At 42.0% G+C, this 141534-nt stretch overlaps 9 protein-coding genes and 1 long non-coding RNA gene across 14 annotated transcripts in view; 3 read left to right on the top strand and 7 right to left on the bottom strand.

Moving 5' to 3' along the window:
- Positions 1-9316: 9316 nt before the first annotated feature.
- Positions 9317-11345, bottom strand: LOC106700445 (zinc-binding protein A33-like). 2 transcript variants are annotated; one of them, XM_023324640.1, is made up of 2 exons: positions 10935-11345; positions 9317-10856 (listed from the first exon to the last, which is right to left on the bottom strand). In XM_023324640.1, the coding sequence occupies exons 1-2, from the start codon at positions 11184-11186 to the stop codon at positions 9795-9797; spliced, it is 1314 nt and encodes a 437-aa protein (XP_023180408.1). In that variant the 5' UTR covers positions 11187-11345; the 3' UTR covers positions 9317-9794. The 2 variants fall into 2 exon arrangements, with proteins under 2 accessions (XP_023180408.1, XP_014331366.2); XM_014475880.2 differs by having other exon boundaries at positions 9317-11345.
- Positions 11346-15256: 3911 nt separating this feature from the next.
- On the top strand, positions 15257-23637 carry LOC102233805 (tripartite motif-containing protein 35-like). Its single transcript, XM_023324602.1, has 2 exons — positions 15257-16256; positions 23185-23637. Exons 1-2 carry the CDS (start codon positions 15346-15348, stop codon positions 23597-23599), a joined length of 1326 nt encoding a protein of 441 aa, XP_023180370.1. The 5' UTR covers positions 15257-15345; the 3' UTR covers positions 23600-23637.
- Positions 23638-27590: 3953 nt separating this feature from the next.
- On the bottom strand, positions 27591-36154 carry LOC102232929 (cytochrome c1, heme protein, mitochondrial). Its single transcript, XM_005814147.2, has 7 exons — positions 36047-36154; positions 31686-31876; positions 30342-30468; positions 30107-30264; positions 29231-29391; positions 29063-29163; positions 27591-28134 (listed from the first exon to the last, which is right to left on the bottom strand). The coding sequence occupies exons 1-7, from the start codon at positions 36125-36127 to the stop codon at positions 28030-28032; spliced, it is 924 nt and encodes a 307-aa protein (XP_005814204.1). The 5' UTR covers positions 36128-36154; the 3' UTR covers positions 27591-28029.
- Positions 36155-47327: 11173 nt separating this feature from the next.
- Positions 47328-54592, top strand: LOC111605821. The gene is made up of 3 exons (XR_002751838.1): positions 47328-47398; positions 52076-52235; positions 53782-54592. It is a non-coding gene; the product is annotated as an uncharacterized LOC111605821 (long non-coding RNA).
- A 138-nt stretch (positions 54593-54730) lies between these two features.
- Positions 54731-65348, bottom strand: LOC102237841 (agouti-signaling protein-like). Of its 2 annotated transcripts, XM_023353558.1 has the most exons (4): positions 64768-65348; positions 56337-56508; positions 56128-56177; positions 54731-55562 (listed from the first exon to the last, which is right to left on the bottom strand). In XM_023353558.1, exons 2-4 carry the CDS (start codon positions 56500-56502, stop codon positions 55401-55403), a joined length of 378 nt encoding a protein of 125 aa, XP_023209326.1. In that variant the 5' UTR covers positions 56503-56508; positions 64768-65348; the 3' UTR covers positions 54731-55400. The 2 variants fall into 2 exon arrangements, with proteins under 2 accessions (XP_023209326.1, XP_005816855.2); XM_005816798.2 differs by lacking the exon at positions 64768-65348 and having other exon boundaries at positions 56337-56802.
- Positions 65349-86130: 20782 nt separating this feature from the next.
- On the bottom strand, positions 86131-98159 carry ahcy (adenosylhomocysteinase). Its single transcript, XM_023324801.1, has 11 exons — positions 98047-98159; positions 96360-96550; positions 95276-95351; positions 95049-95201; positions 92978-93090; positions 92691-92898; positions 92531-92618; positions 91855-91972; positions 89321-89443; positions 89181-89252; positions 86131-86954 (listed from the first exon to the last, which is right to left on the bottom strand). The coding sequence occupies exons 1-11, from the start codon at positions 98072-98074 to the stop codon at positions 86823-86825; spliced, it is 1302 nt and encodes a 433-aa protein (XP_023180569.1). The 5' UTR covers positions 98075-98159; the 3' UTR covers positions 86131-86822.
- A 1548-nt stretch (positions 98160-99707) lies between these two features.
- On the bottom strand, positions 99708-106957 carry LOC102220112 (charged multivesicular body protein 4b-like). Its single transcript, XM_005810820.3, has 5 exons — positions 106605-106957; positions 101897-102074; positions 101693-101807; positions 101137-101263; positions 99708-101055 (listed from the first exon to the last, which is right to left on the bottom strand). Exons 1-5 carry the CDS (start codon positions 106789-106791, stop codon positions 100991-100993), a joined length of 672 nt encoding a protein of 223 aa, XP_005810877.1. The 5' UTR covers positions 106792-106957; the 3' UTR covers positions 99708-100990.
- A 425-nt stretch (positions 106958-107382) lies between these two features.
- c20h20orf85 (chromosome 20 C20orf85 homolog) lies at positions 107383-109111 on the bottom strand. Of its 2 annotated transcripts, XM_014473214.2 has the most exons (4): positions 108692-109111; positions 108452-108533; positions 107903-108001; positions 107383-107833 (listed from the first exon to the last, which is right to left on the bottom strand). In XM_014473214.2, the coding sequence occupies exons 1-4, from the start codon at positions 108796-108798 to the stop codon at positions 107678-107680; spliced, it is 444 nt and encodes a 147-aa protein (XP_014328700.2). In that variant the 5' UTR covers positions 108799-109111; the 3' UTR covers positions 107383-107677. The 2 variants fall into 2 exon arrangements, with proteins under 2 accessions (XP_014328700.2, XP_023181289.1); XM_023325521.1 differs by having other exon boundaries at positions 107383-108001.
- Positions 109112-109495: 384 nt separating this feature from the next.
- Positions 109496-115465, bottom strand: LOC102222650 (DEP domain-containing protein 7-like). The gene is made up of 12 exons (XM_023324691.1): positions 114990-115465; positions 113926-114105; positions 113394-113523; positions 113017-113103; positions 112793-112884; positions 112524-112719; positions 112278-112411; positions 111698-111847; positions 111482-111624; positions 111287-111412; positions 110742-110808; positions 109496-110578 (listed from the first exon to the last, which is right to left on the bottom strand). Exons 1-12 carry the CDS (start codon positions 115057-115059, stop codon positions 110379-110381), a joined length of 1575 nt encoding a protein of 524 aa, XP_023180459.1. The 5' UTR covers positions 115060-115465; the 3' UTR covers positions 109496-110378.
- Positions 115466-119013: 3548 nt separating this feature from the next.
- Positions 119014-141534, top strand: part of LOC102222905 (MTSS1-like protein) — a 31675-nt gene continuing 9154 nt past the window's right edge. For both annotated transcript variants that reach the window (XM_023325000.1, XM_023325002.1), the window contains exons 1-6: positions 119014-119777; positions 129572-129633; positions 131156-131229; positions 136108-136192; positions 139364-139455; positions 139527-139601. In XM_023325000.1, the coding sequence (XP_023180768.1) occupies positions 119706-119777; positions 129572-129633; positions 131156-131229; positions 136108-136192; positions 139364-139455; positions 139527-139601 (460 nt within the window). In that variant the 5' untranslated portion in view covers positions 119014-119705. The remainder of the gene's footprint in view (positions 119778-129571; positions 129634-131155; positions 131230-136107; positions 136193-139363; positions 139456-139526; positions 139602-141534) is intronic.

Below are 141534 nucleotides of genomic sequence, written 5' to 3' on the forward strand. Positions count from 1 at the left end.
TTTCTGGAAGTTTGTTCCAGATTTGTGGTGCATAGAAGCTGAAAGCTGCTTCTCCTCGTTTGGTTCTGGTTCTGATGCAGAGCAGAACCAGAACCAGAACCTGAAGGTTCTGGAAGGTTGATATAACAGCAGCAGATCTTTAATGTATTGTGGTTTTGAGCCGTTCAGTGATTTATAAACTAACAGGATTTAAAGTCTATTCTCTGAGCTACAGGGAGCCAGTGGAGGAACTGGGTTTATGTCTCTATCCTCCTGGTTCTGGTCAGAACTCCAGCAGCAGCGTTCTGGATCAGCTGCAGCTGGAGGATTGATTTGTTGGACAGACCTGTGAAGACGCTGCTGCAGGAATCAATGCGACTGGATGAGTTTCTCTCGATCTCACTGAGACATTAGTCCTCTAGATGTTCTTCAGGTGACAGAAGGCCGACTTTGTGACCGTCTTTATGTGGCTCTGGAGGTTCATGGTTTTAATGAGACAAAAATGGAAAAAAGTTGAAGATTGTAAATATTTTTGTTCAGCTTCTGCTGAACCTGCAGCATGAATGTTCATGTCTGCAGAGGACTATGAATGAAATGTTGAGGGGATCGAATACAGCTGCTTGTATCGTCTTTGCTCTTCATCTGATCTGCTTATTAAAAACAGCAGAAATTATTGTCAATATTTTCCTCCATAAAATAAAATCAGTTTTTAGTACATCGTTTTATTTTTTAAAGCGATTCATAAAATTATTTATATAAATTTTTATGTAAATTATTTATGATGCATTTTTTTTGTTTTTTGCACGTCTCAGCAGAAAAAACAGAAAAAAATTCATGTATGCATTTATGATGGGATTATTGCCACGTTGATCAGAAATCAGTTTTAGCATCTTGTGAGTTTTATAAAATGTCTCCACAGATCCTCAGCGACGCCTTTGGGCTGAACGTTCCCAACGTGGTGCTGAAGGTTCGTGATGCTGAAATCTTCACGTTTCCAGACGATTCCAGATCAGTTTCATCTTTTCTTAAATATCATCTGCAGATGAGGAATCCCGGCGGCTGCCTGATCCCCCTGAACGCCTCCATTCCTGCTAACAGCAAACACACGTATGTAGCATGACCACCGCTAACTCCCACAGAGCCCACGTTGTCTGACCGCTGTTTCTCTCCACAGGCCCCATGTGCTTGAAGTGACGCGGCTCTTCCAGAACGGTACGCTCCAACACAAAATATTTATCATATTAAAAACTCCTAAATGAGATTTAACGACTAATTTAATATAAAACATTTCTTTATTTACATGCAAACACAAAGCTTTTCGCCCTCCTGCTTCCTCTATTATCAGTTATTAATAAAACACTTCATCGTGCCGCAAAATCTGAAATACTGAGCTGAAACAAGAAATGGTTTGGATTTTTGTTACTATGTGATGTTAATTTATGTAAATAAAAAAAAAACAGTTTTCAAACTTACACAGATAATGACTCATTACTGATGAAACTACAACTGTTTGGTAGTAATAATAATAATAATAATAATAATAGCACCTAACCTGAGAACAACATCTCCTCTGTGAAGTTCGGTGGTGGCAGCATCATGCTGCAGGAGGGACGACATCATGAGAAAAAACATTTTATGGAAATCTAGAAGCATCATCTAGAACCATGAAGTTCAAAGTTTAATTTTTAAAATAAAGATACAGAATAATGGGGTGCTGTGGTGGCGCAGGGGCAAAGCATGACCCACGCTGAGGCCTTAGTCCTTGTAGCGGTGGTCGTAGGTTCGATTCCCGGCCTGGCGACGTTTGCCGCATGTCTTCCCCTCTCTGATTACCCTGTTTCCTGTCAAACTACTTTCAAATAAAGGCCACTAGAGCCAACAGAACCTTAAAAAAAAAGATACAGAATAATTATTGTAATCATGACTGATTTGAGAAAATGTTGATTTAAAACGGTTTGTGTTTATTTTTTAGGAAACTTTAAAAAAAACCTGATGCCTCGTTTCTGATTCAGTTACTGATTAATAAGCTGATTATTAATGTGTTTTTGCTTCAGTTCATCCCAAACCCAGAACCATTCCAGTGACTGTGATCAGCCGGAGCATGAAGACCAGGCTGCAGGCCGTGGACAGGAGGGTGAGGTGCTGCCGCTTGGTGGAGGGAGGCAGTACTGCAGGTTTCATAGCGGTTGTGTTGGCAGGAGAAACATAGAGGACAAGAAGTTAAAACACAAAGTAAACACAGACATGGCATCACGAGAATTATGATGTAAATAAAAGAAGCATGGGCCCGATTCTAAATATTAGGACCGTTCTTATGATTCCTGACTGGAAGCTGACTGAAGTGTTTGAGGAAGTTTAGCTCCTAATAAAGGAGGAGTGTGACTGATGATGCACTCGTTGGTTGTTTCTGCTCCTCCTGCAGATCCAGAGACTGAATGAGCTGCTGCCTCAGATCAAACTGCGGCGCCATGAGAAGCTGCAGCAGGTGGGTTCTCCGTCCAGGTGCTGCCGCTGCCCGACCCGCAGCTCAGCGGTTCACCAGTTCTGTTTCCTTTCCCAGGAAATCGAATGTCTCAACCAGAAGCTGAGCTTCCTTCACAGGAAACTGCAGGTGAGAAACGATTTCTGAGAGCCTGGCTTTGTTTTATTACAGATATTTAAAATATTCCTGTTCTCATGTTCACTGCTTTTCTCTGCTTCAGGAGGCCGAATCCCACCGCTGGAGAGGAGCCTTGACCAGAGCGCCTCTGTGGTGACCGACGGGTCAGAGTGGGATTATAATCTGATTACTGTTTATGCGTCATAATCTGATTACTGTTTATGCGTCATAATCTGATTACTGTTTATTAATCATATTCTGATTACTGTTTATGAGTCATAATCTGATTACTGTTTATTAATCATAATCTGATTACTGTTTATTAATCATAATCTGATTACTGTTTATGAGTCATAATCTGATTACTGTGTTTATGACAGTGTTGTATAGTAACGAAGTAAAAATACTTCACTACTTTACTTAAGTATATTTTGGAGTACTTCATACTTTCCTCGAGTATGAAAATTTTTGATGACTTTCACTTTTACTTCACTATATTTCCGAACTTAATTGCGTACTTTTACTCCGATACATTTTCAATGTGTGGTTTAGTTACTCGTTACAAAAAAGCGAGAGAGAGAAACAAAGTGTTTTGACCCCATCTACTGATTGAGTGATGCATAAGAGTTTGAGTTTTGTAAGATATTCGGTGACATAACACTTAATAAACGTAAACATGCAGCAAGTAGTTTTTGGGTTTTTTTTTAACCTTTGTCAAACAGCAGAGGGCGCTGCTGCATTCATATTTACTCAATGGGTGTAATTCATATTCCTTTATCTAACCAGGTAAACCCCGTTGAGATCTAGATCTCATTTTCAAGAGGGACCTGAGCAAAAAATTTGCAATACATAGCAACCTGGTTACAAGATAAAAACAATTAATACATATGCACAAGTATAAAACAATAAAAACAATGACACTGTTTCATAGAATCTTGTTGCCTATCTTTAATTTTTTTTTTTATGTCTCTTCTCTACCGGAAAACAAGCCATTTAAAGGTGGGATGTTCTCACAATCTGCGAAAAATAAAAATGAATAAAAACCAGAAAGATTCGACATGAAGATGACAGAAAAAGAGCTACAGAAAATAAAACAATTGAAATCTGTACTGCTTTAAATGAACCCTTAGCTTTTTCTTTATCTTGAATATGTTTATCTGTATTTGTTTTTTCTTGAGGCAGAACAAATGAGGCATAACTCTGTCGTTATACAGTGTGTCTGCGAATAAAGTTAAAAAAAAAAACAACATCCGCCCCCCTCTCCCTCCCCCTCACCCAACAGACTTCTTGTGGCTTTGACGTGAAGCTGTGATGTCACTCATCCTGTCTGTGACATCACAGGCGCCTGTCTTTATATTCCCAGATTCCACAGAGAAATTCATTTGCAGTCTTCAATCTCAAACAAAACTCAACGATGGCGCGACGAAATGTATTGATGGAGAACGTGGAAAGTTTGGAGAAGAGCTGCCGGAAGCTTACAAAAGACAACAAGAAGCTTCAGAAAACTGTCGAAGATCTGAGGCTGAAGATTGAGCGACTGACTGCCAGGAAAAAAGATACCTGGCAGGTAGAGAATGAAAGGCTGATCAACAAAAATGATTATTTTAAAAAACAATTCAGCACTTTGAATAGTGAATTGGACGAGGCTAAAGGGACAATTGAACAACTAAAATCAGAAAGCAAAGCCTTGTCAACTCATAATAGGAAGATACAATGGGGAACAATGGTAGATAAAAGAAACTTTAACAAATCAATGAAAGAGAAATCGCAACAGTTGTACTGGATTGGCAAGGTGAACGAAGAGCTAAATCAAGAAATTGCTGGACTTAAATTGAAGATGGACAAACTTAAAGCCAGGGAAGAAAATTCAAAGGTTGAGCCACAAGACAAAGAAAAGATGGACAAAACAGAGACTCAGACCCTGGAAGAAGAAACTAAAGAAGAGAAATCAAATATATTTCAGACAATTGGGAGAACGTTCATCAAAATGTACCAATCAGGGACTTTGAGGTATTGGGTGCCACCCTGGATATTTTAATTTCGAAATAACATTAAATAACGACCACAAAAGCAGGGTAAGACTCAGATGAAGCTTGAGATCAGAGGCAGAAATCTGCGGCTTCCAGAGGGAGGAACGGACATCAGAAGACCGTGACCACCGCAGGCTCCTAGGAGTCTCACAGATCCTTTCCAGGACTGTGTCTCCGACCCGCCTGCTGGAAACTATCCGTCGGACAGTCGAACCTCGGATTCAGGAAGAGCAGTGTGGTTTTCGTCCTGGTCGTGGAACACTGGACCAGCTCTACACCCTGCAGGGTCCTGGAGGGTGCATGGGAGTTCGCCCAACTAGTCTACATGTGTTTTGTGGACTTGGAGAAGGCGTTCGACCGTGTCCCTCGGGGAGCCCTGTGGGGGATTCTTCAGGAGTATGGGGTACCGGGCCCTTTGATACGGGCTGTCAGGTCCCTGTATGACCGGTGTCAGAGTCTGGTCCGCATTGCCGGCAGTAAGTCGGGCTCGTTTCCGGTGAGAGTTGGACTCCGCCAGGGCTGCCCTTTGTCACCGATTCTGTTCATTATTTTTATGGACAGAATTTCTAGGCGCAGCCAAGGTGTTGAGGGGATCCGATTTGGTGGCCTTAGGATCTTGTCTCTGCTTTTTGCAGATGATGTGGTCCTTTTGGCTTCATCAGATCGTGATCTGCAGCTCTCGCTGGAGCGGTTCGCAGCCGAGTGTGAAGCGGCCGGGATGAGGATCAGTGCCTCCAAATCCGAGGCCATTTTTTTGAGCCGGAAAAGGGTAGAGTGCCTTCTCCAGGTCAAGGGGGGTGTCCTGCCCCAGGTGGAGGAGTTCAAGTATCTCGGGATCTTGTTCACGAACGGGGGAAGAAGGGAACGGGAGATCGACAGGCGGATTGGCGCAGCGTCTGCCGTCAAGCGGGCGCTGTACCGGTCCGTCTTGGTGAAGAGAGAGCTGAGCCAAAAAGCGAAGCTCTCGATTTACCGGTCGATCTACGTTCCCACCCTCATCTATGGTCATGAGCTTTGGGTCATGACCGAAAGAACGAGATCACGGATACAAGCGGCCGAAATGGGTTTTCTCCGTAGGGTGGCTGGGCTCTCCCTTAGAGATAGGGTGAGAAGCTCAGTCATCCGGGAGGGACTCAGAGTAGAGCCGCTGCTCCTTCACATCCAGAGGAGCCAGTTGAGGCTCGGGCATCTGGTCAGGATGCCTCCTGGACGCCTCCCTGGTGAGGAGTACCGGGCACGTCCCACCGGGAGGAGGCCCCGGGGAAGACCCAGGACACGCTGGAGGGACTATGTCTCTCAGCTGGCCTGGGAACGCCTCGGGATTCCCCCGGAAGAGCTGGAAGAAGTGGCCAGGGAGAGGGAAGTCTGGGCCTCCCTTCTGAAGCTGCTACCCCCGCGACCTGACCCTGGATAAGCGGAAGAAGATGGATGGATGGATAAATTGCTCCTTCGAAGCCGGAGTCCGATACGCCTGCGGTTTCCAGCGGGAGAGACGGACATCAGAAGACCGTGGCCACGGCAGGCCCCTAGGAGTCTCACATCTTTTCCAGGACTGTGTCTCCGACCCGCCTGCTGGAAACCAACGGCTGACAGGACGTCTGTGAAGGGGGGACAAGTGAGTAGCGTTTAAATTAAAAAGTGAGCGAACGATTGAGGGTCTTTGGGGTGTAAAACCCCATGAATCCTAGGCACTGATTGGTAACAGAAGGACTGAGAAATCCGTAACAGAAGGACGGCGGAGTCCGCGTAAACTGAAAAACCCGTAATACCAAGTGTGTGTGTGAGTGTGAGAGTACTTGGAGGAATTTAAATACCACTAGGTATTTGTCCTCATACCAAACGGCAGGAGTGCAAACGGTGAACCTCTGGTGGATGCATGTAGGCAAGAATTTCCCACCTGAAAAGGTTGAAGAGGGAATTACCACAACAGGGGATTGATCACCGTCCTGCTAAGAATTTATCCAGTCTTTTAGAGTCCACCCTATGTGTTTTTAAGACTGGAACAAAATTGACTAATTTGCTCAAAATGGGAAAAGGGAATAGCAAATTAACACCGAAAGATAAACTCCAGTGTAAGGACTGGAAGTTTATGGAAAGACAAAACCCTAACTCAGTAAAGAATTTAAATTGATAGAAAAATATTACTTTCAGGGCCAATTAAACACTCACAAAAACTGACTGAGTTATAGGATGAAGTACGACAGAAAACAAAAATCAAATCAATAAAAGATGAGTAGTGAAGGAATGGGTGAGTTAGAAAAGTGGATGGAGGAGCTAAAAAGAGAGAAGAAGGCAATCAGAAAAGTTAGGATAAAACAGGAGAGCAAGAAGAGTGAAGCAGATCAGGCAGCAGAGCAGGGAGGAGCTCAGGTAGGAGTTATAAGAAAAAAGCAATGTCAAATTTATTTATATAGCACTTTAAAAACAGGCATAAAACTGCACCAAAGTGCTGCACAAGAATGACAATAACACAAATGAATAAAAACAGAGTATCAAAACACTAGTTCAATTAAATGCCAAGGAATAAAAATGAGTTTTAAGAAGCGATTTAAAATGATCCAGGCTGTGGGCAGATCTAATTTGGAAAAGTAGATTGTTCCATAGAAGAGGAGCAACAACAGAAAAAGCCTGATCTCCTTTCCTCTTAAGCAACCAAATACAGAAAGAAAATAAAAAGAAGATTTTGAAGATATAGAGTATAGATAAATAAATAAATGATTTAGTAAACAAAATGAAAAATAATGAATTATCTAAAAGCTGGAAAGAAAAGTAGGTCTGTCTGACAGTAGAGAAGTCATTATCATCGCATAAGGCAAGATTTTGATGTAGTTTTAGTTTTCTAAATTCAGAGAACAGTTTTCTCTTTAGAGTGGCTTGTTTAAGTAAGCAAATGATTTATGAGGAATGAAAAAATATGGGAAGTTTTAAACGTTTCACAACTGCAAAGAAAATAATAATTTGGTGTTGTGATGCCTTGAGTGGACATCCAGAGATGTTGACAAGTAAGTGTTAAGATGCCAACCTGAACATTATCCAGCTGAATACCTCAATTTAGGCTTTGATGAGAGGGGGAGGATAGGGGGGGTGTTATCTTTACTTTTCCCACACACACTCACACACATAATGCAACGTGATTGGATTTGGGGAGAAGGGCGTGATTAATTTGCCATACAAAGAAACCTGGAATGGAGTAGTGGAACGGAGTGGCAATGTAATCACAATGCACTGTAAGCTATGTAATGTGTTTTGAGGCAGTTGACCAAAATCCCGGACGATTTTTAGGTCTGAAAAGTAGGACATGTCCGGGAAAAAGAGGACGTCTGGTCACCCTACCATCGAGGTAACTTCTTATGAAATGGTTATAATCCTCCTGTTTCAGTAACTATAGCTTGGTCACTAGGCACTACTGTATTGTGAAACGTTGACCATAAATGAACTTTGTTTGGCATTGTTTCAGTTCCATACATGGTGTATTTAGCTTAGGCTTAATGTTGACTGTAGCAGGCTACCTAGACTCCTCTGTTCAAGGGGGACAGAAGCCATAGCGATAGCAATTTAGACTAAATTTAACGAATATAGGAAAGGCATGCAAGTTCAAAACCAGGTTTACAGATGCCAATAAGCTGCATTTCCCTCCCAATTCTTTTTTTCTTTTGCATAATGACCAGTTGTGTGCACCACCTACTGACTGTAGCATTGACTGATTCACTGATTTGTGAAGTAGAGTAATCGTAACAGATCTTTTTCTTCATGTTGGCCGCATTTTCTGTACTATTTATTTTTCTCATTTTCAGCACTGACCTTACTTGAAGGGAAAACTTAAGGCTTACAAAAACTTTGTATTTTCTGTCCTGGAGGGTTTACTAAGAAGCTGGTTCAGTTGTAAAGCAGGTTAAGTTAACCTTGTGCTATAGGTAAAGCACCTAATTTTCTTAACTAAATGATGCCTGCAGGTATATCTATTAGCAGGTTTAATTTTGCCTGCACTTGGTTGTGTACATTATTTTAAGTGTATTTGACAAGTTTACCAAAATATAAGAAATGTCATTCAAACTTGCCTTGTTTTACTTTTTACTTGTACTTTTCATTACATTACTTGAGTACATCCATTTTTACAGTAATTTCCATACTTAAGTACAAGAAGTTTCAGATACTTTAAGACTTTAACTCAAGTAACATTTCAGTCAGTGACTTCGACTTTTACCAAAGTCATATTTTGGAGAGGTACTTATACTTTTACTTGACTCTGAGATTTCAGTACTTTATACAACACTGGTTTATGAATTATAATCTGATTACTGTTTATTAATCATAATCTGATTACTGTATTTATGAATCATAATCTTATTACTGTCTATGAATTATAATCTCAGGCAGCCCGCTGCTCTTATCCAGTCCAGGTACGGCCTCCAGGTAGCTGCAGCCTCTTGGCGCCATCTAGTGGATGACTGAAGGAAGCAGCAGACAGAAGAAAAACTCCCCCACAAGAAAAACAAAACCCATCAACATGTAAGATAAAAGGAAAATATTGATTACAGTAAAAAAATTATATACTGAAATATTTAGCAAAACAGAGAAGTTTTCCATTTATATGATGTCATGTATGTGACAGTTTTTTACTTCTTTTTTTTTTTTAAATTAATTTCCGGCACATTTTTTACAACAATAGAAAAAAAAACTTCTTAGTGTAACATAAGATTGTGTTGAAATGACTCTTTATTTAAATACACATGGATTAAAATCAATTAAATTCCTTCATATATATTGTAACAAATCAAATTATTCTCTGTGCTTAACCTTTTTTTACCCACAGGATACTTTATTTTATTGTGACGTCACAATATGAATAATTATATACATTTTATTTAATACTTTTCCAAGTAGCATCTTCTGCATTCAATCATTTTAATACATCAGACACTGAAGAGCTTCGTGTTAGGAAAACACACACACACTCACATGCAACACACACACACGCACACACACTCACACACGCACACACACTCACACACGCACACACACAACATTAGTATATCAACAGGAGTGTCATGGCGAAAGCCGTAATTCTTCATTGGTAAAAGTAAATGTTCGGTCTCTGCTGGACGGGACCTATAAAAAACAAACTGTAGCGACGCAGCGGTGCTGGTGAACGACCCGAACGTGTCGGGTCAGCACCACTTTGTGCTCTAACTGGACTTCAGGCAGAGTTTCTCAGGTATTATCCTCAGAGGAGACGCGTTCACCGTGTTCAGGTAGGGGAACAGTTTCTGACTGAATGAGTGTGTGAAGGTGTGAAGGTGTGTGTTGGTGTTGAGGTCGAAGAACACCAGCTTCCCCCGGTTCCAGTCCAGATGGACTCTGATCCGGCTCAGCTTTCTCATCGGTTCCAGAACTGTGGACGGTTCCGACAGGGCCCGGGCCATGTACTGACCGTCAATGCAGCCGATTCTCCACAGACGGCTGGGATGGTTTCCTTTCCTCTGGACGTCCTGCGAGGCGACGCCCACAAACCAGTCTGTGTTGTCTCCAACCTCAACGTCCCAGCTGTAGGTTCCCGTCATGAAGCCCTCCGAGCCCAGGACGATGCGGAAGAAGTCGAACCTCTCCGGGTTGTCGGGAATGTTCTGCTTCTGGCCGCATCTCACGCTGGTCAGGTCTTCAGACAGGATGAGCTCAAAGTTGGCGCTGTTTGGATCCAGAACCACAGGAGTGTAGGACACCAGATGCTTCATCTTGTTCCAGATGTTGAAGCTCAGGTTGCCCAGGTGTTTGGCCACATCTATCAGGGCTCCAGAGACAGGCTGAGGATTCTCCAGCAGGAGGCGCTGTTGGATGGTTTCTGCAGCAGTCCTAAAGCTCTGCAGCATTACAGCATCCTGAGCCTTTATCAGTCCCTCTGTGTCTTTTATTGTCTGTGAAAGAGCAGCGATCTCTCTACTCAGGGCGTCGATCTTTAGGCTTAACTTCTGAGTTTTCTCGCTTTCTTCTGTCCTCAGAGCAGAAATCCTGGAGTCTTCCTCCTTGTGGAGAAACAGGTGAAGCTTCCTGAACTGCTCCTTGATCCGTCCCTCGGCTTGTTGGGCCTGGAGCTTAATGTATTCAGCTGTCTGATCCAGGTTTCCCTTCTCGTCTTTGAACACCTTCAGTTTGTCCAGCAGCGGCATCAGGGCCTTTCTCAGCTCATTTCTCTGACCCTGAGCTACTTCATTAACAGGTTGGAGTTTGTGTCCATGATGATCACCTGAATGCTGACAGACGAGACATAAAAGTTCATTATCATCCACACAGAACAGCTTGAATCTCTCACCATGCAGCCGGCAGCAAACCTCTGGTTTTGTAACTTCCTTCTTTCTTGTCAACAGGAATCTCTCACAGAGCATTTTTAAAGCCAGGTTGCATGGAGGGTCACTTGTAGTAGATTCGTCTTTACAAAGTGGACACTCCAGTTTCTTCTTCTCTTCCCACCAGTTTTTCAGGCAGAGTCGGCAGAAGCTGTGGCTGCAGAACAAGACAACTGGATCCCTGTAAACGTCCTGACAGATGGTACAACTGAGGTCCTCCTCCATTGTGAGAGGCATTGCTTCTTGTCTTTTCAGTTAAAACTCAGTCCAACAGCTTACCAATCACACATCCACACACTGGAGCAGCGCTGGCCGTAAAACTCCCATCAGTGCTGAGGTGCTGTTCCCTGCTCTGTGCGTCCTCTCAGTGGATCTTGTTGGGTGGAGTTAGTTTGAATCATGCAAGTTGTTCTTATGTTCATGCTGATGAGGAAGTAGGACGGCTGTTTACTGGCAAACCTCCAGTATGAAGAGCAGGGTGTCGCTTTTGTCTCCATCAACAGTCTTTATCTTGACAGATTTGTTAGAGTATTTAGCTCATCTTTGAGGCATTTCAGATTTTATGGCTGTGTTTCTTTCAATCAAAGTCACTTCCTAAGATTCCTTACAGTGATTTTCTATCAGAGCTGGAAAAACCCTAAGAGCTTTGAACAACATTTTATGACGTTTTACCAACTTGCAGCCAACCTAGTTACTTACACTCAGTCTGAGGCTTTAAAATTTCAGAGCACTTTTATAGAATGACGTTATTTTGACAGAAAAGGTCATTTTTCTTCATTTGATCAATGCTGCTATAAAAATACCGTAAAACTGGGTTTAAACGCAACAGCCTGTTGCTTTTACAGCCACATTTTTATCAGATGAAAACAAAGATTTTCTTCCGCATAAGTGTTTATCTTCAATCTCTGGTTTCTCTGCATGACTGCTTAAAAATTGACTTCATGACAACAGGATTGACAGCTTTTCATCTCAACAAAACCAAAAGATGTGGCTGTTCTCACAGGATGCAACGTAAAATAGAAATAACTTTAAATGTATGAGGAGATATGCACAATTCTTTGCTTATTTATTTACTTCACTTTGGATCATTTAAATCTGTTTATGTTCAAATGTTTATTAAAACAGAAGCTCATGTCATAAAAAGTGTTTTTCAGATACTGAATACTGGAAGCTGTTTTCCCAGAAAGCAAAAACTGGTGAGAAAGTATGTTCCCAAACACGCCTGATGGTATTTATGAAACATTTATCACATCTAGTAACTGGGTTACATGACATGCACAGAAATACCTGCTAACAGGAGCGTCACCTCACCACAGCAGAGATGACGTGTGTGTTGGAAAATTCCCTTTTGTATGAAGAATAGTTATATAATGATGGAAAATTATTGATCATTACAGCTGAATTGGTTGTCTGCATAATTTCACTGTTTTAGGTGAGACACTAATCACCAGATGGGGATGTGGCCTGTGCTGATCAATCATTTCCAGTTAAACAGGAAGAAACTAACCTATTAAAACTCCAGTCAGGTTTCAGTCTAATGCATCCCAACCAGCAGCCTTCCTCTGGAAACATCCTGTTTTACAGTTTTCCAGCTCCTCCAACTGGGCTGCTGATGTTTTTCACATATGTACCGTAGCCATGCGCACCTTGTTTTCCTACATTAACCTACTCAGCAGCGCATTCATTTTATTAGTATGCTACTTTTTAAATAGCAGCACAGTTTTATTTTCCTTACCGTGCGGCCTATTACTCTTATTTTTTACCTTTGTGTGAATCTGCATGCTCCCATTTTCCCTAACCATTTACCACTGTGACACCCAAATCTTCCCCACTGTGGGACAATAAAGCACATTTATTTTCTATTCATTTTTCAGGCTAAACTGGCCAGTATGAAAATCCAGGGTTGCATGAAGGATTAACTAGTATTCAATAGTTTTCCCACAACAAACTCGGACTTTGTCTGCAGAAATGCTGCAGAAAATCCTTTAAATGTAAAACTATTGAGCCTACGGACCAAAGACTTTTCAGCCATGAGGAACCTAAACGACAAAATGTTTCTTCCAACAACTTGTGGGCATTCATAAAAACAGCAGCAAAGATGCACATTTTGTAGCTAAACAGTTAAAGGTGGAACTGCAAGGCTACTCTTAGATCCTGAACTGACAGTCACGCTGACATGAGGTGTTAAAGGACGAGCTGGGAAACATGTTGGCATGCGTCCACAAGCATTAAAAGGTATGACGTCAGACGAGATGAAACATTCTTGAACAGAAAACAAAGAGCTGGAGGGAAACCAGGCCTCCAGGTATGCTTCCAAAAACTGACATGATCACATCAGGAATCTGTTAATTAGTCCTGGGAAAAACAAAAGACTAAGAAATAAAAAAAGATTGAGTGAGGATGTCATTTGATCAGTTGAGATCAACGATGGAGTCTATGGAGGAAGGACCTGCGACCACGCTGGTTTGTGCATATGGGACGCAGCCATCTGCCACTGAGGCAGCGCTGCAGTTCAGTGCCTCCAGCAGTGGAGAAAAAAGTTGGAGCACAACGACTTCTGGTTCTGCAAGGTGCAGTCACTGGTTTATCAGTATCCATGGCTACCAGTACATCATGAAGGATAAAGAACAACCAATCAGAGAACAGGTTGTTGAAAAATGTAGCTTTTTGGTAATCAGACAAGGTGGACACCAAATACTGCACATCACCACAAACACACTGTCCCCACTGTGAAGCATAGTGGTGGCAGCATGATGCTGGTTAAGGTAGAAGGTAAACTGAAACTCTGGAACACTTGGCTTCCATCTGCCAGAGAACCACTTCTTCAGATAACATTTATTTTCCAGAAAGTCGACGACCCAAAATCTCCAGTTAAAGCTGCACAAACAGAGATGGTTTGTTCTGGACAGGCCTAGTCAAAGCCCAGACCTATTGACACCTGATCCCCCATCAACCTAGCAGAGCTGGAAGAGTTTATCAGGAAGAAATGAGAAAAGCCGGCAGCATTCAGATAAGCAGCCAGCCTGAGACCAACCCACACTGACTGCTGCTGGGACGGCAGCCAGAGGCGCAAATAAATACTGACGGGCTGAAGACTAATGCAATCACCTATTTTATGTTACATATTTCAGTTTAATGTAGGCGATCTTTCATACATTTTTATCTAGAGCCACAAATTGTGCAATTCTGATCAATGGAAATGCAGCTGTTGAAACCTGAGACACACAGACACACACGCCCACACGCCTACACACACACACCCTTACACACACACACACACACACACACACACACCTCTACCCGGCTTTGTGCTAACAAAGACCCAATAGCCAGCCTTGAGCCGGTACTGGCTGGACTGGAATCACGGCGGCGCTGAGCCGCTAAACCAGGAAGGTGGAGCTGACTGAGCAGCCGGATGAGCAGCCGTCTGCTGCTGAATGGAGTTTTGTCCTTTTGTTTCTTTTCTGTTTGTCTTGTGATGAAATATGAACAGTGAGAAAACCTCCAGCTGTCTTAATGTCTATTCTGTTGTGGGATGTTCCCAAAGTGGAGCCACACTGGACATTTGACATCAAGTGTGTGTAACAGGAAGTTTTTGTTACTTTCCTCTTGATTGTCAAATTCCTCATAGATAATTTTGGTTTTCATTTCCTGCAATGAATTTACGGCTAGTGGGAACAACATTTCAGCATGTCACAAATACCTTCTAAACAATATGTTCTGGTCAAATGTTTGTCTGGAATGAAAGCTGTTTTATCTGTGATTCTACAAAAAACAGAAGCAAAACAATTAAAGAACCTTTAATAATAATATTAAACTGGATGAAACTAAAAAGTTACATTTAATCAGTTATTGCAGTGAAATAACTATACCCTTTGGTTTATTGTTTGTAATGGAACAGTTGCTTTATTTACAATATTAAAGCAATAAAAACATTAATCTGTTTGCATTTAAAATCAATAAAAACTTGTTACAAAACTGTTGGAGAGTTTGAGCTCAGGTATTTCCATTCCTTCCTCTTGATAAATACTCAGCATAAATCTCCAGCGGAGATGACTCGGAGGTTTTGCGTTTGGCTCAAACAAACAAAACTAGGAATAAAGCACAAGTCAGGTTTGTTTTATATAACACATTCAAAAGAATGACCACTATCTAAACTTCATTTTTAAAATAGAATCTCAGCAGTTAAGGTTTGACAACATCGACCTACATAAGACATAACTTGTCAAGGCTCCACCCCTTCCATGAAACGCCTGAGGTACTCCTGTAATCACAAGTCCTTCCTCCTTGACTTGAACATAAAAAACATCCAGCAAGCCTCACTCAGATTAAACTGCCAGGATCTGCTCAGAGACCAGAGTTTAGCAGGAACTTTGGATGCTTGAAGCCAGAAGAAATGCCTCCAAAATCTCTGGACTTGTATTGCCCCATCTGTAAGGACATCTTCAGAGATCCTGTTGATTTGCTTTGCAGCCACAGCTTCTGCAGAGAGTGTTTGAATAAATGGTGGAAAGACAAAATATCCCCAAACTGTCCGATCTGCAGGAGAATATCGTCAATCAACAATGGCATTTCTAGAGAGGTTTGCTGCCGCCTGCATGGTGAGAGATTCAAGCTGTTCTGTGTGGATGACAAGGAACTTTTATGTCTCGTCTGTCAGCATTCAGGTGATCATTATGGGCACAAACTCCAACCTGTTAATGAAGTAGCTCAGGGTCGGAGAAATGAGCTGAGAAAGGCCCTGAGGCCGCTGCTGGACAAACTGAAGGTGTTCAAAGACGAGAAGGGAAACCTGGATCAGACAGCTGAATACATTAAGCTCCAGGCCCAACAAGCCGAGGGACGGATCAAGGAGCAGTTCAGGAAGCTTCACCTGTTTCTCCACAAGGAGGAAGACTCCAGGATTTCTGCTCTGAGGACAGAAGAAAACAAGAAGACTCAGAAGTTAAGCCTAAAGATCGACGCCCTGAGTAGAGAGATCGCTGCTCTTTCACGGACAATAAAAGACACAGAGGGACTGATAAAGGCTCAGGATGCTGTAATGCTCCAGAGCTATAGGACTGCTGCAGAAACCATCCAACAGCGCCTCCTGCTGGAGAATCCTCAGCCTGTCTCTGGAGCCCTGATAGATGTGGCCAAACACCTGGGCAACCTGAGCTTCAACATCTGGAACAAGATGAAGCATCTGGTGTCCTACACTCCTGTGGTTCTGGATCCAAACAGCGCCAACTTTGAGCTCATCCTGTCTGAAGACCTGACCAGCGTGAGATGCGGCCAGAAGCAGAACATTCCCGACAACCCGGAGAGGTTCGACTTCTTCCGCATCGTCCTGGGCTCGGAGGGCTTCATGACGGGAACCTACAGCTGGGACGTTGAGGTTGGAGACAACACAGACTGGTTTGTGGGCGTCGCCTCGCAGGACGTCCAGAGGAAAGGAATTCATCCGACTCGTCTGTGGAGAATCGGGTGCCTGAAAGGTAAATATGTGGCCCGGGCCCTTTCAGAACCGTCCACGGTTCTGCCAGTGAGCGGACAGCTCAGCAGGATCAAAACCATTCTGGACTGGAACAGAGGGAAGCTGATGTTCCTCGACCTCAACACCAACACCGTCATTCACACCTTCACTTGTTCCTTCACTGAGAAGCTGTTTCCTTACTTTAACTCTGCTCATGCGTCGCCGTTGAAGCTGATACCTGAAAATGTGTCTCTCAGGTTGAACTAACCAGACAGCAAAGCTGCTAAAACCTCCAGCCGCTTTAAGAGGATCAGTGCAATGATACCAAAACAGAGCAGAAAGGATTCAACTCTGATTTTATTGTTAAGAAATGCTTTTACTTTGTTTTCTCATAACATTTCAACCACATTTTATTTTACTGTATAGATTGAAGTATCTTCATATGGACAGTTTAAGTGACTCAAACTGAAATAAAGCTGTTGATCAAATAAACATTTGTGAAAACTGTCTTTATTTGAAGTGAATCATGCAGCGATGTTCTGACAGTATGGAAGTCATCTAATGAAGACAATGTTCCACAGAAAACTTGTCCTCCATTTTTAACTTCAGATCCGGTCCAACCCGATCCGACCCGACTGACTAGCTCTTCTGAGGCCCGCAGCTGAATTAAACCCAGCATATCATTTTAATTTATTTCAATTAATGAAGCTTTTAGTGCTTTCGTTTTTATCCAGCATCTTCCAGCTCCATCTTGCTGCTTGTTGTCTCTGCAGGGCGAGTCAGGGGGAGAAGATCGACTCTCTGCTGCTGGTTGGTTGAATCTCTCCGCTCCTATATTTAGACTATAAACACATTAACACAATGTTTTCTGTAGTCTTCTGTTCTGTGTGAGCTCCAGGCTTGTTAAAGCTTCAAGAGCTTCTGAGCCAAACATGCTTCAGCTCCCGGTCAGCAGCAGGCATTCAGCCTTCAGAAAGGATTTTATTTATGCGTAAAAGTGAAAATGTCTGCACTTATCCACCAAGGATAGTCAGGAGTATAAATTGTAATCCATAAAAATGACGGACAGGCTTTACATTTTTCCATCATTTAAAAAATAAACTGTCAAATAAAAAACAGAGCGTCTACTTTCTACTGCAAATATTTTATTACACAGAAAATAAGACAAAACTAACTTACAGGGACCTTTTCAGCAACATGTAGGAGCTAATTATCACTAAGTAGTTCTTGAATATTCATAGAGGACCATTTCCACTGGCTTTAAGTGGCATGTAAAAGTATTCACACCCCTTGACCTTTTCCATGAATTGTCACATTACAACCACAAACATAAACATATTTCACTGGAATTTTATGTGAAAGTCCAAAACAAAGTTCTAATCAACTGTTATATTAAAAGAAAGTTATACATAATTAAAAACAGTTTTTCCTTCTATTCAGGCCTGTTTTCTCTCAGCTGTGTAATCTGACCCACAGGACAAATATAAAAGACTCTTCAGAACGTTGAAGATGAATGTGTGAACAGCTGAAGGGCTGACGATGATGTGTAAAGACACAGAACCAGTCGGAGCAGCTGGGGCTGTTTGGAGCGGCGCAGCTTCCCAGTATCGCTTCTCATCACCAGTAAAATATGCAGAAGTAAATTAAAACCTGTTGGCTTTAAAACAAACAAACTTTTTTGGCATCAGAATCTGTTTTTCAGGTTGCTCACTGAAAAGTCCATCCATCCCTCTGACGTTCAACAATGAGGTCTGGCTTGGTTATAAATAACTATTAGTACCTGCTGAGGGAAATGATCAACAAAAGCAGTAATTAAATGAGAGTGGCCAAGGCAGAGCGTCATCTGATGAGGAAAATGATGAGCACATAGTTGAGTCTATAAATACCACCTGATGAGGCCTCGATGTTAAAAGCTGCACAACGAACAAACAACTTCAATAACCCAGGAGTTTATTGACAGACAGATTTCATCCTCAGTTCAATGTTTCATCAATATCCTCACTAGGTGAGCTGCACTCACCTGAACTAAGAAAAAAAGAGAATACTGGTGAAATATAATAAACTGGTAAAAAATATAACAGGAATAAAACCAATAACATGATTCAATGATGTTCAACATGAATTATGAATGTTGAGAAATCAGGAAATTAGAAACAGAAACGCCTGCATGAGTTTCAGAGGTCAGAGGTCAGCCTGATCTCTGGTTTACAGCTGGAAGAACTGAAGCTGACTCTAGATATACAACTCTAGATCTGTAACTCTAGATCTATAACCCTAGATCTGTAACTCTAGATGTATAACTCTAGATCTGTAACTCTAGATGTATAACTCTAGATATATATCCCTAGACCTATAACTCTAGATCTAAAACTCTGTGAATGAGAAGTTTCCTATTGAAATAGAAATCCCAGTTCTTCAGGTCGGGCTGGAACCAGTTGAGTTCTGGACCTGAGAGTCTGGCCCAGTTCTCCAGTCTGTTCAGTAACATAATCAGAACCAGAACCAGCTGTGTGGTTTTTCCACCGTCTGACTGGACAGACAGCTCAGTTTTGCTGAAACCACTGGCTGTATCTTTAAGAACTTTTCTCAGATTATTTTTTAAGGAGACCCAGAGATCTTGGGGTTAAACTAGAGCTTGTGTACAAGACAATGTTGAGTGTTTTCACTTTTCATCTCCTCAGCTGGTTTGGTCACATGAGCTGCAGACTAACAGACAATCTTTTAAGAAGACTTTCAATGGCAGGTAAAATATCAGGTAAATGGTGTTGAAACCAGTGATGTGCGGTGAGGTTCATAGCTGGTGAGGCACTGACGTCATCAGAATCAGATTTGCAAATAGATGCATAGATTGACAGCAGTTTACAGGTTATGTTTCACTTCTGCATCCTTACACATACAAACTGTAGCTCACAAAATCTATCGCTGCACTTGACTTGCTTCCCGAATCGTTTAGCCTAGCTCGCTGTCACTTACTCGGCAGTTGAGGAGTGAACAAGACGAACGTCTGGGATCTTGAGCGCCCCCTGCCATGAGGCAAGAGAACTGCCTGCCTCACCTCGAACCTGTTCTCTGCCGTTTATAATCGCTCATTACACGAAACACGTTACACAAACACAGTTGGTGACAAAAAGCACTGTACATTATATACATAAGCTAAATTATTGGAAATAAGTTCACATATTAAATTTGTTTAAACCATTTTATTGACGCCGTACAGCAACATGCTCTCTCCGCTTAGCAGCCAGCGCAGAGCCAGGGGTTGCGCAATCCAATGTGAGGCAGAGCTCGCTGCTGCCTCACCGGCATCGCTTCCAAGCATTTGAATGGGAAAATAAGAAAATTCAGCGATTTTGAACAAATAAAAATCGAAATTGGTGAAGCTACATGAAAAATAAATATTTTTTAGTACAAACCACCGGATGAATATAACAATTTAAATTACTTTATGATTATATATTTTCTTTCTTTCCATGATGGCTGGTGAGGCACTGCCTCACCTGCCTCCCCTGACCGCACGTCACTGGTTGAAACCAAAAACAACTCTGTCTCAACTGTTTGATGGCAGGAATATTTCAGCAGAGAGCGTCCATCCTCTTTATTCATCAGTTTGAACCTCTGAGCTCATGAAGGTTTTACTGTTTTCCTCTGGTAACTAAGAACATCTATTAGAAATCATTTATTGACAGTGCAATAATTATTCTTAACCAAACTAAATGATAACATTTACCTATAGCAAGTGTTTTACTCGATGTACAAATTGTTGATATTGTGACTCTATGAATGAGTTTTATTTTATTGTTTTAGAGTCAAATGAAAATTTCCACCTTGATACATTAAATAGTTTCATCTTATTTTTCCTGTACATAGGACTCTACCAACAAAAAGTCTCTTAGAATAACATACATGGCACCATAAAAGCAAAAATGTAAATTTTTCCTTGTATTTGTTTAAGAACCAGATTAGTTATTCTTCTGTGAATCTAATTCATTTGTTTGTTGTTGACTTTTGCTCAATTAAGTTTCTCATGCATACATTGTAAATGGCATTTTTATTATGTTGCTTTTCATGTCTCCTTATTTTTTTATTCCTCCTAAAATAAAAAGGAGAAATAATAATAGTGATGGAGATATATAGGTATTTTTTATAATGTATAAATGTCTTGTTTATTTCATTTAATTAGCTCTACATTAGAAAATGTAAAAGTATTGTGTTTTATTAGAGAATGTATTTTTTTATGGTGCCAATAATGCCGGGATTAATAGTAAATAATAAAGACTTTGTGCTGTTGTCATTTAGTGATGTAGTTATATTAGTTGTGTTACCACCCCACGCCACTAGAGGCAGTATCAGGCCAGAAAAGATGCAACTAAGGAGTAGATTTAGAAGTACACAGAAAGCTACAGAAGTTGTTAAAAACTGTGAGCTGCGCTGAAGTAAATAAAAGTTCAGTTCAGTTTAGTTTAGTTCAGTTCAAGGATTATTTCGGTTTCAGCTGCTTTTTTGTAGTTTTTGGTGAGGGGAATGTTTCGTCCGGAGTCAGGGGAATGTTTCGTTTGGAGTCAGGGGAATGTTTCATCCGGAGTCAGGGGAATGTTTCGTTTGGAGTCAGGGGAATGTTTCTTCCGGAGTCAGGGGAATGTTTCGTTCGGAGTCAGGGGAATGTTTCATCCGGAGTCAGGGGAATGTTTTGTTTGGAGTCAGGGGAATGTTTCATCCGGAGTCAGGGGAATGTTTCGTCCGGAGTCAGGGGAATGTTTCATCCGGAGTCAGGGGAATGTTTCGTTAGGAGTCAGGGGAATGTTTCGTCCGGAGTCAGGGAATGTTTCGTTCGGAGTCAGGGGAATGTTTCGTCCGGAGTCAGGGAATGTTTCGTTCGGAGTCAGGGGAATGTTTCCTCCGGAGTCAGGGGAATGTTTCGTCTGGAGTCAGGGGAATGTTTCGTTCGGAGTCAGGGGAATGTCTTGTTCAGAGCCATGCGGATTTGTCTGAGAGATTCTTCCCGTCTCAACTTTTTTCTGCTGAGTTTCAGGTGAGCTGCTTGGTTAGGTGCAGGCAACCTCTGTTGATTTGAAGAGTTGTTTTGTTTTCCAGAACCAGCATGTATCTCAATATTCACTTTCTGTCGCTCAATCTTCATTTCTGACTGAACTCTTTCCATTACACTAAGCTGGTCGTTGATCCTGGGCTCATCAGCCGGGAAACAGGAAAAATAGGGTAAGAAGAATCGGAGTAACTAAACTGTATATATGAAATAAGTTTAACAGGGAAAACTGTGAAATAAGGAGAGAGCAGGATGAGCCGTTTCCCCTTCAGCTTACAGACTGCCAGCAGATGTAATAAAGTCGCCACCTTATTCATAGTGAGAACAAAGCACGGACTTTATTCTGTGTGAATTCAGAGATGGTTAGCGCTGAAGGAATTGCTACATTAACCCAGGCATTTGCAGGAAATGTTGCGATGTAAGTGTTCAGAAACTCTGTGGCGCTGCTGGTTTTAGGCTTTGAAAGATCAAACTGAATCCTGGGATATGTAGGAAGTCGACGTGATCGGCTCTCCTACCTGGAATGTACCTGAACCATTTCTCGCTTCGGTTCTAATTAGTAAAACATGCAGGAAATGAAGTCGCAACCATCCATCTGTTGTCTGCAGAGGATCAGATCTGCTGACTGCGTCACAAAATGGAATCTGCTCAACCGGCGAGAAGGCAGCATGAAGGCACAAGACTGTCACTGAGGCCTGATCTGCTGGAGGCACAGAACAGAATATTAAGAAATGTTTTATTTCAACTTTTTTGCATTTTCATTTATTTTTATGAGGCATCATAACCAGAAGAGATTTCAGGAGAGGAGGAAGACCTGAACCAACCTGACGGACACACACACACACCTACACACACACACACCCCTACCCGGCCTTATGCTAACAAAGACCCAATGGTCAGCCTTGAGCCGGTACTGGCTGGACTGGACTCACAGCGGCGCTGAGCCGCTAAAGCAGGAAGGTGGAGCTGACTGAGCAGCCGGATGAGCAGCCGTCTGCTGCTGAATGGAGTTTTTTCCTTTTGTTTCTTTTCTGTTTGTCTTGTGATGAAATATGAACAGTGAGAAAACCTCCAGCTGTCTTAATGTCTATTCTGTTGTGGGATGTTCCCAAAGTGGAGCCACACTGGACATTTGACATCAAACGTGTGTAACAGGAAGTTTTTGTTACTTTCCTCTTGATTGTCAAATTCCTCATAGATAATTTTGGTTTTTATTTCCTGCAATGAATTTACGGCTAGTGGGAACAACATTTCAGCATGTCACAAATACCTTCTAAACAATATGTTCTGGTCAAATCTTTGTCTGGAATGAAAGCTGTTTTATCTGTGATTCTACAAAAAACAGAAGCAAAACAATTAAAGAACATTTAATAATAATATTAAACTGGATGAAACTAAGAAGTTACATTTAATCAGTTATTGCAGTGAAATAACTATACCCTTTGGTTTATTGTTTGTAATGGAACAGTTGTTTTTTTTTTTACAATATTAAATCAATAAAAACATTAACAACAGCGCCTCCTGCTGGAGAATCCTCAGCCTGTCTCTGGAGCCCTGATAGATGTGGCCAAACACCTGGGCAACCTGAGCTTCAACATCTGGAACAAGATGAAGCATCTGGTGTCCTACACTCCTGTGGTTCTGGATCCAAACAGCGCCAACTTTGAGCTCATCCTGTCTGAAGACCTGACCAGCGTGAGATGCGGCCAGAAGCAGAACATTCCCGACAACCCGGAGAGGTTCGACTTCTTCCGCATCGTCCTGGGCTCGGAGGGCTTCATGACGGGAACCTACAGCTGGGACGTTGAGGTTGGAGACAACACAGACTGGTTTGTGGGAGTCGCCTCGCAGGACGTCCAGAGGAAAGGAAACCATCCCAGCCGTCTGTGGAGAATCGGCTGCATTGACGGTCAGTACATGGCCCGGGCCCTGTCGGAACCGTCCACAGTTCTGGAACCGATGAGAAAGCTGAGCCGGATCAGAGTCCATCTGGACTGGAACCGGGGGAAGCTGGTGTTCTTCGACCTCAACACCAACACACACCTTCACACCTTCACACACTCATTCAGTCAGAAACTGTTCCCCTACCTGAACACGGTGAACGCGTCTCCTCTGAGGATAATACCTGAGAAACTCTGCCTGAAGTCCAGTTAGAGCACAAAGTGGTGCTGACCCGACACGTTTGGGTCGTTCACCAGCAACACTGGAATATGTCGTTATAAGTAAAGAAATCTGCCAGGGACTTTAAAGAAACTCCTATGACTTTCTGACACGTTTGTCTTATTTCAAGATATTTGAAGTTAAAACTAAAAAACATATTTCTTGTCTTTGCAGTGAAGTAGCTGCAGAATCCATCATGATGTGAAGTTTAAAATGTTATCCCACTGATCAGGCAACGTGTTGCTCAGTTTCTGGACAACATTTTTGAAGATTTGCAGCCTTGCCTCATTTCATGAACCTTTTTCTTAATGTTTCACAGTGAAATGTGTTGAAATGTGTGATTTTAGTTGCCAAAATGTTTCTGAAATGTTGATGTGCAAATAAAAAATATTTAAATCTGTGACGGCTTTTGTGTTTTCTTTTTTAAGCTCATTAGCAGACGAAATGGGAGAGTATTTTGGCTCACTGCGGCGCTAATCGTTATTTCGTTGCTGTGAGGGTAAAACGGCTCTTTGACTGAAAAGCTAGAATTCATTTCTGTTTAGAAATGAGATTTTTCTAATCTGGTTTGCTGTTTAATGTGAATCGGTTCTGCATTAATAAACTGAATGAAAGTTTTCCTCTTACAAAGTCCAACATGGACAAATGTCCAAATGAAAAACCTGAACTTTGACAACCTGAAGGAAGGAAGTGTAACCGGGTGATTTTACTCATAAAACAGACCTAAGGCAGAAGTAGCTGGAAATTCCCACCCGTATTGGGTCCATGAACACACTATGCCCCGTTCCCCCACCTTCACTGCTGGGTTGCAGCGTTGCCTGGCGCATTAGTATATATGGCTGCTCCAGTCAGAGGTTGCAAAGGTCAAACTGGGTGTTGGTTCTGTATCCATCAGGTTGACTGGAACAAGCTCTGGGTTATTGTTCTGTCTGATGTGATTTTATTGTTGGTGGATTGTCTCTACAGCGGTCTGAATCTACCTTTAATGCAGTTGTCACCAATTAAGGTGCCTGTTTATTCTACCTCATATGGGTTTTAGTAGTGCTGGCAGGCATCTTATTAATTGTCTTTTTGTGTGTGTTACAGATTGGTGCTGTTGCCTATTATGCTCTCATGTTCTTGGTATTTTCTGCCCTCAGGCAGTAGTTTGGTTTACGCTCATATTCTGTTAGGTGATGCTGTTGGTGTTATTGCACCTTCATGGTGCCAGAACTACAGTTTGATAGCAGCTTTTTACAGATGTGCTTACTCAGGGCAGCTCTTTAGGGCTGTGATATATGTTATTTGGGATTTACATTTTCTTTTTTGTCATCCTTGTTACTTAACGTTATTTTGTGTTTCTACTAATTTGGGTTGCAGTGGTTTTCAATCTCAGATTCCTCCTAATTTCTCTCCTAGATTGCTGTGCTTTATTGGTTTTTTAAAATAGAAGAATAAAGTCTATTTTTAATATTGTAAATCAAATATATTTTGTACACACCTTCTGTTTTGTCATTTGAAGCCAGACCTACCTGACTCTCCCAGTTCTCCCAGTTGGCCACAAGGCCACGTTGTCTGTCACAATCCTGGTTCTTCCCCGTGTTACAGAAGAAAAATCTGAAACTTTTTCTGCAGTTTTGGTTCCTTTGTGTGTCTGAGATGATGAATCCTGCTCTTGGTCCTGTTTTGTGTCGTAATCTCTGGTATGAAACTCTGTCACTGCTTTAGTTACCGGCAGACCAAAGGAGACGCCTCGGGGCATTTGGGGCATTTGTCTATTTTAGTCTGGCATTGCATAACCTGAACATTAAAAACTGGCTGCGGTGAAAAGCAGAGGAACCCAACCGGTCGGTGGGAATGTTTTTTACAGACGTAATCGGTTTGTAAAGCTGAACTCCTGCTTGCTGCCTCACAGGCTGGCAGGTTGTCGGGTCAAATCCCAGCCTGGCCTGAGTTTCTCTCCATGTTGGCTGAAATGGACCAGATGAGTTTCAGTGGCTTACAAAGGTTTTCACACCCTTGAACCAGAACCAGAAATATTTGACTGGAATTCAAAGTCCAAAGCAAAAATGGTTTACAAAAGTTTTCACTTTCATTCTCCAGGCTTCGACTCCAACAGGTTTTCTCCAACTTCGTCCTGAATGTGACTCCATCCATCTTTCATCAACTTTGACCAACTTCCCTGCTGGAGAGAAGCAGCCCAGAGCATGATGCTGCCACCGCCGTACAGTGGGGATGGTGTTCAGTGATGTTCAGTTCTCACAGCTTTGGTCGAACACCAGGTTCCAAATTATTATGCAAATTGGATTCAAGTGTGATAAAGATTTAATGTTTGTTCCATCAAACTCATAGATGGTTTTGTGTCTCAGGACTCTTTGGATCTCTGTGATTCATCTGATTAGTTCACCAGGTGAGCTCAACTAAAGCATGTTCCACATTATCAATCAGGCTTCAAGCAATATGTGAAAGAGAAAAGGTCTCTGCTGACCCGTCAGCGCAGTGGACAAGGAATGAAAACATTAGATATTTAACGAACACTGAACACGATCATCGTACTCTGAAGAGATTTGTGGCCGATTCCGATGAAGGAACAATGAGGAAAGTTTCTGTTATACATTCACGGGGTTCAGAGAGCAGCTGCTGAAATGCCTTTACAAAGCAGCAAACAGTGAAGCTGCTGGTTCTGGAGTCCCACCAACCCGAAGCTGTCGGCTCCTCCAGAGGCTTGATGTGACACATAAACCGACTGTTGGGCCACTGACCAGGTCAGTCAGGGATCCAGACGAGCATCAAGACTCATTTTCAAACAGTGATGAATGCTGAGCCACCCTGGATGGTCCAGATGGACGGAACCACGGCCCAAAATGGCTGCTACGTCAGCAGGAGGTGGTGGAGTCACGCTTTGGGGAGAGAGCTGGTCGGCCCTGTTTGGGCCCCTGAAGGGGTGAAAATAACCTCAGCAAAGTAAACAGACTGACTGACTGATCACTTTCTTTCATGGTACAGAAAGAAGAGCCGGACCTTCTGTAGCAAAATCATCTCGAAGCGTGATGATGCTCCGTCTCATGCTGCCAGGAAACCTCTGTTCATTGGCTGATGTGGACATAAAGACAGAAGCGCCACGCTGCCCTGACTCAAACCTAAAGGAGTTAGGGTTGAGTCTAAATCCTTTAACTCAACCTTAACTCCTTTAGGTTTGAGTTAAACTCAACTTAGTTTAAGGTTTATGGAGTCATAAACTGCCTCTGGAGTTTATGATGGAGGGACCAACTCTGGGACACGACTGACATCCTGCAAACAAATTCAAGCAGAAACAAACAAACTCAATGGAAGAAATAACACAACACTGAAAACTCTTTATTTTTCTCTGTTCTGCATGTAATGAAGACTTGAATTAAACGCCATTTTAACCAAAAGTTTGGAATGAGCTTCTGACCCAGAAGCTCCAAAGCGTCCGGTCCGTAACCCATAAACACGCGGTCGGATCCCGGTCAGAAAGACGCCTTTAGTTCAGCGTCCATGAGATGATATTCAGAAAAGATTCTTTTATTAATTGATTGTTAATAATAAACACTTTGCATAAAGGCTGTAATGTCTGTGCATGTGCACCAGTAAAGGGTGTGAATTATAACCTACCAAAATGACCGACGGGCTTCAAATTTTCCCGTCATTTAAAAAAATAACTGGTCAAATATTCCGTTAACGTGACCTCTGGGTCGCTCAGTGGCATTTAGGTTTGTTACGCCCAGCAGCGCCCCCTCCAGGACAGGAAGTGGAACAGAAAAGTCACTAGATTTGTCATTTGTTGTTTATTTTCTGATTAAAGTCACTAAATACAGCAATAAAGTTTTTAAGGAACCAGTTCTTCATGCCCCTCAGAGCGTAGCCACGCCCCCATTGCGTAGCCACGCCCACTTTTCTGGATTTATCCAGGGTTGGATTAAGCAGTCAGTTGCACCTTACAGAGCCAGAACTGCTGCAGAACAGAAACTTCCAACCAGACAGATTCATTTAGAAGAATTTATTTTGTACAGTAAAACAGTTTATGTCAGACTTTCTGAAGACAAACAATGAATTTACAGACGCAGAACGTTGTGAAGCCTGAGGCCGACCCAGAGATGAGCGTCAGCATGGAGTATCTTACAGAGATAATGCAACTCAGACAGCATGTAGCCACCGCCGCTGCTGCTGGAGGCGGTGGAAGTCAATAAACTCTGAGCAGGGTGCGTTCAAGAACACTCAGAAAACAACTATCACAGGTTTTCATTGACAACTGGTTGAAAAAAAGGCATTTTTGACTGAAATCATCGTATATATGTCTGAAAACATGCCGTGTGTTTATCAGTTGCCCCCTGAGGGGCAGAGTTAGAGGGTGATAAGCTCTGTGGGGCTTTGAACGCACCCTTCTCTTGTTCAGGTCTGGGTCGGGGTGCGCTTGTTTTCCGTTACTTAGGAGGCCTGTAGGCGATTTTCCTGCTCTTCAGCACCATCCATCGGTGTCGCTTCAAGTAGTAGACCAGAGGGATGAGGATGGCAGAGCCCATCAGCAGCTGGAGGGACAAACGTCACGAACGTTACGATAAAACGTCAGGAATGTTACAATAAAACGTCACGAACGTTACGATAAAACGTCAGGAATGTTACAATAAAACATCACGAACGCTACGATAAAACGTCAGGAATGTTACAATAAAACATCACGAACGCTACGATAAAACGTCACAAACGCTACAATAGAAAGTTGAGAAAGTCACGGTAAAACGTCGGGAACGTTAGGGTAAGATCTGGACTAATGCTCATTTTCTTTCTCTGGACAGAAGAACTTTGGTTCTACAGTATTTAGATCATCAGGTTGAATTTTGTTGTTCTGTTTGGTCGAGTTATTCTAGGAACGTCTGGATAAACTGCAGGTATTTCAGAATAAAGCTGAAACTCTGATGTCGTTTCAGAGCAGATTTAATTTTAAGCGTGGATGCTGTGATGAGAGCAGCAGGCAGCCGCCTTCTGCCTTTCCATGGAATCTAAACTTCACATCAATGTTCAGTGATTGTTGTCCTCCATTAGAAAAGCTGTGATATCAGACCGGTCTCTGTTGCTACGGATACGGTTGCTTTTGCATCACCGCTGCCTCAAACTAACAAACACAGCTGCAGTTATTTCACTGAACATGTTGCTTTCTGTAAATACATGAACTCCTAATTAAAAAGAACCTTAAAAATCTGCAACAGATAATCAAATAATACTGAATTGATGAAATTGGGGAATTTATACTCTAAGTGAAGATAAATTATTTTTAAATAATCTTTGAAATCGCTGAAATTTAGTTTTAATTTTGTCTTTTAAAGTATTCAGCAATGTTCTGTTTCTAATGTTAGTAAAATGTTAGAATTTGAATTTTGTGTTTTGATTTTGTTCGTGTCTTAATGTTAGTAAAATGTTTGTGGTGTTTATCCAGGTGGAAGGTAGCCCCCTGCCTACCTTCAGGCCCATGCGTTTGCGCTGGTCGTGCTCCGGCTCGGCTGCCCACCTCAGGAAGGTACAAACGTCTTTGGCCACCTGGCTCATGGTGGCCGGGGTTCCTGCAACCAGACACAGCCAATCAGACGCGGCCTCCTGCATCGCGGCGGCCAATCGGGCGCCACCTACCGTCCTCGTACTCCAGGATCTCGTTGTAGAGGGGCGGCGCCATGCCGATGGCCTGGCCGGGGAAGTAGGGATTGTAGTAGAGTCCTTCTCTCAGCGAGACGCCTGCAGGCGGCTCGCAGTAACCCGTCAGCAGGCTGAAGATGTAGTCCTCTCCGCCGTGCCTGTAGGGGGCGCCGCACAAACAGCCAGCATGTTCATCAGTGCTGCAGCTAGCCATTAGCTTAGCAATCGATTATTCTGACAATTAATCAGATTAAAAAATATTGGCACTTTCTGCAGATTCTTCATTTCACCACTTAAGCTAATTTTATACAATATTAGAAAAGTTACTGCAACCAATTAAATGGTTAATCTGATTAATGACAGGGATGCTGTGAATTAATCAGATTGATTAAAAAATGGACAGACAATCAGGTTTAACACATCATTTCTCACGTCTTTAATTCTTCTGTATTTATCATTATTTGTTTGTTTTTTCTTCATAGCAGCTTAGTGTTGCTTCATGTGTGAATATCTGTTGTTTTATCTACAACAGTAAAATCTTCTCAGGGTTCTTCCTGAGAGACGATTCAGAAATGACTAAGAAACGGAGGATCAGCTGACAGAGAATCAGAACAGGAGCCTGAGAGACCATCACACATTAAAATAAATTTAACCGTTAAAAGTTATAAATGAATGCAGGACTAAAATGCTCAGTTTGACTGTCCCAATAAACATCAAAAAATCAATTCCTTTTTAAAAATAAACATTTTATTGCCTAGATGAGGCTTTCAGCTGGACTGAAAGGCCTCAATATAGGCCTTTCAATCAATAACTATCTGATAAGCAGAGCTGATATTAGCGGCTGATGGTTTCAGTGAGTGTTGGAGGAAGTACCTGGCGTTGACGATGTAGCTGAGGTCGGGGGGCAGCGCCCCGTTGTTGGCGGCCCGGGCGGCCTCAGGGTTTGGGTACGGCTTGGGGAAATAGTCCGAAAGCTTTCCTGGCCTGGTGAACATCTCACCGCTCTCATCAGGGCCGTCCACCACCTCCACCTGCACGGTGAATGGAGCTACATGAGCCGGCGCTGCCCCCTGGTGGCAGGAGGAGCCGGCTGCTGCTGCGGCCTCACCTCTTCGGCGATGGCCTTGACCTCGTCCTCAGTGTGCGACACGCCCACCAGGTTCCTGAAGGCCATGTACTCCATGCTGTGGCAGGCTGAGCACACCTGCTTATACACCTGGTAACCACGGCGAATGCTGCAGCCAATCAGAAACACTCAGGATGAGAGCAGAAACAACAGGCTCTTTCCTGGTCAAACGTTGTGGTATCATAATAAAGTCCAAAAAACAAAAAGTGCCAGCGTAGTTTCTCAGGAGGAGGCTTTCGATTCACTCAAAATAAAAAGCACTCGTGGAGAGTTTTCTGGTTTCAAAATGAGTTTTTTATTTACTTATAAAAATAACAGAAATCTTGGGCGCGCCGTGGTGGCGTAGCGGTTAGCGCGACCCACGTTTGGAGGCCTTGAGTCCTCGGCGCGGCCGGCGCAGGTTCGACTCCCAGACCCGGCGATATTTGCCGCATGTCTTCCCCCCCTCTCCTTACCCCCTTCCTGTCAGCCTACTGTCATATAAGGGACACTAGAGCCCACAAAAGGCCCTGGAGGGGTAAAAAAAAATTGAATAAAAAAACAGAAATCTTTTCCGAGTTGACTTCATACAAAAAGTCGAAATATAAACGTTAATTCTGTGGTAGAGAAACAGTTTCACTCCTTCACCAAACAATCAGATCAACCACAGCAGGAGGCTGACTGACGAGGTCTGAGCACAACAAACCAACAACAACAGAACCACCAGGCGCATAATCTTGGACCTGGAACATTAATAGTTTAACAAAAAGTAAATTCATCTAATTCTTAATAGGCTCTAACAAACATAAAAATGAACCAACAAACCTTCAAATGGTTCAGAAAGTGCAACTATTTATAATCATGCAAAATAAATAACAAAGCATAGAACTAGACTGAATAGATCTACACTTATAGATCAGGAATATTAACACTGATATCTGATCTACAATATTTTTATCAATATCAGATATTAACATCAGATTGGTGCATCTGTAATATATCAATATCTACGTCTGATTATTTTAGTTATCAATTAATCTATTGATTATTCTGGATATTAATCAGATACATAAAGGCTCATTCTGCTGATTTTTCACTTAAGCATTTTTTACACAATATTAGAAACATTTGCTGACTGTTTTTAGATAAAGTGGTTAATATTGAAAAAGCAAAGGAGATTTAAAACCAAAGCTACAGGAGTTTTCTGTGAAACAAAATTACACAAAAGGTTTTTTATCTTAAATGCAAAATGTTTATATTCTGTTCAGTTTTGGTTTCATTTCTGCTCTGACTGTTGGTTTCATATGGATAACGATCAATCGATCAATCGATCGGTCAATGACTCGCCTGCCGTGGTCCAGGGAGGACAGCGGCCCCGAGTGGCTCCAGGGGTACGATGGGGGGTGGAGCTCCAGCTCAGACGCCTTCACTGATTGGTGGAGCATCAGAGCGAGCCCCGCGCCGCCGCCGGCAACCACGCCCAGCGTTGTCAAGGCAACCTTCTTCTTACCCAACAGACTGGTGAAAGACATGTTGGCCTAAAGAGAGAAGAATAACAGATTCACACACACATTTTATTTTCAGAAACAAGGAAAACTACGACCTATTGGGCTCTTTGCAGCTCAGCTTCCGTGTTCTGGGAAAAGCGGCTCGGTCGTTTCCAGTCTATTGAAAATGGCGTTTTACACTCGGTGTTTGCAGGGCTTGGCCAAGGTAACAATTAATGATGAACATCGATCTGAAGCCCCAACAAGTAGCTGGAGAAAGGTTTTAAGATGTTCGCCTCGTTAGACATTCACAGATAGGAAGGTGAGTTTTACTTTCTTTAAACTTTGTGGCTAACATTAGCTTTAGCTTATGCTAGTAGGCAATATTCTCGGACATTTGTCTTGTAAAAATGTGCTATTTATGTATCTAAAGACAATGTCTTTACCTTATTTTGTACTTATTGTCAAGTATATTACGTGGTTTATTGTTGTTAGTATCAGAGACCAAGTAACGGGGATTTTACGGTTCAGGCTTTTTGCTTCTGAAGCCTGAGGAACAACAAGCCCATAGCTTAACAGTAGAGCAGCTCTGGTGTCGGAGTTCTAGTTCAGCTGACGGTTCAGGTTCAGAGTTGTTGCTTTTAGAAAAATATGGCCGTGTTCCTTAAGGTCTCCGTGTTATTTCAATTTATTAGTTTTGCATGCTTCTTGTGAAGAGCTCAAAGAGGACGGTGTTTACAGCAGTGTGTACAGGCGGATCAGTTTCTCGGTTGAATACAAAAGTGGTTCCATGGAAATAACACAGGAGGCTCCTTCATTTCCCATCCGTCTGCCCCCGGTAGTTTTAGGCTGGAGAAGTTGATCTGGAGTGAAGTGAAGGCTGCGAACGTTGCTGTGCAGCGTTAGCTTTAACTGGGAGCGACGGATATTTACAAGCCACCGTCTTCTTAATTCATTATCGCTGAGCAATCCATGAAAACTTAAAAGCCCATTATGTTTGGAAGACAATAATCCATCCATCATTTTCTAACACCCTTGTCCCCGGTGGGGTCAGGAGGAGCTGCTACCTCTCCAGCTAACGTTCCGGGCGAGAGGCGGGGTCACCTGGACGGGTCACCTGGACGGGTCAGTCTGTCGCAGGGAAGACAACAATGTGCATAGTATTTCTTTATTAGTGTTTGAAATACGACTTTGTCTTTTCTAGTTGTTATGGTAACTCAAACTGGAAACAAGAAAGCCGCATTTCACTCATGCGGATGTGACGTCAGCACCGTAGTGCAAAGAGCCCGTTTGTTGTGCTATAATTATAATCCAGGTAGAAATTATTAAAATGTGTAAAATATGGACATCAATCAATGAAACCTTTTACCAACAGCTGTAATAATGTTTACTATTTTAGAGTGATGATAGATTTTCTTCTGGTTAAATGATGATATTGAAACTTTTGGGAGAAACGTTAGAATTGAAACTTGATCTGAACTTGATAAGAATTAAACACGTTTATCTTTCAAAGTGACTAAAGATGATATTTGTCGCAACAAGTTGCCATCATAATGCAGCTTCAGACTGAACTGAAGAGGTTTTAAATATAGACAGAACACATGCAGATTTTAGCCGTTTTTCAGTTTATTACGGAACAATTACATTCAATTTCCATTGCAAAATATCCTAGAAGGACCAGCAATATTTTTTATTTATCTTTCTTATCAGGCCACTTTGTTGTTGTTTTTTTTTTGCTAAAGTTTTATATTCTTCTTCACTGTAAAACATAAAAGCAGTGATGAAATGGTGGTTCTGTAGTTGTGTCTCTGAACAGGTTTTATTCAGCAGATGGAGGATAAATAAAGATCTAAGCTTCACTGTAAAGTTGTTCACCTCTGATGTAGAATAATCTAAAGGCTGATTTAGGTCAATCTGTCAGTTTCCCTCTGGGTTCCTTATGAAACCGACCTTCAGTGTTTTTATAACCGGACAGGAGGAGAGCACATGACCTCTGACCCTCACCTCCAGCCAGATGGCTGGTTATGACCAGGATGGATCTTTACGGCTCATAACATTAGTTCTCAAATCAAAATAATACATTTTACAAACAAAAAAAAACTACTTTGGTTGATAGATTTAAGAGACACAAACAATCCCCTGAGACACGCCCCCCACAGAGATATAGCTCAGTAATATTCATATCGAACAATAATAGACCCTTTTCACAGTGACGTCAGACAATGGCCGCCATAACTCAAAACTGGGTATCTTTACTTCCGGTGTGATTTTGCCTTGGGAACCAAGCTGAAAACTTCCCGCATTCTCATAATCTTAAGGATATAATAAAAGGTAAGTTTAATAATAACAGCATTTAAGTGTTAGATAGCTGTTACTAATCATTGTAAATTCACCATTCTCTATCTGTGTATAAAATAAACAGCCTCCGATCGGAGAGTAAACCACCTAGCAGCAGCTTTAGCCACATTTAGGAAAAATATACTCTCTGTCAGCGCTGTAACGTTAGAGGTTCACTTTCTGTGTTTTATAAAACAGTGTTTACGTGCTAGATAACCGTTATAAGTCATTGTCAATTTACCATTCTCCAACTGTATTCAAAGGGACCAGCTTCCGATCATGAGTAAACCAGCTAGCAGCAGCTTTAGCCACAGTTAGGAAACATATACACCGCCGCCTGTCAGTGATGTAACGTTTAGAGGTTCATTTTCTGTATTAATGGAAAATAAAAACAAGACAAAAGCCACAAATAACAGTTGGGCTTGACGATATTTCTGTTTTTCCAGCAACAAAATGCGCATCTCCATGCACTGTTCATGTTTCTGTCACTGCTAACTGTCACAGAGTCTCTCCCAAAGACGCAAAGAAGGAATAAAAATAAATACACAAGAAAATATTAATGTGCAATGATTTGGATAAATAACTTTAATCTGATTACTGGATTTGAAATACGAACTCGTTAGATTATTCGTTACCGAAAAAGTGGTCCGATTAAAGACATTACAAAGCAGCGGCGGCACCGGACATCTCTGCTTATAACAAACAAATCCCTATTTTATGGGATGAGTGGCAACTCCAGTCTATAATTTAATAATCTGATCAAGATTAGAGCCTAAAACGTTATAGTTCAAAAACAGTAAAAAGTTCTGGTTAAGGAACAGTTATGTCACGTAGTTAGCTAGCTAACAAAATTCACTAATGCTAAGCTAACGGTTACGCAAAACAAAAATACCTACCTTCATAGTCAAACAGGTATTGTTCGGTGAAGAATTTGTAGCCTTTGTCTAATTTAGATTTTTTTGTCAGAGAGAACTGGTTTGCAAATCGTGATATATCTTCAAATCTTATTTTAGGCAAATGTTTTAGAGACTGTGTAAACTCCATGCTCCGGTGATCTGTCTGATCAACATATGCTGTCAGATTTATACATCTCTCTCTCTCTCTCTCTCTCTCTCTCTCTCTCTCTCTCTCTCTCTCTCTCTCTCTCTCTATATATATATATATATATATATATATATATATATATATATATATATATATATATATATATATATATGAAATAGACAACTTTATCATTACTTACTATGTACACCGGAACTAAGGATACACAGCTTCGAGCCAAAACGGAAGTTGTGTGACGTCATGTGAAAAGGGTCTATAATCCCGCAGGAACCGGCTTCTTCTCCACCGGAAGTTCTTATCAGCCTTTCCGATGCTAACTCGTTAGCTCTAACGCCTGAATGCCGCTGTTTTTAAGCTCCAGAGGCAGATAGTGGCCTTTATCTGAACTGAAACAAACACACCGGTAGCTTCTGCGGACACACGGAGCAGAAGATTTGTCTCCTGATGGATTTATGCTCCTGTTTTTAGGAAGAATCTGTTCCAGTCCAGACCTGCATGTGCTAACAGTCCGACACGACTCTGGCTGCCTTGACTAACGGTAGGAACAGCTGCTTTGCGGCATTTAGACAAAAAACTGCAAACACAGTCCCTATTATTTTAACTTCTGACTGACTAAGCACCACAAATAAAAAGAGTCAGCCCAATAAGACAGCCTGAAATCCGGGGGAAGACAAGTGACCTTGTCTGCCAGTCCGCCGCTAGCCGGTGAGCTAATGATGGTTCGCTGGGAGGACGCCTGACAAGCATAACTTTATAATGAAAACACTCTTAAAAACATCCGACCTTCAGAAAGGCTGATATTAGGCCCATGTATCGATCTACCTTGGAAGTCTTGAGAGGATTCCCCGTAATGAGGAGAGCTCTCCCAGTCCCGGAGAGCGCCACGACCCGAAGCGCCGCCATCTTCCGAGTTCTCTATGGAGGAACCAGCAAGCCGGAGACGAGGCACAAACTGAGCGCTTCCGGGAGGGTTCTTCAAAATAAAAGACCGCAGCGTGACTTCATCTGGTTGACACGATTGTTTGTCAAAATAAAACCAGTTAAAGTCAGTGGAGCTTGTTAGGATTAACTATATGGAACCACATGTAGCTCTGGGCTAAAGTCATAAAAAGACTGTGGCCCAGAATGATGAAGGCCTAAAAAATAAAAAAAAACTGTAGCTCCTGCAGTTCTTTCTTGCTATATTTCTTCTTCATGTGATTTTTATGCAACAAGAGCCTCAGTCACAGGCATCAGCATTAACAACTCTGGAGAAAATTGATTGTGTAAGTTATAATTCATTTCCTTCTAGGGATAACACATTTATTAGTGAGTCTTTGCAAACAATTTACAAAAAGAATAGTATTGTTGCAAATTATTTTTATAGCTACATTCAAAGTACCGAACTCTGCAAACAATTTGTGTCCAAGCTCATTTCATAAATTTTAAATATGTTTGTCTTGTGCTAGTCAGTGCCTGTCCTACTTAGAAGCTAACTTTATACTTTTTTCTTTGAGTCCAGATTCTACAACGGAACTCCCATGAAATTATAATAAATTAATGAATTAATTTAAGGAGTATTTACTTTTATATGGATGGTTTAAAAAAAGAAACAAAACCCCATTATTGATTTTTATTTAATTGGCATTATTAGCTCTTCCTATGGGAAAGAACAATCCATTCATCTACTATAATATTAACCTATTTGCAGATAAATGTAAGCTTAATATTTATTAACTTTATACTGTGATGGACGGTCAATTAAGTTATTGTTGACTCGAAACAATCTCAATTGAATAAACTTTTACTTTGAAGATAACTAAACCGGAAATGCCACGCATTATGGTTTTTAATTCAACTTTACGCAAATCTTACAAAACCTATTTACACAACTTATTTATTTTGTCCTTTAGTTGTTTGATAATATGTGATAAATAATAAATACATAATTAATTTTTTTTTCTTAATCTCCTGTTGTTTTTATGTTGATTTTAACTAAAAATGAAAACCTTTAATCTGGTCTGTTGGCGAACTTCTCAAACCATCTTCCGTCAGAATAAAGTAAATTTAATGTGATCCCGTTTAAAACAGTTATTCAGCTTGGCTGCGCTTCCTCCTTTCAGCGCATCGCTAATCTGAAACAAAGTCATGATATTGAATGAATGAAGTATCAACATGAAGAATATCTATTTTAAATAGCAGAAAAAATACAAAATGGAGTTTATACTTGTAAAAAAAATTATGCAAAGCATAAAAAGTAGCATAACAATTATTTTTTCGTTCTGGATCCAATACCTGACAGTTTCTGAGTTACATGTTTCTTCCTGTAAAACATAAGATATGAATAATATCAGGCTCTTCTTGTTCTCATGCAGACCTGGAAAATCATCACATCCGGTTTCAATGGCTCCTACATTTCCCATAAATTCAAATTATCCCAGTGATCAATACACATTACACAGTACATTAATATAGAGGAAAATGTTCATCAGTTTCTGCGCATTAATATGAACAGGAGGAATATTTAACTGGAGTGTTTTACCTGTTTTCTCCACAAGATGGCAGCATAGTGCCATAAAAATCACCGATTGAAATTAATTTTTACTTTACAGGATTTTTGTTTTTTTGCTTAAAACCAACAATAATCAGACTTTATATTCATAATTCTACAGGCAGCAATAATGTCTGTCCATATGTTTGCAAAGCTAGACACCGATATAATGTTTAACAATAAAACCATCCAGATTTAGTTAGAAGGAACGAATCCCTCCATGATGTGAACCGTCTGAAACATTTCATCATTTGAAACAGAAGAGAAGCAGACCGACAGAAACAGGCTGTGGATTTTTAACACGCTTTGAATAAAGCAGCAGCTATAATAACGTTTTCATCAGCCTTGATTTCCTCTGAAGCTGTGGGACGAAAAGAGAGAAAAGGAAAAACACAGAAATTTACGGACTGGTTATTACTCTGATTTCCAGAAAAGGAACCAAAAATCTCTAAAAGCCATCAAATGGATCAAAAAGCTACAGAAAGACTTCAATTAAAGGATCAGAAAAATTTCAGATTTTAATCATTTAATAAATTAAAATGTCATTCGGTAAATAATGACACTTCATGGCCAACATCTCAAGTTTCATGGAGCTATAACTTTTCTCAGCAGCATGCAAACTGTGATTGGCATATGCAATTGGTCGTACTCGGCCACTCTGCTCCTGAGACAACACGGCTCCCAGCCCACAGTGGTTGGCGTTGACCTCTAAAATAAAAGGCAGTGAAAAATCAGCAAAAGCAAGAGTGGGAGCACTTACAAGCTTGACCTTGAGCTCCTGGAAGCTCCTTTCACAGTCTTCTGAACACACTCCTCCCAATAATTTCCCTCGTCCTCGACACGTCTTTGGCCCAGCATGTTCTGAAACAAGACGATGAAGCGGGCCAGCCAGTTGAGGGAATCCCTATACAAACCTCCAACAATAATTGGCAAACCACAGGAATGACCACAGCTCATCCTCTGAGATGAGATGTCCCAGGTACTGAACCTGCTTTCTTAAAGAAGTCATATTTTTCCAACTTGACCTTCAATCCCTCTTGTTTCAGGCGACTTAACACCACTTCCAGCCGTGCCAGGTTCTGATCAACACTGGAAGAGAACACAACAATATCATCCAGGTCTAATAAAAGATTGACTGACCATGCTGAGCCCCAAACATCCTCTCCATCAACCGTTGAAAAGTTCCTGGTGCATTGCACAACCCAAATGCCATCCGGTTGAGGCCAAACGACGTGCAGAAGGCTGTTTTTGGGGAATTATTCTCTGCAACTGGAACCTGGTTATAGCCACAAGTGAGGTCCATGTTGTGAACCCGATAGGGAGTCCAATGTTTCTTCTATTCGGGGCAGTAGGAAAGCATCCTTTCTGGTCTTTTTATTGAGCTGTCTGTAGTCCACACAAAGGTGAAGACTGCCATCCTTCTTTCAGACCAGGACAAATGGCGATGCATAAGGGCTACTGCTCTCTCGGATAACCTGGGTTGCCAGCAGCTGGTTAATATGAGACTTAACTGCCTCATATTCAGATGGAGGGATACGCCGGTACCTCTGCCGCACAGGAACATTGTCTAACAATGGGATGTTATGCTTGATTAAGTTGGTAACATCAAGGTTGCCATCAAAAATAATTTCCCTGCTGGGATGAATAAAGTAATTCTATTCTATTCTAAAAAGCAGAGAACACAGACTCGTACTTCAGCAACAAGGTTCTCACTTTATGCTGCTTTTCTCTATCCAGTATAGAGAGATTAATTGATGTTATCTTCTCTCCAACTGAACCAGTCTCAGCAGTATGGGACCTGACTACAGCCACAACTTGCTCCTGTACACAAGGGACTTCCTGCAACTCTGACGGTAAGCTGACCACTTCTACGGGAGACAACACCCAGAGCACAACGGGGTCTTAGTGTGACTGTACACACCCCTACATTCACCACAGGAACATAAACAGCGCCCTGAAAAACCTGTCAAAGGGAAGGAGACACTAACAAACCCTCAGGTAAGCCAAACTTCACATCTATAGGCTCAATTAATGCTGCCCCAGCCTGTGCTAGCATGGCCGAACAAGTGGCAGGTATAAATTTAGTCGTGCCTGCAGGGACTACAACAGGTCTTCTACCACGAAGCTTTGCAACACTGGTTTGAATATGGCCTTTTTGAACCTCAGCCTGGTGACATAACTGAACGGCAGGAAGCCAGGAAGTGGAGGCCCCCAAAACAGAAGGGAGTTTAAACAAATCAGGGCCATAATGGTCAAATAGCTGAAGATAGAAGGCCTTTATTATATTCATCCCAATTATGCCTGGTATCTGAGGTAAACTGGCCTGACCTGGAGGGTCCCTAACAACAAGCATCCCTCTTCTGGGGATTACCACCCCACACACCTCAATATCAGGCTAACCCAAATAAGGAATACTCAAACCATTTGCAGCTCTCAACTCCAACCAATGGCATACCTTTAACTTATCTGGGAAATGCCTTTTAAAGAAGCTTTCTGAAATGGTAGAAACCATAGAACCAGTGTCCTGGATACACTGGACTGGAACTCCAGATAGTTTTATAGTAACTTGGGGGCAAGGTGCAATTAAACATTCCTTCACCTCATCTACTTGGGGACCCACTGAGCCTGAACCACCCCCTCCTAATGTCCGGCTCCTAACACTAGGGGGAGTTAGTTTTCCTGCACCTGAGAACTAGTGGTGGCTTGGACCTGAGGGGCACCACATGCAAAACGGCCACGAGCGGCACAATACCGGGCAATGTGGCCTGGTTGCTGACACTTGTGACAAATCACACTACTAGCACTGGGAGGCCTAGCCACAGGAGACTGCTGCATAGCTGCAAGGGATTGAGTAATCTGATCCAGCTGTTCCTGCTGTTTTTGTACAATTGCAGTAAGAGTAGCAAGTTGAGAGGCAACAGAACTGGAGGGAGAGTCAATTAGTGAAGGGGACCCACTGGCACTCTGTACAGCACAAAAAGAGGGGCCAACACTACTTTTACTTTCCACCCCACCTTCACGCTCCCATATAATGGCCTCAGCTCTAACCTCCAGTAATGTACACCTCGGATTATCACGAGCATAACGTTTCAGCTCTCTACGCAGGTCAGAATTACTAACATTTTGAATAAATTGATCATGAAGTAAGATGTCTGCATTTGCCATGGCATGGGGAGAATTAGATTTAACTTTGTCCATCAAGCAAAACAATGAATGAGAGAATTCCTGCAAAGATTCAACATCTAACTGTCTCTGTGAAAAGAAGTCCTCCTGTAATGAGACTGTTGGCAACCATACAGTTCTTTTAAAATGGTGAAACAGTTTCTGGATTCTCACGTTCAGCTGACGATCTATATTTAATTTCATCTCGAGCTTCACCTTCAAGATGGTGATGTGGAAAAATTACAGTTAGATTACACCTGCTAGTTGTATTGCTATATGTTTATTCTAAGTTCTGTATATTCCCACCAAGTTTTCGCTGTTTGGGTTACATGCACAAGGTTGGACATTGTTTTTCCCAGCTGCATGCGAACCAGTCTGTTTCCCTGCTTTGGATCCCTTATCCCTTTGTACAAAACTCATGTGTTGGCTCTGCCTGGCAGAGCTTTCCGTTCAGACTTGCTTCATTATTGACTGTCCTGTGAGCTCTCTGAGTTGTGCGCAATTCATGAATAAACCTGATTGAGTGATTTTACCTGGACAGTGCTTGGAAAGAGTTTTTTCCACGACAATGGTCAAAAATGAAAGCAGCCTGATCTGTGGGTCCAACATGGCGGACTCGCATGCTGGTGCGAACCTCTTCTATCCACTCCTCCACCCCAACACCATGAGTTCCTCTAAAGATTGGACACTTTCTCTCCCTTGGCAGGTAGATTATGCAGTCAGCTGTCCCATTGTTCATCGGTGATCCACTTGTACTCGGCCCAGCTTGTACATCATCCTGCTGATTTGAATTTGCTAGTGCAGAATCCCTCTCCTCCTGCAGGCGGCTCCTTTCGGCCTCCAACTGCTGGACTCGAGCACAGAGTTCCTGAAGTTCCTCAGCCATCGCACCGGGAACGTTGATCCTTATTCACAGCTGGAAATATCCAGCCAGGTCCCACGATGTGCCTACAGTGGAACTATTATGCTCTCACCCTCTAAGCACTCCCAAAAAATACAGCAATTAGACTCTCTACTAAAGCACCACTACCACAGAACCAACACTGTCAATATCAGGAGAGAAAAAAAACAAAACAAAACAAAAAACAAAACAAAAATATATATATATATATATATATATATATATATCTGTAATACCCAAAATGACAATAAAGCGTCTGCCGACAATAATAAAGCCATACAAGGTAAAATGAAAAACTGGTACCTTAATCAGCCACACTACCGGTACATTCAGACGCTGCAGCGGAAAGCCACTGAAATGCATCCTAAAAAGCAATTAGAAATCACGTCAGAGAAACTGCGGTATATTAATATTGTATATCGCTCTAATTGTGTGTATATTATTATTATTACTACTAATGTTAATAATATATCATTCTAAGTGAGTATCTGATCTCAGTAAAGCTTTTCTGTTTCTATTCAGGCAACCTTTCACCACAAACACCTTGTAGTCAGTCTGTAGCTGGTCTGTAAGTAGTCTGTAACTGGTCTATAGTCTGTCTGTAGTTGGTCTATAGTCTGTCTGTAGTCATCCTGTAGTTGGTCTATAGTCTGTCTGTAGTTGGTCTATAGTCTGTCTGTAGTTGGTCTATAGTCTGTCTGTAGTCATCCTGTAGTTGGTCTGTAACTGGTCCGTAGTCAGTCTGTAGCTGGTCTGTAGGTAGTCTGTAGTAGGACTGTAGTTGGTCTGTAGTCAGTCTGTAGTTACGGTTTCCTTCCAGAAGGAAACTTTTATTACTGTGATAACTGGAATAAGAACCACAAACTGTCTAATTTTCATCATATTTTCGTCTTTCTTTTGGTTTTCTTGCTCCAGGTTCGGTCAGTCTTTAGTTTCTTCCAACTCTGCCGCCCAATAAATCAGAAACTCGTCGTCTCTCACAGTCAGTCATCATAATCTCTTTTCCTTTCTGCTCCTGTTTTCCTGTCGTTTCTCCTTTCAGGTTTGGTTTATTGAGTCTCTTGTCCTTCATCACCTTCCCGGCTCTATGAGCCTTTCAGGTCCAGTAGCTTCCTGTCAGATCCTTCTGCTCCTCCACACAAAGTTTTTGGTTCTTTTCTTGCCGTCGGTTGAAACTTTAGTTCTGTAATATTTCATCTTCAAACAAATCAGAAAAGTGATGAGAGAAAAACAAACGGATTGAAGTCAGAATGTGACGCAGCTCCTCAGGAGCAAAACCCTTCAGAGAATCAAAGCAAACTAAAGTGTTTTAAAGTGAAATAATCTGCAAAAGTCAGAGTTTTTTTTTTTACTAAACTAAACAATGTTTTCACTCCAAAGGTTAAAGTGAAAACTTAACTCCAAGTGAATGTGTTAACTGGCCTAAATGGATCTTAAAAGATGAAAAATCTGAACAATGTGGAACTGATCTGCTTTAAAGGACGGGAGGAAATGAGCAATTTGTGCAGCTCAGTGTGGAGCGCAAAGAAAACATGAAACCCTAAACCTGCTGCTGCACTTCAGCTAAAAGAAACAAAAATTAATTTAAAATAAACATAAAACCTAATCTGATCTGAACTCCGTTGGCGTTTAGCTTTTTGTTTCCTGTCATTCTGAAGAGTTCTCATTCCTGATGCTCAGTTTGTGATTCATGTTTTTATTTCATGTTTTCATCTTTTTGATTGAAGTTATGGATCCATTAATAATTCGTTTCAGCCGTCCACAAACTGAAAGTCGATTTTTTCAATCCGTGATTTTTCTTCACAGCTGATGCCGTTTCACTGAAACGGTTTTTACTTTATGAAAATCCAAATAAAATCTACAACCGTACGAGCTAGCAAAGACGTTAGCATCCTAAAGCTAAAGGGATCTTTGTTTCTGGGAGGTCAGAGGTCATTCTGGTTGGACACAGAAAGCCGCTGACTCTGTGTTTATACAAGTGTCTGAAAAGTGACCCTGCAGATTAATTTCTGAGCCTTTGGCTGCTGGAGCTTCAGATCTCACAGCGATTAGACGTGGAAACCTCCCGGCTTTCCTTCATATCTGATGATCTCACAACAACAAGCCAGCTAATTGGATTTTAGAAACCGAGGAGGAGAATCAGAGCCACCACTCATATGGACAAAGTTCAAAAGTTTCTGGAAAGTTTAACAGAAACATTTTCATATTTTATTTCCAAGAAATAACAACATTTATGGATTATTAAGGATCTGCTGAATGCTTCTGTTATTAACAGAAACGTCCCAACTAAGTCTAAAAGTCCAAATCCTGCTGCAGGATTTGGACTGCTGCAGGTCCAAATCCTGCTGCAGTTTGTAAAATTCCCTGTCAGGCAACAGGAAGTCCTAACAGCTGACCTCCTGAGATGCGTTCAGGGACAACTCGTACATGGGAGCCTGTTAATCAAAACACCTCTGATATGATTTAATGTTTTTATTTTCTTCCACTTTCTGTCCCATGTCATTCCACAGAAAGTCATTCTCAGTTATTTTATTTAAGAATCCCTAAATACAGAAACAATCTAGTTTTTTTTCTGTCAGGTAAATGTTTAAGCTCCTAGCAGAAATCTTCTATAGGCTAACAAGCTGCTAATACATGCTAGCTATCAAGCTATTCTGGGTAAGTTTAAATTGGGTTGACTGTGAGAAACTGTACAGTTTTGGTCCTCTGAAATAAAATCTATTTGTTTTGTTCCTTTGTGTTGTGATAAAAGTCTTAGAGTTGATTCATAGTCCTAATTAAAGTCTGAAAGCTTGACTTTTTTCAGGTTTTATGAACCTGAAAAAAGGTTCATAAATTATTCCTAATTCTTTGAAAATAATCAAACAAAATTCCCAGTGAATTCTTTACTCTGAAGTCATGAAACAATAAAAATCAAATAAATCAAATAATTCTGTGTTCACTGCTGAAGAAACTACGATTCTATTTTTGTGTATCAAAATGAACCGAAGACTTTCGAAGTGAAGCTGAGCTCTGTGTGCTTTTTCTCCCCTGGTCATTAAAACTTCAGCCTGATGGATAAATAAAATGAAAATGACTTTTTAATCTGGTAAAAGGATGAACTGGGTCTCATAAAGCGGGTTTATTGAATTGGAGGGAAAGCAGTGAATGTGAGCCAGGTTTGAGAATCGGAACCGTTTCGGTTTTAACGTCCAGCCACACAGAAACGGGCCGTAAATCAGAGGCTTTAACACAAACTGCCGTGTTTCCTGATTTACAGCAGTGAAAATAAAGCTTTGAGTTTCTGGGAAAGTTTCACCTCGATTTTCTCCAGCTCTTCTGAATCGTCCACATTAAAGTTTTTCTCCTTTCATCGCATGAAATGAAACAATAGTTCAGATATTTGAAAATGTTGCTATTAGATGGAAAATCCAACAGTAATTGTTGCCTTCTGTTGGTAATTTAGGTTCTAAACTGATCAGGAGTACCTGGAATATTTGGTTGTTTCTCCAGGTTTTTAAACCGGTTTAGTTTCCACTCCAGGTTTCACTTCAGTATCGATCAAACCTGAGCTCCTTCATGGAGTCGCAGCTCAGCGTTTCCATCCAACACCAATCCACAGCCAACTTTTCAAATGATGCGAAAAACCAAAAACTACGGTGGCTCTGAGGTACAAACCACTTCAGCAAATTTTATTATTTTTATTAAACATTTTGAACAAGTGTACAATATCACGTGGCTTGTACATACATGAAGAAAACAAGTCTTACAGGCTTAAGGCACACATATAATTATGACAATAAAAAAATTAAAACAGGTAAAATAAAATTATAAATAAAAATTATCAGACATCAAACAGAGGGATAGCATAACGACAAAAACAATCCGGAAAAAAAACAGAGACACAGGGGCATTAGTTTTCAAATAAATTCACACACTGCACCATGCTTGTTTTTCATCAGTTTTAAGGTTCTGTAGTGATTTTTGTCCATTAAAAGGTTTTTAAAAGCTGAAAAGTCAGGATTTCTATTTCCCCATTTACAGGAGTGGATGAAGAATTTCGGTGGCAAGGCTCCGGGGGTGGATGAGATCCGCCCGGAGTTCCTTAAGGCTCTGGATGTTGTAGGGTTGTGTTGGCTGACGCGACTCTGCAATATCGCATGGACATCGGGGGCAGTTCCCCTGGATTGGCAGACTGGGGTGGTGGTCCCCCTGTTCAAAAAGGGGGACCGGAGGATGTGCTCCAATTATAGAGGGGTCACACTCTTAAGCCTCCCTGGCAAGGCCTATTCAGGGGTCCTGGAGAGGAGGGTCCGTCGGATAGTCGAACCTCGGATTCAGGAAGAGCAGTGTGGTTTTCATCCTGGTCGTGGAACACTGGACCAGCTCTACACCCTCAGCAGGGTCCTGGAGGGTGCATGGGAGTTCGCCCAACCAGTCTACATGTGTTTTGTGGACTTGGAGAAGGCGTTCGACCGTGTCCCTCGGGGAGCCCTGTGGGGGGTTCTCCGGGAGTATGGGGTACCGGGCCCTTTGATACGGGCTGTCAGGTCCCTGTATGACCGGTGTCAGAGTCTGGTCCGCATTGCCGGCAGTAAGTCGGGCTCGTTTCCGGTGAGAGTTGGACTCCGCCAGGGCTGCCCTTTGTCACCGATTCTGTTCATCACTTTCATGGACAGAATTTCTAGGCGCAGCCAAGGTGTTGAGGGGATCCGATTTGGTGGCCTTAGGATCTCATCTCTGCTTTTCGCAGACGATGTGGTCCTTTTGGCTTCATCAGATCGTGATCTGCGGCTCTCGCTGGAGCGGTTCGCAGCAGAGTGTGAAGCGGCCGGGATGAGGATCAGTGCCTCCAAATCCGAGGCCATGGTCTTGAGCCGGAAAAGGGTAGAGTGCCTTCTCCGGGTCAGGGGGGGTGTCCTGCCCCAAGTGGAGGAGTTCAAGTATCTCAGGATCTTGTTCGCGAATGGGGGAAGAAGGGAGCGGGAGATCAACAGGCGGATTGGCGCAGCGTCTGCCGTCAAGCGGGCGCTGTACCGGTCCGTCGTGGTGAAGAAAGAGCTGAGCCAAAAAGCGAAGCTCTCGATTTACCGGTCGATCTACGTTCCCACCCTCATCTATAGTCATGAGCTTTGGGTCATGACCGAAAGAACGAGATCGCGGATACAAGCGGCCGAAATGGGTTTTCTCCGTAGGGTGGCTGGGCTCTCCCTTAGAGATAGGGTGAGAAGCTCAGTCATCCGGGAGGGACTCAGAGTAGAGCCGCTGCTCCTTCACATCGAGAGGAGCCAGTTGAGGTGGCTTGGGCATCTGGTCAGGATGCCTCCTGGACGCCTCCCTGGTGAGGTGCTCCGGGCACGTCCCACCGGGAGGAGGCCCCGGGGAAGACCCAGGACACGCTGGAGGGACTATGTCTCTCTGCTGGCCTGGGAACGCCTTGGGATTCCCCCAGAAGAGCTGGAAGAAGTGGCCGGGGAGAGGGAAGTCTGGGCCTCCCTTCTGAAGCTGCTACCCCCGCGACCCGACCTCGGATAAGCGGAAGAAAATGGATGGATGGATGGATGAAGAATTTGGCGAGGATCAGCAGATTGTTAAGAATGAGGTCAGTTCTTCTGTCTCTGTGGGTTTTTCCAAATATTACATCCTCTCTTTTTAAGGGATGATGTAGGAAAGTTTTGATGAGATCCAGTCCTGAAAGTTCCTCCAAAATGTTCCAGTTTGCACACAATAGAAAAAGAGATGATCTGTTGTTTCAATGTCGTTGTCACAAAAGGTCCAGCTGTTGGTATCAAAGTTGAATCTTTGTCTTAATGATTCCCTGGATGGAAAAATGTTATTGAGAATTTTAAAATGAACTTCTTTAGCTTTAGGACTTAGAGGAGATTTAAGGTAAGCGGATCTCCACTTATTAACCTCTGAATCAGAAAACAAATTTAAAATGGAGTTTTTATTTGGTCGGACAGGAAATATAGCATTAGTTAGATGCTGACGCATCCGTTTGTTAGAATTACATTTGTCCAAAAGGTTAAATCCAAACAGCTGAAGAGCTGATAACTGAAGATTAGCTGATTGAATATTTATATTTTGAACCAGATATTTGACTGCAGTGGGGTCAGAGTTCATTACTGTGTTAAATTGAGTACGTGAGCAATCCAAATTATACATTAAGCAAAATTCGTCATAAGACGACCAATCTCCACTGTCATTAAGAAAATGTCTTATGGACCAAATACCTTTTTCCATCCAGTGATCCAAACACAGAGACTTATTCCTGTGCAACACACGTCTGTTGTTCCAGATGGAGTTTGGTGAGGAGTAAAGTTGTGTGTGTACATTAGTTTCCAACACAACAAAACCTGCTTGTAAAGGCAGATAACTTAACAGGAAGTCTGTTGACATCAAAGTCACATCTAAGAACAAAATCTATGCATCCAATTTTTTTAAACAAACCTTTGGGGAGACAATACCAGATACTATTTCTATTCATTAGAAAAGATTTAAACCAGTTTACCTTTAGGACCGCATTTAAACACTCAAAGTCAATAGCTTGTAAACCTCCATCTTTAAAGTCTTTAACCATATTTGCTTTCTTTAAGTAGTGGACTCGATTTTTCCAAATAAAATTAAAGTTCAGCTGATTTATAGCTTTAATATATTTGTTAAGTATGGCCATAGAATAAGCTGGGTATATGCACCGGGACAGCGACTCCATTTTGGTTAAATAGGTTCTCCCAAACAGGGTCAGATCTCTTTGGAGCTTCTATTTAACTGAGATTTGCAATTCTGTATTTTATTCTCTATGTTAAACAGTTTCACTGAGTTTAGCATCTTTAGTAATTAAAATTCACAGATATTTAACTGAGGATTTAATGGGGATACTATAAGCTTCTGTCAGATCAGAGCCATGAATTGCCATCAGTTCACACTTCTGCAGGTTAAAGGTTAATCCTGATGCTTTGGAGAAAGTATTAATAAACTCAAGTACTTTAGGGGTTTGGTCTAGCCTCTTCAAATAAATTGTGGTGTCATCAGCTAGTTGACTGATTATAATTTGGTCATCTAAAACTTTCAATTTGGGTATATTTGAGTTTTTTATAAAAATACTCATTTCAACAGCTAAGATGAAGAGAAACGGGGAAATATTGCAGCCCTGTTTTACTCCCCTATTAATGGTGAACCGTGGAGACGCACCGTGTGGCAGCTGAACTTGTTATGAAAGCTTTTTATTATTCTGCAGAAGTTTGGTCCAAATCCAAACATGGGTAAAAGAAACTGATGTTCCAACATATCAAAGGCTTTGTAGAAATCTAGGAAAAGGATGAAGCCTTTATCCTCAGTCAGGTCACTGTACTGGAGTAAATCCTGCACCAACCTGATGTTATCATGTATTGATCTTTTGGACATAAAACCTGTCTGTGTTTCAGAAATAACGTCTTTAAGACCAGTCTTTAATCTATTTGTATAGATATACGTCAATAGTTTATAATCACAGTTTAGAAGGTGATCGGACGGTAATTGTCGAGAACCTTGTTGTCTCTTCCTGGTTTGGGTATAAGGGTGATGACTTCCTGTTTCATGGTGTGTGGAAGTGAATTATCACACAAGATCTCTTTAAAAACCTGGAATATAAATTCTCTGAGAACATCCCAGAAGTGTCTATAGAAATTGGCAGTAAGGCCATCAGAGCCAGGAGATTTATCCAGCTTCAAGCACATGGTGGCGCTGTCTAGTTCTTCCATATTAATATCTTTGTCGCAGTTTTCCTTGACATCATCAGAGATTTGAGGGACAAAGTCTTTGACTTGGTCTAGCAGAAGGTCGCAGTCTGGGGTTGAAAAAGAAGAGCAATAAAGGTTTTGGTAAAAGTTGCTAATTTCTTTTGCAATTAGAATTTGGTCCGTAGATTCATTGTTGTTAATGATAAGGGATTGAATGTGCTTTTTAACTTGCCTCCTCTTTTCCAGTCTGCAGAAGTATGAACTGTTTTTTTCCCTTCCTCAATCCACTTAGCTCTGGATCTGATAAAAGCTCCCCGGGCTTTTCTTTCGTAGATTGAGTCTAATTTAGCTTGTAGGGTCACGAGGTTATTTTTGTCAGCATCAGTCAACATTTGTTTAACACATAGTAGGTTTAACTCTTTAACTAACCTTACTGCTTCCAGGCCATTGTTTCTTTTTAGGTTTTTGCTGAACGAGATAGAGTAAGCCCGTATCTTATATTTTAGGTATTCCCATTTTTTAGTGTAGGTTATTATTGAATCGTCTAACAGAATCTTTTTCACTAGTTTCTTGATTTCCCTGCTATATAATTCATATTTTAAGAGATTTGCATTGAATTTTCAAAACCCTCCATGTCTCAAACTCTCAGGAAGAGGACTAATTAATAAATTAATGCTGCAGTGATCAGTGAGAGGAGTTGGAGACATATTACAGTTTGATTTTAGTTTGAGAATATCATCTGTTCCTAACCAAAAATCTATTCTAGACCTGCTTGAAGCGTCTGGTTTAAACCAAGAGAACTGTTTTTCATTAATATGTTTGTCTCTCCATAAGTCAATAAGACCCAAGTTGGTACAGAAATCAGACAGAATCCGGTTTGGATGAACATTAGCAGATTTGTTTGGGTATCTATCAAGAGTCCATAACCATGTTCCAATCCCACCTAATAAAACATATTTAGTAGGAAATCTGTGTTTAAGTTGTTTGATATTTACTTCAATAATATTAAGAAGCTCTTTATTTTTCGAAATGTTGCAGTAACCATAAATATTACCCAGGATTATTAATGAGTCCTCAATATGTAATACAGAAAGAGACCAAGGGTCACCACTGTCATGTTTTGTATATATTATTTTCCCTGGAAAGTTATTCAGTAATATAGCCACACCTGCTGATTTTGAAGTACCATGTGAATAAGTAATTTGATCTCCCCACTGATTTGACCAACATCTTTCATCAGAGTCCGTTGAATTGGTTTCTGGAAGAAGAACACAATGTGGATTCTTGTTTCTACATAAACATCGCCTTCCTTTTGACATTTTCTCTCAGGCCCCTTACATTTAACGACAAAAACTTGAGATTAGATTTTAAAGACATAAAATTAAAACAAAAGAAAAGATAAGTTTAAAAGACACAAACCTTATTAAGAGTTTTGTTAAGATAGAATGAACTAAAGGCCAGAACCTGGGAAGTCTAAGAATACCCTTTACATTATAACATAGAAAAATCAACCTGCATCCACAACCTTCACTAACTTTAACTTAAAACTAGTCCTTTTTTCATTTGAGTGAAAACAGAAACAACCTCTGGAGCGCAGATAAGATATAACTCCATATTAAAAGGAAAAACGGTGTGGATTTTGATTTTTTTTTAACCTTGTAATGGGATGATGTAAACATCAGATTAATCTGTAGTCTCAGAAAGGAGATGAAGCTTTGATCACCTTGCCGTCAATCACTGCCATGTGACCTCTGTAAAAGGTCACCTGACCCTGGGATCTGGTTTTGGTAATCTTGGGCCACAGTTCTTCTCTTGCCAGCCGGTCTTCCTTAATAAAATCTTGAGCAAAACGCAGACCTTGTTCTTTGCACACCTCTGAATCCTTGGTCACTTTCCAGACTGTGTCTGGATGGCGCCTCCTAGTGGCGCCTCCTGGTGAACTGCAGGATGACCTGACGGCTCCGTCCCTCTTCTTTTCTTCCTAATCGGTGGATTGTATCGATCACATCTCCTATCGGATCCGCCCGCTGTGGTAAGATTCTGGAGAGAAGTTGTTCTGCCTTTTCTCTGAGGTTTTCTCCTTCTTGCTCTCTGAGGCCCGACAGCCTCAGGTTCTTGTATCTTTCAGCCTCCAAGAGTTTTTCTTTCAAATTTGCATTTTCTTTATTCATTGCAGCGAACCTCAGTTCCAGGTTTTCCATCGTAGATTTACATTCAGCAACGCCGACGGTGTTCTGCTCCACTTGGAGAGTAATGCGGGCAAACGAGTCAGAATTTTCTTTTAGCTGTTTTCCAAAGTCATCAACCTGATATCCAGACTTTTAATGGCTGCTAAGGAGACCTCAGTCTCAGTGGCTTGTTTTTACCAGGTGGGCGTTTTGGTTGGAGTTGCGTTCAGTTGCCGTCTAATACCGGAGGCATTTCGTGATTTCTCCATCGGTGTTTCGGCTAGTTATGCATGTTTAGCTTAGCAGCGTTAGCATTCTTCAGACTAGGAAAATCTTTCTCACTAACGGCCGACATCTTTTATAAAACTCGTATTTTCTTTCCTTACCCTACAGCGTGGATGTTCCGGGTCCGCCTTGGGGATGAAATGATGAGTTAAAGGTCAGTTTAAGTAACAGGTTGAGGGATGGAGCTCAGAATAATACGTGTGCCCACATCGCCATCTTGCCGGAAGTCCAGCTGAACCAGCTAATGTGTTCAAGAGCAGTGATGCAGGTAAGAAACACTGCCACCTACAGGTGGGAGTTAGCATCACCTAAACCTGCCTTTGACCATTTTTGTGGAAAATTTGCAATAAACTCTTAATTTATTAAGTAATTTCAGATATCTGCTGATTGTGTGTGAATGTCCATGATCACAGAAGTGGAAGGAGTGATAAATGATTTTGTAACTAAGTGTTTTTAGGTTTAGGCTGGAGTGAATCCATGAACAGAACCTCAGAACCAGACCCAGGTCTGTGAAGAGAAACCAGGTGACCTTTGATGACCTCTAGAAACATTTTTCTTAATATCTTTAAAATGATAGTGGCACAAAAAACATTTTTGCTGCACAAACTAGCACAAACGTAGCCGAGTTGATTGACACCTATATTGTTTGATTTTATGGAAGGGGAGGGGGGCTGGTTGACCTTTTGACCTTTAAACTTTAATTTATATCTTCAAAGCCAAAGCAGCACAAACGTTTGACACCCATTTTGTCTGATTTGAAGAAGGTGGCCAACTTCACTCGGGTAACGTAATCTTCGCTCTGCGCTCCCGGGGCTGTTGTTTATTGGTTGCCGTAGCAACCAATATAATCACCGTTTTTCTACATTTTTCCCAGGACAAATTGCATCACTTGTTCGTAGAACGTGGCAATAATTCAGAGCAGTCATCAAATAGGGTGAAATATTTCATAATGCATAAAGAGCCAAAGTTTGTTACATTTTAAACCGTGGCTCCTACACCGACAATTAAGTAAAATTAAATTATTAGTCAATATAAGAGAAATTTGCTTTGTTCTCTCTTGTATCTTTACAGAACTGACAGAAACCAAAGTATTTATAGATTTATTAGCAGAGAAAATATATATTTTACATATCAAACATCAGCATCTCAGCTTTAAGCCACTTTTTATAGAATCCAGTAATAACTCTATTCTGCTCCAACCAAACCCAAAAAAGGTTTTTGCATCTTTAATATTTGCTACATTAAAGTCACATCATATTTCATCTGCTGTGTGATTCAGCAGGACTGAAAGGTTTTTACCCGATATGGACTCATAATCACATGTTGAAAAATACAAAGTTTGATTCATTTGGTTACACAGAAGTTATTATTCTGTTTTTGAAACGTTTTATAACATTTTGATTGTTATAGACATGAGATTTCATGTTTATGCTTTTAGCATTTGATAAAGTCAGACAAAAAAAATGTGATAATTCTTTACGAAAAAAATTACTGAATTATGTAACAGTTTTAAATTGTAGGTAATCATTCAGCAAATATACAGACTGATTCCATAAAGTAGAATATGACTGAAAAGTTCCTTTGTCAGCAGTTCCATCACCAAGTGAAAGACTTTATATAGATTAATTAGATTATGTATGTTTTAACATGTTTATATTTTAAATTAAACATGTTAATGTGTTTAATAGCTGCTAAAAGATTATTTTCTAAAGGTGCTATTAATCTGACAAGCCTGATCGGGACGTATTTCCTGATCTGCTGAGTCAGACTATCTGGCTTTCACATGGAGGTTTTGTCTTTCTTCTTATCTCTAGAAAATAAAAGTTCTTCCAGTAACTGGGTCCATCAGCGCCGCCCGGCTCCTCCTCATCCCCACCAACTCGCAACACAAAGCTTCACCCTTGCTTCAGCCTCCCAAACATCGTCCGTTTCCGTCTCTCCACGTTTCTGAAGAACCTCATTTACGCCATATTTTCTAAGTTTTATTATTTATGTTTTATTGTTTGTTTGATCTTCAAAACCCAGAACCAGAGGCTGAAACCTGACTTTATTTATCCGTCACTTTAAAACATTTGGTGTGCAGACAAACTATCTTATTCACTAAAACAACAAAGTCAAACTATTGCAAGAATAATTTGAAAATAAATTCATATTTGTAGAACCTTGGAAATGTTGAGTTGCAAAATGTTTTAGTTAAAAGTTGTGAAACTGCAGAAGGTTAAAGATTGGCGACGCCGACCGACTAAAACTCTCGGCTCTTCAGAGGAAACGGTTTCTCGGCTGTTTTCTTTCGGTTCTCAGTTCCTCCGGCTGCTGGCAGCCATCAGACGTTAAAACCATTAAAACCAGCTCCAGTTCCCAACAGCTAAGTGCTACCTTCATGTTTCCTCAGCTGAATGTGTCAGTGTTTCCCTCCCGCTGTTCGGAGCAAACATGGATCCTTTTTATTTAAATGAAACTGCTGTTCACAGCTGCACTGCAAAAACAAATCATTAGCAGGACTTTTTAGTGGAGCAAATATCTGAGTTCACTTAAACAAGACAAAACGAACCGACAAGAAACATAAAGCAGCTGGATTCAAGTCAAAAACTCCTCAGTATTCATGAGACGTTCCATGGAAAAAATGTTTTATTATGAATGAAATAATCTGAACATTTTTCCAATATTAAGGAATTATTGACTTGAAACAAATTCATATTTCTTGAAGAAAAATTTCTTATAAATTAGTCTAAGATATTTGCATCGTTTTTTTTTTAAAGCTTTCATACCAGAGCGGTCAGACAGGAAGTGAGGTAATGAGAGACGAAGACATGGGTCAAAGGTCATCAGGCCTGAACCTGCGACAGCCGCAGCGAAATGTGGCTTCTGCTGCCGCGCTGCAGATTTCGGGTGACCGAGACACACTGGACAGTTTTCCACCAAAACGTCAATCAGTTTCAGGTCTGGACTTTGAGTAGGCCACTCCAAACGGCCTTCAGGATGTTCTGGTAGTTTACTGCACAGTTCCATCGTTCACTACTTAGAAATATCTGAACTATTTTGGCAGGTCACGATAACAACCCACAGAATTAGATCAAACTTCCTGTTTCCTAATTTACACGCTGGAATAATTCATAAAACATAAAGAGAAACAGACTCGATTGGCCACAAAGGTTTTTTATTGTTGCATGTGCCATAAACACGTTGATACTTGTAGCATCATGTGGAGTTTGACAGGAAACTGCCTGGGGTGAATCCTTTCATGTCAGCATGCTAAAGCTCAGCTAAAACTCAGCTAAAGTACAGTTAAAACATAAATCAGTGCGAAAAGCCTCCCTGTGTTCGCTCAGCGCTGCTCCGTCGGCGCAGTCTTCGTGATAAAGTGCTTTCATGCTGCGAGTTTCAGGCAAAGTTACAAACCGAGTCGCTGCAGGAGGTTTCCTGAAGCGGCGGCTCAGCAGCGCGGGTTCCCCATCCGGCACAAACACACAGTCTTAAAGAGCCGGCACTGGCAGAACGCGCAGAAGTCGCAGCAAACGTTGCCGGGAGCTTTGCAGCTTCCCCACAGCGGGATGCAGTTCGGCGGAGGAGGCGGGCGCTTCCGAGCAAACTTATTCTGACAGAAACCAAAGAAAATAAGAGATTTAATCTGACGTCCTCCGTTTAACTTCACAACAGACTAAAAATGATAAATCATTTAACAAACTCAGCAAACAGAATAGTGCAGGTCAATGATATTAGAAATAAAATGTGAAAAAAAAAATATAGACATCAGACTTATAATCAGTAAAACAGAGATTACTCTTAATTTAAATCATTGTTTACACTGCAAAAACACAAAATCTTACCAAATATTTATTTTCAACTCTCCAGTGAAAATATTTTAGTTTACTTAAAATAAAGCAAAACTAACTTTTCAGGGAGATATAGGAGCTTGTTTTAAGTTAGTAATTCCTTAATATTAATATGAAGTTATATTTCCACTGACAGATTATTTCTCTGATAATATGGAAAAATGTTTTGTTATAAGTGAAATAATCTGCCAGTCGCTTTTTTATCAATATTCAATAATTATTTACTGAAAACAGGCTCCTCTGTCTTGCTAATAAGTTAGTTTAATTGTATTTCGATATTTTCACTGAAATCTCTGAGTGTTTTTGCAGTGTTCCAGCTGCACCAACCTTTTTCTGCTTCTTTCCTTTTTCTTTCTTCTTGGTGGATTTGTTCAGCTCTGAAACAGAACATGAAGCTGAAATATGTCGTATTTTCACCTCTTATCATAAACGGCTTTGGCTTTTATTATGAAATATCATCATAAAGGCTAATATGCTTCAGTCGCCACTCAGACACCGAATCTAAATGAAGATGTAAACACTGAGTTCATATTTACCCACAATAACAACAGGAGGCGGGTCGATCTGCAGGCTGTGAGACAGAGCGTTGGACGCAACGACCCTATTGGTGGACAGCCTGTCATCAGGGATCATGTGGGCGGAGCCAAGGCAGCACTGCGTTAGCGCCAGGACGCAGCAGCCCAGCGGCAGGAAGGCCTGCATCGTTCTCTGGAAGGAAAAGACAAACACATCAACAAGTTGTCTTTCAATAAGGCTTAAGCAGCAACGGCAACAGCAACGGCAACTCCTGGACAGACGGTGACACAGCAACATGACCACGCTTCGTTATACTTCCTTACATCAGGTTAGGATCGGTCCATGGCCTAATCAAAACCAGGGTTTCCCCCAGAGTAATGTAAGCCTGGCAGCCCGCCATGCTTTACAAGCCCCCGCCAGGCTAAGCATTGCTTGTTTATGTTTTTAAGAAAATAATAATAATTTTAATAAAAATAATTGCTTAATTTTTTTTCTTTGTTTTTTGCCAGATTGCAAGCGCCTCTGTTGCTCTGAGCGTTTCACTGGCGGAGCAGATTTATTCCTAAAAGATAAGTTTATAACAGATATGTTTATAGTTTATGCATTTAAAGCCGGCAGCGCGCGGCAAGGTCGGAGTTTAAACCCCACCGTGTTAGCTCTGGTTGCGCAGCTCTACGTGAACTGCAGGAATAAACTGTAGTCGCTTTCAGAGGTGCAGACTGAGCGAGCAGTGAGAATGATTTATAATTGTGAACAAAGAATTATATGCAGCGTTTCCATCTCAACTCGCTGCCCAGCGTGTGGCGCTGTTCATGTCTGTGGTCCCGGTTGGTCGGAGCGTTAGCGGTTAACGAACCAGCGCTGACCTCATCATGCAGGTTCAGCCGGTGAGGAGCTTCACGCTGGTTTATATTATTTTATTATTATTTTTAGTATTATTTTTCTGATTGCACGGTGCATCAAACCGTATCAAATGCTTTGTCCACTTAGTCAGCCAGAGTTAATGCGGAGATCAGAAAAACTCGAGCAACAAACTTGAGCAGCCAGAATAGTTTCTGTGTCTCTTATTAAAAACTCAACAGACAGAAATGTTAGAGCTGCTAAAGCCACATTAGCAGGATTTAATTAAATCTCAGTTTGTTGCTCATCTCTGCTCAGTGCAGCAGATTTAGCTCATCCTGCAGGGCCGGTCCAAGGCTTTCAGTCAGACTGATCAGTGCTGGTTGTTGGTATTAAAGCTGATGAAGGTAAAACCTGCAGCCTGCTCTGGCAGCGCAGCAGATGAAGAGGTTCTGAATCCGCTGCAGGATTTACGGCAGAGACCCTGACCCCTGACCCCTGACCCATCCCTCTGAAGATGAAGAACTTTTATAAATGATCAGACAGGAGGAGCTGCAGACGTCCTGGTAGAAACACTCAGACATCTGGACTTCATTCCTGCTGCAGCCACAGATCAGCGCTCAGCAAAAAGAAAGATGCTTTAGAAATAATGAGGTCCTTTAGATCTGCTCTGGATAAGACAGATTTGACTGAAGCACTGATCTCCAACCTGCTTCAAACGCTCACAGAGCCTGAACACACTCACCCGGCAACCAGGCTTCACTTCTGAAATAAATCTGAGATTTTCTGTTTGCAGTCTCATTATTTTAAGTGTTGCTGGTTTATTAGCAACACATGAGCTGCACATGTTCTGTTTGCCCCAAAATGTTTTCATCCTGCAGCTGTCAGATTAAATTGCTCCATATTTATTCCATCAGTGTATGAAACAGAAAATTATAACAAAATGTTGCTAAATTGGAGGCTTGGCCGGACGAGAAGCAAAAAAATAACGATTTCAGCCCAGAGAGGAAAAAAACCTTTTCATCCTGAAACAAACAAGGAACACATGAAGACAATAATAAACATATTCATATTTACTTCACCAAAGATTTCAGCAACATGCATATAATTACAGAAAGAAACATGTTTGTGTTTTCTTTATCAGTTTGGAAATCTTATTTTAGATGAACAGCACACTGACCTAAAATACGAAACAATCAAAAGTGGGATCATCTTTTTCCCAACCTGGACTACGACTATTCCTGCCAACTCAGAAAATTAAAACATTTCTTAAACTTTTACTTTTTTCTGTTTTCTCCATATTTTACTGTTACGGAGCCCTCTAGGGGACATGGGGATTTTTTTTTCTTTTGCGTTCCCTCGCAAAACTTTTGCGTTCCCTCGCAATACTTTTGCGTTACCTCGCAATACTTTTGCGTTCCCTCGCAAAACCTTTTGCGTTACCTCGCAAAACTTTTGCGTTACCTCGCAAAAGTTTTGCGTTACCTCGCAATACTGTACTGGTCAGTTATGCAGCATAATTGAATACTGTAAGCCTTTCCTACGGTGGGCGCCGTACTTTATGCTTTAATATAAGGTTATGTGAGGTATTTCCATGAATTTTAGTATCTTTTTGTGAAATATCTGAAGTTTTATATCTTTCCTTAGGATAGAAAGGCACCACAAACCTACGATATAAACAGAAACTTTCCGTAAGTAGGAAAGAAATAAAAACACATTATAATTTGGACTATTTCTGAGTTATTATCGCGGTTAATAAATAATCTGACAGTTTTGATTGTGTTTCTGTTGTGTTCTAGTCTGAATGGTTTAAAGAGCTGCTTTCAGTGCCGCTCCATCTTAGCCTTAACAGACATAAACATGCAGTAATAAATCGATTTTCAATCAGTGTTTTGCACCAAGCAGTTTTTACTGTTAACAAGTTTTTATTATTAAAAACACGACAAACTAATGATGGTAAAGGGCCGCACTGGGTTAACTCGGGGAATCTCATCTGTCTGTGTATCAATCAGCTCCAAACCTTTTCTTTGTTCTGTCACAATTATCGATTTATTCCATTTTGATGATTATGCTCCAAACTTTGCAAGGACTGACCGCCCCACTCACCGCTTCCTAATACACACAAAGCCAGTATCCTTCCCATTCATACCTGGTGACGTCACTCCCACGTCGACACACCCAAGTGTCAAAGCCGCTGCTCCTGTCATATCAATAATTATTTATTTCATTCATATGGCTCTTACAGAGCTTCAGTGAAAACTTGTTTATTATTATTAACTGCTTGGTGCAAAACACTGATTGAAAATCGATTCATTTATTACTGCATGTTTATGTCTGTTAAGGCTAAGATGGAGCGGCACTGAAAGCAGCTCTTTAAACCATTCAGACTACGAACACAACAGAGACACAATCAAAACTGTAAGATGATTTATTAACCGCGATAATAACTCAGAAATAGTCCAAATTATAATGTATTTTTATTTCTTTCCTACTTACGGAAGGTTTCTGTTTAGGTTTGTGGTGCCTTTCTAAAGAAAGATATAAAACTTCAGATATTTCACAAAAAGATATAAAAATTAATGGAAATACCTCACATAACCTTATATTAAAGCATAAAGTACGGCGCCCACCGTAGGAAAGGCTTACAGTATTCAATTATGCTGCATAACTGACCAGTACAGTATTGCGAGGTAACGCAAAACTTTTGCGAGGTAACGCAAACGTTTTGCGAGGGAACGCAAAAGTTTTGCGAGGGAACGCAAAAGAAAAAAAAATTCCCCATGTCCCCTAGAGGGCTCCGTATACTGTAACAGATGAATAAAAACTAAATATTTTATTTCTGCAACTATATCAAACATGCAACTCTAAAAGACAAGAGACTTTTAGAAATGTAGTTTAACATCTAACAGTCCCAAATGGGAACTTTTATCTGACCTGGCGGATCGTAGAGACAATCGGGTTACATGTAAAATTCTTGCAGACGCAGTTTTGAGTTTTGATGCGGACGGAACATAAATACCCGTCACAAGATTTTTTATTTACAAAATAGTTTAAAAAGCATGCAGTATTTCCCATTTCCACTTCTTGATTGTTTGCTCTACTTTCTGTGATTCTAGGACATAAAATCCCATAAAACACTCCAGATGCTGTTGATTCTAACACACATATTTGCACAATATTAAACTTTGGATTTGAACCTTCCAGTAACTGGCCAGAAAACACTGATGGCTGTTTTTTTTTTCTTTTGTGTTTTCAGAAATAAAAACATTTGATTCCCAGTTTGAATCTTCGACTCATTGAGTTTTCAGGTATGGTTCACTCTGACCTGCTTCCAGAAATCTCAAACTTAAAGAAAACGATGAAATGATCTCTAAGAAACAGTCAGATTGTTTCTGTCTTGAAATGAATTTCCAGTTTTAAAATAATGGCCTGTTTGTGAGAGGAATGAGATTGTGTGAAACATGAATTCCCATCCTGTCTGATCGCGTTCACAGTTTTCTGCTGCGTCATGACGGGATGTGTAACTTTTACTCAAACTGTTTCATTTCTCTGTTTCCATCCGGCTGGTGTGACGCCAAAAAACTGTTTACAAAATATATTCAATACGGCCAAAAAAACCTCGTCATCCAAGCACAAAAGCTTTTTATCAAAATAACATGAGTTTTTTCAAAAATGTGCGTTTTTATTAAATAACTACGGTATATTTTTTAAATTGTCAGTTTGCACAATTTTATCGTTAATGGACACACAACTAGTGGTGGAGTCATTCAAAATAGAGAGTAGTCATTAGCCTAGATTTTCCACAAACAGATTCTGATAAAAAAGAAAGGGGTGTTTTCTGAAGAACGTAGATCTGTGTCAGCTCAGATGTTTAGAAACTAGAAGCTGCAGGACAAATGTTTGAAAATCAGAGACCTGACAGTGAGAAGGCAGCTAATACTAATGAAATGTAGCGTATTATTTTAAACGTGCTGCACGTTTAGACGTGAAAAAGTATCAGGCTGCGACTGTATGTGGAAAAAGCAGCTGAAACATTTGGTAGCTGTTTCAGCAGCGGTACAAACATCAAGCAGCAATGTTGGAAGCAGCGTCTGTCTGTAAGCACCTGACAACACCTTGACCTGCATCTGGTTGGACTTAAAGCTTCACGTCTGGCACACAACCCTGAGGCACTCCACTCTAAAGTGGGTCGTTACATCTTCAAGTCAAACGATTTAAAGACATAACTGCTTGGAAAAATGACAAAGAATATTTACAGATGTGAGAAAATAATGGAGCGTAATGTCTGGCAGAGCTTTGTGAAGCTCTCTAGAAAACATCTGATGCGTTTCAGTTCAGCGTAGCATCACAGCATTTAACAATAAATCACAATTTAACAATAAATCACAGTTTAACAATAAATCACAGTTTAACAAGAAATCACAGAGTTTAATGATAAATCAGACTTTTACGTTAAATCACAGAGTTTAATGATAAATCAGACTTTTACGTTAAATCACAGAGTTTAACGTTAAATTAGAGTCAATGATAAATCAGAGAATTTAACGATAAATCACAAAGTTTTACGTTACATCTCTATAGGAATGTGCAATATAAACAGTATTCGGTAGAAACTATATGAATTTGGCCCAGGATAGCAATCTGTACCAGCTAACTTGCTTGTTGATGACGTAACCAGCTAGCATCAAAACAGAGCGGCGGGAAGCAGCGCGGCTCACAGTAAAAAGGCAGAGGCAAGACATTATTATTTGGACCCGGTTGAGGTTTAACCTCCCGCGATCTCAGCAGCGCTCAGGATGAGCGCAGCAGATGTCACAGTCAGACCCGCCGTGTGGCGGAGTGACAGCCTGACGGTCTCTCCGAAATCATAAAACACCTTGTAAAACGCACAGCGCAACTCTGCAGGACATCTCACAGAGTAAAGAACTAGTGGGGTTTAAATGACTCGTCTCTTAAAACCACAGGAGGCTTGAACAATCAGAACAGGAGCAGAAAATTATGACCTGCAAACTGAGTGAAAGACAGGAAATGATTTGTTTTCCCATCACCAGCATGAGTTTTGATCGCAGCAACGCAGCCGAACAGTCACAACACTGGGAAGAGAAGGCAGGACTCAACGCATGTTTCTCTAGAGAGATACACTTTTCATTTATTTATTTAACTCTGATTTAACCAGGAAGTCGCCGCTGAGATTATCGCCACGTCTCCCTTAAAAAGAGATTTTTTAAAGCCGTGACAGGCAGAAACGTAAAACTGAACATTTACAAACATAAATAAGATCCACAGAAACGATGGCGTGTTAAACGAGTTTTAACTCACAAATAAATACATTACACTCAATTAGCATGTGATTTTTTAAACTGTATTGATAAATTTTACACAAATTATATTGAGATATAAATTTCATGCTGTATGGCACATCCCTACATCATTCTTACCATCATGCTGCAGCAAAAGACTGGAACAAACTTCAGCAAGTATTCCAGCTTTTTATGGATAGAAACCAAACCCTAACATGAATGAACCCCTGACCTCTGACCCCATCGGTCGCAATAAAACCCAGTGAAATGGTGTGAAAGCTGCATGGGTAACCAAACGCTAAGCGTTCCTCTGGGACTCGCTGCAGAGAGGAAACGTGGAGACTCTGACTTTCTGACTCCACTTAAAACGATCGGCGACCCCCAGGGTCACGGCGCGCCGGGCCGGCCGCTCCCCGCCGACCCAAACATGATTCAAGAAACGAAGCAACAGAAAACTCAGAGCACCAGTCGGTAACGTTTGTGCAGATGTTTCAGCGGCTGCTCGCTTCGTCTACGACCGTCAGGAACGAGAGGAAATACTAAAATAATTCTGTATAGTAGAAGATAAATAATAATAATAAAATGTCTTCATGGTGGAGGCAGTGTCATGCTGTGGGGATTGATTTATTATTCACCTTGCAGCCTGGAAGGAACATACCTATTTAAGGTTTTTATTCTCATAATCAGATTAAAAAGAGAAACTACAAGCAGAAACTTGTTTCTCCCTTTTTACATTTTTAATGCATCTCTTCTACTAACTGGAGAAATGCAGCTTCTTTCCATTTTCCTGCACATAAATCCTCTGTGTTAATAAAAGAATGTTAAAGTTACAGGAGATATGTATTTTAATAAACCAGAACGGGAGTTCAGGTTTCAGCCTGAAAATCTCAGAGCTTTGGATGTTTTGGATCAGATTATCCATCGCAAATAAAGGCATAAAAACATGAAACTCGTGGGTTAAAGGTCAACATCCATTTTACTCACCTTTACCAGAAATTCTGTCAAAATCGGTTTCCTGATGATTTAAAAACTATTCAACAAAATAAGGATTAATTTGACTTAAAAATAGTTTGATAGTGTTTTGATTTGCAATACAGTATTTTAGTTTTATGAGAAATTATTTGTTGCTAAAGGAGATTTTTCTTTCTAATGTAAAACAAAGAAACAGAAAATTGAACATTTGAGGAAAAAGATTTAAATATAATAATAATAATAATAATGATGATATTAATCCTAAACAACAAAATGAAAAAGTTTTCAACTTTGGTAATTTATTAATTACCAAATAAATAAAGCTTCCAAAATATTTAATCTTCCAACAAAATAACTCCATATTTCTGATCTGATCTGCATATTTTATGACTTTTAGATTTTTTTCTGAATTCATATAATAGCAGTAATAATAATAATAATAATAATAATAATAATAATAATAATAATTATAAATAGAGTCATTAGGGAAACTGCATGAGGAAACCAAACCAGAACCATCTGAAATTATTGGCTGTTTTTATCAAACATTAACTTATTTTTCGTTGATAAAGTTTTTCCTGACATCGGAGCGGTCTGAACCGGACCAGAGCGGTCGGAACCGGAGCGGTTTCAGTCGGACCGTCACATTATTTTTAATTTCGTAAATAAAAACTGAAACACAAGCGTTCCCTCCGGAGCCTTTCTGAATTATTTTTATGTAGTTCAGCTCATTGAGTCATCAGTGAGTTTTTTCTGTAATAATCAGATTATAACGTTGGGATTATTAGTCAGATTATTTGGATCTTTTCATTTTATTCTCTGTTATGAATTTATTATTGAGGGAAACAAAAAGCTGCTGCTTGTTTCTTCCTGCTGACAGGAGCCAAACGGGGAAACCGATTCGGATTCGGATCATTTTATCGCTTCGTTTTATTCAGTTTCACCATCAGCACCGCAGGAGCCAGTTTCTGATCCGGTCGGTTCTGATCCGGATTCTGATTCTGAGGATGATTTGATCCAAAAACCAATCCAGTCTGAGTGGCACTGAGAACCAGAACCAGAACCAGGTCCAGAACCAGAACCAGAACCAGAACCAGAACCAGAACCAGAACCAGGTCTGTGTTCTCCTCAGTGAACCCTTATTGTTTACCGACTCAAAATTCAGGATCCGTTTCTTGTCGTTTCATTTCGGTTTTAGATTAACTGAACCAGCTTTAGTAAAACCAGATCGGTTTTAACCGGACCTCAGCGGTTTTAACCGGACCTCAGCGGGCTCGGCCATCCTCCAGTCTGTGTCCGGTCACTCGGCTCCATCCTAAAAAGCGGGTCGCTCTCCTACCTGAGGATCCTGCGCCTGACGGGACGCGGCGCTCTCTGCTCTTCTGATTCCTTCCCTGTTTTCTCTCCTGTTTCCTCTTCGGCTCTGATTCGAGTCTTCGCTTCGTTTCAGATATTTTCCTCTCTTCTTGTTTCTCCGGCTGATTCTCCGTCCATCAAAGTTTTCCCTTCGTCCAGATCTTCTTTTTCCCGCTGCTTCGTTCCTGGTAAGCTGGACTACCTTTCCCCGTGTTGGAACTTCACACGATGAAGATATACTGGGAGGTTCGGCCCGGAGGCGGGACCAGCGCTGCTGAGGTTTAGGGGATGGAAAAGGTCAAATCCTCTGGATGGACACATAAATGTGAACCAGACCCTCCGCTGAGCGATCCCGTTACCACCACGGCTGAACGCTACTGTATTTCAGAGGCCAGAGCCATTTCGCCATAAAAGCTTTCATCTGTCAAGCAGCCATGTTGGTTTTCACACAGCGACGCGTCAGGCGGGTTCAAGTCCCAACAGCTGCCAGACGTCCCTAGAAACAAACTAGAAAATGATTTCTAGTTTGCACTTTGACCGTTCTGCAAACATCTGTCCGAAAAGATCGGACTCCAATCAGAGCGGGAGATCCAAAACGAACGAAACAAGCGGCTGCTTCCGGTTTCTGGAGAACGTCAGGAGAGCAGGAATATATCTGGGATACAAAACTTAAAAACTGAGAGAAATAACAGGGATGGACACCCAGAGCAGGTCTGAGACCGAATGCTAAGATTTATATACACCACAAAGTGAAAAACATTTATGGAAAAACTGTAAATTACTCAACCAGAAACACTTCCTGGTGTTAAACTAATAATTGTCATGATACACTAAACCTGTCGCAGCAAGAAAACACCCAATTAATGGCACGATGATTTAAACTCAATCATCTCCTTTCTGATGACTAACATTTTTAAAGAACAATTCATTCATGGTTTGGTTTTTTTGCCGCACAAACGTCTCGACCCAAAAACAATTCCAGCCGCTCAGGTTTTAGGGACGATCCATTCAGGTTCTTCTGCTGATTCCCATCACCGCCGATCACCGATCGGTTCTGATCGGGGCTGGTTCTGATTGGCTGGCTGACTAATGCTGGCTCTGATTGGTTGCGTCTGACTGAGCGGAGTGATTCTGCAGAACACAGGGAGCAGGAGATTGATTATTTTTAGAGATTATCTGTCTCATGTACGTTCACAGGAGAGACACCAGCTCCCTGCTGACCCCACAAGGACAAGGTGTAAAGAAAATGGATGGATCTGTCTTATGTTAGGACAGTGAAAGTTTTACCACATATCTAAAATCTGTTTCAGTTCCCTGCTGCAGCTCTCAGCAGCTGCTCGGTGTGAGAGTTCACTGTCTGGAGGTTCAGTGGCTCCGTCTGTGAAATATTACCACCGGCAGCGGCGGTCCAACAGCGGGAGCAGAACCAGCGTCTCACTCCGCAGCTCCAAGACATGAATTACTGTTGGGGTTATTTGTTTAGCTTTCTGACTGTGATGCTAATCCAGTGAGTGTTGGTAGTTTAAGCTGCTCTACCTGCTGTATGGTCGCTTTTTTCCTGCATTGAGCCTCGATGCAGCCAAACTCCGTCAAGTTCTTGTTTTTTTAAATGTCATGAGATTCGTTGTGTTGATGCATTTTGACGCGCTTCACCCCTGAGGTCATTTTCCGCCGCAACACGCAAACGTCTCCATTCACTCTGAGAGCGTTGAAGTTCTACACGGCATCGCTTAGGATTGTGAGAAGGAAATAGGAGACGAGCTGCAGGCTGCGAAGGGAGATACAGGTGATCGGTTTTGGTGATCGGCAACAAGAGACATTGATCGATCACCGATCATACACTTTTTCACAGAAATTGGTTGATTGTGATTGGAGGCCAATCGATCGGCAAACCTCTATGAACTTTTACAAAATAAACCTTTCAGTTTACTTTGTAAAAGTAAACGGCCTGGGAAGTCACGTGAGGTCACGTGAGGTCTTGCATGTCTCTGTTTTTTATCATCTCTGGCGTTTTTCCTTCGCCATCCTGGAGTGAAGCTGTGAGAAAGGATCCATTTTAAGTTTAAACCTCTCTATTAACAGGAGGAAACTCCGATGAGATCCCTGGTTTTCTCTGAAATGCCAAGCATGTTAGAGAAAAGACGTTTTCTTTCCAGAAGCTTAGATTAGACATATTTATGTCCGGTTTCTGAACCGACCCAACCGTCGGATGATCTATGTGACAGAAATGCTGAACCTGCAGAGAAGTTGCTCCCAGAGGAGTCGTCCGTCTTCCATCCTGATTTTAACAGAACTGGAAAAAAAAACAAACAGGAACCCTCCTTCCCTCCTAAAAGAACGGACAGGAGCTGCAGCCTTGACCTTTGACCCGGGAATCTGATCTGTTCTCTGCATCTCTTTAAGTGCCAGAAAGGCCAGAATGAAGTCGCTTCCAGAAAAAAACCCATGAAGCCTCACGGCAGCAGCAGACAGTCCTGATATGTTGAGTCGTTTGAGCTGTGGGGCCTTCAGAAGAAACGGAACAATCAGAACGGCTCTCTGGTTCTGATAGCAGAACCAGGCTGTGATTTAAAACCAACGCTGCTAGTTTTATAGAAACCCTTATATAAAACTCACTTTTTATCTCCTGATGGACTTTAAAGCTCCAAGCTTGATGTCAGAGTTGGTCAAATTTACGAAGCGTCAGAGGAAACTTTCTTTCTGCAAAGCTACGACAGCCAGAACCTGTCCTGCACATACGAATAAATATGGATTATAGGGTTTTAAGAAGAACAGGCCAAAACAATCTGGGCTTCAGATGTTTCAATGTGGAATGTAACGTCATAAAAGGCAAATCCCTGAACACAGATAAAACCTGCAGCCTTTTAAGAGTTTCTGCAAGTGAAGAAGACACCAGACTCACATGGAGCAACAAGGAAACGGTCATTTCACATAAAAAGCTGTTAAAACCAACTGTTATTAGTTTCTTAGCATAACAGTCAAACCAAAACATTTTGGTTTGACTGTTATGCTAACAGTTTCTGGATTTTATTGATTCATTGCCACCATAATTTAATGTTCTGTGATGTTTAGGAATCAGTCTGAGAAATATTTACCACAGGAGGCTGACGGTGCCGAACGGATCAGAGGATCTGAATGGAGCCAAATCCAGTGGAGAAACAGAGTCAGCTTTTTTCAGTACAGTGAACCCTGGGTTACGTTCCAAAAAGAACCCGTGATAGACGAAATCCGTGAAGTAGTAACCTTTATTTTTTTTTTACAATTATTATACAATGAAATACTCCATAATACATTGAAACCAAAGAACAAAACCTTTTTACAGGCCCAAGCATTTGTTTAACAAATACACTGCCTGGCCAAAAAAAAAGTCGCCACCTGGATTTAACTAAGCAAATAGGTACAAGCCTCCTATTGGATAAGTACTGCATAGGAGATTATGTTTCAGCTGGCAACAAGTTATTTAACCCCTGCTGATGCAATGAGTAACTCCTCATTTCTTAAACAACCCTGGCAAAAGACACATCCTGTGGTCGTGGAAAAGATGTTAGTCTGTTTAAGAAGGGTCAAATCATTGGCATGCATCAAGCAGAGAAAACATCTAAGGAGATTGCAGAAACTAATTGGGTTAAGAACTGTCCAACGCATCATTAAAAACTGGAAGGATGGTGGGGAACCATCGTCTTCCAGGAAGAAATGTGGTCGGAAGAAAATCCTGAATGATCGTGATCAGCGATTACTTAAACGTTTGGTCAAATCAAATCGAAGAAAAACAACAGCAGAACTCAGGAGTATGTTTAATTGTGAACGCAAAAGCATTTCCGCACGCACAATGCGAAGGGAACTCAAGGGGTTGGGATTGAACAGCTGTGTAGCCGTAAGAAAACCTCTAATCAGTAAGGCTAACCAGAAAAAAAGGCTTCAGTTTGCTAGGGAGCATAAAGATTGGACTCTGGAGGAATGGAAGAGGGTCATGTGGTCTGATGAGTCCAGATTTACCCTGTTCCAGAGTGATGGGCGCATCAGGGTAAGAAGAGAGGCAGGTGAAGTGATGCACCCATCATGCCTAGTGCCTACTGTACAAGCCTGTGGGGGCAGTGCTATGATCTGGGGTTGCTGCAGTTGGTCAGGTCTAGGTTCAGCAACATTGTGAGCCCAAAGAATGAGGTCAGCTGACTACCTGAATATACTAAATGACCAGGTTATTCCATCAATGGATTTTGTCTTCCCAAATGGAACGGGCATATTCCAAGATGACAATGCCAGGATTCATCGGGCTCACATTGTGAAAGAGTGGTTCAGGGAGCATGAGACATCTTTTTCACACATGGATTGGCCACCACAGAGTCCAGACCTTAACCCCATTGAGAATCTTTGGGATGTGGTGGAGAAGGCTTTGCGCAGTGGTCAGACTCTCCCATCATCAATACAAGATCTTGGTGAAAGATTAATGCAACACTGGATGGAAATAAATCTTGTGACACTGCAGAAGCTTATTGAAACAATGCCACAGCGAATGCAGGCTGTAATCAAAGCTAAAGACGGTCCAACAAAATATTAGAGAGTGTGACCATTTTTTGGTGGCGACTTTTGTTTTGGCCAGGCAGTGTAAAAGTACTGTATAAACGTTGTTTTGTTTTTTTTTTACAAATAACTACTGTACTGTAAAATAATTTTAATCATCAATATGAAGTGAAGGCTTCAAATTGTGGAGATCAGCACCGCCCCACAGCGACCCGAGTCATTGGATTAGAACGGGAGAAAATGAAAAATGATTATGAAAAAAAATACAAAGTACAGTAGGACAAATAGTGACTCTCGTGTATTTCACTGCTCTTCTGACTGAGCCGCTGCATCCTGACTCCGCTCGGTAGCGGTTTTTTCTTCTAAAACCCGCGGTGCAGGTGTGTTTTATCGAGAGAAGAACATAGTTATCGGTAGATGTTTTCGCTCTTTGGTCTTCTGGGCAAAAAGATTCTTGAAATTGCAAGAGAATTTGCAAACTTAAATTTGGCAAGCTGTTGTAACCCGTGTTGCATTCTAGGATTAGTAGGATTTGAAATAATCCAAATTAAAATCAATCCAAGTGATCCCTTAAAAACTAGGTTCGTCTGCTGGAGGAGGTGGCAATTTGTAAAAACACAGAGAGGTGCAAAAATTGGTGAGTTGTATTAATATTTACAATATATACAAGTTAGTCCACAGTTTAGAGTCCAAAAGGGTTCCTTATACCAAGGAAGTCAACCAGTCTTTGTTGATGATGAAAGGGAAAAAACAAAATAATAATAATAATAATCCAGTTCCTTCAATGAAGACTTGTTGGGCTGAATCTCCAACCAGTTCGGAAGAGTTTCCTCAGATAATAGGTGTTGTATTTCCGGATCCGCTTAAACGGTTAGCTCGCCAGTCTGGTCAGCATGAAGCCAGACAATCCTTGCTGTATTCCAGACCCTTCAGCCACTCCTTGAGCGAGGGATCAGTTCCCTCTTGACCAACCGTGATCTTTACAACGTTCGGTTGATTAATCACCCGTCTGTACGTCAGGGTCGGACAGCGTTTCCTACCTAAGGTGCAATTAGCAGCCATATAAGCCGTAGCTGTCAATTTAGGACGCTGACGTGCAGCTGTCACATGACGTCAAACCTGCGCGAGAACAATGTTGTTCTCGCGCAGGTTGGTGTTAAATAGATTAAAGAAAGGGGGATTTTAATTAAACTTTTAAATAAAAATAAATAAAATTAAATCTAACAAAATGGAAAATAAAATAAACTAAATCTAATATAGAAAAATTATCCTGGTTACACTGTTTTACATACGTGTACATATTAAACCGCAACGTTGTTGACACACAGGTAGAGAAGAAGCGGAGAGACTGTTTAGCCAATCAGAATGCAGAACACAATGCATGATGCAAATCCGTGAAGCAGCGAGAGTTCACTGTATTTTATTATTATCCGTCCAGATAATTAAAAAGTCCTTGTAGTCTGTTTCCCTCCTGATGGTCCGGTCGACCCGGTTCTACTGAAACCAGAACTCCATCATCTGCTCCACCTCCAGCTGCTGTGGTTCTCTGAGTCAAACCAACCTGTTCCCCTCCTGGCCTGTGGGGGCGCTGCACCAAGAACCACTGAAGGAAACGACACAAAAACCTCTGAAGACACTGAGAGCAACTTCCTTCTTCACCAGATGGAAACAAGATGGAGGCGTCAGATTTTAGTGTTGGAGGATTTCTCTTTAGTCTTTGGCTAAAGACCAGGAGCCATTTCTGCTGCTAGCACTAGGCTAGCACGTTAGCTTTGGCTGTATTTACCCAGATTGCCCTGCGCTGTAGTCCACTTCCTGCTTTTGAAGCGGTCTCCGGTCCGCTTGGTGTTCACATTTAAACCAAAACAGAGTTCATTTCAACCAAACCCAAACTGAGGTTTGGAGGACCAGAGGTCAGAGGTCAATTAGCGTTCACACCTCACACCTAAAGCAGACTGGAGTCAAGTTAAGGCGGACCGGAGTCGGGTTAAGGCGGTCCGGAGTCGGGTTAAGGCAGACCACATTGATTTTGATCCCTCCGCCATATTGTGTTGTTTATTTTCATCTGGTTGCCATGGTAGCTCCCCAGAAGTTGCCAGCCTTTAATCAGCCAGCATGAGATTAAATGCTAACACCTGAAGCCTCCTGTGGTTTTATCAGACGGGGCAACTGGACCTATTGGAGATATTTATTTCTTCATCCATTTGAATTTTGTTAGTTTATTCTTAAATTTATATTTTTTGTATTATTTACAGAGTTTATTTGCAGATTAATTGTTGATTTTATTTATTTTTTTGTTTTATTATTTTTTTCTTATTTATTTTCTAAAACAGGAAGTAATGTGGGTCGGTCCATTTTCTACAAGTGCAGGGCCTGGTTCGGGACCAGCAGGCATTTGGGTTTGGGGCCTGTGGATTTTACCAGAGCAAGAGAGGCAGCATGAGAACAAAGCAAAGTTTGAACTCTGCAATTGTTTGCTGAAACAGAAAAATAAATCATCCAGAACAATCAACAAGTTTAGACATTGAACGTTGTTTTGCCCCCAGTGCCTCAGTAGTGGCTCGATGGAACTTTTATCGGATGTTTGGCTTGGCAAACAATCGCCACTGCAGGACCCAACAAGCGTTTTCCCCTGAGCGGGTCACACTCACCCCATCTGTGCTTTCATGAGGGTTTTTTTATGTGTTTTCAGGGGCAGACGGTCTGACGGCACAGCGACCCCCGCTGCTCTTGATCCATCTAGCAGAGCTAAATGCCAGACATTGAGTGCATTTAATTTAGTCATTTGGAAGCTTTTCCCCGAGGCTTCAGATAGTTCTCCGCTCATTAAAAGTTCCTTAATAGTTCCCAGGGAGCATATTAGAGAATAAATTAGGCTTTTGTAGCATAAACTGCTATAATAAATGCTGCACAGGATTGTCAGCGTCTTTTCCTCCTGGTTAAACAGAGGTTACAAACAAACCATAGATAATTTTATGTTTCTGCAGTAAAATGCATCCGTGTGAACCCACAGGGTTCAGAGTTCATCTCCCGGGAGCCGATAATAGAAAACATTCACTGAAGCGATGCTGTTAACTCTCCGCACCTTGTAGCCGCCGTCTGTTTTCTCTGTGGGTCGAGGTGCATGTGGCGTTTCTGTCAACACCATGCAGCTTCAGCTGTCGGTCCTGCTGCTACAGGAGCGGAGCGGAGCGGAGCCGTCCACCTGGGTGTTCTTCGCTCTCACGCTTCACGCTTCACGCTAACTCAGTGTGAATATTTCCCACTGTGAGGAACATGTGTTAACAACAATGGCATAAAACTTTCACACCAGCATCAGCCGCCTCTCTGCTCTGCTCACATGCTTGCATCTTAAACTGATTGGAAACAATTTACTGCAGCTGCTGCGGTTCTACGCTAAACATTTTGGAGTTTTCCATTTTCTCCTGCTGACATTTTTAAAGATTCAAAGCTGTGGGCAAATGATACTGGGAGAAAATCTGAAGTATCGGTTCAGAGTGATTTAATTTATTGAGTTCTTTATCCATCCGCTCCTGGCCTCCATGCAGCTCCAGTCATTCATTCAGTCGTTCCTTTACTGACCAGTAGCTACCACTGGGAGCTGTGTGGGTGATAACTGGTGAACCTTTGGGGAAACTGGACCTGATCCAGAGAGGCAGCGTCTATCTAAAGGCAGCGGCTCCTTTTCCTGCTGATTTGGCTGAATTTATGAGTCCTGCAAAACGCCAAGCAGCAGGTTCTGACCGATGAGCTACACTTAAAAACACATCAGCGATTAACAAGAAAATAGAAATAACTGGGTCTAAAATGGATAAATGTAAAAGTTAAAATCTGGGAACGGCTCTGCAGTTTGGTATGGCTGACAAAGAAATATGGGAGGAAAAATCCTCCTTTTCATGTCTGATTTAAGAGCTGTGTTTCCTGGCATCGTTTCTATTGATTGCACACAAGTCCACGCCATAAATACAGAGAAAGATCAGCTAAACCACAGCAAAAAGCCAGGGCCTTCGAAGAAACAAGAACTGCTATTTAAGATTTACAAAACAACACAAGGATGCATTTAAGAAACAACCACAACATAAATAACCATGAGCAGATTAAAGCTGCTTCACTGCAACTTGGTGCATGAAATTCTGCAGACAAATGACGACGAAACCGAGACTTTTCTCTTGGAGAAGATGAAAAAATCCTTCCAGCTGAATATTAGGTGGCAGAAAGCCCATGGTGAGGGCGAACCCGACCATTGGGACACCAAGGATTTGGTCCAGATTTACAGACTGGAGCTGAAAACTGTGAGGTTCAGATCAGCTGCTGGTCATCAAGAATCAACCGAGGAGAAAACAACAACTAAATGGTCAGAATCAGCAGAAAAGAACTAGTTTTCAGCAGAAAAGAACTGGTTCATGTCTTCAGTTCCTTGTTTTATTGGTCTCTAGCAGCTCATTTCAGAAGCACCAGGAATTTGTTTCCATCCTGAAGCGGCTGAACAAAATGCTGAGCAGGTTTGATGGGATTTCCTTGCATTTGAGCATGAAGTGTCTTCTGGAAACAATCCCAACATGTTTGTGTCTGAGCTGTTGCAGCTTTCCTGAAAACGTTGAAATGTTTTCTGCCCAGAAACATTAAATCGCTGGTCTTTGATCCAAACTCGGTGTTGTCCAGATGACGTCCAAAAGATGTTTTTATTTTAGCAAACGATGAAAGGTTGGGTGCAGCTCCGCCTCTCCAGTTCTGCTTCCCCAAACAATGTTGTTACAAATTTTATTTCTTCAATTTCAGTCTTAAAAAGAGCAGAATTTGTACAGAACGTCACATTTTCTGTGTTATCAGGTTATGCTAAATATTAAATCAGATCATCTGATCAGCTGACAAACCGTTTTATGAATGTTTTGAGTATTCTTGTTTCTTGAGGACAGTTTTTATTTAAAAATGTAATTTTGACATGTCATAGCTAAGTTTGAGAAATCTTTCATTGTGTCTACGGATGTGTGATCCTTCATATGACAAATCCAGGACCGCCATTTTAGATAAATTAAAAGGCATTTTGACACTTCATACTTTAATTAAAGACATTTTGAACAGTTCTTCTTACTAGTCAGAGAATAAAAGCAGATATTTTACATTCCCTTTTAGAATAATCAAAATATTCAGGTAGATCATTTAATCCTTTTTAAAGCTGCTTTTATCTATTTTCTCAGTTTTTCTGCATTGAAGTTTGACATCAAAGTACAGCAGCAGAAATCTCCGTGGTAAAACCTTCTCCTCGTTCTTCACTGTAATCTCTGAGCTGCTTCCAGTAAAAGCCGTTCAGATGCAGCCAAACAGCTGTGAGGTCTGAGGAAACGCTGGCTCAGCCGCTGCAGGCTGACGCCAGATAAACATCGCTGAGAAATGTCAGAAATCCACTTTATGACGTGTGATGGAGGTTCCTAACCCATCAGGAACATACTTGGAAAAAACACTCGCTGCATGGATCCAGCTCCTTCCGGCATTTTTCAAATATAAAATGTTGAAATTGAGCCACGGATTTAAAGAAAAAGAGCCACATTGGTTCTAAACATAAAACTTAATGGAGAATCTTTAAAAACCAGTTTCCGACGATCCTCAGGTGGTTTGAGCTGAACGTCACGTTGAAGCGTCTCAATCAGTAAATAATAATTTACTCCGTTAGTCACAGCAGATGGATTATCATCTCTGGACTCAACGAAGCATCACCGAGGTGAAACCAGTTAATGAAGCCGTTTTCAGACTGGGAGGATTTTTCCTCCACTGCTTTTATTTGCAGTAGATTAGTCAAGAAGTGTGCAGATGGAGAAGCTGCAGTACAGGTCAGAGGTCAGGTCAAGCTGCGGTGAAGCTCTGGACCGAGAATCGAACCGCCGCTGTCCTCCACCCCTCTGGTGGCGGCGCGCGGTGAGGATTCGAACAGAACCTTCCAGATCCAGTCGTTTCTGAGCTGGACGTGGATCAGAAGAGCGAAGCTGACAGGATGATGGTGGCGAGGTTCTGCGGCGGCCCGAGCGCGGCGGCGGCTTGTCTGTGCGTTATAAACGGCCGTCTTGGTGGTACAAAACTAAACTGAATCTGTTACCGTGGTGACTGAATAATACATTAAAAATGAATTATCAAAACAATGATTTTATCTTCACTTCTGCTTTGCGAGCTTGAACAGCTGAGTGACGTCGCCCCCCCATCTCAAACGTTTGTGCAGCAAAAAATTTCGTTTGTGCTGCTTTCATTTTAAAGATATAAAGAAATGTTTCTAGAGGTCATCAAAGGTCAATGAACATTCATTCACCTTCATGCTGCATCTGTGAATTTCATTTGAAATTGTTGAACATGAATAATTTAATTTTAACGTTGATGAAATTCACTTTAACCGGGTCTCATGCAAACTGAACTGGTTAAACATTTCCCAAAATAAAAGACAATTTTTGCTGCACAAACGTTTTACGCCAATTTTGTCTGATTTGAAGAAGGTGGGGGGGCAACTCCACTCAGGTTTTATGAACTGATTAAATGCTCAACAGTGTAGTTATTAAATCAGTCTTTATTCTGGCCCCAGGTCTTTAAACAGATTCATGTAATATTACTATATTTTTCGGACTATAAGGCACACCGGATTACAATTCGCATAAAGCAAAACAAAGTCGGATAGGTCAGACTTTATTCAAATCATTAACAATAACTGTCAATATTACACAAAAAAGTACACTCACTTTTTCAATCATTCATCTTCAATGAATCCATCAAATTCCTCGTCTTCTGTGTCAGAATTTAACAGTTGGGCGACAGCGGCATCAAGCAAACCCGGATCCCTCTAGTCATCATCCGATTCATTGATGACTGAAGCACCGTACGTATCAGGAAAAGTGGTTCGCCGCCCCAAAACAAGTCTGTCTAGACAGCATAGAGAGCTGACTCCATGAGGTTTCTGACCAGCAGCGATTATGCTTCGACAATCAAGGGGAGTGGCTTCGTCGCTTACCAAAGTCGTAATAAAACATACGGTACACTCTTCATACATGAGGTGCATTGCCGATTTTCTTTGCAAATATAGGGATTTTATGTGCGCCTTATAGTCCGAAAAATACGGTATTATAAATCATTATTTATATTTTTTCATGCTGCGATTCTTACATATTTTGTTGCTGCTTTGTAAATAATTTACAACAAATCTTAATCAGTGGAAGTTGTGTTCTTTCTAAATAAAGTTGGTTTCTCAACTGTCAGTAAATAACTGGATTTATTTTTATAAAATCAACATTTTCACTGGTTTTCTTTTGGGAAGTTTATTAGTTTGAATAAATCTTTCATTTTTTCTTGGTTCACTTGAGTCTTACTGCATTAGTGAGTTTGTTGAATAAAGCATTTTAACTGAAAGATTGAAGCATTTCTGAGGGTTAGTGAAGTTGCATTTTATTCTCTATACATGTAGCGTTATGCTGTTCATGTTTTTTAATACCTAAACATATCAGGCAGGATCTCATGAGAAAATTCAGAGACTGAAGCCGTTTGGCTCATATTTCCATTTGACGTTTTCCTGAAACAAACTGGATTACAGATTTTGGTAAAAGCTGCTGTTAGCATTTATTAAAAGTTTTCAGAACCATAGTTTCTGCTCTGGGATCGGAGCTTATTGCAGGTATGTAATGTGATTATATATCTCAAGAGAATCATTACAGCGGGAGCTGTAACACTCCACTTGTGAAAGTAAATCACTCTGACTCTCATAAGAACTCTAACAGGAAACGCATGAAAAAATTAATAAAAACTGAGCTATAAAATTTACATATCAGGGAATATTTCTGCAGTTTATATGTTCCCTGCAGTCACTGAAAGGAAAAAATAAAATGCATTGTTTTCACATTTCCAACGGCTTTAGCTTTTCAGATGTTAAAGCTGAAACTATGTCAGAGTAATCAGACTACTTAAAGATGAAGCAGGTAAAACTGAAAAGCCCGGCGGCGTTTCCAGAGCCCTGACGGCTCCAGCAGATCGGGACGAAACGCAGAGCGGTCCCGGCGGCTCCGTCTGCCTGATTATTTCAGCTAATGACTGCAGAGCAGAGCAGGTCGTCTGCTGCTGCCAACATGTGACAACTATTACTGACTAATGACCTCAGACTGACTAAAGCAGCGCCGGCCTCTGAGGGGTTCACTGCATCGACCAGGAACGGACGGCTTTTCATGCTAACTACAAATAAGAAAACAAGAATTAAAGCTGGGAGATCGCTTTCAGGCGCTTCATTCACAGCTAACTAACCTTCTACCTTGAGCCGCAGCTCACTCCAAACCCACAGAGACAGATAAGATGTGAGCTCTGCTTACTGACGGCCTGCGGCCAGCCGGGATGCAGATGCACATCTGGAGGGCCGCCAGCCGCAGTGGGGAAGTAATGAGCTGTCCAGGACGCTGTCCAGACGTCCAGCTCCCGGGATGCCGCTCGCATCATGTGACACGTTCCTGACCGCTCCGCCGTGACTCTGCGCAGCATCTGGCCCGCAGAGCCGCATTCCTCACCAGAAGCCTCGCTTTATTACCTGTTACAGAAACAAAGAGAGATGCAGGATGACATTAAATGTAGATAAAGTTCTAAATAATGGCCTGAATGTTTAGGAAATGGATGCAGCAGAGGACAGCAGTGAAGTCCAGAATGTGGAGGATTACACACTTTCAGGCTGCGCCCATTTCCTGCATTTCTTTGGGATTTAGGGATCAATTTTCTCCTAAATCTGAAGGAACCAAGGAGTTCAGGATGACAGGATTTATTCACAGGGTTTTCTTTTCTTTGTGGAAACTACTGAGAAGTTCCCATGAAGGGTTAGAAAGCAGCTGACTGAAGTCAGCTTCACTTCGTTTCCAGAAACAGAGCTGCTGCTGAGGCTCTTTAAATCATCCCGCAAACCCAAAGCTGCCAGATTTAGATACTTTTTAACATCAAATATAGTTTTTATTTTAGTATTTGTTCTTATCAGCTTTTCTACAAATACAGGAGAGATTTAATGATCAGAGAAAATAAGTCTCCCGCTGAACAAAACCATAAAAATTCCAGATATTATGACAAATCAGGCAAAAAAAAAAACCAAACAACCAAACTGTTGGTTCTTCTACAGCAGATCTCCTATTATTTCCCCGGGAATCTCTGGGCTCAGCTTGAGAATACAGCTTGAAAAAAGTTTTAGCTTACTTATGAAGTAGATAGAGGAACGTTAGCTGGAGAGGCAAAAGCAGCCCTCCTGATGGACGGACGGATGGACGGACGATTCTCTGCCCACACAAACTGGGCAGCCCTGCCTGATTCCTCTTGACATAGAGAAACTAGGGGTCAAACTCGTTTCCATGGAAACTGAACTGTCATGATCTGCGGTTGAAGGGTGGTGAGGAAAATGCAGAGGTTAATTTTTTCAACAGATTCCTGAATTTCATCCAAAAAAAAAAAAAACTGGCAGTTGGATTCTGAATACGTAGAACAATAAAGATCACTATAAAAATGTCTATATTAAATCCAGGTCTGCAGTGACGCTACCACTAATAATTAGTTTCTGAATCTTCTGTTTGGACTGTCTCTGCTTCTCAAGATTGACAAATTATGAAGCGTTCTTTTCTCCGTCCTGGATCCACCGAGCCCTGGAGCAAATGAAAGCCCAGTTTGATTTATCTCGAAAAACTTGATCTAGTTTAGATTTATAACATCAGGCTCACCCAGCTTCCAGACAATAAAACTGATTTTGGACAGAGATAATTAATAAACTGGGATTGTTTCTGTCTCCTCAGCTGTGAAGCAAGTTTGCCTTTTTATTGCTGCTGTCCTAACATTAAATTTAAACGTATTTAAGGGCGACAGATCCGTTACTGAAATATCCTCACTGAGGTTCAGGACTTCTGAACAGAAAGTTTATTATTCACCAGATTACTATTAAATTCCAAGCTGAGTTTGAAGGTGGTTTAGATTTATTCAGAGAGAGAAACAAGGTAACTGAACAATGATCTGTTAGAGGAGCTGCTGAGATTTCACAACTTGAAATATTATTTACCAGATTATCAGGGATTATCGACCAGTAATCCAGCCTAAAGCTCTGGCCATTTCAGAAGGATTGAACCAGGAGTATTGTCTGGTATTAGGATTTCTAATTCTCCAGCAGTCTGTCAAATTTGTATTAGAGATTAAGTTTACAAAAATATCATGATAAACATGGTGCTGCCCCCTGAGGGCAGACGATCAATCGATCCATCTGGAGTTGCATTAAAATCTCCTCCTACGATAACCTGATCAGTGGAATATTTTATTTTCCATTGTTTTATCATCACTCCGAGGTCAGCAAAAAATATACTATTCATCGTTTTATTATTATATCCATATACACCAAAATGATCTTATTTCCATCAATCTGCACTATTCCAGTTACCCAGTGGCCATTTGATTCACTGATATGCTCCAACAAAGAACCTGGGAATTTATGAAACATAATCATAACCCAGCTGAATGCCACGTACCATGACTAAAATAAATTTGATCAACCCATTGAAGTTTCCAGAATTTAGTCTCCTCACTTGATGAATGAGTTTCTTGCAGAAAAAAACAATTTGCCTTTTGCTCCTTGCAATAAAGAAAAGTAGCCTTACGTTTAGCAATATCTTTTAAACCCCTAGTATGAAGTGAAAGTAAAGATAACATGAAATAGGTGTGGTAATGTGGCCTTGGTTTTCCTTTTTTGGTTTAAATTTATGTTTCTTGTATTGCTGTTTTGGATTGCTTGTTATATTTTGAACTTATTTACTTTCTTAGATTTAGTTGAGTTATATTTTTGGGGTGTTGTGTTGCATGTTTCTGATTGGTTGTTTTGAGGTCACGTGCCATGTACACCGGGAGACGCCCCACCGCAGCGGTACAGGTGTTCTGCGTCTAATTAAGCAGCGTGCAGACCAGGAAGGATGATAAGCCATGGACGGTGAGACAGCGAGGAGACGGAGCCGGGCTGGTTGTTGGTGTTGGTGGACTGCGCAGGCGGACCGGAGGACTAGAGACGGGCGGACTGGTCACCAAGGAGTACCACCCATCTGATCGCTGTTGAGGGCAGCGAGTCGCCTGATTGGTCGCCGTCAAGGAGCGGGCGGCCGGGCTGTAGGAGCAGGAGTGGCTGGATCGTGGTTGAGGTTCGCCAGGGACCGGAAGCAGTAGAGGACCGCCCCCCCTTGGGCCAGCTAAGAGTCTGTTACGGACTTGTTTATTGACTTTGCCTTCAAGGACTGCTTGAGCCTCCTTTTTAATTATTCACCTTTTAAATAAATTATTGTAAATTTTATTGGTCTGTTTTGAAACTCTGTTCACAATCCTTGCAGTTATTTATTTGGTACACCACTCGGGTGCCACATAAACACAGTAGTTGTGCAAAAACTAATCTCAGGACCGATGAGCAGGAATGAGATAACAGCCAGTAACAGCTGTATGGAATAGTGCGACAAATAAAACAATAACATACCATACCAGTGGGAGAAAAGGAACATGGCGGTGTAGTAAGTCAGGGTTCAGTCTTCGATTATCGATCAGGGCGAAACCTTCCTTCAGGTAAGCGCGTTTGCCTCTCTCTGCTCCTGGCTTCCTGAACCAGGGGCCACAGTTTAGCCCAGGCGATCCTGTCCTCCTTGAAGCTGATGTGCATTTCTTTACAAACTTTAGCATCTTTGGATTTCCTCCAGACCTCATCCCGCAGGGTTCGCATCCCGAACTGAATGATGAGGCTCTGGGTCAGTTGTTGGCCGAAGCGGCACCAGCTTCCCCCCCCCAATCTGTGAACGGTGTGGACCGATCCACGGAGACAGGAATGATCCTAGTGCGGATCCCGATGATGGATTCCCGTTTGTCCTCTTCGTCTTTCTCGGGGAGTCCGGTCCGGTCCGGTCCGGTCACCCTCAGGGTCCAGCGTCTCTTGTAACGAGCCTGGTCTTCACAGGAGATCCTCAGCGCTGCGTTTTCTTTTTTGAGAAGGTTAACTGTAGCTTTGAGCTCTGATATGGCTTTCTTATTTACCTCAATGGCGACAGGATTAACGTTTTTCAAGGCTTTTCAATATTTCAGACTGTCTGTCTTTATGTTAAGTTCTTCTATCGCACGGAGGATGGCGCTCGCTGTGTCCTCGTTACATTCAGGCTCCTGTAGCTTCATTTTCTTCTTGCTTTTGTTTTTAATAGGTGTGTGATCCCAGTTCACCTTCTGTTCTTTACAAGAAGGATCAGACGTGGCCCAGCCTCTTGAAGAGCCGGCTCATTGTGGTCGTGGTCTGACATGCTAGCCTCCATTCCCAGAGGGCAAAAAAAGAACAAAAAGGCTGAAATAGTTTCAAAAAGCTGTTAAACTAAGAACAAATACGCGTTAAAACTGGGCTGAAGCACAAATATTGGATTAAATCTAGGCTAAACAATAACGGTATGCGAGAGCCTGCAAAAACAACACCTCTCACTCCGCCATCTTGGGACCTGCCTGGCGCCGGAGTCTAACGAGAAGAATCCCCCATTAGCAGCAACTGAAAATGGCGGACAGTCCGCAGGACCGACGGACCGGGTGAGAGGCGCCGATAGTTTCATGATCTTCGGCCGTTTCCTCCGAGTTGCTGTTTGTGCTCCTTTCAGAAAACTGAAAACTCAGCGTCGTGTTGGTCTGTCGGATGTTTTTATCAGATTACTGGTGTTGAAAGTGAGAGGTTTTGTTCTTCCACTTGACAACTTTGCTGAAAATAATTAGTAGTCAGCTTTACCGTTTCTCCTTCAGTTTTTATCGAGAGTTGGCATCCACCATTTTGAGAAACGAGACATTTCCTACCTGTTGCTCCTCGTCATCTCTTCTCCCCACGTCTGTTAATGTCCGGTGTAAAAGTGAACAGTCACTGTTCAACTTCACAATCAACCAGAATTTTATTCAAACAACCAAGTGCATAAAATCACATCAACAACTCAACATAGTCATCAGAAACCAAAGCCACAAAGCAGAAATTAATTACCTTAGAAAAATACAAAGAAACCTTCAGAGACACTGAGTGGCAGGTAAGACAGATCCAGTGATCTGATTGGCTGTTTTAGCTCCATTATTTTTATATCAAGGCTGTTTCTACTGTCTGATGGTCTAACGTAGCGTTTAGAGGTGGACTCAAACAGCCGTAATGACGTTGTTTGCAGCCAGAGACCATGCAGCTGTTACCAAGGCCAAGATTAATCCTGGCTGCTCTTTCCCAGCATACCAACAAAAATGTTAATTTCATACAGAAACATTTTACTCAAGAAAGTGGGACCAAAGTTTATCAGCTATCCGTGTTTTTCATTTCAAACTGGTTCCTGAACCCACAGAGCTCTGCTGACCTCTGACCCAGGGCATCAAACAGCAGATTTGATTATAGAAATCAATTTCAGGACTAGAATATCTATCACACTCAATATTTTCTGCTTAGTTTTCAGCTCCTTTGGTTATAATGAACTAAAACATTTTCAGATGATTATATAACTTCTACACTCTTAAGAATGTGATCTAATATAAAAAAACTACTGATTAGACTAATTTTAATCAAACCGTGATCATTATATCTAAGAAAAATGTTCTCCTGATTAAGTTATGTATTGATTAAATCATGAAACTAAATCTAACCTACATAGAGGCCGACTCAAAACAATCTAATATTTCAACATGCGCTGAAGTTAAAGCTAGCATTAAAACTAGCATAATTAAGCTGATATTTCCAACAACCAGTAGCTGCGTTTCCATTGACCATAAAAGTCTGAAAATTGGAAAATATATTCGCCAAATGGAAACGCACCAATTTTGAAAAAAATCAGGTTTTTTCTATAAAAGGTTTTCACGCTAGGATGAAATGTTTTTCTGTTGTATCGTCATGAACATATTTCAAATGGAAACACTTTTTCAGTCGTGATCAACAACCGGATGTTACTGCTGGCGCAAAGGACGACAGGAAGTAGGAGGAGGATGACAGCGCAGCATATTTTTATTGAATTATGTGAACAAACGTATTTTAAGTGTGATTTTAATTGCGTATCTTATTCAATTGAAACACAGCAATTGTGTGTTTTTTCAGCATTAGAGGATGTAAACAAAGTTTTTTTTTCTAGCTAATGCAGCTAATGTTGCACTGCTGCCCCCTACCTGTCCTCACCTTCATCCTCCACACTGCTAACGCTGGCTGGCTGACGTCACGCTCCTGTGATGCTGGTATCGGTCCAGTAGCATCAGAGCAGTTTTACCAATACCAGTACATCCACATGGAGTCGTCCAGATACGCGTCTCGGCATCGGTGCATCCCTAAAATACTGTATAAAAATGATCCAAGAAACTGGTCAGAAAATGAGGGGAAAAGCAGCAAAAGCCTGAAAAAAATGCTGCTCAAGAGAACTTCACATCATTTACTACCAAAGACTTCTACAGACATAAACATCTTTTCATTTATGATAATTAAAACAGTTTTGCAATATTTTAGCTCAGAGGCATTTGCTGACTCGAGGGTTTTTTCACATTAGAAGTGATTTGTTCTGGAAGAGACTGGCAGCCTCCCCATCTGTAAAGCGTGTTATTTATTCGGCCACAAAGGCTTCAGAAAAGCAGCTCAGGAGACATAAACGCCGGTATGTGGCCGCCGTAGCTTTTATTGTTGTACAAATTGTTTCTCATCTTCAGGGAGCGTGTACCGTCAGACACATTTTCACCTTGAACTCCACAGAACTAACAAATGATAACTCTGAGCGAAGCTGGCTGTTTGCTCCTGCATCCCTGAGGTCTTTGCATCGCTGCACATCTGGACTTTTATTACTGAGGACCAGAACAACAGCAGCAGCATGAGGAGGTGAAAACAGGAGGTATGGCCCGACTCGGCATGAACCAGGCAGCAAATAAGGATCCGAGTTGGGAAAAGGAAAACACTGGCAGGAAAAACAAAGTGACGCTTTAGTTTCTGCTCTGGCCTGAAATGTATTTATCATCACTTTTCAACAACAGATATTAAATTCATCTTACTGAGACTATGTTATACAGTATAACACTATGAAGGCTGTATTGGGATTCATGACAATACTTTGCTGAAGTTTATTTTTCTGCAGCTTAGTTTTATGAAAAAAATAATAAAACAATCATTTGAATGAATATATTTATTTCCAAATAGAAGTAGAAATGTCAGAGTAGAGGCCTAACGATGTGATAACTTTACCTCATTTCAGTCCTCCTCTAATCTGTGTGATTATTTCACAGACTTTGTTAGAGATGCGGCGCTCTCCTATCACTGATCAGCTGTTTTCCACTCTGCTGCCTCCTGGGCCCGTCGGCTTCCTGGAGTTTCTATAGAAACTCTTGATTTTGGTGTAAGCTCTCCTCTCCGCGCCCGCTGTCTCTGCTTCTGCTTGTTTTTCTAAGATACCTGAAGATGTCAGATATGATCTCTGCTTCAGGCAAAACTCTACGGTTCCACTCATCTGATTACAGGGCGACACTTTAAAACAAAGAACCATTCACTTGTCTTTATAAGCACATTAAAGAAACCGTTAATTAAATCCATCTTTAAAAGCAAAATGAATTCTAATTCTTCTCTCAGGTCAAACCTCAAGTTATTATGATGAAGTTGTAAAAATGTTAACTAGCCTTTAAAATTACAAGGTGCTTTTTGTTAAGTACATTTTGTCTTGTACTTCAATGAAAGGCAGTTGGCAGCAGTTGTTCAAATTCATGCTGTGAGTGAAAATCCTTCCTAAAGATGAAAATATATCAGATTTCAAAAGAAAATAAAAACGGGAGACCGCGGATAATATAGGAAATAGCGCCCCCTTCACTTCCGGGGTGCAATGGTCCCATTTCCAAATAAGGTTTGAGGCTGACAGCGGTCCGTCCCGCCCCTTCCTGTTAGCTGCAGCGAGGTGGATTTGGTCCTTCTCGAAGGTTAGAGCAGAAACTCCGCGGCTCAGTGAGCCTACACTGCCACCTGGTGGTGAAGTGGACCGCCAGAAACTAGCAAAGCATCTGCAGCTTTTAAAGCTTCTCCTAGAGCAGGAGGCCCAAACTGCGGCCTGCGGGCCACTTGTGGCCCTTGGAGTGATGTTATGTGGCCTCAGGCTGCAGTTTAAATGGAGCTGATGCAGATCAACACTTTCTATCCACTTTTAGGGTGAGGTTTTTTTAAATGGAAAATATTCAATACACAGAGTATTTTTCTTTAGTTAGTTTTACTTTGATTTTAATATTCCTGAAGTCAGGGGACAAACTCCCTGAAATTTTTTTATCCTCATTAAATGATCATTAAACTCAGCTAAACACAAAAAAGATTTCAGGAGAAAATCCTCATTTTTGTAGCAGAGTTTAAAATATATTTTTTTTCTAAATGAACACAAACATTGGACTAAAGCAGTTAGAAACCTGAGCAGGGAAAACATCGTTTTCAGGACCAACAAGTTTCCCTCCACTTCGTTTTATGAAAATATTGTGTTTTAATCACTAAAGTGAAACATTTACAATAAAATCATGCAACTTTAAGTCACTGAACTAAATACATTTTTCACCTTTAGGAAACCTACATCAACAGCGTTGCCATGGAGATGCACACAAATTTCTAGTTTTAGTCCAAACCAACGAGTTCTGCATCAAAAATCTGACATTTCTCTGAAGAGCAGAATCCATACAGAGAAAAGGTTTTAAAACTAAAATAAATCTGAGAATAAAGTCTCAGAAGTGAATTTATTCTCTTAATGACTGTCATTTTTTTATTGTAGTGGTATTTCAGTAATGTGCTGCTGCAGCTTTAAGTTTGAAGTGTAAACAGTGAATAAAGGAATGAAAACTATAAAACCTTCTTAAAGTTTCTTTTATTCTCCATCATTTTTGAGCTTCAAGCTGGACCCGGCGGATCGGAGCATCCAATTAAAATAAATCCCATTTTCAGACGTGAGCAGCTGCTTCGGTGATTCATTTGGCAGAATTACGTCCAAAACCAACCGGAGTTTCAGACACAGAGCAGCTAAGTGCTAAAAGGCAACACACTGAAAAACACAGAATATCACCAATCCATGTCTATTTTCTAATGCAAATATCTGAGAAGATTCAAAATAAAAAAACCTTTGCAGCAGCTTGTTTTAAGCCAATAGTGACTGAATATTGAACAGATTTTTTTCCATCTATCAGAAACATTTTCCATGTTAAAGTGAAACAATAACGATGCGGTGCAGCTGAAACTTGATTAATGTTCAATAATCATTCATTTAAAACGAGTTACCATCCTGCTGATAAATTATTTGGTTCTTTCAGGAGAACTGAGATGTTTGCTGTAGAAACTAAACTCAACCCGTTGGCAGATTGTGTGTTTTTGCAGTGCAGACTCTCCCAGACAGGAATGACGAGGAATTTTCTCCACGCGGCCCGGAGGACGGCGAGGCGCCGCCGCCAACCGCAGAAGAAGAAGGAAGCGTTCACAGGAAGTCTGCCGTTCCTTCGAGGCGAGAGGCCGAGCCGCCACGGCCCGCCGCCGCCTGCAGGGGGCGCTCAGTAGCGGTAGTGGTCCGGTTTGAACGGGCCTTCCGAGGGCAGGCCCAGGTACCGGGCCTGTTTGTCCGTCAGCTTGGTCAGCTTCACTCCCAGCTTGTCCAGGTGAGCCGCCGCCACCTGCTCGTCCAGCTGCAGCACAGAACCAGAACCGGTTAGCGGGCCGGACCAGAACCAGTTAGAGAACTGGGTCGGTAACATGTTCAGAGTTTTGGTCAAACTTGTGAAAACATCTGGACTCTGTTCAGCTTAACGGCCGATAGAAAACCAATAACCAATAACTGATGAAATCAACAGGTCGACTTTTTGTCAACATGTAAACAAACAGGTCAAAGTTCAACTACAGATCTGGATTAATGTGAAAAAAGCACAGAGCTAAACTGGATAGATCTGCCCTTGAGGGAGACATCACTGACACCAGACGTAGAACTTCTGCAAATATCGGCACCGGTCCGATGACAACTTCTAGATTTTCTAGATCAGGGGCCCAGAGTGGGTCCCTGAGGCCCAAAGTGGGTCCCTGAGGCCCAAAGTGGGTCCCTGAGGCCCAAAGTGAGTCCCTGAGGCCCAAAGTGAGTCCCTGAGGCCCAAAGTGAGTCCCTGAGGCCCAAAGTGAGTCCCTGAGGCCCGGCATCCTGCATGTTTTAGTCTCTCCCTGTTTTAACGCACCTGGATCCAATGATGGATCATTAGAGGCCGAAGGAGAACATTGACCTGCTGAGAAGGTCGTTACTAAAACCAGGGAGAGAATAAAACATGCAGGATGCCGGCCCTCAGGGACACTTTGGGCTCCACTGATCCAGATGTTGAAGGTCAGGGGTCACCAACCTGAGGCTGGGAGCTGCTTCACGGTCCAGAGCAACACGAAGGGCAGCTTGTTTGATACAGACATGAGTTTTCTTGGCTCAGCCTTTATAACAATATCATGTATATATATGATTACAGCTGCCTGATCATATTAATGTGAGGGAATACTGACAATAGTTATCAGTAATAATTTACCATGCAGCTGTGGTTAATTGCTATTATGTGATCAGAAGTTCTTAGTTCAGAGTTTTAACTTTGATTCCCTTTTGGAGATTTTCTGTGTGATTCTAAATTTCCCACAAGTGACTGAGAGTCTGGATTGTTGCAGCAGCAGCAAGCGTACGTAGCGCACAGCAGTGAGTCTGTTGGGGTCAAAGGGCACGCAAAACGCTAAATCTTATTGCTCAGTTTGGTTTTGTTAATTTGGTGCTTTTTCTGTGAGCTAAAAATGAACGAGCTCCTCCGGTTGTTCTAAGATCCCGCCTGAGCTTTTTACCGTGCGCGGTTCTGACGGGTCGACGGTTTATCAACCTTTTTGTGTTTTTCGCAAACTGAAAAGCTGACGGGTCGCCTGTTGGCTGACACCAGCAGATGTCGGGGAAAAAATGAAGTTAGACAGACCGGAGAGTAACATAAAAATACCACTGCACCTGACCAGCACAAACCTAAACCACAAAAGCAGTGAACTTTTGAAAATATACAAACGATGCTAAGTAATAAAGACATGAAAGTGAAGCCGACTGTGGAAACAGGAGGATGTTGATTCAGGTTTCAGACGTCCAGAGAAGGTGAAGCAACATTGTTTGCTTAATTTCTCCTCTTTGGGGAACGTTTGGACTAGATTCAGTTGTTGAGGTTCAGTAGGAGCAGCAGATATCTGATCCTGTGACCCATCAGAACCGCACACAGTAAAAAGCTCAGCCAGGATCCAAACAGCCGCTGTTGGAATCAAACTCCACTCGTTCATTTTTAGCTCACAGAAAAAAGTGCAAAGCCGCCAAATAAACAGAAGTAAACTGACCAGTAACATTTAGGCTTTGACGTGCCCTTTGACCCCCACAGACTCACCATGTTTTGACACAAAAAAGGTTTTTTTCTCCACAATATTGCTAACAGTAAAGAGGATTAGATAAAAATTCCAGAAGTTATTCTTTTCTTTTTAAAGGAAAATCTCCAGCTGCTGCACATAGTTCTGAACTTTAACCCTAGAAAAGAGTTTTATACATAAAGCCATTTATTTTAGACGTCTTTATAATTCGCTATTTTTTTTTTTAATGTCTAAAAATAAACAAATATTATTTCAAAGTAAAAACACTTAATTGAGTAATTTTTTTGGCAGTGCTCCCCAATGACAACGGCTATTTTTAGAACTTGCTCCACAGGCGACTGACAAGGTCCCCTCAGGCGCGGGGGCCCCTCGGGCGTCCGGGGGGCCCTCGGGCGTCCGGGGGGCCCTCGGGCGTCCGGGGGGCCCCTGGGGCCCTGCGTTGGTGACCCCTGCTCTAGATGTTTTCATCTAGATGTTCTAGATGCTTCTGATTGGCCACTGACCTTCTTGGGCAGGAAGTAGACTCCAACCGGATACTTGGCCGTGTTGGTCCACAACTCGATCTGGGCCAGAACCTGCAGAACGACAGCAGTCAGAACCACCGACCCAACGCAGCCTTCGTCGTCCTCCTCCTCTTCCTCACCTGGTTGGTGAAGGAGTTGCTCATGACGAAGGACGGGTGACCCATGGCGCAGCCCAGGTTCACCAGGCGGCCTTCTGCCAGCACGATGATGTGGCGGCCATTTTTCATCCGGTACCGGTCCACCTGAGGAGCAGAACCGCCTCAGATCATCAGGAGAATTCAGTCACGTTACCGTTTGGTAAAGATAACCGAATTGACAGCATCAATAAATATGAAAACAGACTGAACTCTGTCAGCGCGTGAAGCTCAGCGAGGAACAGATGTGAGTCTGGACCCAAAGAGAAAATCAGATTTTAAAATCCGTTTCTGTTTGTGGAGCTCTGATGGCGCCAAGCCACCGCAGCAACAAGAAAAACACGTCAAGGATCCGTTTCATTATCGCCACCAAACATCCAGATCAAAGTTCATATCGACCAGCCCAACGGCAACCAGTCAAACTGCCGCTAAGCTAATGTTAAACTGCCGCTAAGCTAATGTTAAACTCTGAGGTTTATCCATTAAACTACCGTTCAACCTTCAGTAAAGACAATTTTAGTTTGTTTTCCTGGAAGTGGAAACTAAAATGGAGGCGTCAGATTTTAGCGGTCGGAGGATTTTTCAGCCATTTTTGCTGCTAGCGCTAAGTTAGAATGTCAGCTTTGGTTGTATTTACCCAGAATGCCCTGCGCTGTAGTCCACTTCCTGCTTTTGGAGCGGTCTCTGGTTTGCCCAATGTTCACATTCAAACCAAACCCAGACAGAGGTCTGGAGGACCAGAGGTCAGAGGTCGATTAGCGTTCGCTGAACCAAACCGGTGTCTTAATTTGTCCCGTGTTTTCTGAAATGAAGCGACCAAAGCTTGTGGACTGTTTGTGGACCAAAGCTGAGCACAAATGTTTCTGTTTTTGAAAATATCCTTAAAGCTGAGGCCTTGAATGTTATTGTTTTTTGGTTATTTTCATGTCATCTTTAGTATTAACTAGGCCTGTCGCAATAAACGATAAATCGATTAATCGTACGATAAATTAAAACTATCGACATCATTTCAATTATCGGCATTATCGTCTCTTCCGGCCTTTTTCTCTTTCTGTTGATGACACCGAATGAAAAAAAGCTCAACTCCGGTGCTCTCCACTGACCCTCCCTTCCTCATTTCCTTAGTGTAAAGCCCAGCGCACATGACACGATCTTAGAGCTGTCAGCCGATTGTCGGCCCATTTTCAAAACCTGACAGATCACACATTAGCCGACAGAAATCCTAGGTATAACGGTTCGATCGGGTTCGGTCCTGCCGTGTGGTGTCCAACAATGGGCACAAAATAATGACTACAAGTTCAGTGAACTAATTTTAAAACCAGGTATTAATCAATGCTTTACTACAATCTACCTGCAATGCATGTGGCTAGTTTCAGCATAAAGTCCTGACTGAATGAAAATCATTATAACCTATTTATGTCACGTTAACGAAGAACAGCTGAAAAGTTACCGGGTTTATCAACTGGTAACAATTTCGCTCCAACTCCTCCTCTTGTCATTTCTATATTCTTTGCATGTTGAATAAACATTAATGTTGTTTCCACATATCATCTCCGATGTCCGCTGGACTTCCGGTTGCGCCGCGTCAGCTGTTTGGGATTCCCCTCTGTAATTTCCCCTCAGAAAGCTTGGAGGAGAATCAGCGCTTTCTGATTGGCTACCTGTCACATTCAACAGGTGGAGTTAAAGCTCCCAGTGAGGAAAACCCCTGATTTAGATCGGAGCGGCAATTGTTGTAAGGGGAAAAATAGGAGCAAAAAATCATGTAGTGTGAACTATTGCATCAGGTAGTCGATGTGCCCATCCTCTCTATTTAAATCTAATTATTACTGAAGGGCAACATAATATACAGACTTCATAATCTGCACTCTTTTGGTTGAATTTATTTATTTATTTCCACTTTGGCTTTATGTTGTTTAGTTTTTATCAAGTACATTTTTTGTTAATGGAGACTGAGAATCCATTTTATTTTTGGTTGTTTTGTGTATTTTGTTTATCAGCTCCAGTGTTAAATATTCTTTTGAAAATAAAGTGTATCTATCTTTGGCAGGAAATCACATGCATTATTACGTCATTTCCATTAAATCAGTGTAAAAAGGTCTTCAAACAATATTATCGTTTATCGCAATAATTTTTTGAGACAATTAATCGCTCAGCAAAATTTGCTATCGTGACAGGCCTAGTATTAACTGTGTCTTTATTAAATGTTTGGTGCTACAGTATTAGCTTTCTTCAGGCAATCATTTCACTGATTGCGTGTCGATGGCGTTCGAGTCCGAGTCTCTCAGAGATGGAGAGTTCGGCGCCTCGAACCGCCAGCGGTTCATCTGCGCCCCGTCTGACGCAGCGGCAACACGGCGAGTTGAGCTGCAACGCCTCCGGGGCAAAACGCAGGAATAACAGATTCAAACCTGATGGAAGGTAATGAGTGAATCTGGACATGAGCGGGTTAAAGATGAAGTGGTGAATGCATTAACGGTGAAGTGCTGAGGTGGTGACGCGGTGAACGGCCGGCCCACCTGCGGCTTCACGTTGATGCGCTCCGCGGCGTTCTTGTTCAGCCAGATCATGTCGATCTCGCAGTCGAAGTGTCCGATGTTGCAGACGATGGCGTCGTCCTTCATGCTCTCAAAGTGACTGAAATGGAAACTGAAATCACTCGTTGCTACGGAAACCAACAGGCTGATATCACTATGTACATTTTTAGATGCGTCAATAACAGTAACATAAAAAACTCCACATTTTCAAATTGTTTTTTTTTTTACTTTCCTTTATAAAATGTCACTAGAATAAAAATATATTTGTAGATAGATGTATACAAAAATCACACAATATCCAAAGTGTCACAGAAAATCTGAAATAAATGGATAATAATGTATTTTTGGCCAACAAAAACCAGTCTGAAATCAGTTAAAGTGTAAATAAAAATATTTAAACAGCTTTATGTTAAGGGTTTCCCTGGTGATTTTTAAGAACTCCAATATTATGTGCTAAACTGAGAGTCTTCATATATGAGAGCAAATATTCCTTTAAAAAAGTAAAAGCTGTTGTCACTTCCTGTTCCCCTGCAGCGCCGAGGACAGTTTCATTATGTTAGTTTAAATGTCTCGGTTTAAATGTTTCAGTAAACTCTGCTGAAAGCTGCAGCATTAATATCTAATATTTTGCTGCGGCGCAGCGGCAGCAGGAGCTCACCGCCCCAGGATGATGTCCTCGCAGCCGGTCGTGGTGACGAAGATGTTTCCCTCCTTGCAGGCTTCGTCCATCGTTGTCACCTCGTACCCTGAAACAGGAAGTCCGTGTTAGCCGACTTCCCACGGCCCAAAGCTCGGCGCCTCGGCCGGCGCACGCTCACCCTCCATGGCGGCCTGCAGGGCGTTGATGGGGTCGATTTCTGTGACGATGACGCGGGCGCCGAAGGCCCGCAGCGCCTGGACGCAGCCTTTGCCGACGTCGCCGTAGCCCGCTACCACGGCGACCTTCCCGGCGATCATGACGTCGGTGGCTCGCTTGATGCCGTCGATCAGACTCTCCCTGCAGCCGTACAGGTTGTCGAACTTACTCTGCAGAGACGTGCCGACGATGAGGAGGAGGAGGAGGAGGAAGACTGCTGACAGAGGCGGCGATCAGGCAGGCGGTTACCTTGGTGACGGAGTCGTTGACGTTGATGGCTGGCATCTTCAGGTCGCCTTTTTTCAACATCTTGTAGAGGTTGTGAACTCCTGTGGTGGTTTCCTCCGACACGCCGCGGATACCTGAGGACAGGCCAGACATGAAACAAGAGAAGAAGAAGAAGAAGAAGAAGAAGAAGAAGAACTTCCTGGGCTCATTCAGCTTTCCACAGTAAAATTCAAACGTTTTCACCACTTTCAAGGAAGTTTTCTAACATTTCCAGCAAAAACACTTTGGAGATAAAAACAATACAAATCTAAAAAAAATAAAAAAGTTTAAATTCACAATTATACAATCTAATTTATTACTGTTATTAATAAGTTAACAATATTCTACAGCTGGGACAAGATGAGCTAAAATTAAACAAAATGTTTTGAAATGTTTCACCATAAACACCAGAGAATAAAACAATAATTTAACAAAAAAGTCCTCCAATTTCAGTAACATATAAAATGATCAAAAAGTCACCAAGCCGTTAAGAATTATAAATAATAATTACATTAAAACAATCCAAACAAATCCTGTTGAGATAAATGACCTTCCTGATCAAATCTCTAAAAATGTTCTCATTTAGTTTTCTGGCTTTTAGCAAACAGAAATAATAAGTTTGGATTCTGACTGACCTGAAACCACAAAAGTTTATCAGATTTAACTTCAGACAGCGAAGAAGAAAAACCGTTTCTCTCTCAGCTTTATGTAAATATCTGGTTCAAACTGTAAATAATGTTTTGCTCACAACTCAGTTTGATCCAACAGTTCATATTATAGTGGAGTAAATATGAACAAACCTGATAACTTTATGCATTACTTTAACAGTTTAAACGTTATACAGGAAAATATCTGAAAAATAAAATATCTGACAACCTAATTACACGAGTTTTGGGCCAAAAATAGAGAAAAATAAATATGAGAATAAAGTCTGAATATTATAACTTTATTCTGGTAATTTTATACCAGATAATATAAAACAATTAAATGTTAGCACAATAAGACTTGAGCTCAATATGGACAACAAGAGTTAAAACACAAAGCTCAAGTATGTAAGCGTAAATATTTCTCCTAGAAGAAGCTGAGAAAAATCATTTTTTATTTTTCAGGCAGATTTAAAAATCGTTCCCGTTCAGCGCTGCACTCCTCACCAGCAGGTGGCGGTAAAGCACACCAGGTGACTGCCACCCATCAACTGAACAAACTGGATTATAAGCGACACTGAGCTGAACCAGCGTTTACTGATCTGATCTACAAAAACATTTACTTTCATTCTGGGATTAATCAAACATTTTCTAGTGATTATTTTAAGAAAAATAAATCTAATTATGCAGGAAACAGTTTCAGTTTTAATCTCATTTCTCCGTATTTCACTCAGACGCTTCAGTTCTGCTTTTATTTGAGCGAGCAGCCAGAGAGAACCTGGAGCTCTGACGCGTTCCTCTGCTTTTTTACACTTTGTGCAGAATAAAAGTTAAATGGATGACTTTAGTCAACTATTGTCTTTTTTCAGTGTGTTGTAGAAATAAACATTAACTTGGCTGAACCTGAAGCTCAACTGCTGAACTTTAGAGCAGGGTGTCCAAACTTTATCACACGTCCAAAAGGACGAAAGAGCTGAACAATAAACTAAGAATACTTTAAGTAATTTGACTGTTGCAGAGCAGCGTGGAAATGAAACTAAAGAGATCTGCCTTATTAAAACAAATGTGAACATTTAAAGACAGAAAAACTGAACAAAATGTTTCAGATTCTGAGCAACAAAAATCTGATTTAGGTCAGTTTTTTGGAACTGCTTTAGAAAAGTTTCATAAATGGACTAAAAGCTGGTTAATGTGCAGCGAAGGAGTAAAAGTTACTGGAAAGAAGGAGAAAATAAAATCTGATGATTAAAGAGAAGATTTTCAAAGGAACAGGAAGTTTACATGTCCGCTGCATCTGAAAGCAGGTGCCACAAATGGCCCCCGCACCACACCTTGGACACCCTGCCTTACAGGAATGAACCTGCACAGCCTGAAGGGGGCAGGAGGGGCAGAGCGGGGCAGGAACCCACCTGGCAGCAGCTTGGGGTACTTCTGGTGCACCAGGTTGGTGAGGTCTCCGCCGTCGTCCAGGATCATGTTGAGCGGCGCTTCGTCTCTGAAGTACAGCGTCTGCTCGATGCACCACACGTACTCCTCGTCCGTCTCGCCCTTCCAGGCGTAAACTTGAAAAATAAATCAGAGGTCACTTCCTGTCTGGGCGCTGTGCCGAGCGGCCACAGGGGGCGCCGTCAGGTACCTGGAACGCCGGTTTTGGCGATGGCGGCGGCGGCGTGGTCCTGGGTGGAGAAGATGTTGCAGCTGGACCACTGAACCTGTGGAGGGGGTCAGAGGTCAGACGTGTTCACCTTTCACAGTTCAAACCACCTCTGATGAGATGACGTCCACCTCCATCAACAATCAATAGAAACAGATTTATTGGCGAATCGATTATGTTCGCTGCATGTTCATCTTTTACAGTGTGATCCTGATCCTACACTGCAAAAAACTAAATCTGACCAAACAAACATCTGAGTTCAGATCAATCAGAAAAACATACGGAGTAAAACATCTTTCATATTGATAATAAATGAGGACGAGGCCCACTGGTAAATTATTTCACTCATCAAACATTTTCCCTGATCATCAGTGAATTTTATCAATATTCATTATTAATGAAAACAAGCTCCTACATTTTGTTACTTTTCTGTTATTTTTGTCTTAACTGAACTGAGATATTTGTGCTACAAACTAGACAAAAATACCTTTTCAGAGTAACTCAGACTAGATCAGTCACTACAGATGAACTTAAAACCAGAGCTTCCAGTGAATGATTTCAGGCTGCAGCAGCAGCAGCGCCGGGCCAGTCCAACATGGCCGACTGGTTCGACCCGCTATAAACATCTTGCAGTCCAGGTTGGGTTCACATTCTGCTTAACAACAGACCGGTTTAAAATTTTGTGATTATTTAACTGCAACTCTGTCGCTCGCTGCTGCCTCCTGGTGTCTGAACACAAAGGCTGCAGGTCTGAGGAAATGATGGAAAGATTTTAATGAATGTGGACGAGGTTTGAACCCATTTCCTCTCCAGAAGTCCACTTCTGCTCTGACCCAGGCAGTTTTCTGGTCCCATCCTGCTGGTTTGTGCAGGATGGGACCAGTCCGGGTCGGACAGAACCAGATGTGATAACCGCACAGCAGCCTTGAGGAGCAGAACCGAGTCAACATTAGCTCGATATGCTGGCCCCCTGCAGAGCCTGGGAGCAAACAGCTGCTATAAACACAACAAAGCTCCTTCATTAGTTCAACATTAACTCAGCCGGCAGCAGAGGGTCAAAGGTCACCTCGGCTCCGAGGGCCGTCAGGGTCTCGATGAGCACGGCGGTCTGCAGCGTCATGTGCAGGCAGCCGGCGATGCGCGCGCCCTTCAGCGGCTTGGTCTGGCCGTACATCTCCCTCATCTTCATCAGGCCCGGCATCTCGTTCTCTGCGATGGCGATGGCCTTCCGGCCCCACTCCGCCAGGCTGATGTCAGCTGGACCCGACCGGCGCCGCCAGGGAGGACAACGGTTAGGAAACATTAACAACATCTTGCTCAATATTCAGAGGCTTTTCACTCAGTAAAAACTTTCATTTATTCTCTTTCCTGCAGAAAAACAACAAAATTTCAGCTCAGCTAGGAGGAATAAATCACACTGGAAAACTTCCAAGTTCACCAGAACGCCGTCTGCAGGAACCTCCCAAAAACCTCTTCAGTTCAGTCACATTCATCCCAACTGATCCGGGTTATCAAGTGGAAGATGCCCAATTATTCTTTAAAAGGTTTCTATGCAAGTAAACTGAGAGGAACAGACATTTACTCAAACTTGGTGTGATTTGGGTCGGTCCTGACCGAGTCAGAGTCAAAACTCTCTTTTCTGCACCTTCATTTCTCTCATTGCAGCTTCTTGGTGTTAATTAAAAACCATTCTGCTGTGAACTGAAGCAGAATGACCAAACCTGACCAATGGGCAGCAGAAAGTTACAAACCTGGCGTCACACAAACAAGTAAAATACTCCAACATTACTATAGTGCATGAATTAAGATGGTTAAAAGTTTGATTTCTGCAGGCCTTGGACAGTGTTTGTTTGGACTTTGACCCTACTGATCATATCAATCATATTTTGTTTGCTTCCAATCAAATGACGATCCAACTGCGTCAATTTCAAAGAAATAAATTGTCTTGCTCTGCTGCTTTGTTGTTGCTTAACTGGCGCCAACTGGCTTTAATTTGCTTTTTGATTACTTTTAATGTGTTTGATCACAATTTTTCACACATCTGAAGCCATTAAGATTACACGTACACTAGAACCTGAAAAACACATTAGAACTATTGAAAATCATAAATAAAACTATAAAAGACAGACACTACGCGCGTATTAAGACCACGTGTTGTTACAGCTATGTAGCTACTCTCAGTCGGTGCAGCGAAGCATAATCTCTGCCTGTTCTTGTCACTCACGAGCAAACTGGCGGTGAAGCGCGAGGCATCACGGGAGATAGAGTTCCAAACACCGCGCGAGCAGTGGAGCGCCGACCCACCGGCTGCGCTGATTAACTACATTACCCAGAAGCGTTTGGTGAGCTGTTTCAGGTACAAGAGAAACCCATGCTGGGCGCGATTACATGTCGATTCATTCTCAGGACTGAACTACAAGCCTGCGAAATGTAAACATGAGACCCGGACTGATCATAAACTACAGAACTACCGAAGATTAAATTAGAATGTGAAAAACCCAGAGACGTTCAAACTACAACTACACATTAATCTGTAATGCTTGCTAACAAGTGAACTCGGCCTGGAAAACATAAGTCCTAAGCCTAAAACCGGAATCCTATGTAATATGCGAACATAAAGTTGAATGTTGAGTTCTGTTAAAGTTTCTGAACCCGTCAGAACCAGTTAGAACATTCAACCTTAAAAGACTCGCCAACAAAGCTACTCCAGTAAATACCGATTTAACGGCGAGAAAAGGAGCGCAGCCACCTACCGACTTTGTAGGGCAGTTTCTCAGACATGGTTGTTCTGTGTAGTTTGGTTCCGAGGAGTCTGAAGCTGCAGCCTGGCCGGCGGACTGAGGCGGAGAGGGAGGGACGGAAACATGACGGCTCGGTTTTTATCGGCCGGGCTTCGTTCAGACAGCTCTCTGTAGCTGGGTGGCTCTGACGCGAGGATGCTCTGGCTTCCTATTGGCTGGAGCAGCTCCCACCCCACAGCCGGGTAGCCAATCAGTACGTGAATTGTGACGTGGGGCGTTCAGTGACTGTGGAAAATGTAGTTAGAGCGAGTCTGGACCGGACTCTGTCGGTGTTTTTAGCCGTTATTCCGTAAGCCTCGACACAAAGGTTACAAAAAAACAAACAAACAAACAAAAAACACCTGTACCGCATTCCTCAGGTCTTCTGGGAGCGTGTTTAACGTTTAAAACCGAGAAAATCTCTATTTATAACCACTGATTCAACGCTTTATGCAAATCTCCCCGGTTTTGTATAATAATTCAACTCAAAATCAATCCCTAGGATAAAGCTTTCATTTCATTTGTTTGGACTGATAATGCAGAAAAATTGTTACAGGTATAAACATGGTTTTGTATATGAGAGCTCCTAAATATAAGAGAGGAACATTTATGAACTCAATTATCCATAAAGATGTTGGAGTAGAGCCGCTGCTGCTCCCCAACAAAGGCAGTTGAGGCGTTCAAGAATATGATCTGGATATTTAAAGGGGTAGCTGAGAAAGTTTACAAAAAAAAACTCCAATGAAGCAGCGAATATATTGCCTGCAGTTAATAACTCACTTGTGTCTTCAGTTATTATACATCCAGATTGGTTGGAAGCAGAAGCAAAATATTTTTTATTTTCTGTTCGTTTTTCTGTTTTGCTGCTGCAGAAATGGAATTAATTCAAGACTGGTTTCCAAGTCTTTTACTGGTTTGTAAAACATCACATTTGTTTCGTGTGTATGTGTGCCAAGCATCCAAATGTCTGGTAATAACAACACAATCATCTGGATCAGCCATATTTATAATGTAACTTCTATCTGAAAGGGGGTCAAAGCTGACCCACCATCTTTACTTCTTCCACAGTCTTAAATTATGCAACCCAGATGTTTAAATTATAACTTTGCATGCAAGTCACAACATTTTCTGTAGCTTTAGTTAGAAAAGATCAAAGAAATGCAGCCGGTAAGACGGACTGTCTGAGCATGACCTTTGACATTGAGCTGTAACATTATGCTACAGCTAATTCAGGAGCAGATGTAGGAGAACTGCCAGCTCAGGTTCCTCTGGCTCCGTGAGGCTGAGTTTAGAAAACAACCAAAAACTTAAACTACTTAAAGGAAACATGTTTTTCTAGCAGTAAATGATTCTTTCTGCAGATGTTTGAAAATCAACATGAATGACAGAAACTGTCGAAATAAGAGTTTGAGCTTGAAAACAAGGAAGCTGTTGGTGGAGGTGTTCCTCATGGGTCAGTTCCTGGACCAGTTCTGTGTATCTACGGATAAACTTTTAAAAGATCTTCGATCCGGAACTGATCTTGGAACCACTTCCTCCACCAAGACTTAAAAAAAATGTTGTAATCATTTAATAAAGGAGGAATATTAACAGAATTACTTTAAAAATCAGAAAAAAGGACCAGCAATGGCCGATTGAGAAAAAGCATAAAAATCGAATTATTTTATTTGGAGAATCAGCAATTCTTACAAGTCATTGAATCCAAACTTTATTCAGGTTACCTGTGCTGTAGTAACAGTGAAACTGTTTGCGCTGGATAAAGTCCAGAACCAGCGCGGTCAGGAAGAGCATGACGACATCTGAGGTAAAGTAATCCCAGCATATGTTGGAGCTTTTTACTTATTATAAATACAAAGAGCTGCAACGCTTTTATCAAAGGTTAGATCTGACGAACAGGAGGAGAGGCTGCAGCCCGGCAGTGAGCAGAAGCTTGTTTCCATGGTGATTTCAGCAGGAAGACGGAGTCAGAACCAGAACCCATCGGGTCCATCAGTGAGTGCTGGAGCAGAGTTACACATAAATCCAGTCGTTAGGAAACCGCAAATCACAAGGCGCAAGAGGTGTCAGGCACGTTTCATTCAGCAGAGCAGCAGGCCAATCAGAAACAGATCAAACATCAACTTATCAATTTACAGCTGAAACAGAAAACCTCCCTTCAGGAGTTCACCTCAGTCTCATTTAATCCCAAACCGTTCAGCAATCAGGAGATTAACTCGGCGAGAAGAGCAGCAGCTCAGAGCAGAAAGCTGCGTGTTCTTCCTGCAGGACATTCCGGTTATAGATAAAATCACTGAGCTAAATACACATTCAGAGAACATTTAAGCAGTTGGTTAATGCAACATGTCTGTTTCAGAGATGTGTGTGAAATTTTAGATTATTTAAACTCTTGAAAGGAAGCAACATTTTTCATGTTTTCTTCCAAATTGCTTTAAGGAAAATAAGACTTGAAGGTGTGGCTGAAGCGAAGCAGCAAAGGTTTCATGGAAACTTAAACTCCAGCTGTGCAACAGGAGCAAACGCTCCTTCAGTAATCTGTAGATCACGGTTCAGTACCAATCCGACATTCTTAAGACATTCAGCAGAAACGGGCTCATCATATCTGCAGCGCAGCAGACTGACAGGAGCATGGAGAGCAGCAAGATGGCTGCCGCCGCGCCACTTTCTGTACATGAGTTGATGCTTCACATTGCTGTAAAACAAGCCTGGTCCTGCTGCTGCTGCTGCGCGCACACACACACACACACACACACACACACACACCATTTCCACAAACACAGGGTAGCCTCAGGCTCCTGGAGTACATTTTGTTTCACTCAGAGGGAGCAGAGGTCAGAGGTCGCTCAGCAGGAAGAGAAGCTGGGACGCAGAGCAGCATCAGCAACCGACAGCCCCTGCTGCTTTGCTAGGGAAACCCCGCTCAGTTGGCCGCCCAGGCCTCCAGGTCGGCCAGGCCGTCCTCCTCTTCCTCCACCTTCTTCTTGGCTGGAGCAGAAACAGAGAGAGGTCAAAGGTGAGGCTGAGCATCCGGCACAGCAGCAGGTGAGTCTGAACAGGAAGTCTCACCTGGCTGAGAGGGAAGCGACGTTGACGGGACGCTGGGCAGAGGCACGTCTTCTGTTCCCTCGATCTCCAGCAGGTTTTTATCCAGCTCCTCCTGCTCCAGCTCCTCCAGCTCCGCCATCAGCTCATCCTGAACACAGACGCTGGGATTAGGCCATAATCTGGACAGCGCTCTGTTTAACCAGTAAAGATGGCCGCCACCTAGCAGCGCTCTGTTTAACCAGTAAAGATGGCCGCCACCCAGCAGCGCTCTGTTTAACCAGTAAAGATGGCCGCCACCCAGCAGCGCTCTGTTTAACCAGTAAAGATGGCCGCCACCCAGCAGCGCTCTGTTTAACCAGTAAAGATGGCCCCGCCACCCAGCAGCGCTCTGTTTAACCAGTAAAGATGGCCGCCACCCAGCAGCGCTCCGTTAGGCAGTAAAGATGGCCGCCGCAGCACTTTGTTTTGTGGTAGAAAATTGGGAACAAGCCGTTTGGACAGCGTCTGAAGAAGAAGAATCGAAGCGCGAACATAAAGTCAGAGCTGAACTGGACCTCTGGTTCCGATCGGCTCTCACCTCGTCGTAATCTTCCCCGAAGCCCACCGGTCTGGAGATGACATCAGAGATCTCCTGCGCCAGCTCCTGCTGCTCCGTGATGTCCGCCATCAGGTCGTCCACCTTGTCGATGTCCCTGGCGGACGGCAAGGAGAAAGATTGCGTTTATACGAAAACCAACAGGAAGTAAGCCCAAAGCGACAGGAAGCAGAACAGAGAGCTTACATGTTCTCGTGTGCGGCCTTCATGGCTTTGGCAGCGAAGCCCATGTTCTTCAGCACCTCCGTGTTGGTGTTGGCGTTCTCTAGCGCCTCCCGCTGGAACTCGATGGTGGACAACGTCCCGTCAATCTGGGTCAGCTGCTTCTCATAGCGCTTTTTCCTCTTCAGGGCCTGGAGAGCCGCTGGGGGTCAAAGGTCACCTTCATTTATTACACCTCCATTAACCTGTCCCATCAGTCAGCTGAGATAAATTAACCTGACGCATAATCAGCTTTTCTTCTTTTGAATTTAGACCAAACGGGAAGTGAGTCTTTCTGAAACACAGCTAGGTCAGCAGATCGGCAGCAACAGGAAACAGGAAGTCAGCCTGATACTCAAAATTGCTTCAAAACAGACAAATATTGTGAAGCAGTTCCACATTTAAAAATAATGATTCTCATATTTAAGAAGTAAAATGACCAAAATCTCATGACTAATGACGTCGGTTTTAAGGTATAAAGCCTCAAAAACATGCCAAGCAGAACCACCTAACATTTATTAATCAATAATTTAATATGTTGATGTTTGAAATAAAACTGTCTTTAAATCATTAAAAGAGCAGTATCATGGATGTTCCAGGCATTTAGTACCATTTCGTTACTATGTTACTTTCACACTTGTTGTAAAAAAAAAAAAGCTGAATATATCAAATATGATTTTAAAGAAATGTGACTTCCTGTTTTAACTAACTGAAATTGGGCCTCTGTGTCTTTAAGAAGCGCCTGCTCTCTCTGAAGCTCCGCCTCCAGGAAGTCACCCCAACATGGCTCCCCTGTTAACCTTTTAACGTTTTTACCAGAGCTGCTCTGAGCAGCAGGTGTTAGCTAATTGCTGCTGGCTAGTCTGAAGGAGCTGAGTGTGGGCGGAGCTGCGCCTTGAAGGCGGGGCTAGGCCCTCCAGGGGTTTCAGAGCCTAATGGTTGCCATGGAGATGTAAGGATCTCTGAAACAAGAAAGAGTCACTGAATAAAACCAAGATGTTTTTGAATAAATCAAAGTTTTCTCCAGAAGTTGGACGTAGAGCTGTCCACCTGTCCATTATCCATCTGTCCACTGTACATCAGACAGGTGGACAGATCATCTGTCCACCTGTCCACTGGTCCATCTGTCAATCTGTCCTTCTGAGCCCAGAGGAATAAAGACCGACAGTTTTCTCATTTCATCAGCTTATCATGATTCACCAAGCCGCCTGCTGGAGGGCAGTTTGCCTTTTAATCATTAAAAACATTCAGTCTCCAAATTCACTCATTTTTATTTTGTGAAGGGATGAATTAACCCTTTCACGCCTGTCTGGGCTCTCAGATATATTTCAGGTAGTAGATGTCAAGAGTCAGTAATGTTAACCAAACTGTTTCATTTTTATTTAAAAGCAAGATGTTTCATTTCCTCAAAAGGTTTGGATTTATTCTGGTTATTTAGAGATTCTGTGGGTTGGTCAGGAGTCAGAAAGGGTCAAAGTTCAGAAACAAGAACCAGAATAAATGGAAATATAGTAAAATATTAAATACTCATAAACTATACAAATACATTACTGTGTGTGTGTGTGTAATACTTTTGGACAATTTCTAGAAAACCCCCCAAACATTTCTGGACAAAAAGCAGATGCAGAATAGTTTTTAGGGGTGTCCAAAGTGTGGCCCGGGGGCCATTTGCAGTCCTGGATTGAGGATTTCAGACGGTCCTCAATAAGTCAGGCTCTTCCAGATGTTTGAAACAAAAGGTCAAAGTGCAATTTTCACTGATGTGAGGCTTTAAAAAAAATATATACAGAAAATCTTAAAATGGAAAATTAAAAGATACAACACAAAGAATTCATCTGTCATCCGCCATGTTTTTGCTTTTATTACATTTGGAGCGCAAACATCACCTGACTTTTAGTAAGAGGCAGAGCAGGGCGCACAAACAAAGCTTAAAAACGAAGCCAGTGAGCCACAGCCTGATCCAGCTGCTGAAAACACAGATAACAAATTTACTAATTTCCATTTCCACAGAAATCACACTACTTTGGTTCAATAAATATTGTTGTTCAACATATAAAACTAAAAACATAAAAATAGTTTTTGTAATTTTATCTAGTATTTCAGCTTCCAAGTTTGACTGGTTTTTATGGATCTGAAGTGAAAGCGAAATGAGATTGCGAGTAGAAAACGTCCTTGGTGAAAACCTTCTCCAAACACGGTTTATTAAACACTTTAAACCAAACTCTGCTTCTACCTGATTCTGCGACCTTTGTCTGACCTTCAGGACACGTCTCAGATGCAACAAAACAACAGATTTAAATATGCCTGAGCTTCCCAACCACACATTAGTGGCAGCTTATTCCTGTCCATATATACTGTATGTGATGATATTTATATTTAGGCTGCTACATGTCCGTGTGGATCCACAGGGAGCCTCATGGCGGCTCCCAGTCCCAGTTTGATTCGATTATTTCAGCATCCAGACATGATCTGAAACGACATTATGTGACTCTTTATGAGATTACGGTGCTGAGTCCAGATCACTTTCTCTCTGCTGATGCTTTCTGGGAACGAGTCGCTTTTATTTCAAAGCAAAGTGAAAAAGACTCAGATTGTTTTCAGCCGTGATAAAGAAGCTTAGCTCATCAGGTCCTGACAGTTTGCATAAACGTCGTGTTGAATCTTCTTCCTCTTCAGTCTCACTGCATGGATTCAACAGACGGTGACTGAGGTACAGATAGAGGAGTCAACATGCCTGATATGATCAGAACAGGTTTGGTATGTTCCTCATTAACTCTCCTCTATCCTGCCACAGTTGGAAGCAGAAAACAATCCTGATCATCAGGTTTGTGTTTGGAAGTAAATATGCCACCAAAGATGAAGTGAAAACTGCCTGTGTGAGAACCAATGAACCAATAATCAATTTATTAACCAAGCAAAGCGATGAGAGCCTAGAGAGTGACAAAGTGGAAATGAATAATAAAAACGTCATAAACAACAAGGAACATGGTGAGCATCTGATCAGCAACTCAAAGGTCAGATTGCTAACGCTTGAACTCTGACCCCAAATCCCAGAGGAGTTGAAACAAAAGCTTCACAGCTGCAGCAGATCGATCAGAACTTCAGCGTGTCTCTGCTGATCTGACAGCTTTAAAACAGGACCAGCATCCCGCAGGCAGAATAAAGCCCTTTTTGCACTGCAGGGTCCGGCCTGGCCCAGCCCGGCTCCGTTCGACCCGGTCCTACTGGTCCTGCCGAGGTAATCTCCGCAGCGACCGCCGAACGGTTTTCTTCTTGGGGCTCCAGCCCCATTTTTTCTGTATGCGCTCATGAGCGAGGAAGCAGAGGGAAACATTTACCTCAGCTTTACATTTAACGAAAGAAAAGAAAAATCTCATCGGAGCTGGACTCGCGGCCAGCTGAACTACCGCTGCGGCAGGCGGGATTTCCCGGATGGATACGGAAATCCCCTCGTTCACCGCCTTACCGACTTCTGATCGGTTCAATTGGAGAAATGTTATGTACATTTACTGTGCTGCGCTCCACAGCAAAGGGAAAAACCGTTAAAGTACAACTCAAAACCACGTCTTTCTCGCTCTCTGTATCAGCGCAGCTACGCTCAGGCTCGTTGCCATAGCAACTGACAACCACGCCACACACAAAAAAAACACTGAAATATTTTCCACACAAAGAGCAGGACATTCAGTCTGTTGCAGTGGTATGGTGTTAGGCTTAATAAGTGAATGCTTCGGTAAGAGGAGAAAACTATAAATATATCGCTGCACTTTACTGTATGGCTAGCTCGCTGTTACTGTCTCTTACTCTGCAGTTGTGGAGTCACACTGTCTGGGATCATGAGCGCCCCCTGCCATGAGGCCGGAGAACTGCCTGCCTCACCTCGAATCTGTTCTCTGGTTTCTGATCGCTGCTCAGCACACGAAACAAGTTACACACACAGTTAGTGACAAAAAACACTGAATAATATATACATAAGCTAAGTTATGGAAAATCTGTTTATATATTAAAACCTTTTTAAACAGACAGGAGGAGCATGCTATCATAGAATGGCAGCTGCGCTCCGAGCATTTGAATGGGAAAATGCTTAATCCTGCGATTTTACAGAAAAAATTATCAGAATTGGTTAAGTTGAATGAAAAATGGGTACTTTATAGTACAAACCACAGGGTGGAAAAAAAGCAATATCAATTATTTTATAATAATATATTATTTTTCCATGATTACAGGTGAGGCTCCGCCTCCCCTGACCGCACGTCACTGCGCTGCAGTAAGCTCGGCGTGAACGAGTCCACGGTTCGGCGTTGGACACGCAGGACTGCGTCCTTAATAGCAGATTTATTCAGGGTGGAAAACCGAGAGCGGCGCAGAGGCCAGCTGGACAATGATTTATTTATTTATTTTTTACAGTTTAAGCTTGAGTTTTGATCGCATTAACACTTTCTGCTCTTTTAATGAATTATTTTTGTTGTTCCGGTTCATTTCAGCTTAAACTAAAACCCTCAACAGAAGCTCCCCTGCTCATGAACAAGTTATTAAAAAAATTAAGTACCAGCTGCCAGCTCCCATTCTCCTTCTGGAGGTTAGCCTGTGGGCTAACTAACTAACCTATCAACCAACCAACTAACCAACTAACTAACTTACCAACTAAGCAGCTGTTCAGCCGCTAACCCCGAACAGCCAGGGAGATTTATCTCACCTCGTTTGTTTTTCGTGCCGTTCTTCTTCGCCGTCAGCAGCTCATGGTCGATCTTCTTCTCTAGAAACTCTTGTTTTTTGGCCAACATCTCCTCCGTTTCCCGGAGTTTTTGGATCGCCTCCTGGGGAGTCGGTCCCTTCCCTCCCTTCCCTCCTCCGGTGCCGAATATCTTACCAAACAGCGACATTTTGTGTGATTCAGATTAAAATGCGCCGGTTCGGCTGTGAACACACACAACCCAGCGGAACTTTGTGAGAGCGGACCGGTGAAATGCTAACGAGGATCTCCTAGACGTCCCAACTGCCGCTGGTGTTATTTCACTCCCTTCTTCCGCTTTTCTCTCACAGGCCTCGTGATGTCATTACGTAAGCGCCGTGACTCATAACCGGAAGACTAGAGGTGGATTCCAGCCGCCAGGATCAGCGTCTTCATACATCATTGAGCAAATCTATTTATTGAAGCACTTCTATTCAAAACTGGAAACTCGAAGATTTATGAGAAAGTAGAAAAATATTTAAAGCATCTCTCCAAATAACTTTGGTCTTAAAATCCAGAGGAGTTAAGTATCCAAAACTTACAGCCCATTGAAGTCATGATACGTTTACTTCACAAGTAGCTGTGAAGTAAAGTAAGTTACTATATTGAATTGACAAAATAGATATTTAGCTTGGAAAATAAATATTTCATTTCTAGCTAAATATTTCTGTAAACTATTCTCTTAAAACATTTTAATTTTCAAATTGAATGTATAGCCTAACTAAATACTTTGGTTGCTTTCTAGACATTTGGATAATAAAATAATTCATTAGTGATAAGCACACTAAATCTCATCGGTGATAACTAAAAAAAATTTTTTTGAAAGACTGTAGGCTACGCATTCCTGTCAGGCTTTCATGTTCACAATAAGTGGATTGAAAATAATAATCATGTTATACAGAGTTCAGCCATTAATTATTAAAAGGGTCTAAATAAACCAACAAAATGCAATCAGACTGAATTATTGTTGGGAAATATGTGTTTAATTGCCTGTCATTCACCAACATCCTAAGTTATTATTATTTACTGTAACAGACTCAGTTGCAAGCATCTAGAGACCAACCCAAATCCTTCAGGAAACTACGCCTCCCATGATGCACCGCACCGTACTTTTCCAGCTGGAGGCACGACGATCCAGAACGCCATCCGATGAAACGCTGAGAGGTCAGAGGGACGGCGGAGGAAGAGCCGACCTGGACAGGAGGACAGGTGGAGCACAGGTAGACAGCAGACCGGGACCAGAGGTGCTGGCTGAGCCTTACCTGGACGGGTTTCTGTGGAGGGGTCAAAGGTCGAACCGTCAGGTGAGGGTGGAGCTCCGTTTTCAGTCCCGTCTTCAGCTTCACACTCTTCATCTCGTACTGAAACAAAGCAGAACCGGCGGCCATTTTGATATGAACATAAAGAAAGAAAAGTCTGGAGTTTTAGTCTGCAGAGGCGGCAGAACCAGACTAGAACCAGAACCAGACTCGAACCAGAACCCTAACCAGACTAGAACTAGAACCAGACTAGACCCAGAACCAGTTGTCCACGGTTTAGACCATCCTCTTCTTTCCAACAGAGTTGTTCAGAGACTTCTGCAGTACCGCTGCAACACAGACTGCTACAGCAGAGGCTTCCTGACGTCAGCAGCAGCTCTCTGATCAGAACGACATTTAATTTGTTATAAAAGTATTTTAACATGAAAACCATCTGGATTTATAATCTGGGACCTGCAGTTTTATCCTGAACCTTTTCTAAGCGATGGATTTTCATCTAGAGGCGAAAATAATTTGGTTTTTATTAATGTAGTGAATTAAACAGATGTTTACCTCTTTATAGGCTTCAGACAGGAAGCCCCAGTTTTTACTCCACGATTCTTCAGAATCCTTCTCAATTTTTATATGAGCTTTCCTGAAAGAAATACACAAGAGAAAATTTAAATTCATTAATTCAACTTCTTCAAAAGGAAAGTGTTTTTTGGACTGAAGTTAAACCATCCATTCTGTATTCTTCTTTTTGCAGACAAGATAAAATGAAGCTTTTCAGAATAAAATGATCTTAATATTCACCAGATTTCATCCTGATGAACAAAGTTGACGGGTTCAGGTGTTTGAAGTGAATTTTCCATCAGAGCCGCACTATGAGGAACGCTGATGCATCTGTTTACTGTTGCCATGGATACAGGATCAGGCGTATCAGCTGTCACAGCGGGAAGGTCAACGATAAAAGAAAAGCTGCTGGACAGGAAGTGGAAACAACAACTTCCTGTTTCTCAGAAACATAAATACCTGGAGCAAAGAGCGTTACCGAAAAAAATGAAACACTTCAGCACAAATACAGAGATTAATGAGCAGGTATAGTGGAGGATCAGGCATACTGTGGGCCTGCTTTGCTTCCTGTTTCCATGGTAACATGACTTTCTACAATGATGATCAACTTTTTAGCAAGATAAAGGAGCTTGTTTAATTCATTTAAATCTGATGGTAACATTTGGCTCCACTGGCAGATTATTTCAGTCAGGAGGAAAAATTATAAACAATCTGGCAGCGGAAGCCGAACGTCACCAATATGAACAAACTGAAACAAACTCCTGAATCTGGATAAAAACTTGTTACTTTTGTCTCATTTCCGCTGCAGCCCTATCAGCCCTATTTCTGTCAGCTGATTTCTGTATAAAGTCCTTGAAAGTTCTTGATATTCAAACTGCACAGTTTAGTAATAAAGTTCGATCTAAGGTTGGAATTTGGAAAGTGTTATTTACAGCTGAAACCAGACATTTAAAGATAATAAAATAATGGATCCATTTTTTCTCTCTAGCTGAAGTTAAAGAAACTTTTATTGTTTTATTTCTTTTTGTGTGACAGAGCAGCGAACTTGGCGTACTCGCCAAAACAAATGAAACCAAACTTGGCATGAACGATCCTGGTTGGATGCCTGGCGATCCTATGTTCTATGACTAACTGGAACGATTCCTACCACTAAACATTCAAAGGAATCCAGTCGCTATAACTTATCTTCCTCTGATCGTACAAGTAGTGCTGGAGTTGTTTTCTTTCCACTAGGGGGAGCCCTCGCACCACAAATGGTCCAGGGACCACAGTTTGAGAAACACTGCTGTAAATCATACACGCATCATTTTATTTGCACTAAACGTGTTAGGATTGACCTTTGTTAACCTCTAAAGAGCCCAATAGCTTGAAATTGAAATTCAACCCCACTACGCTTGTGCGTCGTCAGGGAGTGCTGCTGAAGACATCAGTGTGTATCGCTTGGCGGACAGGTGAGGGAAGGTGCAAGCATCAGCAAACAGGTGGCGTTGCTGGAGCCCCCGCGGTCACCGCGAGGCCGGAACTGCGCTGAGGGCCTCCAACGCCGCTTGCAGCTTTAATATGTATTGTTTTTATCTCCGATCTGCTGGAAAAATTTCAAAACTTGCCTTGAAAGTCCTTGAATTTTACTGGGAAACCTGAATGAATCCTGGAAAAATAGAGGCTTCATGATGCAGAGCACAGATAGGAGAGAGCGGCAAAAGCAAAGGAGCTGGATTAGCAGAGCTAGCAAAAACCTGATGGCTACATCCAGGAGATGCTACTGTGGAATATTCTTTGTGGAAATCAATAAGGTTTATTTAATCATCTTAGAAAATAAAGCAAGTCAACAAGCAAACATGCGTGGAAAATACAAGAAGCAGAAACTGCATAAAAAAACAGTGAAAACAAGGAGAAACTGTTCAAAAGCAGAAAATCAAAAGTTTGCCTAGATCTGAGAGGCAGCGGAGTCGCCGAAGTATTGGTGGAAGATCTCTGGATGGGCAGAGCAGAACTGCCTGAGGAGACGCCTCCTCTCCTTCGCCGCCATGCTGCGGTCCAGGTTGATGCTGCTCAGCAGCTCCAACAGAGCCTGCTGGGTGCCGAGCTTCGCTGCGTCAGCAGGAGCCTGGCTGGAGGCCGGCGGACCTGCAGGAAGAGAGCGACACAATCACCGTGGAAACACAATCACCATGCTGCTGAGATTAAAGTCAGATTTTCCTTCCAGTGGCTCTAAAGCTGGTCTGCAGGTCTGAAATAAAAACAGTGCAGTTCTGTCGGGTTCTGTATGTTACCTGGAGCATCATGTTACCTGGAGCATCGGTCTGAGCGAGCCCCGCCAGCTTCTCACTGATGGTTTTGTGCAGAGATCCTGGAATCTGAAACAGGAAAAAGAAAAACTCACTTACTGTTTCAGATTGTGACACAGAAATCATTCAGGCTGATGGGAAAACAACTTAGCAAATACGTTCAGGTTAGATCATCACTACACTGCAAAAACACTAATTCTGACCAGTAACGTGACTAGTTCCTACTGCAAATATCTTATTCCACTCAAAAAAAAGATAAAACTAACTTAAACGTAACTCTTCAACAACATTTAGGAGATTTTTTAAAGCCAATTACTCTTAAATATCGATAAGAACCCCTGGCAGATTATTTCACTAATAATTTACTGAATGAATCTTAATCATTTTGATAACTGAAAATTTCATTCCTGGATGGATTTTGCTTGACAATCCTATCAAGGCTTCTGGTGCTGCTGCACCTTTTCCTACACACTTTTTCCCTCCACTAAACCTTTAATGAATATGCTTGGTCACAGCAACAGACGGGGTTGACAGGATGTGAGGTCACCTTAAAGACTTCCTGTCTGTTGCTGAGCAGGAAGTTGAGTATCAGGTCCTGCTTCTCCTTCGGGAAGCTCCTGCTGTGAAGAATGGCCTTGGAGAACGCCTTCATCACCGCCGCTCTGTTCTCCACCTGCAGACCCGCCCAGAGGCTCAGTCAAAGTCTCCCCACAGCGTTTTAAAGGGATCTGACAGTTGTCACCTCCTTGTCCAGCTTCGGCGCTCGCGGTTCAGCCGCAGCAGCCATGAAGGTCAGCACCTTGCGCAGCTCCTCCCGGCAGCCAGGGGGCAGCAGCTTCAGACACAGCTGCAGAGCCTCCAGTGCCTTTTCCAGCTGGCCGTTCTCTGCCAAACACATGAAGCAGGTTCAGCTGCCGCAGCGCCTCGGCTGCGGCGCTGCGGCGGTGCGGCTTCCTACCCAGCAGCTCGGCCACGGCCGTGTACACGGCCGCCATGTTGGGAGGCAGCAGAGGCGGCCGGCTGCCGTAATGCCTGACCAGAGAGCCGAACAGCAGCAGCTGCCCCGGGGTTGGGGGCCGATCCGGTAGATCGTCCTCACTGCTGGGCCCTGCAGCAGACAGACACAGTTACTGGAGCGATATGGCTGAAGGACTCATTCAGTTACAGATTATTCTGATGATTAGATAAAACATTTTTACATTCTGCAGATTTTTCATTTAAAGGTGACCCATTATGCTTCATTGATCAGTTTAGGACCAGTCTATGGCCTAATCAAAACATGTTCATTAAATATTTGATCTAAAATCAGATTCACAGAAACCAGATTTCAGTCTGATCAGTTCTGCCTGTTCAGCTGCTTCAGGGCTGCTGCCACTTTAAATCCAAACAACCCGCCGCTGGCCACGCCCCATCGCCGCCGCTGGCCACGCCCCCAACCAACAACCACTCTCTCACGTGAAAATGGCTGCAGCTGGAAGCAGCTAAACATGGCTGCTGGAAACACCACCTCTGTTGAACCTGATTGGAGCAGAACTTGCCTCCATCTTGAACAGCGCCCCCATGTGGTGGTTCTGGGTCACTGCAGCGCGGCAGCTCTCTGCTCAGCACCGCCACCTGCTGGTCAGGCAGGAAGTCCAGACAGTCCAAACCGCTGGTCAGCCAATTATCTTCCCTGAAACCAGAAACACCTGAAACACCCAGTGCTCCCAGTACGTCCCACTGGGAGTCCCATTAGTCATACTGGTTTTACTGGTTTCACCATCAGTCCTACTGGTCTGACTTACTGGGAGTCCCTGAAGGCCTGGAGGATCCGTCTGTCCAGGCTGTTGCTGATCAGGTCAGGGTTACGGTGAGGCAGCAGGTCGGCTGAGGGGTCAGAGGTCGGGCTCTGGCTGCACTGCAGGACTCCTTCCAGCAGGGGGAGCTCCACCAGGTTGAGCAGCCTGAGCAGCGTCTGCTCCTGCCACACCTCGTTGATCACTAGGAGGCAAAAGCAGACCGGTCAACCATCTCTCAGCCTCTGTTGCCATGACAACCAACGCTGTTGTCTTACGGGACTGAGGCAGCGCTGCGTCCGTCTGGCGCCCCCTGCTGGGACTGCCCACCGGCCCCTCCGACCCAGCGGACCCGGCCGGCTCTTCAGGCCTGAACGTTAAACGGAGCGGACGGCTCAGAGCCGGTTGCTATGGTAACTGATGCTTTATGTGATGATTTTCTTTATTTGCTTTAATTCTGTTGAAAAACTCATTAAAATATTTTAAGAAATGCTGAGAATACCGAAGAGGAGCGCCGAGGAAGAGCTGCTGCACCAGAGCAGCGCGTCGCTCCAGCTCCTCTACGGCAGGACGGCGCCACTCGGCGAACCTGAACCGGAGACACGGTCAGAACCAGAACCATTCAAAACACAACCGGTCTGAAACAGACCCGGTTTAAAACCAGAACCTGTCCAAAACCAGAACCAGTTTGAAAGACAACCGGTCAAAACCAGAACTGGTCCAGAACCGGTTTGAAACAGACCCGGTTTAAAACCAGAACCAGTTTGAAAGACAACCGGTCAAAACCAGAACTGGTCCAGAACTGGTTTGAAACAGACCCGGTTTAAAACCAGAACCGGTTTAAGCCCAGTCAGTCCCTCACTACTGAGAACATCTGACCGGTACAGAGCGCTCCCACTGTCCTCAAATGCATCCTGCCTCCTGTTTCTGGTTCCCACGGCCTCCAACGCACCGCTCTGCAGCAGAGCCTGGCAGACACACACCACCTGCTCTCTGGAGACGGCGCCACCTGCAGGTTGGACCAAACACACATTTATGGCTGAAACCCGTCAGTAGGTCATTAAGACAAAACATTACTGGCTTCAAAATAATAAAAGAATTAAAACCCCAAAGCCATGAGTGCACTGCAAAAAACTAAATCTGACCAAGAATTTTTGTTTAGTTTCTAGAACTAAAATCTTATTTCAGTTAATGAAAATGTTTTCGTGCAAGTGAAATAATCGTTTTCTTTCATCAATATTTGACATAAAAAGCTAGAAAGTTATTTGTAAGTTTGCTTATTTTCAGGTGAACTGAAATATTTTACAGCGTGTTTTTGCAGTGTAAAAAGTGAAACAGTTTGTTTCCAAGGATCTGGACTTTCTGACAGTCACTGCAGACCAGCCGGACGTAAAACGTGGAGCGGACTCACCCTGCAGGCCGTTAGCGTTGGCGGCGTGCCGCAGCAGGACGTCCACGGCCTCGGAGCCTACGAAGCAGTCGCTGTGGGCCTTGAACTGGACCAGTCGGCGCTTCACCGTCACCTTTGACCTCAGGTGGGCGATAAGGTCGCTCCAGATGGAAGACGACTGCGCTGCTTTCACTCCAGCAGCTGAGACACAGAAACACAACAAGCACTCATGATGACCCACCTTCAGCCGCACTGCTAACACACTGCTAACACACTCCAATCACACTGCAATCACACTGCAAACACACTGCAAACACACTGCTAACACACTGCTGCAAACACACTGCTAACACACTGCAAACATACTGCAAACACACTGCTAACACACTGCTAACACACTCCAATCACACTGCAAACACACTGCTAACACACTGCTGCAAACACACTGCTAACACACTGCAAACACACTGCAAACACACTGCTAACACTGCTAACACTGCTAACACACTGCTAACACACTGCTAACACACTGCTAACACACTGCTAACACACTAAATCTTCCAGGAGTTTTAGTGCAAATATGTAAAACTAACAAGTAACTTTTCAGAAAGATAGGAGCTTATTTTCAGTAAGCAAGTCCATAATGTTGATTTAAAACGCTCTAGTTCCAGATTGTTTCACTTATAACACATTGTTTTCCCTCCACTGAACTTTCCCCTGAGACCTCGAGAACAACAACTGTTCCCTGTGAAGTCAGCCATCTTCCCCATGGTTGTATCAGCTGTTATATTTCTGCGTTTACACTTTTTTATTTACTTTATGAAAATCAAAAGTTTCTAAGAATCACTTAAACACTAAAAATATTACTTTTTAATTACTTTTGTCAATAAATCAACTTTTTGTGGCCATTGCAGGTAAACGAGCTGCACCTGTAACAGCTGATTACTGCAGGATCAGAAAAACGACTTATTGTTAAAAGAACGGGAAAATCTCAGGTTTAGGCTTACAGCAGAAACAGAGAATGCGTTGACAATGATCAAATCAAGCACTTTAAAACGTTCTCTAAATTAAATCGACGTCCCCACCTGGAGGAGAAAAAGCCCGCAGCTTCTCTGGCAGCTTCAGGGCCGCAGCTCGCTCTCTGATGGAGGCCATGTTTCCCTCTGGGAGCCGCGGGACCTGCGGGGGAAAACCGCACAGACACGCTGGATACCAAACACAATGAAAAACCCCAAGGTGCTGTTTGATTCTTGACCTGTAGGTGGCAGCAGTCACCGATCAGGACCAAACTTTTCTTTCCGGTTTGAAGGGATTATTTTTTTTAAAATAGATCCTTATTGAGATTCAGAATACATAACAGTACAAACACAGCATACATTGTGGTATAATGTCCGCCAGGGGGTTACAAACATTGAGACAATACATCACCATAACATTACATAAATAACATAAAGAGCATGTTTTAATAGCTTGAAATGTTCAATAGTTCTGATATATTGTTTGACCTCATTTTCAAAAATGGAAAGAAGCGATTTTAATTAGCATAACGGCATTTGTGAATGTGTCATTTGACTAAGAATATAATAAGATTAATATAAAAATGTTTCTTTTTTAATTTATTTATTGGGTAGTCAGTGAGGCCAAACAGTACATGTTCAAGATAAAGGGAGAAATCTGGTTCAGTGGAAGTTCACAGTGCAAATACTTCTCCAAAATTGAACAGTAGGTTTGAAGGGACCATGAAGCATCCCGCGTTACCTTCATTTACTGTCGGAAATATGAGTCACAATACATCCAATAATTATTATTATTTCAATTTTTGCTCTTTAAGACAACCATTGTATCATTTATTGTTATTTATTTTTAGCAATAATAGATAGTGCACTTTCTTAGATTTTTATTTTAGCTTCTACTTATTTATTTAATTAGTTTTATTGGTTGTAATTGCTGTTTTGCTGCAGCTCTTTGAAATCTACATATGAAAAGAGGATTATAAATAGAATGTATTATTATTATTATTATTATTATTATTATACAAATTGGATCTAATTTTAGCTTTATATCCATGCTTATTGCTTCCAAAGGTGTTTTTGTAATTTAATTGCTTAAAGTAAAAGTAAAAAGTGGAGTGTCTGTTAGCATACACAAATGTGACCAGAGTAAGTATTTTTGTTCTGGTTTTCATTTTCCTCCCTGGGTGTGGATCAGTCGCTCTGCTGCCTTGCAGCTGGAAGGTCCTGGGTTTGAATCCGGCCTGACGTCTCTGCAAAAAGAGGATTTGACAATCATTTCACACATCTATCTTGAAGGCTTAACTGAATATTATTTCTAGATCTAAGTTAAAATTAATATATTTGTTATTTATTGAGCTGTTTATTGTGTTTATTTGTATTTATATGATTCAGACAGTCTAATTTCGGTTTCTGTGTTGAAATATTTCTCTTCACATGTGGCACAGTGGCAGTTAGTAGAACTGCTGCCTTGCAGCAGAAGGTTCTGGGTTCTTTCGGCATGTTCTCCCTGTGCATGATGGGTTCTCTCCAGCTTCCTCCCACAGTCCAAAAACATGACTGTCAGGTTAATTGGTCTGTATAAATTCTCCTTGTATGTGTGTGTGTGTGTGTGTGTGTGTGTGTGTGTGTGTGTGTGTGTGTGTGTGTGTGTGTGTGTGTGTGTGTGTGTGTGTATGTGTGTGTGTGTGTGTGTGTGTTGGGGTGTGTGTGTCCTGCCTGTCTCTGTGTTGCCTTGCGATGGACTGGCGACCTGTCCAGGGTCCCCACCCGTTGACCTCTGGAGAGGCACCAGCACCCCTGGTGACCCCGATGGGATGGATGGATGATGTAGTTACACGGTTCACCCACCAGGTGGCAGTGACATCCAGATGAAACAAACAGAACAGCAACAATGAATCGCTCTCTGAGCTCCGGATAGACTGAGGAAACAGATGATCTGATGGGTTCCCGCTTCAGTCTCGCACCTTCAGGGCTTTTAATATATAACTTTATCCAATAATTAAACTATTATTTTACCAGGTAAGGGTTGGAGGAGCAGTTCGCCTTGATGCCATGAATCTTTTTTCTCTCTAGCTTTCCGCTTCAGGAGGAGCATCACCACCTTCTTCCTGGTGTTTGGTCTCCCTGTCCTGTCGGACCCGTGGTTTCCATGGAAACCGCACCACTGTTTGGCGGCTGCTGATCCTGTGACTCAGCAGTTCACTCACGCAAACCCGAGGCTGCGCCGCGTGCTGGTCACCATGGCAACCAGCGTAGAGACGAGGCGGTGACTCAGCTTGTTGCCGGGTGAAATACACAACCAACCGGGACGTTTAGGACCTCAGGATCACGTTACCATGGTTTCACGCTCCAAAAAACACAGGATATAAAATAGCTACAACAAAGGTTTAGATGTAGCATAACAAAGCAAATCAAACACCTTTAAATTTTTTTATTGATTTGCAAGACTGATTGAAATGTTTCATAAAGCTGGATATTTGATTTGACTGAAAAACATTTTAGTGGATATCAACGGGAAAAAGTGAATTATACACCATCCACCTGAGAAAGTTTTATCAAAATGTGAACAGATCATGAAGATTATAAAAATACTTTCATTTATTATTTCACTTTAATCAGAAATCCATGTATAAAAATGAATTATACATCCATCCGTCCATTTTCTTACGCCCTTGTCCCCAGGGGAGCTGCTGCCTCTCCAGCTAATGTTCCGGGTGAGAGGCGGGGTCACCTGGACAGCTCGCCAGTCTGTCGCATGAATTATACATATTTATAATCATTTTGATGCAAAGTGTATAAGTACACATAAAAAATGTTCTTTAAAATGTATAGTCATTGTATATCAGAAGCACAGAGATATTTGAGTTTTTGTTTACATATTGTTCTCCTGAATTTACCTTCAAAGTGTGTGGGCGGGGCTAACGTGTGATTGGCCCACAGAGGAGCTGCTGTGCAGGTGAACCAATCAGGTGCTTGGGGATATTTTCGCATATTCAGTTACATTTTAAATAATTAGACTGTGGCGTATTGCACAGGAAATATGGAAAAAACACTTAAATATAAATTGTGGTAACATATAAGAAACTTACATTTGGATCAAAGAAATATGTTATTTCATTTAATTAATAAATAAGATTGTTTACTGAATTATAACTAGTATAAAACCGATGTAAACAATAACTTATGATGAAAATGTTAGATGTTTTGATGCTGGGTTCGTTTGAACATCTGCTGCTGACTTGATGACCTGCAGAGATTTTCACAGAATCCGTTTATATTTGTTAAACTATGTATACGTGCACATCTACAAACAGTTTCCCGCATATCAAACTGTGAAGTAGAACATATTTAAGCCCACTTTAATGTCCTGACTCTGTGGAAAAACCTCAGCACCTTTTGTTTTGGTAACTTTTCTGATCCTCCGTGGCTCCGCCCCCTGGACCGCCGGGCTTTGAGACGCAAAACAAACAATGCGCCACCTTGCACCGCAGACAGGAAGTTCCAAAGCTTTCAAAGTAAAAGCACCACTTTTTTATTTTACTAGTTGTGAAGCAAATGTATAAACCTATTTAGGTTTTGTTTCCATGGAAAACAAAATGTTTTTGTTAAAGTTGAGGGGAAAAAACTCAAAACTGTGTCAGCAGTAAAAAAGACAAGGCCATATCCAGAAATATTGGTGTCCAGGGGGGGCACTCATAATCCTACGGTATCACACAAAAACACAAAACAGGACAGAATTTAAGGAATTTTATTTTCCTGATGTCTCATACTGTACTTTACAATACACTAAGTTATCTTACATCTTGTATAAAGCCCTGTGTGGCTGGGGATGCAGTGAAGTGACCAAATGTTTTTCTACAGCGGAAGTTTCTAAAGTGTTTCTTCAATTCAAACACTGATTGGCTAGTTCTATTTGTGCTGCTTTTCTTGTGTAATTTGAGTTATATTAATTAGGTCGTCAATTTGCATCATCTATCTACCTTTCTGTCTATCTAATTTTATGTTATAGTTGTTTGTGGTTAACTGCAGGCTTTTATTTTGAAAACATCCAGCGGATGTGGTGCTTGTAAACGCGCGTGTCTTGACGCAGTCTTCGGGAGAATTTCATTCACTTCAGGTTAGGACTCCTGTTGGAGCAACGAGAGGGACGCGGCCGCTTCTGTCGACCAAAACTCGCTGGAAAATAAATTATCCCGCCGCTCTTCTGGATACAAACACAGTCGGCTGTAAAGAGTCCCGCCGGACCGCAGAGAGGCTCCCGGACCGGTGAATCCGGTCGCAGTGATTGATCCCGATCGAACCGTGCGTTTGGACGCGTAAACGTGAGTGCGTGATCCGTTCGGACTCGCGCACAGTCACAGGTTGCTAGCGGAGTTTACGCTAACCGAGGCTAGCAGAGTTAGCAGGCAGCGGGACTTAAGAGCCGCTTCTCCCGGATTCTGGGACTGCTACCCGCCGGGGTTAACCGTAGAAACCCGGCCAGACTTTCCCGGAGAGAGTGCTGGAGGCTCTAGCCATGATGTGTTGTTGTTCCGGGCGTTTATCCAGCTGGCCGCCCGGTAGCATCGGATGAGTGCAGCGCAACGGCAGTTGGTGTTTTTTCCTCCGTTTGTTTAAAAGCTGGACTTTGGCTCCTGAGTTGCAACCCAGTCGCCTCTGCTGGATGAAAACCAGCTATTGACTCTATTGGAGCGGGATTCGAAACACTTTTTCTGTTTGCTTGCGTTTACTGGAAGAGCTAGAAGAAAAGTTTAGTGTTTGGAGGATTTTTCCGAAGCGTGTGGAAAAATGGATGCGGGTATAGAGAAGGAATGCAGCGCCTTGGGAGGGCTTTTCCAGATCATCATGAGCGACATGAAGGTAATTATGCTTTTAACTCTTCATCCCCCACGAAAACGGAACATATTTACCTGTTATATTTTATATTTTCTGTTCACGAAGGCCGTGAAACTTTTGTTTTTTTTCTGTGATGGTGTTTAGTTCTCGATTATTCTGATGATTAATCTGCTAATAATTGACATTCTGCAGATTTTCCATTTAACTGCAATAGTAGAAATACATTAAAATATACAAATAAACTACTCAATTATTTTTTTAAAATAAGAAAATAAACATTTTATTGCCTAAATTGCAACAACAGCATTGCTTTAATCCAATTGGAGCAAAATTTTCATCTAAAAAAGTCGTCCGGTACCGCGGACCGGGTCAGAACCTGCAGGTCAGCAGCTGACCTGGTGGCCTCCATCATTCTGCAGCATTGATTATGGTCGATGATTCTAGTTTTGTAAATCTTGTTTTTGCTGAAACATGATGATCAGAATCAATTTGAAGCAACGGCGCCTTAATTCAGTGAGTCATTACGTCACTGACGGCAGAAACACCGGAACCAGGTAAAACCAGATAAAGGTTCCTACTGGTTACTGACTGGGTTCTGACTGGCTTCTGACTGGGTTCTTATTGGTCTCTGACTGGTTACTGACTGGGCTCTGACTGGTTACTGATTGGCTTCTGTTTGGGTTCTGACTGGTTACTGACTGGGTTCTGACTGGTTACTGACTGGTTATTGACTGGGTTCTGATGGTTACTGACTTGCTTCTGACTGGTTACTGACTGGGTTCTCACTGGGGTTTGACTGGTGACTGACTGACTTCTGTTTGGCTTCTGACTGGTTACTGACTGGTTATTGACTGGGTTCTCACTGGGGTTTGACTGGTGACTGACTGGTTACTGACTGGTTACTGACTGGATTCTCACTGGGTTCTGACTGGGATTTTACTGGGTTCTGACTGGTTACTGACTGCATTCTGACTGGCTACTGACTGACTACTGACTGGGTTCTGACTGGTTACTGACTGGTTATTGACTGGGTTCTGATGGTTACTGACTTGCTTCTGACTGGTTACTGACTGGGTTCTCACTGGGGTTTGACTGGTGACTGACTGACTTCTGTTTGGCTTCTGACTGGTTACTCACTGGGTTCTGACTGGTTACTGACTGGTTATTGACTAGGATCTGATGGTTTCTGACTGGTTACTGACTGGGTTCTCACTGGGGTTTGACTGGTTACTGACTGGGTTCTGACTGGTTACTGACTGGATTCTCACTGGGTTCTGACTGGGATTTTACTGGGTTCTGACTGGTTACTGACTGCATTCTGACTGGCTACTGACTGACTACTGACTGGGTTCTGACTGACTACTGACTGGGTTCTGACTGGGTTCTGACTGGTTACTGACTGGCTACTGACTGGGTTCTGTCTGGTTACTAACTATGATTTCACTGGGTTCTGACTGGTTACTGACTGGCTTCTCACTGAGTCTAGGTTTTTATTGGAAAGAGCCGTCAGAGAGGCTGGATTGGGAATTTACCAGCTGTTTGATATTGAGTTGAGACAACTGGCCAGTCAGTCAAACAGCCGTTCAGTCAGATGTTCATGTTGGAAGCCGTAACTCGTTTAGCTGCTTCCTCCAGGTTGTGAAATATCGGGTTTTCAGTTGAATCGGAACATTCTTCCTCCTACGGATGAGTTGGACTCACTGGAGCGAGCCGGTTCGGATCCAACAAACTCAGAACCAGAATCGCTCTGACTCACCCCCCTTCTGGTCAGCCTCTCCAAGTTTTTACGTGATCGCTTAAGTTCTTGGAAATCAGCAGATCGCCACATTTAATTAGGCTAAATAGTTAGGAATTTATTGCAAATTTTCAGAAAATTGGTTCAAACGTTGGGCTAAAGTGATGATATATTCCTAAATATAAGCAGATTATATTAAATTGATTATTAGTGTTTTAATGACTGACTTCCTGTTTCAGAGTGTTCCTGGACCTGGTCCCATTTAGGGGGCATTCTGGTTCCAGTAGCTCTGCTGGTCTGTCTGGTGGTTCTGATCCTCTTTTTTGTCACACAAAGATAAAGGAGTTTCCAGATTGTTTTTAACTTGTCTGATTTGTTGAGTTCGTGAGCAAACCACATGCGATGATTCAATCACAACGAATACCAGAACATTGTGTAAGAGAGGATCCTCTGATGATTCAGTCCTGCTGAAATATGGCCCATATTGAAACATGGAGCATGACTTCAGGTCCGGGTCGTTCCTCTGAACAGCTGCTGCTGAATCAAACCAGGGTCCGTGTTGGGAGGAAGACGAGTGAAAGCCTAGTGATGAAGAGTCGCAGCAGCCCTCCGTGTTCTCGCTCTCTGCTTCAACACTGTGTGCAACATGATGAAACCTGCAAACACAGCAGTGAGTCATCTGTGATAACCAGGAAGAGCGCCGGCTTCAGTGGATGCTGTGGTATCACATCCTGGTTCTGGTTCTGACCAGCAGAACTTCCTGCATCAGCCTCTCCTACGCAGCTTCTGCTGAGGAGGGAGCTAACTGAGCAGCTAGCTGACCCAACTCTCTGAGCCGGGTGGCGCTGCCCTCTGGAGGCCTCTGCAGCGAGTACACCCTTTTAAAATTAAACTAAGCTTTAATTTCTAAAGATTGTTTAATGCTGGAACTGGACAACATTGTAAGTATCCAGAATAAATTAACAAAACCACAATAGATAAAGTGAATTATACTACTTTGATCTGGATATGGAATGTTGGCAGCATTTTTCACAATGTCCGTTTTTCAATAATATTAAATTGGCCCATCTCTTTAACAATTGTGGTCCAAATGGAAGTTATGGAACTAAATTTAAATTATTGTGTGATTAATTGATTTATTGCTTTCTGTAGCTGGCTTAGCTCCAGTTTCCTCCAGGTTTCAGATCATCAGCAGTGAAACCTCTAAGACAGGGGTGGGCCGTCCTGGTCCTCGAGGGCCGGTGTCCTGCAACTCTTAAATGTCTCTCTGGTCCAACACACTTGAATCCAACAGTTGAATCACCTCAACGAGTGAAGTCAAGTTCTCCAGAGTCCTGCTAATGACCTCATTATTTTACTCAGGTGTGTTGAAGTAGAGACACATCTAAATGTTGCAGGAGACCGGCCCTCCAGGCCTGGAGTTGCCCAGCCCTGCTCTAAGACATGCAGGACATTGCTGTAAGTCCAATTACTCCATTACTGATTTTATCACCTCAATATTTGTTTGTTTTTGTTGATCTTCATTTGTCAACTGAAAATTAGAAGCTTTTAATTTGAAGTCCTTCAGCTTTCAGTGGCATCTGTATCTGTCTCAGCAGGAAACCTCAAATCTGCTGCTTCATAGTTTTTCTGACTTCTATTAGCGTTGTTTCCAGTCAGATCCTGGAACCGGTCCTTCTTCAGCCTTCCACTAGGCTGCACAGGAACTGAGTTTAATCTGATTTATTGATGCCATCCTGGAAACAACTGTGGAGAAATCAGCAAAAGTAGCAATCAAGGCAAAACTGAATTCAGCAGAATTCTTCAGACATGTTTCACAATAAATGATAAAATAATCTTTGACTTTTTTACTTTTATATTTTCTGTAAATATGAGAAGTCAGCAGAAACCTGACGAGAAGCTCCAGGTGAGACAGACGGCTTATTGATTTCTCTCTTGGTTATATTAGGAGTGACATCATGACCACTGACCTTCATCACTCCTCATCCTCTGCTTTCAAGATTGTTGGCATGGCTAAAGCTGTGGTAGGCTAAAAAGAGTTGAAGCTTCCGCATGAAGCAGAACGGGTGTGAAGTAAAGTAGCCCAGACATTTACACACAAACTACACCAGTAAAAAGTCAAAACATTTCTGTTTTTCACGTCAAAACTCAGTTTGAGAACAGGAGGAGCAAATACAGAAATCCCTGTGAGTACCCAGCGAGTACCCGGCGAATACCCAGAAAGTACCCAGAGGGTACCCGGCGAATACCCAGCGGGTACCCGGCGAATACCCAGCGAGTACCCAGAGGGTACCCGGCGAATACCCAGAGAGTACCCGGCGAATACCCAGAGAGTACCCGGCGAATACCCAGAAAGTACCCAGAGAGTACCCAGCGAGTACCCAGAGAGTACCCAGCGAATACCCAGAAAGTACCCGGCGAATACCCAGAAAGTACCCAGAGGGTACCCGGCGAGTACCCAGAGAGTACCCAGAAAGTACCCAGAGAGTACCCGGCGAATACCCAGAAAGTACCCAGCGAATACCCAGAGAGTACCCAGGCTCATGCAGGGATTCAGACCCAGGACCATCCTAAGCCAACGCAGCAGTTTCTGATGGCAACCCGTCCGACCTGCCTCATTAAAACACCAAGAAAAATGATCAGGTGTGATCTATCAGAACTATTGATCAGGCCCGATCTGTCACAAGGTATGAAAAGTGATCGGTTGATCAGTGATTCACGTTAAGCTGCTGATTTAATGTTTTCCTCCTTCTGAAGAACAAAGGCTTTGAAGTGGCAATATGCATGGTGTGTTTGAGTGTGTGTTGGTGTGTGTTCCAGCTCAGGTTGTGTGTGTTCTCTAGTCCATATATAATTAAGTGTGGGTGTGGCGTTAAGTGCAGGCCGTTTGGCTGTGACACACAGCAGACACACCCTGCGTCTGCAGGCCGTGATGTGCTGAGCGCCGCTGACTCACTGTGCTGATATGATATTTCATATTTCCTCATAGCGCCGATTCCTTCCAGGGAAACGGGCCGCAGGTTAGCGTGGGAGGAACGGAGTTCAGTTTGCTGTAGAAACAAACAGGGAAACATCACCCGGTTCTACACCACCTGGTTCTACACCACCCAGTTCTACATCATCTAGTTCTACATCATCTAATTCTACATCACCCAGTTCTACATCACCCAGTTCTACATCAACTAGTTCTACAACAACTAGTTCTACATCACTCAGTTCTATATTCCTTCACTGAGACTTTAATCTGCTAGTAGTTTATAAATCACTGAACGGATTAAATATCTGCTGCTGGATCAGCCTTCTGGTTCAGGTTCTGGTTCTGCCCTGCGTCAGAACCAGAACCAAACATGGAGAAGCAGCATTCAGCTTCTATGCATCACAGATCTGGAACAAACTTCCAGAAAACTGCAAAACAGCCAAAACCCTGAGCTCCTTTTAGGCTAAAAACCAGCTGCTTGGAGCTGCTTTGACTAGTAATCCATGAAAAATCGATCAATATGTTTCTTGTGTTTTTGCTTGATGATTTTGATGAATGCGTTTGGCAGAAGGGATGTTTATTGGCTGTTATGTTAGTCTAATTTACTGTGTGGCGTTTCTATTATGAAATCACTTTGAGCTGCTTGTCTCTTAAATGTTCTGTACTAATAAGTGAAGATGGCCGCAGCTAGGGACGCTGCTGATTCCGATCATTACCCATCACCTGTTCAGTTTTCACTTCAGGTATAAATGCTACTATGTGACCTGGCAAAATGGAAAAATGATCTGGTAATAAATTCACTTAATTTAGACATAAAACATGCAAAATACTTGCAGACACAAAACAGCAGCTACTCAGTCAAAGGGACTGAAAAACCTGCAATTAGTAAAATAATATTTAACAGTAAGGCTCTCAGCCATAAATTATTCACAACACAGATATAAAATAATGTCAAGAAAAAATTAAATGTTCACTAAAGTCAAATGCAGGTTGATTAAAATAAACAATCCGCCTGCAGTGAAATCTCACACTGAACGTCTGCTTAAAGCTGCAGCAAGTGACTTAAACAACAAAAAGATTTTACATATGTATTAAAACTTTCACTGTCCTAACATTAGACGATAATGTAAATATCAATGTCAAATTTATTTATGTAGCGCTTTAAAAACAGGTGTAAAACTGAGCCAAAGTGCTGTTCTCGTGAACGACAATAACACAAATTGATAAAAACAGAGTATCAAAACACTACTTCAAATAAATGACAAAGAATAAATATGAGTTTTGAGAAGCGATTTAAAATGATCCAGGCTGTGGGGCAGATCTAATTTGAAAGGTAAATTGTTCCATAGAACAGCAGCAACAAACAGAAAAAGCCTGATCTACTTTCCTCTTAAGTTGGATTGCAAAAAGTCGGATTGTAAAAACCATCAGAAACGGTTTCCATCTCTGTTGTTTGGATTGAGAACCTTTAATAAATTGTTCTCCACTTTGCTTCTGTTAGTTAATGCAGGTTTAGTTTGTTTGGCAGGAAGGAAACAAAGTGATTAATCCTAAATGGATTCCCAGCGATTCCCCTGACCTGGGCTGGTATCTGCTCTGCCTCCAGCTCTTTCTGTTTGATGTAACTTTGGTTTTTGTTTTTAACAAAGTGAAAGTAAAGATATTAAATGTTTGTTGCTGAACAGGAAATGAAAGGGTTACATAATTACCCCCATTTATGCATGAAATCATGCCTTTATCAGAGCTGACCAAAATCCTAACCAACTGTGCAGTTTGGTGATGTGTTCATGGGCAAAAGAGTATGATTTTAATTCAGATGCATTCAATGACCAGTGGAAAAGTTAGTTTTTTGAATATTTGACATTCCTATCAGATCTGGAGAAACTCATGAATTTAATGAAAGCTTGCTGTGGCTGTCTTTGTTTCAGTTCTGATTGGTTGTTCAGGTTTCCCTCTTTGCCTGGCGGAAGCCTGCTGTGGGGGATTATAACGCCGTAATCTCTTATGTAGCGGCTCAATCTGCAGCGTCTCTGCGGATCCCGCAGCGGTTTCAGACCCGGTTCGGTCCTGACATGCACAGATAATGAGGCAGTTCACCTGAACGCAGCTCGATGCAGGGTGTGGCCTTATGTCACGCCCGGCTCAAAGCCTGATGAGGCAGATGTTTCAGGAAAATCAGAGTTTATGAAGCTGCAGCTTCCAGTCAGACAAAATGCTTCAGGTTCTGAAAAACCAGCTGACCGCTTCAGCTTTGAGAGGCAGAAGAGAAATCGGTTGGAAAAAGTTTGAAAGCCGGATAAAGATAAACAAATCAGATGCAAAGAAGAAGAAACGTCACGTGAGACGTGGCTCACTTCCTCTTCTCCAAAACAACAGACTCTTTGCAGCTGTTTGCTAAATACAAAGATAAAAAAATCACATTGTTTTGGCTGAACACATCATGACTGGTTCCTGAAGCTAGCAGCTACTAGCAGCAGCACTTCCTGAAGAATGTTCTGAAAAACCTTTTTGTTCTTCGGGGAGCTTGTTTACGATGTTTTAAAGCTCTTGGTATTCCCAGAGCTGGAATCAGGTGATAAGTGAAAGCGGCTCTGTTGCTCATCAGGTTGAGGAATTTTCCTGTGAAGCTTTATCTCTGTCAGCCTGCTGCTAGCATGCAGCATGATTAGCAAGGTCTGGCTAAGCTGGAGGCCGCGTGTGCGTCTCCGCTTTGAACCTCAGGATCTTCATCAGGAGATCAGCTGAGTTAGGATGGGGCTTTGTGCTTTTCTGACAGACCAAGGTTTCCTCAGCAACACAAAGCAAAGTTCAGAGTAAACAAACATGGTGAAGCGTCTTGGGTCAGGATGGGATGAAGAACGCAGCATGAAATCCTCCATCTTCCCCCTTCAGCTCCCCTCTGGGTGCTCAGCTTCATCTCTTTTCCTGAGAATTGTCACAAAAATAACTTGATCATAACTGAACGGCAGAATTGAGTGGTAAATATGAGCAGATATTAACAATAAGCCTCACCTTTGCTGAATCCAGCCACCTCATTGGTTGGTTGAGGAATGTCTGGTTTTGTTTTAGTCAGATCTGGGAATGTTGTCACGCCAGAGTTCAGCTCTTTCTGGTTACAGGTTGGAAAATCCCAGGCAATGCTAATCGTTGCAGTTTGTGACCACAATGCAAGCTAGTAGCATTAGCTTGCAAGCTAATGTTCATTACAACATTTTCTCTCTAATAGCATTAGCTTGCATTGCTAATAATATCAATACATATGCAGTCAATGTGCTACTCGGGTCTAAACCAGGAAATGAGATTTTGTAGAACATCTTGTCAGCTCTCAGTCTGTTTCTGTTCGCTGTGGTTAGAATAGTGAGCATTTATTGGATCAGGGATGTGAAGTTCCTCTGTCCAGATGTTACAGTCTGTGTTAGGATCTATGTTTTGGGATCTATGCCTCCAATTAGTCAGATGATTATCACCTTGATTATTTGGGAGGAAAGTTTCAAGCAGCTGTTATCCTGAGGGGAGTGACTCTTCATCTGTGCAGACAGAGCGTTTGCATTGTGTTGAATAAAATGAAGTCATTTCACAAAATGCTGTAGGAGCAGCATATTCTGCTTTACTTTACACTTTAACGTGTCAAAAAATCTTTCAGTTTGGGTTAAATTATTAAATTATTTTTGATGTAAAGAAACCCAGAAGTAATAAACTTTACAGTTTATTATCTCTTCATCTTCTGTGTGATGTCTGTCATTTCTGTCCTGTGAAAAACTCTCTGGTTATATATATAAAACTTTTAAATCTGAAAAAAAGTGGGACTTTTTCTCTTTTGTGTCCTAAAAAGCATTAAATAAATTTGATGTATTATTAATTTGGGGTAAAATGTGCATTAATGGTTCTCTGAGCTTTATTTCCCCTCAGCAGCGTCTTGTCCTCAGACTGAACTCTTTTAATCACTTTAGTTATCTGTTTCTTCACTATTTCATTACATATGTGATTCTCTGAGTCACAGTGGGACAAAATGTTTTTTTTTCCTCTTTGGTGTCAAACCCAAAGAGATCAATAATTTTATTGCAAAATTATTGATCTGTAGCGTGAGAAGCCAAAGTCAGGAATTTGTGTGTGGGACGCTGGTTAGCCACAGGGTTGCTTCATTCTGCTTCTTTATTGGAAGTTAATTAGATTTAATTATGAGCACGTAATAATTTCTGATGCAATCAGAATCTACTAATGAGGACAGTTTGATTCAGATCCTTTGTTGTGTTGAGGAACGTAGTTAGAAAATATTTTTATTGTTTGCTTCCATTTCTCTTTAAGCTAAAGTTACTTAGCATGTTTCAGTTGGGTTGGTTTGAGTTTGGTTGTGTTGTGTTGGTTTGGTTGGTTTGGGTTGGGTTGGTTTAACTGTAATCCTGGTTCAGTGGCATTCAGTAAAGGAACCATGGAGGTAACCAGTTTGACCTTTGACCCCACTGTTGCTGCTTAGGGCTTTATAACTGTTGAACTAAAACAAAGCAGCAGAAGGTTGTTGATGTTTTGGAAATATTTTCCTGGTCCTGCTTTATTTTGTCGCTGGTGTATTAAATTTATTTGTCTTCCTGTCTGTTTTTCAGTCAACATGTTGGCTGCTTGAACATGGCGCCAAACATTCATAACTAAGCTTTTCAACTACAAGTCTACCCAGAAATTATTGTAAATTTAGTATTTTGTCAGTGTCTTGAATATTTAACTTGTTAAATTTCAGTTTATTCTTTTGATTTAGTCACCACCGTCTCTTTCTTTGTTTTGGTTTTCTTGTTTCTTTCTGTCTTTGACAAACCAGAAGAGTTAAAATATAACTGGCCTGAATGCTTAATGAGTGTCAGAATATAATAATCTGGCTGATGTGACACATTAGAGCCTCTTTACTGGCTTACAGACTGGAGGATTTCTAACTAAACAGATTGGAGCCAGTTGGCCCTGTGTGGCTGCAGGTTCTAATGGACCACAGGACCAGGCCGCTCAGAACTGTTCAGGTCAGAATCGTTCAGGTCAGAACGGTTCAGGTGAAGTCTTTAGGCTCTGCGTGTAAAACACGGCTGCTGTTCAGTGAACTAACCGTCTTTCTATCTGCTGCAGGCCAGCTATCCCACCTGGGAGGATTTCGTCTCCAAAGGAACCAAGCTGCAGACCCACCTCAGGTAACCACAGCCGCCATAACTTCATGATTCAGCACTTTTAGAGCTCAAAGTATATCCATGCAGGCTCACACTGCTGAAACAGGAAGTCCAGTTAATCATCCAAGTTGCATCTTTTCACAGAAATAAGAAATCTGGATACTGTTTCTGAAAATTACAATCACAGTATTGGTCACATTGAAGCCACATTTAGCCTTTCCTGTTGCATCCGTAGTTTGATGAGCGTCATGCTGCTGCCAGTCGGCCGCAGAAGGAAACTCTCTGCTCCTTCACACACTTTGTTCCTTGAATCACGGCAGTAATAGAAAGTCTCTGAATCGGTTTCATGTCTGCACTGACAGCAGCCGCCTGGGGCCTGAGTTTTCATGCTAAACGGAATCTGCTAACACGAGACGCCGCCAGCTGCTGCTGCTTTATGTTTCTGAGGACTGAAGGATTATCTCTGCTCTACACTGATATTGATGCTTCATTTTAATCAACAATTTTGTCCAATTTTCTTCCTCCATTTTCACAAACACTCACAGCTGTTGAGCGTTTCTGGAAGTTTAAAAGGTCTAAAAAACCTTCAGAGGTTGGAATGACTGACAATACAACTTACTGACTGACCGGTTCAGTCCGTCTCCGGTCCGCTCCTGTCCGACTCCGGTCCGCTCCTGTCCGTCTCCGGTCCGCTCCTGTCCGACTCCGGTCCGCTCCTGTCCGTCTCCGGTCCGCTCCTGTCCAGCATTGATATTCTCTTAGTTTGTTTATGCCTTGGGCCGGTTCTAAATGTGATCAGCATTACAAGCTCATGTTTTTAGATCCACTAACTGATGACTTAATTTGGATTTAACAGAAGTGCAAATAATTGATATTTATTTTAATTGTATTTTCTTGATTTGTTGTTTTTAAGACTATAGTTGTGGGTTTAAGTGTCGGCAATGTCTTCCAGTAACATAATTACCCAATATTTCACGTTTCCATTTTTTAATACAAAAGCCCGGTGGACCGACCGCCGGGTTGAGCCAGTTTTCTGGGGGAAACCCTGTGAGTTTGCGCTCTGTGGCGCTCTGTGGCCTGAAACCTCCAATCAGCTGATGCTCTGTCAGTCGCGTGTCGCCTGGATCAGAACCGCGCAGACAGAAGTTCCGTCGATGAAGGCTGGCCGGGCCGCCGAACGATCAAACCTTCCAGCCGGCAGCGTCTTATCTGGATCCAACAGCTCAGCTGGCAGGATGGACCCGCTTTGGTTCTGCTGCAGGAAATGAATAAACCTGTTCAGAGTAAATGTTTACAGCTGTTTAGTGCGGCGGTTCTACTGGTCCGTTTCCTGTGGTATCTGGTGATCTGGGATTGGTAATGCCAAATCAGTGAAATGTCTGAAGCTCAGATTGGTTTTGTTCTTTTTGCTGAAAGTGTTTCTGATGGTTCTCTGATAAATCAGGTGATTATTGGCGACCGATCGGCCGAACGCTGGCTGGCCGTTAGGAACCGCGCTGGAAGCCCAGAGCTGTGATATTTCTGGATGTTTGTGTGTTCTGTGCAGGACGACCCTCCTGCTCACCGGAGCCTTCCTGGACGCCTTCCAGAAAGTGGCGGACATGGCGACCGGGACCAGAGGTGAGAAGGACCGCTACAGAACCTGAACTGGGCCCAGTTGGTGTTCAGATCTGGGTTACTGGTGGGAAACGAGCGGCAGCAAGAAGCTCAGGCTGATTCTGTTTGAAATGAGACTCGTTTCCTGAGAACGTCTGTAGACCCGGGCAGGAGGAGAACTCCTCACCGGATCCAAACTGGCGTCTGGATCAGAACCTCCTTACTGTTTCCTGTTCTAAAATAGTTCCTGCGTCCGCTTCCAATAATGTAATTATCAGAACAGCCAATCAGAGGAAGAGCTGCTCTTGCTGGACCAATCATGAGGCTGGAATACCGCCAGGCTATGTTAGGTTAGCAGCAGCCAGACATGCTAACGCTAATGTTAGCATGCTACTGTCTCTGCAGCTGCAGCCTCTCGCTTCAAGTAACAGGAAGGACATAAATGAAAAGAGGAGGAAAAACTAAAAATGAGACGGAAAACAAGATGGCAATATTAATAAAACCTGAACGGTTCAGTCCAGAGAGCTGCTGCTGTTTAAAGTCGGACCGAAATCGAAGCAGCGTTGACTGCAGATGAAACACAGAGTCTGTTTTATTTACTTCATGTCTTTGGCAGCTGCTGAAGTTTGCACTGAGGAAGAATTGAAATATCTGTTCTTTGCAATCATAGTTGATGTCTGTTTAATTGTTTAGCTATTTTCTCTTAAAAACGTCTGAAGTTTGGACTGAGGAAATAAACAATTTAGGTTTTTTTTGTCTTTTTAGATTTCTTTTCTAATTCCTCATTGAAAAGCGATATTTAAAATGAGCTGCACATAGGAGAGATTGACAATTTATATTTTACTTATTGGACATCAATAAAAGATAAATCCATTTTCCAAAGTTTAGTTTAAAATATTTCTCTTTTGTTTATCCAAATAAGTTGTTTGACATGTTCAGCTTTTAAAAATAAATCTGTGAAATATTCTCCAGATGAGCAGGCAGCATTAAAATACTTCTGTTTGATATTGCGATATAAATCGGTATCGTACGGTGGCCTCACGGTGCAAACCACTTCATCAAATTCAAAAACACAACAACATTAACAAAGCACAATTACAACTTACAAAAACGCTAAACATTAACAAAACGGAAGAGGCATGTCCCAGTGTGAGACCTGAGAAATGGCTGATTGGACAATATGCATGAACACGTATACGCTGAGTCCTACTTACCTCGCCGCCATCTTGAAAGTGGCAGTGAAGAGAACGTGGTGCTTGGACTAGTTTCAACCGTTTTTCTTCAGACTTCTGTTTCGCAGTTCATCTCCACAATGTCTGTGTTTAGATGCTAAGTTGATGCCCCCATATGGTGACGATACGTTTTTTTTCCTGAATGTGAACGAATCAGGGATGCATTTTCTAATACACTGTTAGATCATTTTTATCATTCTTCGCTTTAACCTGTGGCTGGCCAGATGTCTCAGAAGGCCCAGTCACCGAACTGCTCCCAGTTTGACCAGCAAACTCAACTCTGCCTGTGCTCTGTGTTGCCAGTATAATATAATTAAATTTATAATGTACTGTACACTTTTTTCTTTCACCTTTTGTGTATTTTAAGTGAAATATCTCCATTTGAAGTATTAGGGTAGTATGACGGTTTATGTAAAGAAATAAAAAAGAATTTAGTCTGTTAGATTTCGTTCACATTGCTGTCTATAGCACAGTTGACATATTACACTGTAATAAATATTTTAAGTAAAAATATGTAGCTAAAGTTTGACAGCTATTATCAAACTTTGTCTTTACAATAAAATGCCTAAAAGTTTAAATGAAGTAAAAAAAAATTATTAATATCTTGAAATAGCAAATGCACATTGAATTATGGAATTATGTTAATATGTTCATGAATACACCACTGTTCTTATATATAATAATGTGTGAGAGATTGTGTCAGTGACATTCAGTAACTTAAAATACTTTGCAGAACGGCACTTTACAAAGTTCGGTCCATTTACTTGTATTAGTTTGCTCGTACAGTAGATAAGCCACTTTCAATATGGTGGACGCTATAACTTATCGCAACAACGGCACTGTCGTCCAATCGGCCATTTCTCAGGTCTCCAGCTGGGACATACCCTTAACGTTTTGTTAATGTAGCGTTTTTCAATTTGTTGTTGTGTTTTTGTAATTTCTATTTGTGCTTTCAATTTGCTGAAGTGGTTTGCACCTCAGGGCCACCGTAGTATCGCCTGTTTTGGATTGTTTTCCTTATTGCTGTGCAGTCTGAACTCAACTCCAGAGTTATGGATGTAGACATTAATCATGATGTTAAAGGTAATTGTTCTCAGTTGTCTCTGCAGTTGGATCTGAGAAGACGATTAAATCAAAGCGTGGGTTAAAGTCATGTCAATATTTACAGTGTTACTGCAACATCTGCAGCTGGCAGTGAAGCTTTTTGTCCTATTTAAAGTCCAACTCACTGAATCTGTTAGTCTGGTTAGAAAATGGATTATTTAGTTTCTCTTCAGTCACAGTTTGACAGAAAAGGAGAATCGGATAAAAACCAGAGGCGATGGAAACAGAACGCACCAGTCACTTTTTACTGGACGTTATTCTGCAGCAGCGCCGTCTTCTCCCGACTTTGAGTTAATGAGACCATGCCCCGTTATAATAATGACATTTTTTCCAGATTATTTCACTTACAGCTAGAACTTTTTCATCAATATTAAGGAATTATTAACTTAAAATAAGCTCCCATATTTTTTTAAAAGTTACTTGTAAGTTAGTTTTGTCTGATTTCAGCAGTTCTATGATATTTGCTCTAGAAATCAGAAATACTTGGTGCATTTTGTGTTTTTGCAGTGTAATTCATTCACATCTAACCTCTCCTTCCTTCATCGGTTCTATAACACAAACTGACCACATTTATTGACTAAACTACATTTGTATAGAGAAAATCTCCCAGTTAGGCGTAATTAGATCCCAATCAGCTGATTTTCAAAGCAGCTTCCCGGCTAACTGCTCTCTGGTCGTTTCACATGACTGGGTTTCTCTGGAAGCAGCAGAACTGTTGACGTCTTCAGCATCATGAGGTTTCATAGCACATCTTCAGGAACACACACATCACAAGACATCCTACTGAGCCCTGAGTGGCGCTGACCGCGGTTACCTCAGATAAACCAGCAGCAGTCAGACCTCCTACATGTCCAGCTGACTGCCAGAACACGGTGCGCTAAATAATAAAACATAACTTAATGAAGCTTCGAGGCAGGTAAATTTTCCTCGAGGAATTTTAATAATCGATGTACTCAAGGGATCGTTTCAGCCCTAATCAGAAGACTGAAAATCAGGAGGCACTTCTTTCAGTCCTGGTGTATATACAGTATGTCACGTGATTTGTATAAAACAAAAATAAGACGTTTACAGCAACAAACCGGACCGGAGTCGGGTTGAGGCGGATTAAACTGGGCTGGTGTGATGGAGTTTTGTGTTCCTGTTTCTAGCAGCTGATGTCTGATGGATTCTGAACTATTATTAACTATTGACTCAGATCTCTGAGCAGAAGATGCTGCTGAGCAATCCGCCCGTGTTTGGTGGTTTATCAGGTTTTGTTTCAGACAGGAAGCAGGAGGAGGAAGGGGTTAATATCTGTCCAGGACTTCCTGTTGGCTCCAACCTGCTGCAGAAACAAACGCTCCAATTCTCTGCTTTCCACCCTGCAGCTGCAGTTCTCAGTTTGATTCCTGCAAAGCTGCTAGATTTAGATATTCAAATGTTGTGAAAATCTGCTCATTGTTCCAGCTCTATTGGAGCAAAGCTCTAGATGAAAACATCCCGGATAGAAGCTGATGGAGAATCTGTGGCGCAAAATAAAGATAAATCAGGAAACTAGAAGAGGAATCAGTGATTATAGGAGAGGTTTGATTAATAACCTCTGGATGACACAACCTTTAAATAAAATGTACATAAAAGCAAAAAAGAAATAATATAGTTTTCAGTAATAATTTTAGGTTTTGTTGAATCTTTGTGATCAGTTGCTCTGGTCAGGGTTTGCATTTTACTTCTGATCAAATATGTCACTTTCTTGTCATAATTAGCTGAATCTCATGTAGATTCAACGTAGATTACTACTGCAAAAGATTTAAGGCTGAAACAGTTGATCAATTATTGGAATAATCATTAACTAATTTAGTAATTGATTAACTGGAGTACACAGTTACACTTTCATCAGTAATTCAGCCAAAACTGTAGAAAATAAACGTTTTGCATTTAAGATCAAAAAGAACCTGCTTTGCCAGTGAGTCTGTTGTACCACAACTTCGCCTGGTTCACATTCTGTTAAACAAATCTATTAATCAGCTTTTGCATTCAGTTATTAATCAGTTAATAATAATTTCCTGATCAGCTCTTCTGACTCAGCAGAAAGCCTGAGTTTTTCTCACGTTGGAGGATTGTTTGCTACAAAAGATCAAATGTTCACTAAAGGAATGACGATGTCGACTTTTAGACAGTAAATTATTATTTAAAAAGGATTTAATTATTTGGATTTTTAATGTATTCTTAATGTTGCATCAAAATTGTAAATAGTTAAACGAAAAATCTGCAGAATGTTAGTTTTTTATCCAATCAATTAATCGTCATAATAGTTGATAAATCGTTGAATCGGTTGATTAATCATCATCATGGTTGGTTAATTGATTATTAGAATAATCATCAGCTGCAGTCCTGAATAGATTCAGAGCTTCTAGATGTTTTCTAGAAATGGTGATTTCAGAGCAAGCTCACCTCTGCTGCATGACACTGGGAAGCAGTCACTTTAATACACTGCTGTGGATCTGCTTAGCATTAGCATTAGCATGCTAATCCTCACGATGATAGAACTTGGTTTTAGTTTTAAAGTGAAACTCTGGGATTGTTGCAGGTGCCACCAAGGAGATCGGCTCAGCGCTCACCAGGATGTGCATGAGGCACCGCAGCATCGAATCCAAGCTCAAACTGTTCACCACGTAAGACACACACCCGCACGCACTCACTCATTCACACACACATACACACACACACACACACAGCAGGCGGGGAGGACGTGCTCCTGTGATGACACGTTTCATTTGGCCATGACAGCCAGACGCTGAATTACTCTCCTGACGTACGGCCACATGCAGCAGCCAGAGGGGGAGTGTGTGTGGGTGTGGGGGGTGCGCCATGTTTTCCATGCATTGGAAAGTGGGGACCGTTTTCCTGACATATTACACTGTGGGGACTCACTGGTCCTCACAATAAGATAAGATAGGATAAGATTTATTGTCATTGTCATCAACAGATTACAATGAGATTGAGATTTGCTCGACTCGAGTTAAGATGCAGGTTATGTATATATACATAATATGCAAAGATAAAGAAATAAGTAGTACAAAATGAGAAATAAATAGACATCAGAAGATGGTTGCAGCGCCTGGAGGTGTCGCAACAGAATTTACATTTATAACAAAGTGGTGTCAAGAGCAGAAGTTCTTATGCCTTTGAATTTAGTGCCATGATTGCCATCGGGTAAAAACTGTTTTTTAGGCGATTTGTCCTGGTTTTTATTGCTCTGTATCTCTTGCCTGATGGCAGCAGCTGGAAGAGACCATGGCCAGGGTGTGAAGAGTCATTTAAAATGTCCAAAACTTTCTTGTGGAGCCTGGAAGTGTAAATCTGCTCCATAGTGGGGAGGGGGAAGCCTATGGTTCTCTCTGCTGCCCTAACAACCCTCTGGAGCGCCTTCTTGTCCGCGGATGTGCTACTGCCATACCAGACACACAGACCGTACGTGAGCACACTCTCTATGGAGCAGTGATAGAAGGCCTGCAGCAGGTCTGAGGGGAGACGGTTCTTCTTGAGTATTCTCAGAAAGTACAGTCTCTGCTGTGCCTTCTTCAACAGCTCCTTGGTGTTGGTGCTCCAGGTTAGCTTGTCCTCCAACTCCATGCCCAGATCCTGAACACTGGGACCCTCTCCACACAGGTCCCACTGATGGTGAGAGGCTGGATGAAATGCTGCAGAAATTAATGGAAAGTTCCCACAAAGATAAAGAAACAAGAAGCCGTTTCAGCCTCTCTGTTGCAGCGTCACTCGTTTTTCACTGCGCTGCAAAAACAAAATCTTACCAAGTGTTTTTAGTTTTAGTTTCTTAGTACACTCGAAAAAAGACAAAACTAACTCCCAACTAACTCTTGAGCAAAATAAGAAAGCTTGTTTTCAGTAAATAATTCATGAATATTGATTTTAAAAAGCATGATTTCCACTGGCAATTTTTCGCTTGTAACATGGAAAAAAAAATTTGTTTGAAGTTGAAAAATCTGCCAGTGAAATTAGTTATTTTTATCAATACTCAATAATTATTTACTGAAAACAAGCTCCTATGTCTGAAAAGCTACTTGTTTGTTTTTTCTTATTTCCAGTGTAGTAAGATATTAGAAACTGCACAAAAAATACACATTTAACACAGAACATTTTCTAACAGAAGAGAGTAGGAGCGCAAATTAAGGCAAAATCGTGAAAACCGTTTAAGATTAAAAATGTTTGTAAATAATTTCTACCCAGAACTGCTCTAGTGGCACAGAGGAGTTCTGGTCCAAATTATGTAAAATAAAAGAGTAAAAAGCATAAAGAAGAGAACAGATCAGATCCGCATCGTTCAGTCGAGAAGTTTGACTTATTTCAGATATTTGCAGTAGAAAAGGTATAAAAATACTTGGTTGGATTTTGTTTTAGAGTGTGATTATTGCTGTTCAGATCAGCTTCGTCAGCCTGAAAGCTGGAATACTTTCACTTTGATCAGAACCGGACGGCCCAGTTCAACCATGACAGCCGGTAGTTTCACCCAGAAGGACCCGAGGAGCCCCGCCCACCCTGGTCCTGGTTTTGGTCTTGTTTCTGGTCCTGGTTCTTGTCCTGGTTCTGGTTCTGGTTCTGATCCTGCCCACTTTAATGATTTGTTAAATGTGATGAATCTTGTTAATCTACTCTTAGCTTTGCGTTTTAGCGAGAAGGTTTTTGCTGTCGCACAACGCTTCCGCTAACGGCTATGCTAATGATGCATGTATGCTAAGAGCTAGTTTTAGCTGTGCAGGTTGACATGAAGCGCCCAGAAAATAACAAACTGTCCAAAGTTTGGTAACATTTTAAGCTAAACCAAGACAACAACACAGCAGAGTTTAGAATTAGCTTTCTGCGTTAGCGTAAATGTTGCAGCAGCTGAACAGAAACCACCGGCCGCAGACATCGATCTCAGCCGTCGTTCATGTTTGTTTGCAAAATACGTTTAGGTAAATATGTGACAATTTGTCAGCTTACAGAAGACAAGGAACGAGGCTTTGGCTTTCCATGAACCAACTAATCACAGTAGCTGTCTGTCAAGGTGCTAGCTAACACACCGCTAGCTAACGTTAAAATAGCAGCGATGCAGCAGCTACTGTATCAGGTAAAGATAAAAGCAGAGCAAGATATTGATGACAGCAGACGAAACATTTATGACTTAAATCAGATTCTTGGAGTGAATATCTCAGGTCTGAAAGTATTTGTAGTCGTTAGTTTTATTTAGTTGGATCGTTTCAGAGGTGAAGCTGGAGATTTGACATGGTGTTGAATTTAAGCAATAAAATAAAAAATAATCATTAAATGAGTTGCTAAAGGTTTGAAAGGTGTAAGTAGTTTCTGCAGAGCCTGATGTTTATAGTTTTTGTCTGATTACTCGATTAATCACCTGCATAATTGATAGATTAGTTGATTACTAAAATAATCATTAGCTGCAGTTCCAATCAAGTTTCCTGCTGATCTTCATATATACATGTATAGATATTCATAAATGTATGAATGTAAGGATGATTGTGGCTCTAGTGTAAATATCTGAGTGGCCAGTTTCACTGGAAAAGTGCTAAAAGCTCAAATCATTTATTACTCTACCATGTATGTAATGTCGCTAAATGTCTTGTCGCTAGTTTTAAATGTAACAGAAATCTTTTTTGCTAGTGATTGTACAGTATTATTGCACCTTAGTAGGAAGATCAGGACTGTATGTCATTGAGCGCTCCTGTCATTAGAGACATTGTTGTGAATATATTTACGTTTTTTGTACGCGGTGTTGAGCCTAATCTGGTGCGGCAGGAAGCTGATGCCGGGTCTCTGCGTATTTTCAGAGCGCTGTCAGAAAGTCTCATTGTACCTCTGGAGTTAAAGATGGAGGAGTGGAAGAAAGCGGCGAGCCAGCTGGACAAAGACCATGCCAAAGGTAGGCCCCGCCCCCTGCCGCCGCACACAGCCAGTCCCCGCCCTCATTTACGACTTCCTGTTCCTGTTCAGAGTACAAGAAGGCCAGAGCCGACATCAAGAAGAAATCCTCAGACACCATCAAGCTGCAGAAGAAAGTGAAGAAAGGTGAGAAGCTGCTTTCCTGTCCGCTGAAAACCTCTGAAGGAGGAAACGAGCGGCTGCTAGCGGCTGCTAGCAGCTTTGGCACTGAGGCAGCAGATAAAATGGGGTGTTTGGTCACTTCTGTTACGCACTTTGAATGTCAGGCTTGTTCAGTTGATTGGAACCTGTCAATCAGTTCAGTGGGTTTGTGGCAATTTGTCCAGAAGTAAACAGTAAACATCCCTTACCTGGAGGACAATGTTTTTGTGTCTACCATGCGCTGCCGTCTGGCTAGATTTGATGATTGTTTGCTATTAAATGGTCATAGAGATTTGGTGGAAAATAATCAGAAGAAAATGTTTAAAGTTGTCAGTGGGGAACAAGCAGAAGGCAGCTTTACACAGAGCATTTAGATGGCGGAATGGACTTTATTCTATTTCTGGAAAAATGTAAAAGAGGATAAATGCCTGCAGCCGACCTGAGAACAGCTGAATACAGATCAACGGTATTAAAACACCGTGTTTGGATGAAGGTTTTGTCATCATTACATCGTTGGTGTGATGAACAGATGTCCAACCAGGTGACCCGTCAGCTCTTCAGTTCGCCAAACGGCACACGCGCGCACACAAAAAGTTCCTAAACCGGCGACCCGCCAGAACCGCACACGGTAAAAAGCTCTCAGAACTACGGGAGGATTCAAACTCCGCTTGTTCATTTTAAGCTTACAGAAAAAGCGCCAACATGCCAGATTTACAAAAGTCAACTGACCAATAACATTTAGGCTTTGTGCGGACCTCCAGGACTCACACAGACTCGCTACGTATAAGATGTTTTGACACAATAGATCTTTATTTTCTCCCACATGTTGTTAATAGTAAAGAGGGTTAGATAATGAAAAAAATTCAAAAATGATTTTTTTCTGTTTTACTGAAAGGAAAATCTGAAGGTACACACAGTGCGTACAGCTGCAGGCGCCCTGTGCTCAGATACTTATTACAAGTCCAAAATACGCACAATACAGCTACAGGATAGATAGATATGACAAAAATCACAACTGGTCAAATATTTGGAACATTAAAAAAATAATAATAAAATAGAAATCAAATATCCTCCAGCAATACCAGTTTAGAGCAGCAGGACAACCTAATGGTTCCAGTGCATCAGCAGCAGCAGCGCTATCTGGATGCTGTGGGTCTAAAACCAAAACCCAGCGCAGATTATATTTGCTGCATGTTCCACAAATTGTGCAGGAAAAAGATGTCAATATTTTTGCAATAAAAACAAAATAAAAAACACCATGAATAAACTTTAATGTGATTGTTATTTAGCGGACAAAAATGAATTTCAACAGCCAATAGAAACCTGAAAACCATCAGCAGCCATTGGTATTTATGGCTACTGATGGCTGACTGGCTTTTGGAAGAGCAAAGAGGAAAAATAAAATAATTCACCCGATTATTTTTCGACCTGAGCCAAAATGATCTGCTCTGGGCAAAGTGTGGGTGAGCATGTGGTCCGGACTTGTTAACGGAAATGGGCCCGATGTTTGTTTTTTTCATCCCAACGCCATTAGAAAGAAAGAAAACATCGTCAGTTCTATAAATGGTGACAAATACAGAAATCTCATTTCATTTTTAGGCAGAATTGGTTCAGACCTGGACCAGATCAGAGTCCAAACCTTTTTTCAGATGTCAGAGCGGTTCATGATCCCAACCCGACCCAAAGCTGCTGAAAACCTTAGGGTGACTGTTATGATCTGGAGCCTTAGATTAGATTTGGTCCAGATCTCAGAGCTGGAGGTTTTATCTGTATTTCTGTCTGCATAGAAACACAGAGAGATGTCAGTCACAGATTGTCAGAAATGTGTGCAGCCTGTGTAAATGTCTGGCGGGACCAGCAGGGCAGGGCCGTAAAGTGGGGGGGCCAGTGGCCCCCTGGACCCCCCCGTTCTGGCGCC

Source organism: Xiphophorus maculatus, chromosome 20 (genome assembly GCF_002775205.1).
Source record: "Xiphophorus maculatus strain JP 163 A chromosome 20, X_maculatus-5.0-male, whole genome shotgun sequence".
Lineage (NCBI taxonomy): Eukaryota > Metazoa > Chordata > Actinopteri > Cyprinodontiformes > Poeciliidae > Xiphophorus > Xiphophorus maculatus.

Bases quoted from the DNA above. Each gene is read 5' to 3' on its own strand.
- LOC106700445 (XM_014475880.2), bottom strand. From the start codon at position 11,186: ATGCCTCTCACAATGGAGGAGGACCTCAGTTGTACCATCTGTCAGGAC.
- LOC102233805 (XM_023324602.1), top strand. From the start codon at position 15,346: ATGCCTCCAAAATCTCTGGACTTGTATTGCCCCATCTGTAAGGACATC. The intron at 16,257-23,184 runs GTTCGACTTCTT...CAACCCGGAGAG, and splicing joins ATTCCCGACAACCCGGAGAG to GTTCGACTTCTTCCGCATCG.
- LOC102232929 (XM_005814147.2), bottom strand. From the start codon at position 36,127: ATGGCGGCGCTTCGGGTCGTGGCGCTCTCCGGGACTGGGAGAGCTCTC. The intron at 30,265-30,341 runs GTGAGGCCGCAG...TTCACCGTGCAG, and splicing joins TCAAGGCCATCGCCGAAGAG to GTGGAGGTGGTGGACGGCCC. The intron at 28,135-29,062 runs GTAGGCAGGGGG...TTGTCCCTCCAG, and splicing joins GCAAACGCATGGGCCTGAAG to CTGCTGATGGGCTCTGCCAT.
- LOC102237841 (XM_005816798.2), bottom strand. From the start codon at position 56,613: ATGTTGCTGTGTCACCGTCTGTCCAGGAGTTGCCGTTGCTGTTGCCGT. The intron at 56,178-56,336 runs GTAAATATGAAC...GTTCTGTTTCAG, and splicing joins GCCTCCTGTTGTTATTGTGG to AGCTGAACAAATCCACCAAG. The intron at 55,563-56,127 runs GTTGGTGCAGCT...GGTTTCTGTCAG, and splicing joins AAGGAAAGAAGCAGAAAAAG to AATAAGTTTGCTCGGAAGCG.
- ahcy (XM_023324801.1), bottom strand. From the start codon at position 98,074: ATGTCTGAGAAACTGCCCTACAAAGTCG. The intron at 96,551-98,046 runs GTAGGTGGCTGC...GGTCGGGTCCAG, and splicing joins GAAACTGCCCTACAAAGTCG to CTGACATCAGCCTGGCGGAG. The intron at 86,955-89,180 runs GTCAGTGGCCAA...TCTGTGCTGCAG, and splicing joins TCTACTTCCTGCCCAAGAAG to CTGGACGAGCAGGTGGCGGC.
- LOC102220112 (XM_005810820.3), bottom strand. From the start codon at position 106,791: ATGTCGCTGTTTGGTAAGATATTCGGCACCGGAGGAGGGAAGGGAGGG. The intron at 101,808-101,896 runs GTAAGCTCTCTG...GCCGTCCGCCAG, and splicing joins AAGGCCGCACACGAGAACAT to GGACATCGACAAGGTGGACG. The intron at 101,056-101,136 runs GTGAGACTTCCT...TTTCTGCTCCAG, and splicing joins GTCGCTTCCCTCTCAGCCAG to CCAAGAAGAAGGTGGAGGAA.
- c20h20orf85 (XM_023325521.1), bottom strand. From the start codon at position 108,798: ATGGCAACAGTAAACAGATGCATCAGCGTTCCTCATAGTGCGGCTCTG. The intron at 108,534-108,691 runs GTGAATATTAAG...TATTTCTTTCAG, and splicing joins GTTCATCAGGATGAAATCTG to GAAAGCTCATATAAAAATTG. The intron at 108,002-108,451 runs GTAAACATCTGT...GCTTTGTTTCAG, and splicing joins TGTCTGAAGCCTATAAAGAG to TACGAGATGAAGAGTGTGAA.
- LOC102222650 (XM_023324691.1), bottom strand. From the start codon at position 115,059: ATGGCCTCCATCAGAGAGCGAGCTGCGGCCCTGAAGCTGCCAGAGAAG. The intron at 113,524-113,925 runs GTGAGTCCGCTC...TCCAACCTGCAG, and splicing joins CAACGCTAACGGCCTGCAGG to GTGGCGCCGTCTCCAGAGAG. The intron at 112,885-113,016 runs GTATTCTCAGCA...TTTAACGTTCAG, and splicing joins TTCCTCGGCGCTCCTCTTCG to GCCTGAAGAGCCGGCCGGGT.